At 44.5% G+C, this 121,896-nt stretch overlaps 1 protein-coding gene across 1 annotated transcript; it reads right to left on the bottom strand.

The window, feature by feature from the left end:
* Positions 1-976: 976 nt before the first annotated feature.
* LOC144894292 (uncharacterized) lies at positions 977-60,754 on the bottom strand. The gene is made up of 4 exons (XM_078786766.1): positions 60,230-60,754; positions 4,641-5,283; positions 4,268-4,417; positions 977-1,026 (listed from the first exon to the last, which is right to left on the bottom strand). The coding sequence occupies exons 1-4, from the start codon at positions 60,752-60,754 to the stop codon at positions 977-979; spliced, it is 1,368 nt and encodes a 455-aa protein (XP_078642892.1).
* Positions 60,755-121,896: the final 61,142 nt, after the last annotated feature.

Genomic DNA, 121,896 nt, shown 5'->3' with positions numbered 1-121,896 from the left:
AGTGGCCATCATTAGAACAGGAGCATAATATCTCACAAATTATTTTGTGAAGCATTGCAACGACTCCGATGGCAGTCATACTTGAAAACTGTATCAGGAGAGGAGAGAAATGTCGCTTCCCAGCTTGCAATTCACCTGCAGAAGGCATTCCCAGCCGAAGACTTTGACCACCGTGTCAACTCAAATAAATTTCAGGAGCTTGTCAGTGGCTATGAGAACTTCATCATGGACAACCTGAATATTGAGACGTTCCACTTCTGGAGCATATATATTCCAATGGTTGAAGACTTGCTTCTATTCATCAGGGCTACAAAGCAAGCCAGTTGGAACCTTCACCTGTCGAGCATCCGTTCCATTCCACCTTGGTTCATTTCATATGACAGAATCAATAATGCAAGGTATCTGACATCGTATTGGTTTGAGATGTGCTGCTTGAGACAGAGTCACCCTGACATCTATGCAGAGTTTCAAGCTGGGAATTTTGTTGCACAAACACAACAGAAGCATGGGTTTGCTCAAATTGGTTGTGACCAAATAATTGATCAAACTGCAAACCGAGACTCCAAGACAAAAGGATGAGTGACTGGATTCACACTCAAGAAGTGTGCAGTGCACAGATGGACATTATTAAAATATGAAAGAACTGTCATTACGAGAAATTGTCAGGAGATGGCGGTGGTTGGTCGTAACACTTCATGTCGGGCCCATGTTGACTTATACAGAACAGACCTTCATGAGGCTAAGGAAAAAGGTGAAGCTGCCTTCACAATATTCTGCCAGAAGAGACTTCACTCAAATGATATTGGTTTTCATGACACCATGATGAAGATGAAGCTGAAGACTTCCAAGGATACAGATAAGTCCACCATAACAAAAGTGAAGGGTAAAGAAATTGCCTTGATAGCTGACCAGGATCTGTCCGCAGGCTGATTGTTGTTGGTTCAGTGAGAAAGATTGACATCAAAGAGATGCTGGTTCATTCATTGGGGCCATTTCCTGCACCACTGGCAATGCATGATGGCTCTCCTGTGAAAACCAACAAAGACAAAGTCATGCACTTTCTGGAGGGATCAGTTGAGGAGATCCCATTTGGCTGAATGTGCATATGGGATTCGTCGGCACTCATCAGAGTCTTCAAACCACAGCCAACATTTGGACAGTTTGCTGATGGAATGTTGAAAGTCCTTGTGAAACAGGCAAAGATGAACTTGTCCAAAGTTGTGCACTTTGTTCCGGACAGATACATGTCTGGCAGCATAAAGAATGCTGAAAGAGGAAGACGAGCAGAGGGAGGGACCAAGATCACTGAAATATTTTCTCCTGATCAGAGGACTCCAAAACAATGGTCCACGTTTCGATCTTGTGGTGACAACAAGGAAAATCTGCTCCAGTTTCTGTTCAAACATTGGTGCAAGACTGGGAAGCTGATTGATTACATCACAATTATTGTTGGACATTGCATTGAGTGTCATTCTATTGGAAAGCATGGCAATGATGAGGAAGTTTTGCAAATCCAACGTCTGTTCTCAACACAAGAAGCCGATACGAGACTTCTACTACACTCTTTGTACGCTGTAATAACAGTGATCACATCATCATGATCAGTCCAGACACCGATGTCTTGGTACTATGTGTGGCATTTTGCAAGGACATAGATGCAGAGGTCTACTTCCACACAGGCAAAGGAAGTAATACACACACAATTGTTGTCTGTCACATAATTGACCATTTCAGGAAAGAAGTTTGTTCTGCGTTAATAGGATTTCATTGTTTTACTGGATGCGACACAGTGAGTGCTTTGTATGGTAATAGTAAACCAAAATCTGCAAATATCTTGACATCAAGTAAAGACCACTGCTCCACATTTGAAAAGCTTGGCATGACGTTTACAGTACCGCCATCCTTTCATGAAGACATCGAAGCATACACCTGTGAACTCTATGGGCAGAAGGGCTGTCGTGATGTAAATGAAGCAAGATGCAGAATGCTCAAGACTGGGAGCTGTGGAGAGAAAAGCTTGCCTCCAAACAGAGATTTCATGCACAAGCCCATATAGCGAGCAAACTCCCAAGCAGCCATTCACAAAATGTGCCTTATCAGCAAACCAGAAATATCATCACCAAAGAACAATGGTTGGGATATTGATGATGGTTTGCTCACCATAGACTGGATGGGTCTTCCCCCAGCACCATCAAGTGCAATGGAACTTGCCCATTGCTCTTTCAAGAAGACACAATGTACTCAAGGGGCGGTGCTCGTGTTTGCTCATCAAGCTTCCCTGTACTGATTTGTGTTCATCTAAAGTCTGTGCAAATCAGGCGTCTGTTCCTGACTTGACAGAGATTGAGGAAGAAATTGCCACTCTGGAATCAGATGAAGATGCTTAATTACTTCCTTATACTCTGTGGGTTTTTGTCACTTGAGTCTATAAGTCATTGATTTATTTTGATGTTTTGCTACTGAATGCACAAATATGATTGACAGGTATGCATTATGTTATTGTATCAACAAAAATCTCTGCGTTTTTGTTCTTTTTCTTCATTTAACAACAAAGGTTTTGCCACTTTCTATAGAATGGGGTCATTTCCATTTGAAAATGAAAGATTAATGAATACAAAATTTTGTATTTCAGATGAATGTAAGACAGAGAAATTGTGCATTTATAGTTAAAAGATTATACCTGTGTTTTCTTTTCGCCGAGAACAGTTTACACTGCGGGGTAAAACAAAATGAATGTAGTTTAAGAATGTGATCTTTTGCCCTGTCGGGTCGGATTTTCATATGAAAAATTACAATGAATATGTACACCAAGTACAATATCTATCCTTTCCCAATTAATATTGAACCAAATTATATGTACAGTACTTAATGTGCACTAACTTGCCGATAGTCAGAGGAATTGGAGGAGTTGCATGTTTGTGTAATGATTCAGACTATGATGTCCTCATACAAAGTTGTTTACATCAAGACTTGTTATACGCAATATTTTATGCATGTCAAAGAGCATATGTGAAACACACGAGCCTTTTATAAACTGAACATAAATGGTTTGTTTGAGTGGCTTTTGCCATTATTTAGTGCTGTTTCAGATGGGGATACACACAGCTTGAGAGAGAATGAGAGAGAGAGGAGGGGGGGGGGGGGGGGGAGGGAGAGAGAATGAATTATGATTATGAAAAATGTGACTTTTAAAATGAGTGCATGTGTGTGTCTGCATGGGTGTGCATGTGTGTGTGTGTGTGTGTGCATGTGTGTGCGTGTGTGTTGTGTGTGTGTGTGTGTGTGTGTGTGCGTGTGTGTGTTAAATGGAGAGAAAGGGGAAGGAAACAGGAAATATTTACAAGAAAGAAGAATGAATGAGGATCATTTGGAATATAAAAAAGAATGATATGGATGTGCACGTGTCATGTGTGTAAAAGTATATGTGTGTTTATGTGTGTCCGTGTTTCTGTATATCTCAAGAGGACAAAAATAGAGAAAGGTAGTATGGGGATACTACACAAATATAAATACCCATTAAAGTATATGTGTGATAATTATTTCGGTTTTTTTGAAATATTTGTTTCTTTAATGCTTAATTTTTGTATTCCAAGTTATAAATATAGGGATGTGGGGTGGGATCACGAGTCCCCAAAGTACACCAGTATGTTTCGAGCCTGGCTAGTCGAATTTACAGGGCAGATTTATACTTTTAGTGAATCAATTGATGCATACAAGCAGTTTGTGAAATATTGGTTGCTCAGGATATTTTTACCATAGCAACGGACACCAATAGGAATTATGTACATGAAATAATCCACAAAATAATATCCGATAACATCAGATGATTTGCAAAATCATACATTTGCATGATCAGAGGATTGCAATGCTCAAAATCTCGATTTAGAAGCATCTATGCAACCGTTGCTAGGGAAAAGGAGGTCCTCACAAACGGAGTTTAACTTCCTCTTTGTTTTTGGGCATTGCTCATTAATGTGCAAATTTCGAACATGGGAACATTTCATTAATGGTTCATATACACTTATTAAACATATCAAGCACATATGCAGATACTTCTCATCATAGACCACGGAATTCGAAAACCAAGCAGAATTAGTGGACTCGGCCCATAGTCTATTTGAACGGATGCTCTCATTGGTTGTTATCTCCACAGACCGGTTTTATTTAGAAGGTGGAAGGAAGTTCTCACAGAACTCAAAATCTCCACCTCCTTTTTCGGTAAAGGATTCTTTTTCATGAACCAGTTTGTGAAACTTCGTTCTCATACCTTTGGTCCAAGGGCTCATTTCAGAATCCTCACTGAACCTCTGACAGCTTCCACCTGTAGATTCTTTATCATGATATTCCCCGGAGTACTTTCCAAGTAGTTCTTTGGGATTTTCTTGATCATCCGGATTCCATGTTGCTCTGACTATCACTGGTACAATTTCAGATTTCTTCAATTTACAAATCCTCTTCATCTCATTTTTCATATCCTGGTAATTACAGATTTCAGCTCTCCTGTATGGATCCTCATATGTGATTTCAAATTGCCTTTTTGAGATAAACCTTTTTCACATATCGAGCATTTGTCCGTTGTTCTCCTGTATGGATCCTCATATGTAATTTCAAATTGTCTTTTCGAGAGAAACGTTTATCACATATCGAGCATTTGTAAGGTCGCTCTCCTGGATGGATCCTTATATGTAATTTAAAACTGCTGCTTTTAGAGAAACCTTTATCACATATCGAACATTTGTAAGGTCGCTGTCCTGTATGGATCCTTATATGTAATTTCAAACTGCTGCTTTTAGAGAAACCTTTATCACATATCGAACATTTGTAAGGTCGCTGTCCTGTATGGATCCTCATATGTAATTTCAAATGGCTCTTTTGAGAGAAACCTTTATCACATATCGAGCATTTGTGTGGACGCTCTCCTGTATGGATCCTTATATGTAATTTTAAATGGCCTTTTTGAGAGAAACCTTTATCACATATCGGGCATTTGTGAAGTCGCTCTCCTGTATGGACCTTCATATGTGATTTCAAACTGCCTTTTTGAGAGAAACCTCTATCACATATCGAGCATTTGTGAGGTTGCTCTCCTGTATGGATCCTCATATGTAATTTCAAATGGCTGTTTCGAGAGAAACCTTTATCACATATCGAGCATTTGTAAGGTCGCTCTCCTGGATGGATCATCATATGTAATTTCAAACTACTGCTTTCAGAGAAACCTTTATCACATATCGAGCATTTGTGAGGACGCTCTCCTGTATGGATCCTTATATGTAATTTCAAATGGCCTTTTCGAGAGAAACCTTTATCACATATCGGGCATTTGTGAAGTCGCTCTCCTGTATGGACCTTCATATGTGATTTCAAATTGCCTTTTTGAGAGAAACCTTTATCACATATCGAGCATTTGTGAGGTTGCTCTCCTGTATGGATCCTCATATGTAATTTCAAATGGCTGTTTCGAGAGAAACCTTTATCACATATTGAGCATTTGTAAGGTCGTCCTCCTGTATGGATCATCATATGTAATTTCAAATGGCTGTTTCGAGAGAAACCTTTATCACATATTGAGCATTTGTAAGGTCGTCCTCCTGTATGGATCCTCATATGTAATTTCAAATGGCTGTTTCGAGAGAAACCTTTATCACATATTGAGCATTTGTAAGGTCGTCCTCCTGTATGGATCCTCATATGTAATTTCAAATGGCTGTTTCGAGAGAAACCTTTATCACATATTGAGCATTTGTAAGGTCGTCCTCCTGTATGGATCATCATATGTAATTTCAAACTGCTGCTTTCAGAGAAACCTTTGTCACATATCGAGCATTTGTGGGGTCGCTCTCCTGTATGGACCTTCATATGTGATTTCAAACTGCCTTTTTGAGAGAAACCTTTTTCACATATCGAGCATTTGTGAGGTTGCTCTCCTGTATGGATCCTCATATGTGATTTCAAATGGCTGTTTCGAGAGAAACCTTTATCACATATCGAGCATTTGTGAAGTCGCTCTCCTGAATAAATCCTCCTATGTTTCTTCAAATTGCTTTTTGTCAAGAAACCTTTGTCACAGACAGAGCACTTGTGGGGGTCTTTTCCAGTGTGGATCCTCATGTGTATTTTGATGTTATTCGTTGAAGCAAAATCCATTCTGCACACATTACACTTATAACGTATTGCCCTTTCTACAACCTTTTTGTGTTTGTTCAATTTAATATTAATCTTGGTGTTGTGAGGCCCAGACATGCACTTGTATTTTCGAGGAAGTGAGTCTTGATTTCGTGATTTTTTCATCAAAAAGGCTTCTTCTTCACTGTCAAGCTGCGCCTGGACCTTATTTGTCCCTTATTACTTCTGGAGTGTTCTACAGAAAGAAAGAACACAACAATTTTCTTTTTTTTGTCAAAATCAATATGCTAAATATTTAACACTTTTCCAAAAATTTAATATTTTCTCAACACAAAAGATCTCTTCTGAAAAGTTAATTTTTTACGTTTCCACTCACCAGTTGCAAAACAGGTATCACTTCCGTTTGTCATGTGAATATCATCTGAACCTTTATTTGCCGAAGCACATTTTGAATCTTCTGTGACAGATGAATCATTGTTGTGTTGTCTGCCTTCCACATTTACAGGATAGACATCACCTGTGTACAAATCAGCATCAGTAGTTTGGAGGGAAATGAGACTGAGATCCATCTTGAGCGATCATAGAACATGTTACGTCATGAAATGTATACTTCCATTTAAATATAAACAGAGGGGCAATACCCCGGGGCGCTCATCTGGTAGAATAAAGCAGTATACTACACTGAATAAAGGTATTTTAAACCATATCAGGGCATTTTTAACCAATTTGAATGGATGCTGGAGGACAGGGCAGCATGTACAATCATACAAACGTCATCATAAGACTTTAAACAAACAAAAGAAAAATCAATGTTATCAATGTTATCAATCAATGAACATTGGTACATCATGGGTGATGAACAGAATGTTGTGGTCAGGTTTTATTGGAATTGGATGTGTAGTTTCTGAGAAGAAAGCAAATACCTATTTTGGAGGGCAGACCCTGCCCCCTGCACAACCCCAAAGGGGCAGATTTTTTAAATGCCATGAACAAACTTTGGTACAGCACGGGTGGTGAAGGTTGTGGTCAAGTGTCATCAAAATTGTGTGTGTAGTTTCAGAGAAGAAAGCATATATCTATTTTGGGGGGTCAAACTGGGACCCAAATGCCCCCCCCCCCTCCCATTGAGCCCCTTAGACTTCGATTTTCTATGTGCCATGAACAAACATTGGTACATCAAAGGTGATGACGGTTGTGGTCGAGTTTCATCAAAATAGTGTGTGTAATTTCAGAGTCAAAAGCTAATTCCTATTTTGGGGGCGTTAAATGTGGACCCACTTTGACTCCCGGAAGACACAATTTTTTAATGCCGTGAAAAACTTTAGTGACAACGCAACAAATATAATTTGTGCCAAGTTTCGTTACAATTCAATCAGCGGTTGAGGAGAAAAAGTTGCAAGTGTTTACGGAAAAATGGATGGATGGACGGACTGATGACGCACCATCACATAAGCTCCCCGGAAAATCGTTCCAGGTGAACTAATTATGAAGTTAAATATTGTGAAAAATAAAAATTCCGGATGTTAAGCGCTGTTGAAGCATGTTAACCTGAAGGTTCGTGGAAATAACAAGGCGGCGATTTGTATTCAGCAGTGTTTAAGTATTTAATTCAATTTCCATGAAATAAAGATTGAAAAATTATTTAAAACATTTTCTGGAATTTCTCGGACTCTCCCCGACCTCTGAACTAGCTTCGCGGCCTAACGGGATGTTAAGTAACGACTGACAACGAATGAGACCGCCAAACCTGGCAAGACAATTTATCTCGGCAGGTGATCCTTCCATGGCATGAACAGGTTGGCAGCTTCTCCTCGTGGGCCCAACACGTTCAAACAGCAGCGATTGCTCTGGAGTTCCAGCTTTTAAGCCGCTTCCGCACTAAATATGATATCCTATGTAATTCCCCCTCTGTGGGAAAGTTCTGCGGCACATCTGTAACCTGCCAATTTATTTAAATGTTCGCACTCACATTCGGCGGATTCCCGACGGGAACCCGGACGTGTTCTCCACATCCACTGCTCGCGCTACGGAACCCCCACATACGTCACACACATATGCACAGCCCCGTAACCTTCACCACAACCACACCACTTCACCACAACGTGGTTCATCCCCAAATCGTCTCATGGCCCAGCGTACACAACTTACACACACCAGCCGTCTCACGCACACCATTTATTCACATGATCCACTCCACAGTCAATCTCACTCCATCCACACACATGGGTCTCTCCATGACAGTTCACACACAACTTTAGATATGAGCCTTTCCACAGAGATCCCGCAGCTGAATTTGCCAATTGTGCCAGATGCAGCATTTGTGCCGCGCACACTCAGCAGCACACCATTTCTTGGGAATTTTTTTTTCAATCATCTGCATATGGGCGTTTTGCCCGACACGGACCGTTAACACACAGTGACAAGGAGTGCCTTGAAATGTCCCCTCCCTTGGACCGTACGGATGACAAACCTGTTCTTTTTAATCTCCCATGCACAGGATGAGAACATATTAACATTTAAAATATTTCCCGCTCGGTAACCTCACCCCTCCCCTCAGTCAAGCTAACGGTTTCCCCCGTCTGAATCGATGCATGACCCGTACCCTCGCTCGTTCATGCACTCCACTCTAAACGCTCACGGCACACACTCCATTGCTCTCAGGCTCGGCACTCCAAGGAACCCCGGCTTCTTTATTCCACCAAAGCTCGGCACACACCCTTTCGCACCATGAATTTGCTCCAGTTCACACAGCCTCACCTCGTCGTGATCCGCTTTGATCGCTCATATCCTCTCCACCTGCACCTGCCATGTGCTATCCCGATCTTTACACATTGTCTCTACATATTCCATGATCTCCTCCTCAACATTCTTTGCCCTCTCGCTTGTCTTCTTGTGCTTGAGATGACTTTAGTGTCTTCCAATATTTCTTTCATTTTCCGTTCTTTCGTCTCTAATCCTTTGTCCCATTTATTTTATCTTCTGTGTCCGGCCATTATGTCCCATTTAAAATTATTTTCTTACTTGCCAACATTTCCCTTTCCATCCTTCCTGCTGTTCAAGTCCAAATACAGAATCTAAGGGCATTTCTCGAGCTGCCCTTAGATCCTGTATTACTTCTGATTTGCTTCTTCAGTTCTTTTTGCTCATCCACAGGTCATTGTACTCCCTGTTTAAGTCCATTAACCTCTTATTTTATCCAAATTATCTCCATCATTCTAGCCTCACCTGCTCCCATCTCGTTCCGGACACCATCCACATACTCACTCAGCTCTCTCAGTACAGCCTCGAGTGTTTCGGCTACCTCATTGCCCATAGCCTTCATATCAACCTTTACCTCTACCTTCCCTGCATGCATGTCATGCCTAATGCCAGCCACCTTGTCCCTCCTGCATTTTAATCATCACCTGTGCCATTAGTTGACTAATCAACAACATTATCTAGTCAAAGGCAACGGTGTCCCACTATTCTGTGTTATTGGTGCTGCCTTTTCCAGGGGCTGGTGGGGAAGTGGGGAGGTGGGGGTGGGGGTTGGAAGGGGGGAGAGGGGGGAAGTGGGGGGAGCTAACATTTACTTCACAAACAAATCAACCAGACAAACAAAATATATAAAAAGAGGGAGCAGAAGACAAGATGGGGAGAGAAGGGGAAACACACAAACACAACATTTGAGAGCAGGGAGATGTGTGGAAGGGAGAGGGCTTGGGGGGAGGAGGCGTGGGAAGGGGGGGACGGTGGGTTGAGGAAGATGGAGGGAGGGTTTGAGAGGGGGGGGGAGGCTTGGGTCCTCAATCGCTCTCGGCACCTCTCCTGCTTCCCCTCCTGGTCCTTCTCCCACAATGTTACATTCATGTACAGCTTCCTGGGCCAAGAGCTCCTCCATATCCATCTCAAGTAAGGCCACCAGGACCTGCTCACCTAAGCTCGACTTTTTTTTCTATATAAGATCGAGGCTTGTGTAAGAGCGAACATTAAACGCAAAACATATCAAATAAAACATAATGAAGGGAGCGGGAGACAAGATGGGGGAGAGAGAGAGCGAATCGAACAAGCAAAACAACAGTAGAAAACAGGGACATCCAGAGATCTGTGGAAGAGAGACTGCTGGGGGTGCGGAGGGAAGCGATGGTACAACGTATAAAACAAACTGACACTCCTAAGCATTTCAGGAATGAAGTCGGAGATTGAAAGAGGTGGATTTGGGGTGTATTAACGGGGGTAGAAAAGATCAAAGATTTGGATGGGGGTAGATAAGAGATGGTGGTGAACAGCAGTTTTAAAGACCTGGAGGGAGGAGTGGGATTGAAGAGAGTGTGGGAGTTTGTTCCAGATGCGGGAGAAAAGAGGAATGAAAGAGTGAAGGTGAACAGAGAGTCTTGATTTTGGCAGATTTGCCAGAAGAGGAATACAGGCAGACCTTGTGTGCCCTGAAGGAATATTTGGGGGACAGAGCACAGACAGTGCTGGGGGACCTAGGACAGATAGGAGACGGTAGAAGACAGAAAGACCACCAACAGAAAAACCACCAGTCTGCGGTGAGCGAGTGAAAGGCCATCAGAATCAGCTTCATCGCGGGAGATTCCAATGATTCTGAAAGCTCTGGTTTCATAAGCGTGAAACCGAGCTAGGTGTTAGGAAAGGAGCACCAACCCAGAAGGGAGAGCAGCACTCCATCAAGCTTTGGATGAAAGCTTTTTATGTGGTGAGGAGATCAAAGGTGCCAAGGAAGGAGGCCACACGATGGAGGATGCCCAGTCGGCGACAGTCTTTGGAGGCCATCTTAGAAAAGTGGTTTTCCCAGGAAAGAATATGGCAGATTGTGAGACCCAAAAGCTTGAGTGACAGAGCTTCTTCGAAAGGATTGTTGAGAAAGTAAATGGGAGGGTTTTCCAGATTGGTCTTTTTGGAGAGACTTTGTGAGAGTGAGAGATTTGTCAGAATTAAAAGACATGTTCCACTTGTTTGACCAGTTTGTGATTTTGTCCAAGTCCGTAGAGAGTGAAGAGGATGCCACCTGCCGATCTCAGGGTTGTGATATTGAGCAGCAGAGTGTGGAGTCATCAGCAAAGAGATAGAGACTGGGCCGGATTTATGAATGGGCAAGCTGGGCAGTTGCCCAGGGGCCTCCACAACCAGGGGGCCTCCACATATGGACGATCAGAAGAAGCTGCACTCTCACTGTCTGAAAATTTCGAGTTCAGAATTTTCTTCCAGTAATTTATCAGTTTCTGAGTTCATTGGAGCAACGATTGGAAGCCTATGAAAACACTTGTTCTCTTTTCGGTTTCTTGCATGAACTGGAATCACTGGACTGTGATGAAATCGAAGCAGCTGCAGCAAAATTGGTTGCTGAGTACAAGGATGATCTAGATCAAACACTTGGTGTTGAACTTGTGCAGTTTTCAGCCTTCTTCACTCATTTACTGGAATACGAAGATGATAACATAGGGAGAGAACATTTCCTTTACAAACTGTTGATGGACAATAAAATTGCGGATACATTTCCAAATGTCGAGATAATGCAACGGATGTCCAGTCACGTGAAAAAGTAAGTACACCCCATGTAAAGTTTTGACTTTTTCAACATAGTATTTCAAAATACAGCTATTTGATCATCATTTCAACAATATTGATAGATAAAGGTGATATAATATAACAAATATCATGAAACATTTACATTTTGTAGTCCATTGTATAATTTAAATAAATATAGATGCAAATTCCGTATGTGGAAAAAGTAAGGACTTTTAAGTTTTAAAGAGTTTTAAAAGTTTTAAAAAGTTTTAAAGTTAAGTTTTAGTTAAAAAGTTAAGTTTTAAAAAGTAAGTAAAAAGTAAGTAAAATGTAAGTACGATCCACGCAAGATCACGTGGATCAACCTACGATGAGAAGCAATGTGCTGAATCTCCTTTAACAATTGTCTGTGACACTGCGATTCTATGCAATTGCATCATTTAAATTGGATGTTTGAGATATGTGCGGTGTGTCACAGGCTAATCAGATGTTTCGACACGTACAACTAATTCGCTGTTTATCTCCCTTCACAAATTGCGATCTGGACGGGCGGATTATGTGTGCACGTGCAACAATATTTACCTCTGCCACCGAAGGTGAATGGAGGTTATGTTTTCACCCCTGTGCCTTTGTCTGTCTGTTTGTCTGTCTGTGAACAAGATATCTCAAAAACTTATTGACGGATTTGGGGGATAATTGGCAGAGGTAGTTTATGTGACAAGAACGAAATAATAAGATTTTGGTGAAGATCCGGATTCGGATCCGGCTAGTAGAATTTTAAAAGTGATTATTTACCATTGGGAGATGCGACCAAAAACCATACATAGCAGGATATCTCAAAAAGATAAGAACGGATTTGGACGAAACTTGGTGGACAGGTGTGTGCAACAATGACTAATTGATTCGATTTTGGTGAAGATCTAAATGTGGATTCAGATACGACAATCATTTAATTCTAAAGTGATGGTGGTGGTGGTGGTGGTTCGGTGTACAGCCACCCTGCTGCTGGTTGCATCATTTTCAGTGGGTGCGTCTGCCGCTGACGCAATGCCTCTCTATAACCAGTTATCTGGTACTCATTTTGCCGACCTCGGAAGGATGACAGGCTGAGTCAACGCCACCTGGCGTTAATTCAAGGGGATTCAAACTCAGGACATTAGGATCCCAAGCCTGCCGCGCTAACCATTTGGCCAACACCAGGTGATGGTGTGTGTGTGTGTGTGTGTGTGTGTGTGTGTGTGTGTGTGTGTGTGTGTGTGTGTGTGTGTGTGTGTGTGTGTGTGTGTGTGTGTGTGTGTGTGTGTGTGTGTGTGTGTGTGTGTGTGTGTGTGTGTGTGTGTGTGTGTGTGTGTGTGTGTGTGTGTGTGTTTTCAGTGGAGCTTATACAATGAAGTTCTGAATGTCCTGAACCAAGTTCACGGGAGCTTATGCAATGGCGCGTCGTCCATGCGTCAGGCAGTCAGGGAGTCCGTAAATACATGAAACTTCTTCTCTGAAACCAATAATGGGATTGCGAGCAAATTTGGCCCAAAGGATATTTGTTGTATTGTGACTAAAGTTTGTTCACCGCATTAAAAATAAATCAAGGTCTAAGGTCTTCCAGGGGTCAAAGTGGATCCAGGTTTGATCCCCCAAAATAGTAATTTGCTTTTTCCTCTGAAGTTACAGACACTATTTCAATGAAGCTTGACCACAACCTTAATCACACCCGTGATGTACCGAAGTTTATTTACGACACGATGAAAATCGAAGTCAAAGGGGGTCTTTGTGTGGTCAAAGTGGGTCCAGGATAGTGTGTGTAGTTTCACAGGAAAAAGCAAATTCCTATTTTGGGGGATTAAATCTGGATCCACTTTGACCCCGGGTAAACCCCCTTAGATCCGGATTTTTTTAAATGCCGTGAACAAACATTAGTCACAACACAACAACTATCATTTGTGCCAAATTTGTTCGCAATCCCACAGTGGTTTCGGAAAAAAAAGTTTTAAGTGTTTACGGACTGACGGACTGGACTGATGGACTGACAACGCGCCATCGCATAAGCTCCACTGAACTTCGTTCCAGGTGAGTTAAAAATAGCGGCCCATGAGGGGATCTACGGAGTGCGGGGAGTTGCCCCCAAAATAGGTACTTGCTTTCTTAGAAGAAACTGCACATGCAATTCCGATGAAACTTGACCACAACGTTCCGATCACCTTTGATGTACCAACATTTGTTGCTGGCATTAAAAAAACAAGTACAAAAAGTTTTAATTAAAACAAAAGCCGCGTCGATGTTACACAATGCCTCGATGCAAAAGTGGTTTCCTGCACCAACACAAGTGCGAAAAGTGGTTTTTCAACACTAACACAAGTGCGAAAAGTGGTTTTTCAACACTAACACAAGTGCGAAAAGTGCTTTTTCCACACTAATACAAGTGCAAAAGTGGTTTCCTGCACCAACACAAGTGCGAAAAGTGGTTTTTCAACACTAACACAAGTGCGAAAAGTGGTTTTTCAACACTAACAAAAGTGCGAAAAGTGGTTTTTCAACACTAACACAAGTGCGAAAAGTGGTTTTTCAACACTAACACAAGTGCGAAAAGTGTGTTTAGTTTCTTAACATAGGTTGATGGTGTCCATATTGAGTTTCAAGATGGCTGTCATTAATTGGTATGTTGCCAACATAGGAAATATGAAGGTGACACGACAGGCTATTTGTAGGCACATTCATATGATGACAAGCAGTGAACTAGAACGGGCACTCGGTAGAGCGCATACCTTCGCCGCAGCTACTGTTCTGTACTTGGCATGGGAGTGTAGGGAACAGAACAGTGAACAGTTTGGTGCTGATTTCATGCAAATCGGATAAGAATTGACCGAGTTATGACAAAAACCGCACATTTTGCAAGGTCGTGACCCCCCTGACCTTTGACCCCCAACCGCTAACAAGGGTAATGTCTTCACTGGGTCATGTCGTATATCACAAGATCGGGCATTGAATTCTGAACATTTTGGCATTAGTTGCATGCCAATTGGATAAAAATTGACCGCGCTATGGTAAAAATACGATTTTGACCTTTTCGTGACCTTGACCTTGACCTTTGACCCGATTGCTCCCAAAATCTAATCAAATGTGTCCCGTATAATAACCAATCATCCCACCAAATTTCATGCAATTCGGTTGAATACTTTTTGAGTTATGCGAATAACATACACACACACACACACACACAGACATACAAATAAATACACAGCGATCAAAACATAACCTTCCGCTTTTGCGAAGGTAATTAGATAAGGTACAAGCATTTAAGCAGTACATAATGTACATATTAAGCAGTACATATTTAAGCAGTACATAAGCAGTACATATTTAAGCAGTACATAAGCAGTACATAATGCTACTTTATATTGTTGTGGATATGAGAATGGTTTTATTTTATTTTATTGTGCTGTATAGGTTGGTATTGAAAATGTGATGATTCCTTGTGAATACCTCCGTAGTGTAAAGGTCAAAAGGGCGTCCCAGTAGTTAATTCCACAAGCATACATTGGAGGACACGATAATATCCTTGTTCAGCAGTTATATCTTTATTATGTGTTTCAGGATAAGGCCTTGTTTTCCATTAAAATGACCCTCCATTGCACCAAGTAAAATAAATCGATTCCCTTCATCCTTCATCCCCATTCCCCCAAACCTCCCTTTCCCCTCTCATCATTGCCAGGCCTCAAGGGCCAATTACACACCCTCCAATAGCCGCCATTGGCCACGAGGCAAGGACGGGGAAGAAAGGCGCGTCTCCCCCTCGTCATAGAGGGGAGGAGTAAGTCCGCCCCGCTCATCCAACCCAGAACGAGGTGTTCGGCTTGAGAGGGCAGAGAGAGAACGCTTGGGGGAGGTTCGCAAAGGGTAAGGGGCGGGGCCTATATAACCCGCTGCGGGACGCTCCCCAAGCAGATGGGTTCTGAGACGAGCTTTGAAGAAGAAAGAGATGGGTTCTGAGACAAGCTTTGAGATGGGTTCTGAGACGAGCTTTGAAGAAGAAAGAGATGGGTTCTGAGACAAGCTTTGAGATGGGTTCTGAGACAAGCTTTGAGACAAGCTGTGAGACAAGCTGAAAGACAAGCTGTGAGACCCGCTGAGAGATGTCCTGAGAGGAGACGAAAGGGGAGACGAGGAAAGACGAGTCCTGGAGAAAGCACACAACGTCCACGCAGCAGCCACAGCAGCTTCAGACACAGCAGCTTGGGGCCTTGATGGCAGCTTTGAGCGGGGCCGCGAAGGAATGGCGGCTGCCAAACGCGCCGATCGTTCTGCAGTATCCGTGGGCCTTCCTCCCCTCTCCAGCAACCCACCTCCGCCATTCCTGTCATCATCCCCCGTGTAAGTGTATTCGTAGTCTGTCTTTTGTCTTGTCCCTGGGAGTAAGTAAAGCCTGTTAGTTAAGCTAAATTTGCACTGTGTCATCTTGATCCCTTCTGTATATTATTTTATTATCTTTCTCTCTCCTTGGTTATTTTGAGCCTGTAAATAGTAATAAATTATAATGGTATTTCAAACCTTTTCTGTCTGCCGCTTTTTCTTCCTTTTCACATCCGTCGTCTTTGTCTTTTCCAAATTGAATATCTGTGGCGCGATCTGGCCAACGCTCGGGTGAATCGGGGTAAGTTGGAGTAACTGTCACGGTCGCGGTTTGACCCCCGCTCGGCCAAAGTTACATCTTGTCCGCGACCCGTAACAATTGGTAGTCAGGAGTTGGGATTCGGACCTGGGACTAAATTCATTTCGCCCAAATTTTGGAACACCAATTGTACTATTGGCGTAACAATTGGTGTCGGGAGCGTGAACGGACCCGAAGCGCGTTTACCGCGCTCAAAATTACGAACTGCCGAAATTTGTTTGTTTTATAAAACCCGAATTTTGAAATCGCGCCATGGACAATCAAGGCGACGGGATGTCTGTGGGAGAGATAGACGGGGTAGAGGCGACCCAGGACCTCGGGGAAATGTATGTTGGAGAACTGGTGCAGGAAGTGGTTGAGGAGGTATCAGGCGCACAAAATGGCGGCCTCGCGCACATGGTTATTGTGGCGCCAAATTTAGCCATGCCCGTGGTCGCGGCACCCGAGCCAGAGATACCAGAGTACATGCGAGTCTTTATGATACAAAGGAGTGCCCTTATGGACAAGTAGAGTGAGCAATTGGGGGCAATGGGGAACCGAATGGATGCTCAGGGTGAGCGATTGGAGGGCCAAATGGGAGCAATGAGGGACGAAGCGAGGGGTACCGGTGAGGGGTTAGACAAGAAATTTGGGAAGTTAGACAATAATTTTGAGGGATTAGACAAGAAATTTGGGAAGTTAGACAATAATTCTGAGGGGTTAGACAATAATTTTAAGAAGCTAGACAATAAATTTGAGGGTTTAGACAACGGGATAAAAGAGGTAAAGAATGGGTTAACGGGGGTGGAAAATAGAATGGTTGCACAGGAGAATCAGATAGAGGGGGTGAAACATGGGTTACTGGGGTTAGAAAATAGGATGGAAGACAAATTGTGGGAGATAGGGGAACAATCCGCCCGGGAAATCAAACGAATGGGGAACCAGATAGAGGAGGTGAAAATCAGGGTAGAAGCCAAATTGGATGCTCAGAGGGATGAATTGGGACAGATGAGGGTGGAATCTACAAAAGACATGGAGGAGATGAAAGGGGAGATACGACGAGGTGTAAGTGAGAAGGTCTCGGGGCTACGCGAGGAGGTAAAGCGAGGTGAGAAGCGTATGGAGAAAGAGGTGAGGAATAATACGGCGAGGTTACAAGAGGGCATAGAGGACCTGACAGAGGAGGTGGAACAGCTGACGGAGGGGCAGATGGAGTTAGTGGGGCAGGTACAAAGGAATACTGCGGTACTAGGAGGGTTAAAGGCGACACAAAAAGAAATCAAGAACGAATTAATAGCGACACAGAGGCAATGTCAGATGGAACGTGAGGGACTGACAATGAGATTGGACGAGGTGACAGAAATAATGGAGACAAAGGACCGGCAGGTGAGGACGCACATAGAAACGGTCAAGGTAGCGTTAGAGGACGAACTTGAGGAGACGTACCGGGGAATAAAAGAGGTAAAGGAAAAATTAGAGGAAGTGGAAGAGGAGGTGAGTGAAATTAAGAAGAGACGAAGGGAAACTAAGAGGGAGATAAAGGAGGAAGTGATGGATTATGTACAAGGTCTGTGCTCAACTCATGATGGTGTGCTCGCTAACCAAACAAAAAGTTTGCAGGTGGCGAAGGAGGTGCGGAGAAGAGGTGCCCAGGTGAGTGGCGATATACGTGGCAATGCATATGATGTGAGGGGAGCTTCAGTCGGCTTGGGGGTTGATTTGGACCTGGGTGTTCGTGAGAGGCCGTTGGTGAAGTGTGCGACAGGTCGGGTGTGCGAAGGAGGTGTGCGAGAATGTCCGACTCTGGGGCGTGTGAGGAAAAAGTGCGCGCCGAGGAGTGAGTGTGCTGTCGAGAGTGCGTCGGTCGTAGCGTGTGTGTGAGGGGGCACATGGAAGCGCGGAGTGGTGAGTGTTACAGAGGATGTAATGAAAGAGTGTACACCTGTGGTGAGTGTTACGGAGGAAGTAATGGGAGAGTGTGCGCAGGAGGAAACGTGAGAAAGGTGTGTAACACAGGAGTGTATGGGTACAGAGTGCGCTGTCAAGAGTAAGGGTGAGTGCATGGCCAAGTGTGGAGGTGAGAGTAGTGAGAGTGACACGTAGCGTGAGTTGGTGTTGACAGGTGACAGAGGATGTACACCTGGAATGGAAGGATGCACACCTGGAATGAAAGAGAGTGTATGGAAATGCACGCTGGAGGTGGTGGTGAAGCACGTGATGGGGTGTGCGAGGGAGAACACACCCATAATTGTCACAGAGGAGGTGACCGAGAAGGGGGTGCGAAGAGGTGTGTTGCTAAGGTGTGCGAGCGATGAGTGTGTGCCAAAGTGTTCGGTGGTCAGGTGTGTGACCAAGTCTGTGAGCGGTACGGGTGTACTTGGGAGTGACAGGGAAGGTGCAATGACAAAGAGCATGGGAACAGCTGGATGTATGAGCAAGGAACGAGCTGCGGGGTGGAAGCATGCAGGTGAAGCATCGACGGTAACCGGGTTAGCGGTTAGAGCGACGTATAGCCGAAGCGGGCCCTCGATGCGTGCCGGGCTTCGCGTGCCACGAGGACCAGCGGGGATCCGAACCACGGCGGGTTCGAAAGAACCGCCGTACGCGATCCACGCTGGGCCTCGCCCGGAACGGCCACGTCCCTGCTCCACTAGGCAGAGCGGGCAGCCCGATAGGAAGGGTCGTCATGGCGACCGCTTTTTGTTGAGACGCTCCGGCAGGGCGAGATCCGGCCATGGGATGGCTCCGTGCCGAGATGGTGCGTTGGCTCTCGGCCCGAGTAAACCTTCCCTGCACCGAATGTCAGACGGACCAATACGTTGGCAACGAACCACCCGCATTCATTGCTCGGCTTTACGAAGCCGGGCTTTGGACAGGAATTGGCGCACCGAGAGGATCTAGAAAGTGGACGGTGATGATGATGATGATGAGAATAGTGTTTTGGCCCCGAAATTAGAAAAACAGAATTTGATGATTGGCAGAGGATTGGCAGAGTGATGATTGGCAGAGTGATGATTGGCAGATGATTGGCAAATTTTTGATTGGCTGGAATTTGGTGAGCAAAATTGGTAGTAAGGGATGCCCCATGTGATGGGATGGCAACTCTGCCATCCCTCACAAAGGGGGGCAAAGGAGCACTAGTCTTATGGGGTTGATGGCAGTGAAAACTAGCCCGGGAGGGTTAGGATATAATGTGTAGGGACCTAGAAGATGACCTTAGGTAACGTTAGGTTAGGTAGCTACAGTGGACAGGTAGCTGGGGACGTAGAGAGGGTAGTTTAATGATAATGACGAGGGAGCGCAGAAGTTTAAAGGGGCGTCGGGGAAGCGCATGTTCTAGAGGGTAACAGGTAGTTCAGATGATGCCGTGTGAGTGTTGGAGGTGTATTGAGGTGTATTGAGGTGTATTGAGGTGTATTGAGCATGGTATGAGTAAATGATTGTGAGTGTGAGGAACAGGTGTGATTGCACAGGTGTGCAACTGAACAGGTGGATGGAGCAGTGTATGAGGGAGTGATGGTGATGTGTGTTGTGTTGACCAAATGGTCCAGGGAGGAAGGAAGGTGCAGGAAGCACCAGATGTAGGTGTGATTGCACAGGTGTGCAACGACAGGTGGATGGAGAATGGTTGTGTGGAAGACATGGAGTGTGGAATATATGGAGTATTGGAATGGATGGTCGTGGAGTGAGTATGATGGAAATTGTGGAGTGGAGTGGATGGTGCGGAGATGTGAATGGGGGAAGAGTGGACCCCCATCACAGATACCCGGGGAGGGTAGTGTAATTGTTAGGCAGAGGGTATAGGTAAATTGTGGTTGGATATTGGCATCTGTGGTGCGGGTGAAAGAATGGTCTTTGGATGGGTGAATAAGTGTTGTGGAAATGGCTGGGCGTGTAGCCTGTTAGTGTGTGTAGTTGGTTTGGGCACTCCACCACTGTGAGGATGTCGGCCAGGTGAGGCTGCAGGTGGGCTCTGGGAGCCGGTAGTTGTAGTGGATGGGGCCTGAGGATCCGGAGGACGGACCCGGGTAGCCCAGTGCCAGAGGGCACCGAGTGGGGTGACAGAGCCAGGAGGGGCCTTCCCCAGTTAGATAGGTTAGGGTGAGGCGCTAGGTAAGCTCGGGTGGAAACTACAGTGGTGGAGGTGTGCAGGTGGGTAGACCTGCTGGGAGAGCTACATGCCCCAGTCCTGAAATTGTGCAAGGGCACAGGAAGATGAATCGGGGGAGTGAGACCCCAAATTGAGAAGCACCACAGTTGGTCAATGGGAATTTGGTTCTTAAAACCGCATAGAGTGTAAGAGGGCCAATGGATTGGCAGGGAAAGACCCCGGGTAGTGTAAAGTGTGTTAATGTCATTTAGAGGATAGTTAGGATTGAAGTCTCCTCACACCATCTGCATCCACTCACCTGAGGTGACAAGTACCTCCACACCATGCCAGGTTGTTTTTTTGTTATTTTTTATGTGCAGATGTTTTGGATTGTGAGAGGCATCATGACGTGGGTGTGACATTGTGCTGATGTTCCATCTCTTCCTCCTTATGAGGAGTGATGATGAATTTGGTGATGGCAAATTTTGGACAGAGGGATTGATGACGAATTTGGTGAAAAAGGGAAATATGGGAAGACAAGACGTAGCGACGAATTTGTAAATGTGTAGATTTTGTAAATATGGGGTAAGGGCAAGGGTAGTGTAGGTGACAGTGGGGGGGGGGGGGGGGGGTGACGTACGGTAGGGACGAGCTTTCTCACTTCGCTCTCCGTACGCACTTCACCTTGCATTACCTTGTTTGATGTGTACCCTTGTGACCTTACCCCTCGCTCATCTGTCTTTATCCCCTTTTGTCTCCCACATGAGGACCTGTGCGCCATTGGGTGCCGAGGGGAGCGTGCGTGAGTCGGCCATTGTGCGCCCGAGACTCCCAGAACCAGCTGTCTGCATTGATGCACCACATTATGGACCACATGCCTGTGGCCGAGCACCACTTATGGACCCCATGAGTTGGGGCATGGCCCCTCTGCTGGAACCGGCCATGAAGGCCCGAAATCTTGCTGGCGGACCTCGATCACAAGGCACCGATGCTCCACAGGTGAACCACACTAGTCGGCCCTGTGGGCCATAAATAAAATAAATAAAAATGGACACGTTGGGTGCAAGTTTTATTGCAATTAGGCCGCCAGCAAAGGAAGATGGCAACACCTGGAAGAAAGTAAATAACCAGCAGAGGGAGCCAAAGAGCAAGAGACCACCTGCAGGGTTAGGGGTTGTTGATTTATTTTTATTGAGAACAATGACGACTGTGCACCGATTGGTGCTTGAGGGTGTTTTGGTGCGTTTTGGGTGCTTTCATGGTGCGTCGATGCAGAGCAGACTGTCTCCCCCCCCCAGAAAGAACAATCAAAGGTCCTGGGTTGCGTTTTGTAAATAAAAGTAGCGTCATTGTAAATAATGCTCCCCACCGTAAATGTATAGTTTGAAGACCATTCCGCGATTCGGTTAGCTGTGGGCGTGAGTCTGTTAGGTAAGGTGCAATGGAGCAGTGGAACATATTTATTTATGTTTTAAAACTGTCACACTCAGGGTCAGGTTAAAAGTAGAGGGAACTACACCTACGTGTCACACTAAATTAAAGTTGTAGGCCCGGGCCGTGCCTAAGAGGAGGAGGGTGCAGTGTTATGGATATGAGAATGGTTTTTTAATTTTATTGTGCTGTATTGGTTGGTATTGAAAATGTGATGATTCCTTGTAAATACCTCCGTAGTGTAAAAGTCAAAAGGGCATCCCGGTATTTAATTCCACAAGCATACATTGGAGGACATGATAATATCCCTTGTTCAGCAGTTATATCTTTATTATGTGTTTCAGGATAAGGCCTTGTTTTCCATTAAAATGACCCTCCATTGCACCAAGTAAAATAAATAGATTCCCTTCATCCTTCATCCCCATTCCCCAAAACCTCCATTTCCCCTCTCATCATTGCCAGGCCTCAAGGGCCAATTGCACACCCTCCAATAGCCGCCATTGGCCACGAGGCAAGGACGGGGAAGAAAGGCGTGTCTCCCCCTCGTCATAGAGGGGAGGAGTAAGTCCGCCCCGCTCATCCAACCCAGAATGAGGTGTTCGGCTTGAGAGGGCGGAGAGAGAACGCTTGGGGGAGGTTCGCAAAGGGTAAGGGGCGGGGCCTATATAACCCGCTGCAGGACGCTCCCCAAGCAGATGGGTTCTGAGACGAGCTTTGAAGAAGAAAGAGATGGGTTCTGAGACAAGCTTTGAGATGGGTTCTGAGACAAGCTTTGAAGAAGAAAGAGATGGGTTTTGAGACAAGCTTTGAGATGGGTTTTGAGACAAGCTTTGAGACAAGCTGTGAGACAAGCTGAAAGACAAGCTGTGAGACCCGCTGAGAGATGTCCTGAGAGGAGACGAAAGGGGAGACGAGGAAAGACGAGTCCTGGAGAAAGCACGCAACGTCCATGCAGCAGCCACAGCAGCTTCAGACACAGCAGCTTGGGGCCTTGACGGCAGCTTTGAGCGGGGCCGCGAAGGAACGGCGGCTGCCAAACGCGCCGATCGTGCTGCAGTATCCGTGGGCCTTCCTCCCCTCTCCAGCAACCCACCTCCGCCATTCCTGTCATCATCCCCCGTGTAAGTGTATTCGTAGTCTGTCTTTTGTCTTGTCCCTGGGAGTAAGTAAAGCCTGTTAGTTAAGCTAAATTTGCACGGTGTCATCTTGATCCCTTCTGTATATTATTTTATTATCTTTCTCTCTCCTTGGTTATTTTGAGCCTGTAAATAGTAATTAATTATAATGGTATTTCAAACCTTTTCTGTCTGCCGCTTTTTCTTCCTTTTCACATCCGTCGTCTTTGTCTTTTCCAAATTGAATATCTGTGGCGCGATCTGGCCAACGCTCGGGTGAATCGGGGTAAGTTGGAGTAACTGTCACGGTCGCGGTTTGACCCCCGCTCGGCCAAAGTAACATCTTGTCCGCGACCCGTAACAATATATATATATATAATTATATATATATATATATATATATATACAGTGGAACCTTGACTTACGAGTTTAATTCGTTCCGTGACCGAGCTCGTAACTCAAATTGCTCGTATCTCAAATCAAATTTCCCCATTGAAATGCATTGAAATGCTATTAATCCGTTCCAGCCCGCCAAAAACCACACCAATTTTTTTTTAAATATACAGTATATATAAAAATATCTCGCGCTTTATATTTCACCTGTATGCAGCATACAAGTTGGCAGGATGGCCTGGACTGGAGGTACGCACACTTGACTCTAAAGTCTAAACTGTCCAGCCTGGGTTTGAATCCCGACCCAGCTATAACCTGTCATGGGTGAATCACAGGCAGGGTGATTCATCAATGGGTGTACCGCTAAACTGGGTGCCCCGTTTGCGTCCCATTAGTTGTTGGATGTTAAGGATCTCACCGTGTTTTCCACAAAGAGAAGGCGAGCTATCGCCGGCACTCTGAACAAGTTGTGGCCTGGCATGCTCTTCTCCTCTGCCGTTATATACGTCCTCCTCGGCACCTCGCTCATGTTTTTCGACGATTGCGTGTTTTATATCCAAGCACAAGTTTTATATAAAACACGACGATTGCGTGTTTTATATCCACAAGTTGTGGCCTTGCATGCTCTTCTCCTCTGCCGTTATATACGTCCTCCTCGACACCTCACTCATGTTTTTCGACGATTGCGTGTTTTATATCCAAGCACATCATCCTCTTCTTCTTCTCAGTACCGTGTTTTCCACAAAGAGAAGGCGAGCTATCGCCGGCATTCTGAACAAGTTGTGGCCTGGCATGCTCTTCTCCTCTGCCGTTATATACGTCCTCCTCGACACCTCGCTCATGTTTTTCGACGATTGCGTGTTTTATATCCAAGCACATCATCCTCTTCTTCTTCTCAGCACTGCACTTGCCACTCACTTTCTTAGGCCCCATGGTTAAAACTAAGAAATTTTCCGAAATACCCAAAATGCGAAAACAAAAATGCAGCGCTATACGACAGAGATACGTACTGTACTTGCACGGCAAGATAACCACGTGACCAGAACCCACCTGGCGGTGTAAACTCGAAATAACCAAAATGCGAAAACAAAAATGCAGCGCTATACGACAGAGATACGTACTGTACTTGCACGGCAAGATAACCACGTGACCAGAACCCACCTGGCGGCGTAAACTCGAAATAACCAAAATGCGAAAACAAAAATGCAGCGCTATACGACAGAGATACGTACTGTACTTGCACGGCAAGATAACCACGTGACCAGAACCCACCTGGCGGCGTAAACTCGAAATAACCAAAATGCGAAAACAAAAATGCAGCGCTATACGACAGAGATACTGTACTTGCATGGCAAGATAACCACGTGACCGGGTGGCGAAAGCTCGTAACTCGGATCTCGGCTCGCATCTCAAAGCAATAAACCGCCCGAGCGACGGCTCGTATCTCGAAAAACTCGTAAGTTGGGGCACTCGTAAGTCAAGGTTCCACTGTATATATATATATATATATATATATATATATATATATATATATATATATATATTGTTATAGATCGCGGTTTGGATGTTATAGACCGAGCGGTGGTTTAAAACCGCGACCTAACAAAACTCACCCGATTCCACCCGAACGTTGGTTGTATCGCACCCTAGCTGCTCAATGAGGGAAAAGACAAAAGCGACGCAATGCAAGAGGAAAACGGAGACAAAAAAAGGTTTGAAATACTACCACATTTATTCCTACTATTTACACACAAGCAACAAAAAGCAATTCAGTTTATTTACAAGTACAAGACGCAGGTGACACAGTGCAAATTTAGCTTATCTACAGACTTAACTTATTACCCAGGACAGAACAAACAAAGACGACTCACACGGGGAATGCCAGGGATGGCAGAAGGTGGATGGCTGGCGGGAGAGGAAAGGTCCAAGGGGTCTTGCAGCACAACCGGCGCGTTCAGCAGCCGCCGTTCCGTTTCGGCCCTGCTCCGAACCGCCGTTCAGGCCCCCTTTGGCGGTGGGGTGGCGCGGCTGCGGCGGCCTCCGTCCGCTGCGTTCCCAGGACTTGTCTCACTGGTCTGGTCCCTCAACCCTCAACTCTTTCTTGCTTCTCTCACTTCTCACCACCGACTCCTCTCTCTGGCAACCGACTGTGACCAACTCCTTGCAACCAACTCCTCCTCTCTTCACAACCCTTCTTTTTCCAACCCAGAGTGCATCTCTCTTTCTTCTTCTCTCCCACTCGACTTCCGGTTGCGCCCTTTTATAGCGCCCCCAGCGATCACGCCCCCGGCGCTTTGGACACGCCCATCGGGGCGCTCACCTCGGCCCTGGCTGGTCGCACGACCCTCGGGCTCCGCCCCGGACGACGACGGGCGGGCGCGCCCCTCCCCTCCTCTGACGAGGTGGAGACACGCCTTTCTTCCCTGACTCGAGCCTCGTGGTCAATGGCGGTTATTGGAGGGGAGGTGATTGGGAATCGAGGCTCAGCAATGACGAGAGGGGATGTAATATGGCAATCGAGGGTCGGCAATCACGAAAGGGGGGATGTGAAGGAAATGGGGATTTTTGGGGATGGGAATGGAAGGGGATCTATTCTCTCTCACTGGTGCAATGGAGTATTTCAATTAATGGGAGACACAGCCTTATCTTAAAACACAGAATAAGATATAACTATCGAACATGAATATCCTATGATTGGCTGACGTGTATGCTTGTGGACTATGGGACGCCCTTTTGATCTTACACAGCTCCGGAGGCAGGAGGCACAGCACAACAACAATAATAATAATCATACAGCACACAATAAAAAAAAAAAATATACAGTCCTCATATCCACAACACTGCACTCTCCTCCTCTTAGGCACGTCCCGGGCCTACAACTTTTAGCTTTAGCATGACACGAAGGTGTAGTTCCCTCTATTTTTAACCTGACCCTGAGTGCGACAGTTTAAACATAAATAAATGTGTCCCGCTGCTCCATTGCACCCTGCCTAACAGACTTTCGCCCACAGTTAACCGAATTGCGGAATGGTCTTCAAACTAAACACTGACGGTGGGGAGCATTATTTACACTGACGCTATTTTTATTTACAAAACTAACCCAGGACCTGTAATTGTTCTTTCTGGGGGGGAGACAGTCTGCTCTGCATCAATGCACCATGAAAGCACCTATAACGCACCAACACACCCTCAAGCACCAATCAGTGCAGTCACCACTGTTCATCAATAAAATAAATTCAACAACCCCTAACCCTGCAGGTGTCTCTTGCTCTTCGGCTCCCTCTGCTGGTGATTATTATTTGTCTTCCAGATGTTGTCATTTTCATTTTGCTTTGCTTACTGGCGGCCTATTTTCAATAAAGTGTGCCCAATGTGTCCTTCTTATTTATTTTATTTATGGCCCACAGGGCCGACTAGTGTGGTTCACCTGTGGGGCATCGGTGCCCTGTGGCCAAGGTCCGCCAGCAAGATTTCGGGCCCTCATGGCCGGTTACAGCAGAGGGGCCATGCCCCAACCCATGGGGTCCATAAGTGGTGCTCGGCCACTGACATGTGGTCCATAATGTGGTGCATCGATGCAGACAGCTGGTTCTGGGAATTTCGGGCGCACAATGGCCGACCCACGCACGCTCCCCTCGGCGCCCAACGGCGCTCAGGTCCTCATGTGGGAGACAAAAAAAGGGGGGACAAGACAGATGAGCGAGGGGTAAGGTCTCAAGGGTACACATCAAAAAGGCAATGCAAGGCGAAATGCGTACGGAGGGCGAAGTGAGAAAGCTCGTCCCTACCGTACGTCACCCCCCTGTTACCTAGCCCACCCTTGCCCTTACCCCATATGTACAAAACCTACACATTACCAATTCGTCACTACTGTCACGTCTTCCCCATATTTCCCCTATATCAAATTCGTCTCCACAATCCCTCTACTTCAAAATTTGCCATCATCAATCCTCATAAGGAGGCAGAGATGGAACATCAAAGCACAATGTCACACCCACGTCATGATGCGTCTCACAATCCAAACATTTGCATCATAAAAAATAATCAAAACATGGCATGGTGTGGAGTACCTGTCACCTCAGGTGAGTGGATGCAGATGGTGCGAGGAGATCCTTCATCCTAACTATTTTCTAAATGACTTTAACACACTTTACACTACCCGGGGTCTTTCTCCTGCCAAACCATTGGCCCTCTTACACTATGGGTTCTAAAAACCAATTCCCATTGGCCAAACTGTGGTGCTCTTCAATTTGGGGTCTCACTCCCCCGATTCATCTCCCGGTGCCCTCGCACAATTTCTGGGCCGCGACGTGTAGCTCTCCCAACAGGTCTACCCACCTGCACACCTCCACCACTGTAGTTGCCACCCGAGCTTACCTAGCTCCTCACCCTAACCTAACTACCTGGGGACAGCCCCTCTCCTGGCTCTGTCACCCCATGGTGCCCTTTGGCACTGGGCTACCCGGGTCCGTCCTCCGGATCCTCGGGCCCCATTCACACAACTACTACCGGCTCCCAGAGCCCACCTGCGGCCTCACCTGGCCGACATCCTTACAGTGGTGGAGTGCCCAAACCAACTACACACACTAACAGGCTACACGCCCAGCCATTTCCACAACACTAATGCACCCATCCAAATACCATTCTTTCACCTCGCACCACAGATGCCAATATCCAAACCACAATTTACCTGTACCCTCTACCTAACACTTACACTACCCGCCCCGGGTATCCGTGATGGGGGGTCCACTCTTCCCCCATTCACACCTTCGCACCATCCACTCCACTCCACAATTTCCACCATTCTCACTCCACGACCATCCATTGGCCAATACTCCATACCATTTATTCCATACACCTGTCTTTCATTCACCTGTCGTTGCACACCTGTGCAATCCTACCTGGTGCCACCTGCACCCTCCTCCTCTTCCTGGACCAGTTGGTCAACACAACACACAATCACCACTACTCCCTCATACACTGCTCCACACACCTGTTCAGTCCTCACACACACGGCATCATCTCAGCTAACTACTCCCCTCTGAAACTTGCGCTTCCCAGTCGTCCCTTTAAACTATTGCGCTCCCACGTCATTATAATCCACACTAATCTACCTGCGTCCCCACTACAGGTATCAGTCACTAACTAAACTTAACGTTACCTAATGTCATCTTCTAGGGCCCTATCCATATAACCTAACCCACCCGGGCTAGTTTTCACTGCCATACACCCCATAAACTATAGCTCCTTTGCCCCACGTCTGTGAGGGATGGTGGATTTGCCATCCCACCACATCGGGGGTCTCTCACTATCAATTTTGTACACCTAAATTCCAACCAATCAAAAATTTGCCAATCACTACTCATCATCTGCCAATCATTACTGCCAATCCTTTGCCAATCATCAAATTTTGTTTTTCTCTAATTTTGGGTCCAAAACACTATCACTATCACGATCACCATCATCACAGTCCGCTATATCCTAGCCTCGGTGCGTCATGACATCATTAAACTCGGCTTCGTAAAGCCGAGCAATGAATTCGGGTGGTTTGGTTGCCTGCAGGTTGAATCCGTCCGGCTTTCGGTTCAAGGGAGGTGGTTTGGTTGGACCGAGATTCCACGCACCATCTCGGCGCGGCACCTTGCGGTCCCGGGCCCGATGGCTCCATCTCCCCCGGTCGGAAACCCGTCCCCACGAGGGGGCACCGTTCCGCTTCCTCCCACTCGCCCTCGAACCGGACCGGTCGCCTCGCCCGACAAAGCCCGGACTCGACCGTGCATGGCGGGGCCAAGCCCGAATCGGCAACGACGCTTCGAAGAGAAACGACGCAGCTTCGATCGACGCCGGGCCTCGCACCCAACCAAGCACCCCTCGCACCGAGTGCTCGCATCGGCTATCCGTCGCTCTAACCACTAAACCGGTTACCATCGATGCTTCACTTGCATGCTTACAAGCATACGCTACCCCTTTCACCCTCACAAAACCTGGCGTTCCAACGCCGTCCGTACATTCCACCAACGCTCTCTCTGTTACACACCACACCTCTTGCGCACACTTCGGTCCACACCTCTCCTCCGTTACGTCCTCCGTAACACTCACCATGGGCGTGCACTCCGCATTGCTCTCACTCCCTGTGTCACACCCCGTACACACCGACGTGCATTCTCGCTCGCACTCGGTTTCACTCCCACACTTTATAACACACCCACTCGCCGACGCACACTTTTTCCTCCCACGCGTGCCATTTCCACTCACTCGGGACCCCTCACCAACGCCCGGGTGCTTCCTCGATCCCAAGCGCGCGAAAATTCTTTTGTCGCTAAACATCCTCTTACAAAATCTCCCCGCACAATACACAACAGCACGACTCACCTGGGGGATCCTTTTCTCCACGCGAACCTGCAAACTTCCATTCGGGTTAAGCACAGCATCGTGATGTGAGCAGGGACTTTGTACATAATCCATTTCTCCCTGCAATTCTCGGGCTACCTCCGTCATCTCTTCAATTTTAATTCCCGCTACTGCTTTTTCTTTATTCTCCTCGGCGACCGTTGGCTTTAATAAAATTCCCTCTACCTCATCGGTCGCCGGTTTTTCAAAACCCCGTGTCGCGATTTCTACCCCCGTCATTGTACCCGTGCTTTCCTCCGCTTCGCTCAACCAGCGCTTTTCGACCCGCGTTACTTACTTGTGCACCCCTGGGACCCTTTCGCCCAACTTGCGGTCTCTGTCCCTCTGCTCCCTTTCCTTCCTATCGGCCCTCATTCCGTTTATTGTTGCTTCGATTTGCTCACTCTGAGCCTCCATCCGGTTCCCCATTTGTTCCATTCGCTCACCCTGAGCATCCATTTTATTACTCAATTTCTCCCCGTTTATTCTCAGCATCTCGGCGAATTGCGCCATGAAGGCTTGCATTTGGACCACCGTTGGTTGTACAAAGGGTGCGGCCGCAGCTGCCCCCTCAACCACGTGCGCGAGGCTGCCATTTTGTGCACCTGATACACCCTCAACCACACCTTCTTTACTCTCCTCCACCATTTTTTTTCCTAAGTCCTGGGTCGATTCTACCCCGTCTATCTCTCCCACCGGCATCCCGTCGCCTTGAACAGCCATGGCGCGATTTCAAAATTCGGGTTTTGCTTAAAAAAAAACAAATTTCGGCAGCTCGTAATTTTGACCAAAATTTTTTTTCTAGATGTTTTAAAAATTTGGTTCGGGCCCCGAATCCCACTCCCAGACACCAATTGTTATACTAATAGTACAATTGGTGTTCCAAAATTTGGGCTAAATAAATTTAGTCCCAGGTTCGAATCCAACTCCTGACAACCAATTGTTATAGATCGCGGTTTGGATGTTATAGACCGAGCGGTGGTTTAAAACCGCGACCTAACAAAACTCACCCGATTCCACCCGAACGTTGGTTGTATCGCACCCTAGCTGCTCAATGAGGGAAAAGACAAAAGCGACGCAATGCAAGAGGAAAACGGAGACAAAAAAAGGTTTGAAATACTACCACATTTATTCCTACTATTTACACACAAGCAACAAAAAGCAATTCAGTTTATTTACAAGTACAAGACGCAGGTGACACAGTGCAAATTTAGCTTATCTACAGACTTAACTTATTACCCAGGACAGAACAAACAAAGACGACTCACACGGGGAATGCCAGGGATGGCAGAAGGTGGATGGCTGGCGGGAGAGGAAAGGTCCAAGGGGGGGTCTTGCAGCACAACCGGCGCGTTCAGCAGCCGCCGTTCCGTTTCGGCCCTGCTCCGAACCGCCGTTCAGGCCCCCTTTGGCGGTGGGGTGGCGCGGCTGCGGCGGCCTCCGTCCGCTGCGTTCCCAGGACTTGTCTCACTGGTCTGGTCCCTCAACCCTCAACTCTTTCTTGCTTCTCTCACTTCTCACCACCGACTCCTCTCTCTGGCAACCGACTGTGACCAACTCCTTGCAACCAACTCCTCCTCTCTTCACAACCCTTCTTTTTCCAACCCAGAGTGCATCTCTCTTTCTTCTTCTCTCCCACTCGACTTCCGGTTGCGCCCTTTTATAGCGCCCCCAGCGATCACGCCCCCGGCGCTTTGGACACGCCCATCGGGGCGCTCACCTCGGCCCTGGCTGGTCGCACGACCCTCGGGCTCCGCCCCGGACGACGACGGGCGGGCGCGCCCCTCCCCTCCTCTGACGAGGTGGAGACACGCCTTTCTTCCCTGACTCGAGCCTCGTGGTCAATGGCGGTTATTGGAGGGGAGGTGATTGGGAATCGAGGCTCAGCAATGACGAGAGGGGATGTAATATGGCAATCGAGGGTCGGCAATCACGAAAGGGGGGATGTGAAGGAAATGGGGATTTTTGGGGATGGGAATGGAAGGGGATCTATTCTCTCTCACTGGTGCAATGGAGTATTTCAATTAATGGGAGACACAGCCTTATCTTAAAACACAGAATAAGATATAACTATCGAACATGAATATCCTATGATTGGCTGACGTGTATGCTTGTGGACTATGGGACGCCCTTTTGATCTTACACAGCTCCGGAGGCAGGAGGCACAGCACAACAACAATAATAATTAATCATACAGCACACAATAAAAAAAATATATATACAGTCCTCATATCCACAACAATATATTGTTATGGTTTTTCGAACCTTCACTAGTAAATTTTAGTAAATGCTTCCCTTATAAATGATCCCCTGTAAATATCTCCATCAATTGGCTTTATTAAAGATCGCACCCTAGTTAGTCCATGTACAACACGTAGAGAACCATAGGACCTCTCTGTAGTTATTTCATTATTATGTGTTTCAGTTAAGGATCTGTTCCCAATAGTTGAATCTGCGTTGCATTAATCAAATAAGATAGGAGGGATTTTGGGAGGGATTTTGGACAGTGGGAGGGATTTTCGAAGCTCCACACGGTCTCCACGTTTTTCGAAGTTAAGTCTGTTCACAATTGTATTTTGTCGAAACTGTATTTATCTTTCGGTGTGTGAAGTTATTGTGTGCAACTTTGGTTGTTTATCGGTGTTTATCTTTCATAAATTGATCGTCTGCTTGCCGTGTCGCGAGCAAGGCCTTTGCCGCGTCGCGAACGATTTGAAATCTAAGTTAAGTGATTGTTCCCATTTGTATTTTCGTTAAAACTGTATTTATTTATGGTGTTGTACGTATATTGTGTCCCGACGAAGATTTTTCGGTGCAAATCTTTCATACCTGTATTGAAAATCGTGTTAATTCGTGTCGTGTCTTGAGGCCTTGTACAGTGTGCACTGTACAACCTTGAGGCTTTATTTTTCTCTCTGCGGTCCGTCGTTTGTGATCCAATAACTTTCGTTCTCTGTATTCCCAGTCTTTTCACCCATAGCCTACTTCCTTGTGTAAATCTCAACTCAAAAACAAACAAAAAAAAAAATTTCCTTCTCTGTTCTCATTCGTTTATTCATTCTTATCCGTTCGTTCGTTCTTCGACCACGTGTTTCTCCCCCATTTCCCCAGATAGTTTTCACTCATTAACCTTCAATGTTTACACTTTCCCCTCAAGTTATGTATTCCGTCATATTTTATAACACCTTTTTCTTCTTCTTCTTTAAAAGGCTGCTTTCGACTTGCTCACCAAATCAATTCATCCCAAAAAAAATATCCATCTCCTATAGTGCCTTTTTTCTACATTCGATTTTTCTATCAATTGATAAATTGATCGTCTGTTTGCCATGTCGCGAGCAAGGCCTTTGCCGCGTCGCGAACGATTTGAAATCGAAGTTAAGTGATTGTTCCCATTTGTATTTTCGTTAAAACTGTATTTATTTATGGTGTTGTACGTATATTGTGTCCCGACGAAGATTTTTCGGTGCAAATCTTTCATACCTGTATTGAAAATCGTGTTAATTCGTGTCATGTCTTGAGGCCTTGTACAGTGTGCACTGTACAACCTTGAGGCTTTGTTTTTCTCTCAGCGGTCCATCGTTTGTGATCCAATAACTTTCGTTCTCTGTATTCCCAGTCTTTTCACCCATAGCCTACTTCCTTGTGTAAATCTCAACTCAAAAAAAAACAAAAAAAAAAAAACATTTCCTTCTCTGTTCTCATTCGTTTATTCATTCTTATTCGTTCGTTCGTTCTTCGACCACGTGTTTCTCCCCCATTTCCCCAGATAGTTTTCACTCATTAACCTTCAATGTTTACACTTTCCCCTCAAGTTATGTATTCCGTCATATTTTATAACACCTTTTTCTTCTTCTTCTTTAAAAGGCTGCTTTCGACTTGCTCACCAAATCAATTCATCCCAAAAAAAATATCCATCTCCTATAGTGCCTTTTTTCTACATTCCCTAAACTCTCCTGCACTCCATCCTCCATCCAGCGTCCTTAAACGTATTTTTTACTCGAAGGTCACAAGAAACTCATTTTGCAATAAATGTTCGTTTCCCATAAATCGTACACTTTCAAAAATCCAATCTCACCCCTCCCCTCCAAATCTTCCCCATAACCCCTCCCCTCCAAATCTTCCCCATCACCCCTCCCCTCCAAATCTTCCCCATCACCCATCCCTTTCAAATCTCCCCCCTTGCCCCCTCCCTCCTAAACTACCCCCTCACCCCTCCCCGCCAAGACGCCCCTCGCCCCTCCCCTCCTAGACTCCTTCCTCACCCCTCCCCTCCAAATCTCCCCCATATCCCATCCCTTTCAAATCCCTCCCCTTGTCCCTTCCCTCCCAAACTCCCCCCTCACCCCTCCCCTTCAAATCTCCCCACCCTCATTGCTTCTCAATTTCCCCCCTCTCACTCCCCCTCCTCAAAGCGTCCTCCCCGCTTCTTCCCCCTTCAAACTCTCACCTCCATCTCCCCCAACCTTCTGCCTCGCTCTTCCCCCTCCTCAAATAACACCTCATTGTGGCTCACCCAATCACCATCAAACCTTTTGTCCGCCCCAGCCTTCCCTTTCTCCGAGCTATTCTGAAATCTCTGACACACCTTCAACAGCTCTCCCTACCTCTTCCACCTCTTCCACATCTTACCCTACCCCTCCTCCCCCCTGTTCTGTATCTGATGCTCCCCCTTCCTCTTCATTAACGGTATGGCCCTCAAACATCCGGGGCCTTCGTTCAAACTTAACTGATCTCTCCATACAGGTTGCTTCTGTCAAACCAGACGTGATCTGCTTAACAGAAACTTTCCTCCTTTATGATGTCTCTGATTCCATAGTATCTCTCCCGGGCTACTCCCTCCTCCGGTATGATAGACCTGAGCCTCGTCCTGGAGGTGGGGTTGCTATCTTTATCAAAAACTCTCTTCCTCACTCGCCCTGCACTGCACTCTCTCCACCTCACCCCCAGGAATACCTCTGGCTATGGCTTCCCCTTCGCTCCCACCTCTTGTTCATATGTGTGTTGTACCGTCCACCAAACAGTGATGACTCCATCTACATCTCGCTGTCTGATGATATGGACCAACTTCTATCTACTCATCCCAACTCTCTCTTCCTCATATGTGGTGATTTCAACTGTCATCATGCCAGTTGGCTGGGTGTGGGTACCTCTCTCACCAGCCATGGCTCCTCAGCAAAGGACTTCTGCGACTCACTGGGACTGACACAATCTGTCAATTTCCCGACCCGGATCTCAGTCAACGGAACATCTTCTCTTCTGGACTTGGTTATGACTAACTTCCCTGAAAATGTCTGCTGCTCTTCTTCTGCTCCGATCGGATCATCTGATCATGTCCTTGTTAAAGTGGACATCTCTCTGACCATCCTCAGGGAGCCTGCTCAGCGTCGACGAGTCTGGCATTTCACTCAGGCCAACAGGCACGGTCTTCAAGCAGCCATCAATCATCTGGACTGGTCTCCCATCTCTACCACCTCTGACATCAACTCATCCTGGGAATTCTTCCAAAGTAAATTGCTCTCTCTCATGCACAGATTTATCCCATCTCGTCTTCAGTTGTCATACCCTTCCTCCCATCCATGGTACACGGAATCTTGTGGTGAGGCTGTTGCCCAGAAACAACTTGCCTTCGTCTCCTGGAAAGCAAATCCAACGGAAGGAAATCTCATTTCCTTTCACAAAGCCCGAAACAAGTGTGTGTCCACCCTCAGGAGAGCCAGGAAACAATATCTCTCCATTCTCAAGACCGAACTCTCTTATCTGTCTCCCTCTTCCAAATCCTGGTGGCGTCTGGTCAAATCCGTTTCTGGTGTTTGTTCCCCCTCCATCCCCTCCCTTACCTCAAACGGCTACACAGCTGACTCCGCACGTGAAAAAGCTGAATGCCTCAACTCTGTGTTTGCCTCTAAATCTTGTGTCCCAAACCCATCCCTCTCTGTACCCACCATACCCAGTCGTACCCTGCTGCTCCTGGACTCCGTGTCCTTTCCTCCTGACAAGGTGGAAAAGTTTCTGTCAACCCTCGACTCTGATTCTGCAACTGGACCCGACGGCATCAGCCCACGGGTCCTAAAATCCTGCTCTGCTGCTCTATCTCACCCTCTCTCTGTTCTCTTCACCCTCTCTTTTGCTCAAGGTCAACTGCCATCTGCTTGGAAATCAGCCAACATCACCGCTTTGCACAAAAAAGGTGCAAAAACAGATCCTAGCAACTACAGACCAATCAGCCTTCTCCCAATTATCAGCAAAGTCATGGAATCCATCATTGTTTCGGATATGAAATCTTTCCTCTTCTCCAATGGCTTGATCTCTGATCATCAATTTGGTTTCAGACCAGGTCACTCTACTCTGGACATGCTGCTTCTGCTGTCTCAACAATGGATGGAGGTCCTCAATGACAAACAGGAAATTAGAGCTGTCTCCCTCGACATATCACGTGCCTTCGACACGGTCTGGCACCCCGCTCTGCTCACCAAACTCTCCTCCTTTGGTATCCATGGAAATCTCCACGCATGGCTGGCGGACTTCCTCTCTAGTCGTCGTCAACGTGTGGCCCTGAATGGGTTTCTCTCATCTCCTCTTCCTGTTCAGGCTGGAGTTCCCCAAGGCAGTGTTCTGGGCCCCGTGCTTTTTCTGGTCTTCATCAATGATCTCTCTGACTCTCTCGAAAATCCTCTCTATCTCTTTGCTGATGACTCCACTCTCTGCCGCTCCATTCCTCTTCCCTCAGATCGGCAGTCTGCTGCCTCCTCACTCTCTGAAGACCTGGACAAAATCACAGACTGGTCAAACAAGTGGAACATGTCTTTCAATCCTGACAAATCTCACACTCTTACTATGTCTCTCCGAAAAGATCGACTGGACAACCCTCCCATCTACTTTCTCAACAATCCTCTCCAAGAAGTTCTGTCGCTCAAGATTTTGGGTCTCACTATCTGCCATGATCTTTCTTGGGAAAACCACATTTCCAAGCTGGCCTCCAAAGCCAGTCGCCGACTGGGCATCCTCCGTCGTGCGAAGTCCTTCCTCGGCACACCTGAGCTCCTCACCACATACAAGGCTTTCATCCGCAGCTCAATGGAATACTGTTCTCCCATATGGGCCGGTGCTCCTGCCTCACACCTAGCTCGGCTTCACGCTGTTGAAACCAAAGCTTTCAGAATTATTGGAATCTCCCGCGATGAAGCTATCTCTGAGGGCCTTTCACTCACTCACCGCAGGCAGGTAGGTGGTCTTTCTGTCTTCTACCGACTCCTCTCCGGCCTTGCACCCCCAGCTCTCTCTGTGCTCTGTCGCCCAAATATTCCTACAGGTCGCACAAGATCTGCCAGCAACCCTCTGATGGTTAAACTGCCGAAATCTCGGCTCTCTGCTCACCTTCACTCTTTCAATCCTCTTTTCTCCCGCCTCTGGAACAAACTCCCTCACTCCCTTCAATCCCACTCCTCCCTCCAGGTCTTTAAAACAGCTGTTCACCACCATCTCTTATCTTCCCCCATCCAAAACCTTGATCTTTTCTACCCCCGCTAATTCACCCCAGATCCACCTTGTTTGAAATTCCAACTTCTTTCCTGGAAGTCCTGGCAGAGTCCATATGTTTTATACCTCTCCCACCGCCCCCTTCCCATGCCCCCCCCCCCAAAGCCCTCGCCCTCTCTCAGATCTCTCGATGTCTCCATGTCTCTCGGTCCCTGCTCTCAAATGTTGTGTTTGTGTCCTTCCCCCTCTCTCCCCATCTTGTCTACCGCTCCCGATGTTATATGTTTTATGTGTCGGTTTGTCTTTCTGTGTGATTAATGTTCGCTCTTTCACGAGCCTCGATCTTGTATACAAAAAAAAAAAAAAAAAAGAAAAAAGATAGGCCCCTTTCAATTTCCCCAATCAGCTCGGCTCTCCAAAGTGCAGTGACAGTAGGATAGCGTTCGCTGCCGTTGCCTTGGGCTGATTGCTGGTGCCAAACCGCCATTACGCCCTCCGGTTTCAAGCAGAGGAAAAAGGGGGCGGAATCACAAGAACAAGGTGTGACACGTGAACCCATCCCTAACCCTCACATTCAAAATCCCAACCCTAACCCAACCCCTCCCGAACCCAACCCATCCCTAACCCTTACATTCAAAAATTTACCTCACATCCAGAACCCTAACCCAACCCAATCCCTAACCCATCCCCATCCCTTACCCAACCCATCCCTAACCCTCACATTCAAAATCCCAACCCTGACCCAACCCATCCCTAACCCATTAACCCAACCCCATCCCTAACCCTCACATTCAAAATCCCAACCCTAACCCTAGCATAATCTTTTATTTCCTTTTCTTTTTTTTAAATACGTATTTCAATATTTTTTAAATGTTTTTTAATACGTATTTCAATTTTTTTTTTTCCTCTTCCTCCAATTCTGTCTTTCAAGGCTTTCAAGTTGGAAAAAGTAGAAATGGGAAGAAAGTATTTTCCAGCATCTTCTTCCCCGAACTTTCTTGATATTGCTGAAATACATGTAAAAAAAATATATATATTACTTATCTAATATTGAATGAAATAACATATACTTTAATTGATAATTATTAATCAACTGAACTTACCTTAAATCAAACGTCATTAAAGAAAGAACATTGTTCATTGCTTTAGAATCCAAAGAGCCTCCAAGGTAAAACTCTTTCGTTGGATTATCAAGGTAAAACTCGTTCTCTTGGTCATGGTTGCTCAAAAGGTCTTTAAACAAATTGATCATTTCACCCCAGGTTGTGGCAAAAGTTGTATTTTCATTTTGAATCTCAGATACAATTTCCTGTGAGAGAAAATAACAACGTATTAATTAATTATTTTTTACATTTAATACACAATTATTATATGTATATTAAAATAAAATATTACCTTCATTGATGAGAGATTTGAATCGAGTTTATCAAGGTGAAGGTTTAGCTCCACACAGCTAGAGTCTCCAAAACGAAACCAGTTTTCAAAGTCTCCAAGGTAAAACTCTTTTCCTAATTTTATGAAATTTAGTGAGTCTCCAAGGTAGGCTCCACAGTTAGAACCATCTAGGCAGACCTCATAATTTGTTTTTCCCAAATTTAGTGAGTCTCCAAGGTAGGCTCCACAGTTAGAACCATCTAGGCAGACCTCATAATTTGTTTTTCCCAAATTTAGTGAGTCTCCAAGGTAGGCTCCACAGTTAGAACCATCGAGGCAGACCTCATAATTTGTTTTTCCGAAATTTAGTGAGTCTCCAAGGTATAACTCTTTGGCTGGGTCATCAAGGTAGAACTCGTTCTGTGGGTCTTGGTTGTTCAAAAGGTCTTCAAACAAATCGATCATCATTTCACCCCAGGTTGTGGCAAAAGTGGTATTTTCATTTTGTATCTCAGATACAATTTCCTGTGAGAGAAAATAACAATGTATTAATTTAATACAATATTATTATTTATATAAATCAAGCTCTATGAATATTAGAAGAAACTTTGCTGACTCTTACACGAGTCTTATCTAAAAAAAAAATAAAAAAAAAATAATAATAAACTTACCTCCATTGATAAGACGTTCGAGTCCAGTTCATCAATCTGAAGGTTGAGCTCCACACAGGTAGTAGGACTCCAAAGAATGTCAAAGTTATCCAACTCCTTTTCAGCATAGTAGTCCATTCTCAAGTGAAGCAGAAAGTGTGTTTGAAAAGGCCTGTGTGGTTAGTGCCTTTTATAAGAAAGACTGGGTGTGTCATTTCCTGTGGAAATTCCCTTGGGCAAGTGTGGGCAAGTCTGGGCATGTCTCAACAGAAAATGATGTAATGTTTCAACAGAAAATGATGTAATGTTTCAACAGAAAATGATGTAATGTTTCAACAGAAAATGATGTAATGTTTCAACAGAAAATGATGTAATGTTTCAACAGAAAATGATGTAATGTTTCAACAGAAAATGATGTAATGTTTCAACAGAAAATGATGTAATGTTTCAACAGAAAATGATGTAATGTTTCAACAGAAAATGATGTAATGTTTCAACAGAAAATGATGTAATGTTTCAACAGAAAATGATGTAATGTTTCAACAGAAAATGATGCAATGTTTCAACAGAAAATGATGTAATGTCTCAACAGAAAATGATGTAATGTTTCAACAGAAAATGATATAATGTTTCAACAGAAAATGATGTAATGTTTCAACAGAAAATGATGTAATGTTTCAACAGAAAATGATGCAATGTTTCAACAGAAAATGATGTAATGTCTCAACAGAAAATGATGTAATGTCTCAACAGAAAATGATATAATGTTTCAACAGAAAATGATGTAATGTTTCAACAGAAAATGATGTAATGTTTCAACAGAAAATGATGTAATGTCTCAACAGAAAATGATGTAATGTCTCAACAGAAAATGATGTAATGTTTCAACAGAAAATGATGTAATGTTTCAACAGAAAATGATGTAATGTTTCAACAGAAAATGATGTAATGTTTCAACAGAAAATGATGCAATGTTTCAACAGAAAATGATGTAATGTCTCAACAGAAAATGATGTAATGTTTCAACAGAAAATGATGCAATGTTTCAACAGAAAATGATGTAATGTCTCAACAGAAAATGTTGTAATGTTTCAACAGAAAATGATGTAATGTTTCAACAGAAAATGATGTAATGTTTCAACAGAAAATGATGCAATGTTTCAACAGAAAATGATGTAATGTCTCAACAGAAAATGTTGTAATGTTTCAACAGAAAATGATGTAATGTTTCAACAGAAAATGATGTAATGTTTCAACAGAAAATGATGTAATGTTTCAACAGAAAATGATGTAATGTTTCAACAGAAAATGATGTAATGTTTCAACAGAAAATGATGTAATGTTTCAACAGAAAATGATGCAATGTTTCAACAGAAAATGATGTAATGTCTTAACTAAAAATAATGTAATGCTGGAGAGTTTATAAAGTGGTTGGGCTTCAGTAAAAAGTAGGTGGGGCTTACCAAAAGTGGGCGGGGCTTAGCAAAAGGTGGGCGGAGCTTAACAAAAAGTGTGTGGCACAGGACCCGAACATAATCAATGATCAATGAACAACAATGATCATTGATAGGAAGAGTAAAAGGCCCATAAGACCAAGGGGGTCAGGAATAGAGGTGTTAAGGGGAAATGAAGAAAAGTGATGGTGAGAGGAAAATTTACATGTAAGTGAATGGAGATTTGGGGCTGTCACAGGAACAACATTTATCATCTACTCGTGTAGCAGGTATCCCCACTGGCATTTTACATCTTGAAACAAACCAGGAGTAAAGAAGAAGTTAAAACAGTGAACCGTTTTATCAATATCGTCAGGTTTCAACGAGCCAGAGATGTTTCGCTTCCATGTCACGGACCAGTGAGGAGGACCAGGATCAGGATGAGCTCTTGATTCCCACAAACCTGAAAGGTGGAAAATTCACTCAAAGTGCCATTGATAACTTGGACTTCCATGAACACACACGGGAAGGTACAACAACGCGTGGCACGACCCAGAACATCTACCAACATTCAGGTAACGATGATGAGGTGTTGAAAGCTGTTACATCAGGACCATGACCCAAAACACCTGGTGAGCTCCATGGGCAGCAATTCAGCACTTCCAGACGAAGGTGAGTGGTCTAACCTGGAGAGATCGACAGCAAAGTCGTTCCATGTGCGGCCGGAAACTTGTACAAGAACCAAGAGATACCAATGTGTCTTGCGTCCAGCAAAATGGTCCTCGTACTAAAAAGGTGTGTGGAAGCTGAAAGAGCTGGCAGGTGGGAACAGCACCTTGAGGTATAAACATGCTGCCACATCTGATATCTACTGGACACAGTAAACACGTGGCAGGTATCCCACAATACCTGATGGTGATGAAGAAGCATCCACCGCCAGATATATGTGCAGAATTCCAACAGGTACATTTCTCTGTGAGTGAAACTAGCGGTAAGTTCAATGGTGTTTGGGCTGACGAGGCTTCAGAACAGAACCAGGTATGGTGTTTAATCATGGATTCTGCTTCTTCTTTTGAATGCGGCACAAGGTGTCAGGGTAGTGTCATTGACTGAGTGCAGGGACCTCTGCAGGTTAGGGTGGATTTGTTCTGTAATTTGTTCAGGATGCTGGCGATAGCTCACCTGCTCTTCACGAAGGATACCTTGGGATCTTTAACGTTCAACAACTATTGTCGGGAGACGGGATTCCCGTTTAACGTTCATCCGAGGGACGGTACTCGCAATGATGGATCATCCCACCTGTGAAACACCGGGATGAGCCCCGACCGCACTTTGATGGATCATCCTACCTGTGAAACACCGGGATGAGCCCCTACCGCACATTGATGGATCATCCTACCTGTGAAACACCGGGATGAGCCCCCTACCACGCATTGATGGATTGTCCTACCTGTGAAACACCATGATGAGCCCCTATCGGACATTGATGGATCATCCTACCTGTGAAACACCGGGATGAGCCCCCTACCGCGCATTGATGGATCATCCTACCTGTGAAACACCATGATGAGCCCATATCGCACATTGATGGATCATCCTACCTGTGAAACACCGGGATGAGCCCCATACCACGCATTGATGGATCATCCTACCTGTGAAACACCATGATGAGCCCAATACCGCACATTGATGGATCATCCTACCTGTGAAACACTGGGATGATCCCCATACCACGCATTGATGGATCATCCTACCTGTGAAACACCATGATGAGCCCAATACCGCACATTTATGGATCATCCTACCTGTGAAACACCACGATGAGCCCCATACCGTGCGTTGATGGATCATCCTACCTGTGAAACACCGTGATGAGCCCCCTACAGCGCATTGATGGATCACCCTACCTGTGAAACATCTGGATGAGCCCCCTACCGTGCATTGATGGATCATCCTACCTGTGAAACACCATGATGAGCCCACTACCGCACATTGATGGATCATCCTACCTGTGAAACACCATGGTGAGCCCCCTACCGCACATTGATGAATCATCCTACCTGTGAAACACCGTGATGAGTCCCCTACCACACATTGATGGATCATCCTACCTGTGAAACACCGTGATGAGCCCGCTACCACACATTGATGGATGATGCTACCTGTGAAACACCGTGATGAGCCCCCTACCGTGCATTGATGGATCATCCTACCTGTGAAACACCGTGATGAGCCACCTACCGTGCATTTATGGATCATCCTACCTGTGAAACACAATGATGAGCCCCTCCCGCACATTGATGGATCATCCTAGCTGTGAAACACCTGGATGAGCCCCCTGCTGCACATTGATGGATCATCCTACCTGTGAAACACCGTGATGAGCCTCATACCGCACATTGATGGATCATCCTACCTGTGAAACACCGGGATGAGCCCCATACCTCACATTGATGGATCATCCTACCTGTGAAAAACCCTTGTTTTCAATTCCACTGCACATTATTCCCTATTGTGACGTCACAAAGCACGTTTCGTACATGTTTTATCGCAGGTTTTTCACTCACGATACAAACGTAATACCTAGGAAGATTCGTCATTCAGGTTGTAATATCAACATTCAATGGCGTCGACGTGTAAAATTAAAAAGAGAAGTGAATTGGTGATTGTTTCACATGAAGGTGTTTACCTGTTTGTTTAAATATCCAGGTTTCGCGAGATCGAAGTCCCCACTACCAAGAGTTGTCGGCTCGAGTTTCCCCGAATTGGAGAAATTCGAGGATGAAGCCCAACCTGCCCCTCCCGGAGTGCAATGTCGCCCTGAGGACAGCACCTGTATGATCACGGTTTACCTCCCGCCATGTGAATATGAATTGTTTATCACAGTACTTGATGCGACGCCTTCTCTGGAATTTGCATTCATGTGATGACGCTAAATTAACTTCGTGACGTCATTACACTGGTGATGAAATGATGATTTTATCTCTGTGTTTTGATTGGATGGAAGAGATTTCCACAAAGATTAAGATTAAAACCTCCGTGGGAAACAATGAGAACCTGACGTTTCAGGTGTGAACCCTTCATCGGATCAAAAGAGAGAGTAACACCGAAAAGGTCACCTGGCCGTGTTTCGAAAGGTGTGATTCGCGATACCTGACGAACGTTCTGTTAATTCCATCCAGGGTTCCACATTCTACCTGTGATCCAATCCAAACCCACTGTCACCTTCACGATTAACGCCGGTGCTCCATTCCAGGTAAACACAAAGGGTTTCATCTTCCTGGAGGGACTTTCTTCACTCAATGTTTCCCATCAAACATCCCATTCAATGACACGTATGAAGAAGAAGAATCTATTGCATCTGAGGAGAGTGAAGAGTTCGGGTTAAAGTTCATTTCACATCAAACAAGATAAACATTGAACTTATTAAATTATATAAACTTTATTATAATATAAACATTAATCAGTAATCACGTCGTCATGAACAGGTGAATCACATCGTCATGAACAGGTAAATGATTTGATTGATTTGACCCAAAATAACCGGATCAGTTCGTCATGAAAGTTAATTTCACTAAATGTACAAAATGAACGGAATCAACCCAAACCCCAATAGCGGGTTTAACGGGGTCCATGAAGTTCCCCCTGAACACGTGCAGGACCCGCGAGTCCCCGAAACACGTAAACTCTCCCGCCTCGCAATCCAAGAAGAACCCAAGCCGTTCATGATCCCCCGGGACGGACACGGAGGTACGTTGTTTGTTGTGATTTACGGAGAATTTGTTATTAAATTTCCCTAAACACCAAGACTCGGGATTCTCTCCCAACCCGCTCTCTCCCCCTTTTCTCCCCATGGAGTTTAAACAGAACCCGATTTTGCACCAATAACTCGATCTCACATCGACCTCCCAGTAATGACGACCTGAGGAGAAACAATCACGGGAAACAACTTGTGGATAAACATCAAACCGATCAGGATGTTCCGGGTACTGATCCTCGGTCCTGGTTCGAGTCGCCGTCCTGAGATCCCCGGAGATCTTGATCTGTCGATGTGCAAAGTTTGGGTCCAGACTCGGGCTCCGTCCATCTGCGGACACCACATGGGGTCACGGACATTGTCAGACAAACGGACAGAAACACAAACCATTTATCTCTTTATAACAAAACAAGTACAAAAATTTTAATTAAAAGAAAAGCCGCGTCGATGTTACACAATGCCTAGATGCAGCTGTGCCTATAACGTCGATGTTATAGGCACAAGACATTCCTATTTATTCGATTACTTGATGTTATTTTTCCATGCCATGACCATGCCGCGACCATGCCGCGATTTAAAAAAAAAAAATCTCGGCAATTTCCCGTGTGCAGCGACACGTGAACGAAGCTATGCTCCGCTCTCCACATTATTGTGATGACGTATAAATTAAATATTTCATCGTGACGATTGTCATCAAATGGACGAATTTTTAATATATCTCGGCATTTTCCCATCTGTTATTTCAGGCGGTGTATGACTGACCATGCCGCGATTTAAACAAAATATATATATCTCGGCATTTTCCCGTCTGTTATTTCGGGCGGTGTATGACTGACCATGCCGCGATTTAAAAAAAAAATATCTCAATGGACTTGAAGTTACGGGCCTCTGAGAATTCATTTCGTTCTATAAAGGGCAACTTTCATCGGATTTTCTTCCCGTTTTTTTTCAACCGAGTCTAAAACTATGTTAGCGACTGTGAAAAATGAAATGATATATCGAATTTGATTTGAAAGAAAACTGTGTGAGAGAGGAAGACACCACGGGCCTACAAAACAGGCCTCAAAGCTATGCAAGTTAATAAAATGGTGGATATTTGTTTATATGAAGCCTCTCCCATAATGGGTGGAGCTATGGTTCCCAGAATGGGTGGAGCTTTGAGGTTTTGTCTTCTCTGCAAGAACAACAAGAACAAGAAGAACAAGAACAACAGCAGAGGGCACTCTATGAGCAGCGTCTGCGACGCGGCGAAAGAGGGGAGTGGCAGACAAGATGGGGAGAGAAGGGGGGGGAAGCACACAAACACAACATTTGAGAGCAGGGACATCCGGAGATGTGTGGGAGGGAGATGGCTTGGGGGGAGGCAGGATAGGTATAAAACGCTAGGACACCAAGGACTTCCAGGAAAGCAGTTGGTATTTCAAAAATGTGGATTTGCGGTGAAATTAGCGGGGGTAGAAAAGATCAAGGTTTTGGATTGGGGAAGATAAAAGATGGTGGTGAACAGCTGTTTTAAAGACGTGGAGGGAAGAGTGGGATTGAAGAGAGTGAGGGAGTTTGTTCCAGTGGTGGGAGAAAAGAGGAATGAAGGAGTGAAGGTGAGCAGAGAGTCTTGATTTTGGCAGTTTAACCATAAGAGGGTTGCAGGTGGATCTTGTGCAACATGTAGGAATATTTGGGGGACAGAGCACAGACAGGGCTGGGGGGGCTAGGCCGGAGAGGAGTTGGTAGAAGACGGAAAGACCACCAACCTGCCTGCGGTGAGTAAGAGAAAGGCCCTCGGAGATAGCGTCATCGCGGGAGATTCCAATGATTCTGAACGCTTTGGTTTCAACAGCGTGAAGACGAGCTAGGTGTGAGGCAGGAGCACCAGCCCAGAGGGGAGAGCAGTACTCCATTGAGCTGCGGAGCTCACTATTACCTTGTATGTGGTGATAGCTCAGGTGTGCCAAGGAAGGACTTCGCACGACGGAGGATGCCCAGTCGGTGACTGGCTTTGGAGGCCAGCTTGGAAATGTGGTTTTCCCAGGAAAGATCATGGCAGATAGTGAGACCCAAAAGCTTGAGTGACAGAACTTCTTGGAGAGGATTATTCAGAAAGTAGATGGGAGGGTTTTCCAGTCGGTCTTTTCAGAGAGACATCGTAAAAGTGTGGGATTTGTCAGGATTGAAAGACATGTTCCACTTGTTTGCCCAATCTGTGATTTTGTCCAGGTCTGCAGAGAGTGAGGAGGCTGCAGACTGCCGATCTGAGGGATGAGGAATGGAGCGGCAGAGAGTGGCGTCATCAGCAAAGAGATAGAGAGGATTTTCAAGAGAGTCAGAGAGATCATTGATGAAGACCAGAAAAAGCACAGGGCCCAGAACACTGCCTTGGGGAACTCCAGCCTGAACAGGAAGAGGAGATGAGAGAAACCCATTCAGGGCCACACGTTGACTACGACTAGAGAGGAAGTCCGCCAGCCATGTGTGGAGATTTCCATGGATACCAAAGGAGGAGAGTTTGGTGAGCAGAGCGGGGTGCCAGACCGTATCGAAGGCACGTGATATGTCGAGGGAGACAGCTCTAATTTCCTGTTTGGCATTGAGGACCTCCATCCATTTTTGAGACAGCAGAAGCAGCATGTCCAGAGTAGAGTGACCTGGTCTGAAACCAAATTGATGATCAGAGATCAAGCCATTGAAGAAGAGGAAAGATTTCATATCCGAAGCAATGATGGATTCCATGACTTTGCTGATAATTCGGAGAAGGCTGATTGTTTGGAATCCTGTGCATTGTTTGGAATTTTTGTTGCTCAAGGATTTGATCAGCCATAGTTTTGATTTGTAGTTGTTGGGAGTGTGTATTACTTTTGGTTGTTAAAGATACTTTTTGGATGGAAAGAAAGTTTTCACCATGTTCAAACTTTATGCCTTGAAGGCAGGGAGTGTTACGGATCCGTCACTTCCGCCTTTGTTGTTGTTATATACTTGTAGGATTTTTAGTTTCAGGTAATATTGTTGTTAAGATTTTTGTGTGAAATGGAGATGACTTTAGTAAAAGGTAAAAATAAATGTTTGTGAAAGAAAAAGGAAAACACGGCAAAAAAGAAGCAGGAAGGGAAGAGAGGAGAGGAGGAGGAGACGGCCATAAGAGAGATGCAGCCGTGAGTCACATCAAGGCTGCGAACAGACTTTTTTGATATTGGTCGCAAATGAGTTGAGGCTTCCCGCGAAATGCCCGTGACATCGTCACATTTGCGAGTGCAATTAAACCTGTGTCTCAGGCTTTATCACCAAGTGTGTCATTGTTGGAGGGAGCCAGCGTCTCCATTACAGGCCTACATGCCATTTTGTCCTCGAAGTGGCTATCCACTTGGTACATCTTGTTTGTCATTGGGATTTCCATATCGACCTCACCATGTTGATTGCCGTTGGTTTACATATTGGCTCAATTCCCATGTCTACGTCTCACCTCGTTCGCCACTGTGCCAATATCTGCCTGTTCTCGTCGATTTGCACGACTTCAACAAGCATGTGGATTTGCGCACAGACTTTGGGGAATGTTAAATTCCACTCACGTTTAGCATATTGTGAGTTCTTGGAGAGCATTTGGGGAATGATGGAGAGCATTGGGGAATGATGGTACAATCAGATGTATTGTTCATTTGATGCAAGTGATATTTTCATTGTACCTTCTTTAATAGTTTTGCTATTGTGCATGTGAGTTCTTAATACAATTACTTGTTTTGTTCTGCAATTGCATTTGTGTGGTTTTACCATGGGTTATTAGAACACTCAAAATAACAAATCTTTCTGCCGCGTTCCATCTCTAGACTCCGAGGGGCACCGTAACCGGGGTCTGGGGAGGTAATACCGTATGTTATAACTACTATCAGCAATCGGAGCCAGTTTACCTCCAATGTGATGCCAGTCTTCGAGACCTTGGTGCAGCATTGCTTCAGGTCCATGGAAACTGGTTAAAGCCAGTGGCATATGCAAGCAAACCCTAACAGATGCTGAACAACGATACACTTGCATTGAACCATTGAACGTGAGCCATTGGCCATTGTGTTCAAATTGAACGGTTCCATGCCTACCTGTATGGTCACAGTTTCATTGTGCTCACGATCATAAACCATTGTTGATGATCATTAACAAGCCATTGATCGTTGCCCCACCGAGATTGCAACGAATGCTTGTCAGACTCAAAGGGTATAACTTTGCAACGAAGTACCGCCCTGGGGCAGACAATCAGCTTGCCGATGGCCCATCCCGCCTTCCTAGTCCACTCAACACAACGACAATTGACTTGGATTTGCGTGTTGACTTTGTTCGTTTCTCCGCTGAGAAGTTTTCTCAGCCACAACAGGAAACACTTCGTGATTCTGACCTGAATCAACTTCGAGACTTTATTATCAGTGGATGCCCAGACCGTCTGAGGACCTCCCAGAGGCTCTGAGGACACACTGGAGTTTTCGGGAGAAGTTGACAATTGAAAATGGTGCAATTCTTAAAGGTGAGAGAGTCATTATCCCGAAAAGTATGAGAAACGACATTCTACAGAAAATCCACTCAGGCCATTTTGGGCACGAGAAAACTAAACTGCTGGCGAAGGATACTGTGTATTGGTATAACATTAGCAAGGACATTGATCGGCTAGTGGAATGCTGTCCTACCTGCCAGCAACACTGGAAATCTCAGCTGCCTGAACCACGACAACAACATGTCATTCCTCTCAGACCATGGAGCAAAGTCGGATGTGACCTGTTCTATTTCGATGCAGCTCAGTGACTGTCATCGCAGATTATTATTCCAAATTTCCTATTGTTCGCAAACTGCTCAAGTCCACCCCACCCGCACCATTATTACAACCTTGGGACAGGTTTTTTTCTGAGTTAGGAATTCCTGATACGTTTATGAATGATAATGGTCCTCATTTCTCCAGCGTAGATTTCATTCATTTGCTGGGAAATGGAATTTTGACCACACCACGACATCCCCAACATGCCCAAAATCTAATGGATTTATTGAGCACCAAGTCGAGACCGTGAAAACTATCCTCCGCAAATCAAAAAGTGCGGGGAACGATTTTCATCTGGCACTGCTAGCTGGGCGTTCTACCCTGATGAGCTACAACTTGGCAAGTCCTACTCAACTGCTAATGGACAGAAAAATCAAATCACTAGTACCAACCAGAATTGCCAACATGCATGACGATGACAACCTCATCTCCGAGAAACAGGAGGGGCACCGCTACTCACAAAAACTCTACCACGATAGGTATGCTCAGGTACACGAAATGTCGTGCCAATACCCTGGACCACTTTATGTCGGCGCCCCGCAAACACTCAGCATTATCGATCTTCGCTTCTCCACACTCGTGATGTCGTTACCTGCAAAATAATGCTGCATCCGCTCCACATAAAGGGAGCACTCTTCCTCTTCGGCTTTAAACTCTCCAACTCTCCAACTCTGCCAAACGTGGCCATGACGTCACGAAGAGAAGAAAAAGTCCGTCAGTTCAAAACTCATGTCGCCGTTTATCCTCGTCACCACAATGTTCAGTTCTCCTCGAACCGAACGAGGCGAGGAGATACACGAACGACACGAACGTCGCCATTCTTCAAACTGTTTATTCAGGAATGCGCAGATGCAACACAGCAATACATCACAAAGCTCGTTTTATGCTCACCTGGACTTTAATCCGGTTGGTAAACGGATCGATCAAGCAGTGTCCACAGGTAAGTAAGTGAGGGAGTGACAGAGTGTGTGTATGTATGTCTGTGAGTCAGTCAGTGAGTTGTGTGTCAGTCATTGAGTTGTGTCAGTCAGTGAGGGAGTGAGTGAGTGAGTGAGTCATTGAGTTGAGTGTGTTTCAGTGAATCAATCAGTAAGTCGGTTCGTGATTGAGTGAGTGAGTCAGTCAGTCAGGGAGTAATGTGATGATTGATTCAATGACCTTGTTGATGATTGCGGGCAGTCAAGGAATGATGTGATGATGGATTCCATGACCTTGCTGATGAATGGGAGCAGGCTGATTGGTCTGTAGTTGCAATGATCTGTTTTTGGAATTTTTTAATTTTTTGGAATAGTTCTTACTTCTTGGTCTGGCCAGTGGCCACATTGGCTTAAATCTCAACCGTTTTGGGAGGGGACGGGGGGTGAGAGGCGGACGAGAAAGGGGGGTTAGTTCCCCTCTTTGTTCTGAGGTATTCACTCCATTGACAATGCATTATCATTGATCCTGAGAAACATGTGGCAGCAACAAGCTGTGTGGCCTTCCACATTGGGACCTGTGCAACTGAGCTGCTTGGCAGCAATCAGTGATGGCTTGAAGGGTAGTCATGTCATTATGGTAAATGTTATGAAAGGCTTTTAACTGGTTTGGTGAACAACTCTCGGTTATTCTTTTTTTTTGAATACAGGATCGAGGTTCGTGAAAGAGCTAACATTTATAACACAAAAAAATCGAACAGACACACAAGGTATATAATAAGGGGAGTGGTAGACAAGATGGGGAGAGAAGGGGAAGCACACAAACACAACATTTGAGAGCAGGGACATTGGGAGATCTGTGGGAGGGAGTGGCCTTGGGGGGAGGTGGGAGAGGTACAAAACACAAGGACACTGCAGGGACTTCCAGAAAGGAAGTTGGTATTTCAAAAAAGTAAATCTGGAGTGAAAGTAGCAGGGGTAGAAAAGATCAAGGTTTTGGATGGGGGAAGATAAGAGATGGTGGTGAACAGCTGTTTTAAAGACGTGGAGGGAGGAGTGGGATTGAAGAGCGTGAGGGAGTTTGTTCCAGAGGCGAGAGAAAAGAGGCTTGAAGGAGTGAAGTTGAGCAGAGTCTAGATTTTGGCAGTTTAACCATAAGAGGGTTGCAGGCAGATCTTGTGCGACCTGTAGGAATATTAGGGGGACAGAGCCCAGAGAGAGCTGGGGGAGCAAGGCCGGAGAGGAGTCGGTAGAAGACAGAAAATCACCAACCTGAGTGGGGTGAGTAATTGAAAGGCCATCGGAGTTGGCTTCATCACGGGAGATTCCAACGATTCTGAAAGCTTTGGTTTCTGCAGCGTGAAGCCAAGCTAGGTGAGAGGCAGGAGCACCGGCCCAGAGGGGAGACCTGTATCCCATTGAGCTGCGGATGAAAGCGTTGTATGTGGTGAGGAACGCAGGTGTGCCAAGGAAGGACTTCGCACGATGGAGGATGCCCAGTCGGCGACTGGCTTTGGAGGCCAGATTTTAAATTTCGTTTTCCCAGAAAAGATCATGGCAGAGAGTGAGACCCAAAAGCTTGAGTGTCAGAACTTCTTGGAGAGGATTATTCAGAAAGTGGATGGGAGGGTTGTCCAGTCGGTCTTTTCGGAGAGTCTTAGTAAGACTAAAAGATTTGTCAGGATTGAAAGACATGTTCCACTTGTTTTACCAGTCTGTGATTTTGTCCAGATCTGCAGAGAGTGAGGAGGCTGCAGACTGCCGATCTGAGGGATGAGGAATGGAGCGGCAGAGAGTGGAGTCATCAGCAAAGAGATAGAGAGGATTTTCAAGAGAGTTAGAGAGATCATTGATGAAGACCAGAAAAAGCACAGGGCCCAGAACACTGCCTTGGGGAACTCCAGCCTTAACAAGAAGGGGAGATGAGAGAAAACCATTCAGGGCCAAACTTTGACTACGACGAGAGAGGAAGTCCGCAAGCCATGCGTGGAGATTTCCATGGATACCATACGAGGAGAGTTTGGTGAGCAGAGAGGGGTGCCAGACCATATCGAAGGCACGTGACATGTTGAGGGAGACAGCTCTAATTTCTTGTTTGGCATTGAGGACCTCCATCCATTGTTGAGACAGCAGAAGCAGCATGTCCAGAGTAGAGTGACCTGGTTTGAAACCAAATTGATGATCAGAGATCAAGCCATTTGATAAGTGGAACGATTTGATATCTGAAGCAATGATGGATTCCATGACTTTGCTGATAATTGGGAGAAGGCTGATTGGTCTGTAGTTGCAAGGATCTGTTTTGCAGCTTTTTGTGTAAAGCGGTGATGTTGGCTGATTTCCAAGCTGATGGCAGATGACCTTGAGCAAAAGAGTGGGTGAAGAGAACAGAGAGAGGGAGTGAAAGAGAGGCAGAGCAGGATTTTAGGACCCGTGCGCTGATGCTGTCAGGTCCAGTTGCAGAATCAGAGTCAAGGGTTGAGAGAAACGTTTTCACCTTGTCAGGAGGAAAGGACACAGAGTCCAGGAGCAGCTGGGTACGACTGGGTATGGTGGGTACAGAGAGGGATGGGTTTGGGACACAAGATTTAGAGGCAAACACAGAGTTGAGGCATTCAGCTTTTTCACGTGTGGAGTCAGCTGTGTGGCTGTTTGAGGTAAGGGAAGGGGAAGGAGGGGGAACAAACACCAGAAACGGATTTGATCAGGATTACGTATGAGGATATGGACAACTCCAAACTCTCCCCTCACTGATAATTGATCATAATGTGCCATTACATATTCACAATAACACAGACTGTGAGTGCTTTTGTGCTTTGAGGACCTCTCTTTATTGTGAAACTCTTCATAAATTCAATTTTCATGAAAAACATAGGCAGAAGTCTTCTTCTGTTAAACAATTTTACAAAAAGGGTGCTCTCTCCATATCACACATGACAATGAAACATGGACTATAGCATATATTTAGGAAAAATTGATGTTCAAACTGCCATGGAAAGATGCCATCTGAGCATAACCAAAAAAGGACAAGAAAAACAACTAAATTAGATGGAAAACAAAAATTCCTAAACACTGGTCACAATCAAAATCTTAAATGGAACTTGGCTGGGTACATGGCAAGGGCAGAGACAATAATTATTACAAACTGGCAAACGAAGGCAGACCCTGAAAGAAGCACGATGAGATCCAAGATCAGATTGAGAGATTACGTTGTTACCATTTGAGTTTTTGGCATCAATTTTTCAACAGTTCTCTATTATGAGAATATGGAAAACCAAATTAATAAAATTTACATTTTAAAAAAGATGTTATTTTCTTTAAACTTCGTTTGAGGATGCATATGGGGTTGGACTTTTGAGATTCTTGTTGTCTTCTGACACCAGTTTGCAGACATTGTTGTGGATATTCTGGTGACAGCCAGCCTTATGGCTTTCATCAAGGGGTTCAGGGTGCTGGCTGGTTGTCAGTGGTTACAGATGGTACTCTGAGAAGTTGTGCTAACAAGGTATATGCTCAAAAGGATGTATGCTTTCATGATGGCTTTCTCCTTACTGGTTCACTGAATACCTTGCCTACTGCGGAGGATCGCTTACAAGGGGGGCACGTACAACCCTATATGGGTAAAGCTATGTGAATTTAACAAACCTTTATCAGCAATACGTTTCCCACAGTCAGAGCACCTTTTATGCGAGCACTCCAGCGTGGGTTGCACAATGGAAGTTCAAGCTCCGTTTCAAAAGAAAATCCTTTTGACAAATATAATATTTGTAAGGACGCTCTCATTGGTTATCTCCATAGGTGAGTATTACGAGGTGGGAGGAAGTGCTCCCAAAACTCAAAATGTCCACCTCCTTTTTCAGCAAAGGATCATTATGCATGAACCAGTTTGTGAAACTTCATTCTCATAGCTTTGGTCTGAGGGCTCGTTTTAGAATCCTCACTGAACCTCGGACAGCCTCCACCTGTAGCTTGTTTGTCATACTAATTCATGGAATGCTTTTTAAGTTTACCTCTGCACGGTATCAAAGCTAAAGTATTTTCCCATTCGTGTCTTTGCCAAATTTCCACTCGTTATTTTATTGTGTATGTATTACTGTGTGTTTCTAGTTAGTTTTGGTTTGCAATTCGTGCAAACCTGTGAATAATCAATGATTTTATGTTCGGCATGGCGTGTTAATTGAGGCTTCCTTCCCCCCATCGGTGTTTTGTGAATTCAAGTTCTTTCCTTCGCTGTATTGCTTATTTCTTAGATTTTCCCTTCTCCCCCTAACTTCCCCGAACATCTACCCTTTGTCTAATGTTTTAATGAAACACACCCAAAAAATTTCTTCTATCCTTGAAGGCACATGTGCTTGTTGTCTCACCCCACCCCTTTATCTCCTTTTCTTCCACCTCTTCCTTCCATGTCCAGCTGAAACTCGCCTTTCAAATTCTAGTTTCCTCCATTTCATTTAACCCTTTCTCCTTTCTCTGATCCACACCCTCACTTCAGGGACTTTTCCCAGATCGTTTTTCACGGTTTTGTTTAAACATTGTTGTGCGATTCCCCTTGGTTGATACCGGGGGAATCATGGATATCCAATAGCGAGCCGAAGGCATTGCCCAAATGCGGATTTTATACATGCGGGGAAAGAAAGGGGCAGAGGAGGCTGAGGCTTTTACCTGAGCGATCCCACCGGGCAGTCTTCAACCTGCGGAAAATAACTCACACGAAAACGGATTTAAAATGTATGGAAAATAACGAAAAGATTTATTAAATAAAATGCTGGTAACAAAAAAACGCGACGGTAAAACTAAATTACTACAGGATCCTTCACACCAGACTGATAACACGGACAAATGGGGAATAAAATAACTGGAAAAAAAATAGATTGTGTGTCTATCGTGCACTTAGCTCTGATCAGCTCGGGGGGGGGGGGGGGGGGTGGGCGTGCCTCGTCAAGAATCCAAGGCTTCGGAGGTACCGACGGCTGGTGCATGTAATACGCGCACATTGGCAGGAAACAGGCCTCGCTGCACCCATTCATGTTGCAGCACTCGCATGGGGTCTTGTTATGCTGTATGCTGTCCAGCCACGCGTCGTCACTAACGACAAAACTCTCCCAGTCTCCCGGTGGCGGCTGTACACGGCCGGTCCAAAAACAAATATGCGAGGGAGAAGAACATGGGAACTAGAGGAGAGCAAGAACAGCACAAGATCGGAGGGTCAGAGAGCAAGAGTCCAGGGTAAGAGCAGAGGGCAAGAAGACAGAAATGTCCGTCCTCAAGTTCCTTTAGCGTCGGGTCGTGACGCAATCAGCACTTCTCCACCAATCTTCTTCTTGCATGCCTCTGATGTCCTCTGTGGCCTTTGCCAATCGGCGCATGGCTTCATCGTCGGCCTTCCTTCCCCCAATCAGTGGGTAGCTTCTTGCCCCGCCATGGCCAATCACAAGTCCCCGGGGCGTGTCTTCGGCCTGTCTGAGCGATGTGAGGCGATGTAGATAGTGGTGTCCATCGGCAGTGTTCAGAACTGGCTTCCGGTTGGTTATATTGTTGTTACTTAGTGCAATTTATGGGCCTTTCTCACTAGTGTTTACAGTGCAGTGCTAAAAGAGCCAAAGGATATATCACATAAGGGGTGTTGCAAAACATTTTACCTTTTTTTCCCCCGAGAACCCGTTACGGTTGTGCATCAAACGTGCATCAAAGGAAGCATGCCTCGGGGGAAAAAAAGGTAAAATGTTTTGCAACACCCCTTAGGGTAAGACTTATGGGGATAATTTATTCTTCCGCCCTAAGCTAGTTAACATGCCATGCCCCCTCGTGACAGGGACTAAAATACACGTTACTCCGACATTTGGCCAAACAGAACGTATTACAGGTGATGGTTCTTACCCGACATATGGAGCACCGACCTATACTAATCTACCTGACTCAGCATATCACTTCCTCCACAAACATAACAACATGTTTAAATGTTCCCCTGCAGTGTTTTATTCAGTGGTTTATTACAACATGCTGTTTTTCTTCCTATTTAAAAGGCTTTTTTCAATTTCCTCATCAAATCATTCCATTTCCAAAAAAAAATCAATTTCTTACAGTTATTCCTTTCTACATTCTCTAAACTCACCTTCATTCCACTACTTCTCTGTCGTTTTCAAACAGATATCTGACTTGAAAATCACAATAAACCATGTTTGTTACAAATGTTCGTTTTTCATGAATCATCTACTTTCTAAACTCCCTCCTCAGCCCTCATGTCCAAAACTCCCCCTCACCACTCCCTTTCAATTTTCCCCCCTCACCCTTCCCCTCCTAAACTCCCCCCTCACATCTAAATCTCCCCCCCTCACCCATTCCCTTCAAATCACCCCCATCACCTCCCCTTCGAATTCTGCCCCCCCCCCCCACGATTTTTCTCCAATTCTCCCCCCTCCCACCTCCTCCTCCTCCTCAAAGCTGCCGCCTCCCCAATTCCTCTCCCTTCCATCACATACCCCCACCTCCTCCAACCATTGAATTTGCTCTGCCCCCTCAAACAACACCTCACTGTGCCTCTTCCCATCACCATCAAACCATTTGTCCTCCTCATCCTTCCCTTTCTCCTAACCATTCTGCAATCTCCAACACACTATCAACAGCTCTCCCTACCTCCCGCTCTCACCCCTCATCTTACCCTACACCTCCCCTCCCCTGTCCTGTACCCTATGCTCCCCGTCCTTCTTCCTTAATGGTATGGACCTCAAACATCTAGGGCATTCGCTCAAACCTGATTGATCTCTCCATTCAGGTTGCTTCTGACAATCCAGACTTGATCTGCTTAACAGAAAAACTTTCCTCCTTCAAGATGTCTCTGATTCCTTAATATCTCTTCCTAGTTATTCCCTCCTCCTGTATGATAGACCTGAGCCTAATCCTGGTGGTGGGGTGGCTATCTTTATCAAAAACTCTCTTCCTCACTCTCCTTGCACTGCTCTCTCTCCACCCAACCCACAGGAGTACCTCTGGCTATGGCTTCCTCTCCGCTCCCACCTTTTGTTCATATGTGTTCTGTACCGTCCTCCAAACAGTGATGACTCCATTTACATTTCGCTGTTGGACAACATGGACCAACTTCTATCAACTTATCCAAACACTCTCTTCCTCATATGTGGCGACTTCAACTGTCATCATGCCAGCTGGCTGGGTGTGGGTTCCTCTCACATCAGCCATGGCTCCTCAGCAAAGGACTTCTGCGACTCACTGGGACTGACACATTCTGTCAATTTCCCGACCGGGATCTCAGTCAATGGAGTATCTTCTCTTCTAGACTTGGTTATGACTAACTTCCCTGCAACTGTCTGCTGCTCTTCTTCTGTTCCAATCGGTTCTTCTGATCATTTCCTTGTTAAAGTGGACATCTCTCTGGCCATTCTCAAAGAGCCTCCTCAGTGCAGATGATTCTGGCATTTCACTCAGGCTGACTGGCACGGAATTCACGCAGCCATCAATCATCTGGACTGGTCTCCCATTTCTACTGCCTCTTGCATCAATGCTTGCTGTGAATTCTTCCAAAGTAAACTGATCTCTCTCTCATGCACAGATTTGTCCCATCTCATCTTCAGTTGGCATACCCTTCCTCCCATCCATGGTACAACGAAGCTTGTGGTGAGGCAGTTGCCATGAAGCAACTTGCCTTCACCTCATGGAAGGCTAATTCAACTGAAGGTAATCTCAGTTCCTTTCACAAAGCTCGGAACAAGTCTGGCTACCCTCAGGAGAGCCAGGAAACAATATCTCTCTTCTCTCAAGTGTGAACTCTCAAACCTGTCCCCCTCCTCCAAATCCTAGTCGTGTCTGGTCAAATCTGTTTCTGGTGTTTGTTGCCTTTCCATCCCCTCCCTTATCTCAAACAGCTACACAGCTGACACCGCACGTGAAAATGCCAAATGCCTCAAAATATTGTGTCCCGAACCCATCTCTCTCTGTACCCACATTTCCCAGTCGAACACAGCTGCTCCTGGACTATATGTCTTTCTCTCCTGACAAGGTGGATAAATTTTTGTCAAACCTCGATTGATTCTGCAACTGATTCTGCAACTGGACCAGACGGCATCAGCCAATGGGTTCTAAAATCCTGCTCTGCCGCTCTATCTCATCTCCCTGTTCTATTCACCCTCTGTTTTGCTCAAGGTCATCTGCCATATGCTTGGAAATCAGCCAACATTACAGCTTAACACAAAAAGGTGCAAAAACAGATCCTAGCAACTACAGACAAATCAGCCTGCTCGCATTAATCATTAAGGTCATGGAATCAATCATCGCTCAAATCAATCATCGCATGGGTCATGGGATTAAATCCTTCCTCTTCTCCAATGGCTTGATCTCGGATCTTCAATTTGAATTCAGACCAGATCATTCTCCTCTGGACATGCTGCTTCTGCTGTTTCAACAATGGATGGAGGTCCTTATTGCCAAACAGGAAATTAGAGCTGTCTCCCTTGACATATCACATGCCTTCGATACAGTCTTGCACCATGCCCTGCTCACCAAACTCTCCTCCTATGGTATCCATGGAAATCTCCACGCATGGCTTGCGGACTTCCTGTCTGGTCGTAGTCAACGTGTGGCCCTGAATGGTTTTGTCTCATCTCCCCTTCCTGTTCAGGCTGGAGTTCCCCAAGGAAGTGTTCTGGGCCCTGTGCTTTTTTCTGCTCTTCATCAATGATCTCTCTGACTCTCTGGAAAATCCTCTCTATCTCTTTGCTGACTCCACTCTCTGCCACTCCATACCTCATCCCTTTAGTTCAGCAGTCTGCAGCCTCCTCACTCTCTGCAGACCTGGACAAAATCACAGACTGGTCAAACAAGTGGAACATGTCTTTCAATCCTGACAAATCTCACACTCTTACTGTGTCTCTCCGAAAAGACCGACTGGACAACCTTCCCATCCATTTTCTGAATAATCCTCTCCAAGAAGTTCTGTCACTCAAGCTTTTGGGTCTCACTATCTGCCATGATCTTTCCTGGGAAAACCACATTTCAAATCTGGCCTCCAAAGCCAGTCGCCGACTGGGCATCCTCCGTCATGCGAAATCCTTCCTTGGCACACCTGAGCACCTCACCACATACAAGGCTTTCATCCGCAGCTCAATGGAATACTGCTCTCCCCTCTGGGCTGGTGCTCCTGCCTCACACCTATCTCGGCTTCACGCTGTTGAAACCAAAGCTTTCAGAATCATTGGAATCTCCCGCAATGAAGCTAACTCGGAGGGCCTTTGACTTACTTACCGCAGGCAGGTTGGTGGTGCTTCTGTCTTCTTCCGACTCCTCTACAGCCTTGCTTCCCCCCAGCTCTCTCTGGGCTCTGTCCCCCAAATATTCCTACAGGTCGCACAAGATCAGCCTGCAACCCTCTTTTGGTGAAACTGCCAAAACCAAGACTCTCTGCTCACCTTCACTCCTTCATTCCTTCATTCCTCTTTTCTCACACCTCTGGAACAAACTCCCTCACTCTCTTCAATCCCACTCCTCCCTCCAGGTCTTTAAAACAGCTGTTCACCACCATCTTTTATCTTCCCCCATCCAAAACCATGATCTTTTTACCCCTGCTAATTTCACCCCAGATCCACTTTTTTGAAATACCAACTTCTTTTCTGGAAGTCCTTGCAGTGTCCATGTGTGTTTTTTTTTTACCTCTCCCCCCAACCCTTCCCATGCCTGCCCCCCCCCCAAGCCCTCTCCCTACGACAGATCTCCCGATGTCCCTGCTCTCTGTCTTGTCTCCCGCTCCCTTTATCATGTTTTATGTGTCAGTTTGTCTTTTTGTGATCAATGTTAGTTCTTACACGAGCCTCGATGTTGTATACAAAAAAATAAATAATTACCGACTCAGTTCGGGTTTTCTTGATCATTCGTATTCGCTGTTGCCCCAACTATCACTGGTACAATTTCATGTTTCTTCAATTTCGAAATCCTGTTCACCTCATTTGTCATATCCTGGTATTTAAGATTTCAATTCTCATGTATGGATCCTCATATGTTTTTTCAAATCGCCTTTGTGAGAGAAACCTTTACCACATATCGAGCATTTGTGAGGTCGTTCTCCTGTATGGATCATCATATGTAATTTCAAATGGTCTTTTCGAAAGAAACCTTTGTCACATATCAAACATTTGTGAGGGCGCTCTCCTGTATGGATCATCATATGTAATTTCAAATGGTCTTTTCGAGAGAAACCATTATCACATATCGAACATTTGTAAGGTTGCTCTCCTGTATGGATCATCATGTGTAATTTCAAATGGTCTTTTCGAGAGAAACCTTTATCACATATCGAGCATTTGTGAAGACGCTCTCCTTTATGGATCTTCATATGCCTTTTCAAACTGACTTTTTGAGAGAAACCTTTATCACATATCGAGCATTTGTGAGGACACTCTCCTGTATGGATCCTCATATGTAATTTCAAACTGCCTTTTTGAGAGAAACCTTTATCACATATCGAGCATTTGTGATGTCGCTCTCCTGTATGGATCCTCATGTGTGATTTCAAATGGCCTTTTTGAGAGAAACATTTGTCACATATCGAGCATTTGTGAGGTCGTTCTCCTGTATGGATCTTCATATGCCTTTTCAAATGGCTGCAATGAGAGAAACCATTATCACATATCGAGCATTTGTAAGGTTGCTCTCCTGTATGGATCCTCATGTGTAATTTCAAACTGCCTTTTTGAGAGAAACCATTATCACATATCGAGCATTTGTGAGGATGCTCTCCTTTATGGATCTTCATATGCCTTTTCAAATGGCTGTTACTAGAGAAACCTTTATCACAGACGGGGCACTTGTGGGGATGTTTTCCAGTGTGGGTCCTCATGTGTATTTTGATGTTACTCGTTGAAGCAAAATCCATTCTGCACACATTACACTTGTAACGTATTCCCCTTTCTACAACCTTTTTGTTTTTGTTTGAATTAATATTGATCTTGGTGTTGCTAGGCCCAGACATGCACTTGTATTTTATAGGAAGTGAGCCTTGGTGTTGTGATTCTTTCTTAAAAAAATGCTTCATCTTCACTGTCATGCTGCGACTGGACCTTATTTGTCCCATATTACTTCTGGATTGTCCTACAGAAACCAAACAAACAAAAAAATCTTCCTTTTTGTCAAAATCAAAATGCAAAATGTTTAACACTTTTCCGAAAATTGTATTTTTTTTTACATTTTTTACATTTCCACTCACCAGTTGCAAAACAGGAAGCACTTCCGTTTGTCATGTGAATATCATCTGAACCTTCCTTTGCAGAAGCACATTTTGAATCTTCTGTGACAGATGAATCATTCTTGTGTTGTCTGCCTTCCACCTTTAAAGGATAGACATCACCTGTGTACAAATCAGCATCAGTCGTTTGCAGGGAAATGGGATTGATAACCATCTTGAGAGTTCATAGAACATGTTACGTCATGAATGTATTCTTAATTTCAAATACTAGGGCATGCCCGTACTATATATATATCAAAAATTATATCCCCCCCCTCTATTTACATGAAATGGTTTGGTCCATTCGCAAAGCCAAAGCGAACGGCTTGCGAGTACGGTGACAATCCCCCCCCTCTATTTACATGAAATGGTTTGGTCCAAAGCGAACGGCTTGCGAGTACGGTGACAATCCCCCCCCCCCTCTATTTACATGAAATGGTTTGGTCCAAAGCGAACGGCTTGCGAGTACGGTGACAATCCCCCCCCTCTATTTACATGAAATGGTTTGGTCCAAAGCGAACGGCTTGCGGAGTTTGGTAAATAAATCGCCATAGCTCGGTAACTACTTGTCCGATTAATTTAAAACCTTGAAAAGGCACATCCTCGGGTCCCCAGCAATATACCTGGCAAGTTTCAAGTACTAGGGCATGCCCGTACTATATCTATATCTAAAATTATATCCCCCCCCTCTATTTACATGAAATGGTTTGGTCCAAAGCGAACGGCTTGCGAGTACGGTGACAATCCCTCCCCCCCCTCTATTTACATGAAATGGTTTGGTCCAAAGCGAACGGCTTGCGGAGTTTGGTAAAGAAATCGCCATAGCGTGCACAAACGCGCAGGAAAGCAAAAGAATCGCAAATTAGTTTTAATTAGTTTTAAAACATAGTTTAACGCCAACATAGCGGCAACATAGTTTGCCAACGTGAAATAAATGAATACGCTCTCAAATGTGCCGTCCGAGGCAGAGTCTGTTCGCCACGTTCGGCACACGTGATAACTCGCTGCTCTCTGATTGGTTGAATCGTTTTTTGGACATAGCTCGGTAACTACTTGTCCGATTAATATGAAACCTTGAAAAGGCACATCCTCGGGTCCCCAGCAATATACCTGGCAAGTTTCAAGTATATCGGACCCGTGGTTGTCGAGAAACAGGGATCACAGACAAACATACAGACATACATACACACAGATTAGTGGAATTATAGATAGATATCGGACCGGTAGTTGTCGAGAAACAGCGGTCGCATACACACACACAGACACACACACAGACACACACAGAGATTACTGGAATTATAGATAGATAAACATTGGGGCAATAACCCTGTGTGCTCACCTGGTAGAACAAAGCCATATACTACACTGACTAAAGGTATTTTAAACTGTATCATGGCGTTTTTAACCAATTTCAATGGATGCTCGAAGATACGGCAGCATGTACAATCATACTAACGTAATCACAGAATTTGAACAAACAAACAAAAAAAAACTATTTTGGGGGGCAACCTATCTCCTGAACCCCCCCCCCACCCCCTCCACCATTGATTACCATTTTGTAAATGATGTGAACAAACGTTGGTACCTCATGGGTCATGAACAAAATGTTGTGGTTTCATTGGAAATGTATGTTTAGTTTCTGAGAAGAAAGCAAATACCTATTTTGGAGGGCGGCCCTTAACGCACTCCCCCCCCCCCCCCCCCACCCAGGTCCACGTTCAACCCCAAAGGGGCAGATTTTTTTTCAATGCCGTGAACAAACCTTAGTCACAACATAACAAATATCATTTGTGCCAAGTTTGATCACAATCCCGTCAGTGGTTGTGGAGAAGTGTTTCCGGAGTGACAGACGGATGGACGTGCCACCACATAAGGTCCCCAGAATTTCGTTCCAGGTGAGTTAATAATTAAGTTAAAGATTGTTGAAAACAAAACTTCTGGATGTTAAGCACTATTGAAGCAGTCTTTGAAGCAGTCTTCTACCTCACCCTTATACACCACCCTATTTAACATGCTCAAGTCATGCTAAACTGGAAGTTCGTGGAAGTAACAAGAAGGTGATTTGTGTTCAACAGTGTTCAAGTATTTAATTCAATTTACATAAAATAAAGATTGGAAAATTCATTTTTAAAAATTTCTGGAATTTTCTGGCATTGCACAGTGTATATTACATCACTCTATCGAACACGTCACTTTAGTTATTTGTGCCTGTTGTTTGTGTCCTTTATGATGTCATTATAAACAGTCCTTTTTCCAGTTTGGAATGATTTTCTATTTTGTTTGACTCCCAAGCAGCAGACAGAGTGAAAATATTGTTGCAGACACGGGGTTTGGGGATTGGGGTTTTGAGTTTGGGGTTTGCGGTTTGGGGTGCATCACGAGTGGGACTTCTCGGGCCCACCCCAACCTCTGAACCTGCAGGTCACCATGCCATGGATAGGTTCGCGGCCTAATGGGAAGATAAGCAACTACTGACACCGATTGAGACCGCCAAACCTGGCAACACAATTGATCTCGGCAAGTGATCCTTCCATGGCATGAACAGGTCGGCAGCTTCTCCTCGCTTGATCAGCACGTTCAAACAGCAGAGATTGCTCTGGCGTTCCAGCTTTTAATCCGCTTCCGCACAAAATGTTATATCCAATGTCAGCTCCCCCTGTGGAAGAATTAGGCGGTACAACCGTAACCTGCCCATTAATTTAAATTTTCGCACCGACATTCGGCGGATTTCCTTCAGGAACCCCGACGTGTTCTCCACATCCACTGCTCATACCCACAGCTCCGTAACTTTCACCACGCCCACTCTCGCACCGTGGTACATCTGGTACATCCGGTACATCCCCAAATCGCCTCACTGACCAGCGCACACAACTTACACACACCGGCCATCTCACGATCTCTCGCAAACCATTTAATCACACGATCACACAATTCACACTCCACAGTCAATCTCACTCCATTCACAAACATGGATCACTCCATGATAGTTTACACACAACTTTACATATGAGCCATCCCGCAGAGATCACACAGCTGAATTTGCCATTTGTGCTGTGCACACTCAGCCGCACACTATTCCTTGGGAAATTAATTTTCAATCATCTGCACACGGGCGTTTTGCCTGACACGAACTGTTAACACAAAGTGACATGAAGTGCCTTGAAATGTGACCTCCCTTGGTCCTGTACGGATTACACACCTGTTCTTTTTAATCTCCTGCGCACAGGACCAGAACATACTTGCTTTTAAAATATTTCCCGCTCAGTAACCTCAGCTCTCCCCTCAGTCAAGGTAACGGTTACCCCCACCTGAGTCGGTGCATGACCCCTACCCTCGCTCACTCATACACTCCACTCTGCACGCTTGTGGCACACACTCCATTACACTCAGGCTCGGCACACCAAGGAAGCCCGGATACAAAGGCAGTCGTGACTGGGCATCCTCCATCGTGTTAAGTCCTTTCTGGGCACTTCTGAGCTCCTGGCCACATACAAAGCTTTCATCTGCAGCTCAATGGAATACCGCTCTCCCCTCTGGGTCGGTGCTCCTGCCTCACACCTAGCTCAGCTTCACGTGGTTGAAACCAAAGCATTGGAATCTCCTGCGATGAAGCTGATTCTGAGGGCCTTTCTCTCTCTCACTGCAGGCAGGATGGTGGTCTTTCTGTCTTCTACCGACTCCTCTCCGGCCTCGCTCCCCCTGCTCTATCCCCCAAATATTCCTGCAGGACGCACAAGATCTGCCAGCAGCCCTCTTCTGGTGAAACCGCCAAAATCAAGACTCTCTGCTCACCTTCACTCTTTTATTCCTCTTTTTTCCCACTTCTGGAAAAAAACTCCCACACTCTCTTCAATCCCTCTCCTCCCTCCAGGTCTTTAAAACAGGTGTTCACCACCATCTCTTGTCGTCCCCCATCCAAAACCTTGATTCTTTCAATCCCCGTTAAAACTCCCCAAATCCGCCTCTTTGAATTCCCAACGTCTTTCCTGAAATTCCTCGTAGTGAAATGCTGAGTCGTGTTTATTTGCTTTATACCGTGTAGTCATCCGTCTTCCCCAGCACTTCCCCTTCCACAGATCTACCGACGTCATTGTTCTCTACTGTTGTTGTGCTTGTGTGATTCCCTCTCCCTTTTGTCTCCCGCTCCCTTCATTGTATGTTTTATGTGTCTGTGAATGTTTTCATGCTCAATGCGTTTGCTCTTACACAAGCCTCGATTCTGTATAAAAATAAAAATAACAATTTTATTTATTTATTCCACCAAACCTCGGCACGCACCCTTCCACATTTTTTTTTTTTTTTTGTATACAAGATCGAGGCTCGTGAAAGAGCTAACATTAATCACACAAAAAGTCAAACCGACACACAAAACACAAAAAACAAGGGGAGCGGCAGACAAGATGGGAAGAGAGGGGGAAGGACACAAACACAAACATTTGAGAGCAGGGACATCGGGAGGACTTGGGGGGAGGTGGGAGAGGTATAAAACATATGAACACTGCAAGGACTCTGGGGTGAATTACCGGGGGTAGAAAAGATCAAGGTTTTGGATGGGGGAAGATAAGAGATGGCGGTGAACAGCTGTTTTAAATACCTGGAGGGAGGAGTGGGATTGAAGGGAGTTGGGGAGTTTGTTCCAGAGGCGGGAGAAAAGGGGAATGAAAGACTGAAGGTGAGCAGAGAGCCTAGATTTTGGCAGTTTAACCATAAGAGGGTTGCAGGCAGATCTTGTGCGACCTGAAGGAATATTGGGGGGACAGAGCACAGAGAGAGCTGGGGGAGCAAGGCCGGAGAGGAGTCGGTAGAAGACAGAAAGACCACCAACCTGCCTGTGGTGAGTGAGTGCAAGGCCATCGGAGTTGACTTCATCGCAGGAGATTCCAATGATTCTGAAAGCTGTGGCCTCAGCAGCGTGAAGCCAAGCTAGGTGTGAGGCAGGAGCACCAGCCCAGAGGGGGGAACAGTATTCCATTGACCTGCGGATGAAAGCCTTGTATGTGGTGAGGAGCTCAGGTGTGCCAAGGAAGGACTTCGCACGACGGAGGATGCCCAGATGGCGACTGGCTTTGGAGGCCAGCTTGGAAATGTGGTTTTCCCAAGAAAGTTCATGGCAGATAGTGAGACCCAAAAGCTTGAGCGACAGAACTTCTTGGAGAGGAATGTTGAGAAAGTAGATGGGAGGGTTTTCCAGTCGGTCCTTTCAGAGAGGCATTGTAAGAGTGTGAGATTTGTCAGGATTGAAAGACATGTTCCACTTGTTTGACCAGTCTGTGATTTTGTCCATATCTGCAGAGAGTGAGGAGGCTGCAGACTGCCGATCTGAGGGATGAGGAATGGAGCGGCAGAGAGTGGAGTCATCAGCAAAGAGATAGAGAGGATTTTCCAGAGAGTCGGAGAGATCATTGATGAAGACCAGAAATAGCACAGGGCCCAGAACACAACCTTGGGGAACTCCAGCCAGAACAGGACGGGGAGATGAGAGAAATCCATTCAGGGCCACACATTGCCTACGACCGGAGAGGAATTCCGGAAGTCATGAGTGGAGATTTCCATGAATACCATAGGAGGTGAGTTTGGTGAGCAGAGCTGGGTGCCAGACCGTATCGAAGGCACGTGATATGTCATGTGAGACAGCTCTGATTTCCTGTTTGGCATTGAGGACCTACATCCATTGTTGAGACAGCAGAAGCAACATGTCCAGAGTAGAATGACCTGGTCTGAATCCAAATTGATGATCAGAGATCAAGCCATTGGAGAAGAGGAAGGATTTGATATCCGAAGCAATGATGGATTCCATGTGTTTGCTGATAATTGGGAGCAGGCTGATTGGTCTGTAGTTGCAAGGATCTGTTTTTGCACCTTTTTGTGTAAAGCTGTAATGTTTGCTGATTTCCAAGATGCTGGCAGATGACCTTGAGCAAAAGAGAGGGTGAAAAACACAGAGAGAGGGTGAGACAGAGCGGAAGAGCAGGATTTTAGGACCCGTGGACTGATGCCATCTGGTCCAGTTGCAGAATCAGAGTCGAGGTTTGATAAAAACTTCTCCACCTTGTCAGGAGAGAAGGACACAGAGTCCAGGAGCAGTTGGGTTCGACTGGGAAAGGTGGGAACAGAGAGAGATGGGTTTGGGACACAAGATTTTGAGGAAAACACAGAGTTGAGGCATTCGGCTTTGTCACGTGCGGTGTCAACTGTGTAGCCCTTTGAGGTAAGGGAGGGGATGGAGGGGGAACATACACCAGAAACGGATTTGACCAGACACCACCAGGATTTGGAGGAAGGAGACAGGTTTGAGAGTTCAATCTTGAGTGTGGAGAGATAGTGCTTCCTGGCACTCCTGAGGGTAGAAACACACTTGTTTCGAGCTTGGTGGAAGGAACTGAGATTGCCTTCAGTTAGATTTGCCTTCCAAGACACAAAGGCAAGTTGTTTCAGGGCAACTTCCTCACCACAAGATTCAGTGTACCATGGACGGGAGGAAGGGTAAGACAACTGAAGACGAGATGGGATAAATCTGTGCATGAGAGAGAGCAGTTTGCTTTGGAAGAATTCCCAGGAAGAATTGATGTCAGAGGCATTAGAGATGGGAGACCAGTCCAGTTGATTGATGGCTGCTTGCAGACCGTGCCAGTCGGCCTGAGTGAAATGCCAGACTCGTCGGCGCTGAGGAGGCTCTCTGAGAATGGCCAGTGAGATGTCCACTTTAACAAGCACATGATCAGAAGAACCGATTGGAGCAGAAGAAGAGCAGCAGACATTTGCAGGGAAGTTAGTCATAACCAAGTCCAGAAGAGAAGATACTCCATTGACTGAGATCCGGGTCGGGAAATTGACAGATTGTGTCAGTCCCAATGAGTCGCAGAAGTCCTTTGCTGAGGTGCCATGGCTGTTGAGAGATGAACCCACACCCAGCCAGCTGGCATGATGACAGTTGAAGTCGCCACATATGAGGAAGAGAGAGTTTGGATGAGTTGATAGAAGTTGGTCCATGTTGTCCGACAGCGAAATGTAAATGGAGTCATCACTGTTTGGAGGACGGTACAGAACACATATGAACAAAAGGTGGGAGCGGAGAGGAAGCCATAGCCAGAGGTACTCCTGTGGGTGCGGTGGAGACAGGGCAGTGCAGGGAGAGTGAGGAAGAGAGTTTTTTATAAAGATAGCCACCCCACCACCAGGACGAGGCTCAGGTCTATCGTACCGGAGGAGGGAGTAACCAGGGAGAGATATTAAGGAATCAGAGACATCTTGAAGGAGGAAAGTTTCTGTTAAGCAGATCAAGTCTGGATTGTCAGAAGCAACCTGAATGGAGAGATCAATCAGGTTTGAGCGAAGGCCCCGGATGTTTGAGGTCCATACTGTTAGTGAGCAGAGAGGGGGAGCATCGGGTGCAAGACAGGGGAGGGGATGGGTAAGGTCAGATGAAGGGTGAGCTGGGGATGTAGGAAGAGCAGTTGATAGGGTGTCAGAGATTACAGAAGAGTTACAAGGAAGGGAAGGATGAGGATGAGGAGGACGAAAGGTTTGATGGTGATGGGATGAGGCACAGTGAGGGTTTGTTTGAGGGGGGGGGGGGCAGAGGAAAGTAGAAGGTTGGGGGAGGTGGAGGTATGACATAGAAGGGAGATGAAGTAGGGAGGAGGCAGCTTTGAGAAGGAGGTGGGAGGAGGGAGAATTTGGGAGAGATGGTTGGGGGGGAGATTTTAAGGGGAGGGGTTGGGGGAGAATTTTGAATGGTAGGGGAAAGGGGGGAGTTTAGGAGGGGAAGGGCAAGGGAGGAGTTTAGGAGGGGAGGGGTAAGGGGGAATTTGGGAGGGGAGGGGCAAGGGGGGAGATTTGAAGGGGAGGGGCAAGGGGGGACATTTGGAGAGGAGGGGCAAGGGGGAATTTAGGCGGGGAGGGGCAAGGGGGGAGTTTCGGAGTGGAGGGGCAAGTGGGGAGATTCGGAGGGGAGGGGCAAGTGGGAAGATTCGGAGGGGAGGGGCAAGGGGGGAGTTTAGAAAGTGGATGATTAATGAAAGATGAACATATATAACAAATTGGGTTTGTTGTGATTTTCAGGTTAGCGATTCATTTAAGAACGATGGAGGAGGGATGGAATGAATGAGAATTTAGAGCATGGAGTGATTTGGAATCATAAGAGATTGAATATTTTTTTGAAATGGAATGAGTTGAAAAGGAAATTGAAAGGAGCCTTTTAAATAAGAAGAAAAACAGTTTGTTGTAATAAACCACTGAATAAAACACTGAAGGGGATAGGTTAAACATATTGAAACAGAACTGTGAAGAACAAACATACATTCACAAAAATAGCAATGGGGAAAAGTAGCCTAGAGCGACAACCACGAGTCACTTGAACAGGGCAAAAGGTGGAAGGCAAGGGGAAAATGGGGGAGGGGCGAGACAGCGCACGTGGGCAGAGGCAAAAGCACACGAGGAGAAAGGGAAATAAAAGTTGTTGTTTTTTTGTTTGTTTTTGTTTGTTTTTGGGGGGGTGTGGGGGTTACAACATTAGACAAATAGTCGATGTTAAGTGAAAGTTTGGGGGAGAAGGGAAAAATCAAAAAACCTAGCAAAACCAGCAAGGGAAGAAACAAACCTTCGACGGGGGAAGCCTGAGCCTGCAAGGCCTTGCTCGCGACATGGCAAACAAACGATTAATTATGAAAGATAAACACCGATAAACTTCCAAGGGGCACAGTATAAGTTCACACACCGAAAGATAAATACAGTTTCGACAAAATACAATTGTGAACAGACTTAACTTTGAAAACGTTGAGACCGTGTGGAGCTTCGAAAATCCCTGCCGCCATCTCCAAGATCTCGCAAGATCTCAACATGCATTCGTGCACATCATGCATTCGCTCCAGCTTACACAGTTTCACCTCGTCGCGGTTCGCTTTGATTGGTCATATCCTCTCCACCTGCACCTGCCATGCGTTATCCCGATCTTTACACATTGTTTCGACACATTTCATGATCTTCTCCTCAACATTCTTTGCCCTCTTTCTTGTCTATAATCATTCTTCTTTGCCTTTATCCTTTCCATTTCATTTTAGCTCACCTGGAACGAAGTTCATGGGAGCTTATGCGATGGTGCGTCGTCCGTCCGTCAGTCCGTAAACACTTGCAACTTCTTCTCCGAAACCGCTGAACGGATTGCGACCAAACTTGGCACAAATTATATTTGTTATGTTGTCAGTGAAGTTTATTCACGGCATTAAAAACAAATCTGGGTATAAGGGGGCTTACCGGGGTCAAAGTGGATACAGGTTTGACCCCCCCCCCCACCCCAAATAGGAATTACCTTTTTCCTCTGAAACTACACACATTATATCGATGAAACTTCCCCACAACCTTCATCATCCGTGTTGTACCAATGTTTGTTCAAGGCATTCGAAAAATTTAGGTCTGAGGTGGTACACGGGTTTGGGGGAGGGAAGGGAGGGGGGTGGGTTCCCATTCCAAATAGGTATTTGTTTGTTTGTTTAAAGTCTTATGATCATGTTGGTATGACTCAACTTTCCCCATACTGCCTCGAGCGTTGCGGCTATCACATTCCCATAGCCATCATATCAGCCTTTTCCTATGCCTGCCCCACATGCATGTCATGCCTTATGCCAGCCACCTTGCCCCTCCTCAATTTTCATTGTCATCTGTGCCATTAGTTGACTAATCAACAACATCCCCTGGTCACTGCCGGACATTATTCCATGCTATGAGCGCTGCCCTTTCCAGGGACTGGTTAGGGGGTGGGGGGTGGGGAGGTTAGAGAGGGGAGGAGAAGGTTGGATCCTGATCGCTATTGGCACCTCTACTGCAGCCCCTCCTGGTCCATCTCCCACAATGTTACATTGATATGCAGCTTCCTGGGAGATTAGATCCCCCATTTCCTCCTAAATTAGACCACCAGGTCCTGGTCACCTTGGATTGACAGAGCTGTATAATTCTTTGAAGTACAATTTCACCCGACCCTCCTTACAATTTTTGGGGCACCGCAGATAGCGTCCCATATTTGATTCTCACTCCTGAGTAGTGTATATATGTTGCTTCTGGGACACTCTCATTTTCCCATTGACTTACATATTAATTTTCCTCTTAACCTCATTGCCCATTAACACCTCTATTTCTCCCACCCTCATCTTTATGAACCTTTTGTCTATAGTACCTATCCTTAATGTTGTTCATTAGACCACTCAAGCACTACAAATATTTGTTTTCTCTTATAGACCTATAATCCTTCTTCGACATATCATCTGGCAGAATATCTTTGACCCACTCAAACATCGACCCATTCACTTACTGTTAATTTTCTTCTCACCTCTTTACGAACATTTTAGCCTTTTGACACTCAAACAATGATTTTCCCTTGGTCTTATCTCTTACTATCAATGATCCCGAGTAGACCACTCAAACATTGATCCTACAAATATTTGTTTATGCGTGGGAAATAATTCAATTCTCTTGCCACTCCCTTCACCATCTAATATATTAACAAAAAAGATGTTTGAGTTTGGTTCTTTATTAAGATATTTTAACTGAGCGAAGATAAAATGGTAAACCTCCCTCAATGTTCTTGTTTGAGTGCCTCCAGTGCCACACACTTTTTGGTAGGCTCTGCCCACTTTTTGTTAAGCTCCATCCACTTTTTGTTAAGCCACGCCCACTTTTTTTACTAAGCCCCGCCCACTTTTTTATTAGGCCACGCCCAACTTTTGTACTAAGCTCCGCTCACTTCTGCTAAGCCCCACCCACTTTGTTAAGTCCCACCCACTTTATAAACTCTTCAGCATTGTATCATTTCCAGGTAATACATTACATCATTTTCAGGGAATTTCCATCACATCATTTCCAGTTAAGACACGCCCAGGGAATTTCCACAGGAAATGACACACACCCAGCCCTTCTTATAAAAGGCACCGACCACACAGGCTTTTTCAAACACGCTTTCTGCTTCACTAGAGAATGGACTACTATGCCGAAATGGAATGGGAAAACTTTGCTATTCCTTGGAGTCCTACTACCTGTGTAGAACTCAACCTTCAGATTGATGAACTGGACTCGAACCTCTTATCAATGGAGGTAAGTTTGTTTATTTATTTAATTATTTCTTTATGTAATTATTTATTTAAAAATTTTTTTTTTTAGATGAGACTCATGTAAGAGTTAACAAAGTTTATTTTAATATTCATAGAGCTTGATTTATACAAATAAAAATATTGTATTAAATTAATACATTGTTGTTTTCTTTCACAGGAAATTGTATCTGAGATACGAAATGAAAATTCTGCTTTTAACACAACTTGGGATGAAGTTATTTTTTTGTTTGAAGACATTTTGAACAACCAAGACCCCCAGAACGAGTTCTACCTTGATGACCCAGCCAAAGAGTTATACCTTGGAGATCCACAAAATCCTGAAAAAGAGTTTTACCATGATGATACTTGTTGTGAGTTATCAAAACAAAACCCACTGAACAAGTTCTACCTTGATGAGCCAGAATACAAGTCATACATTGGAGACCCACAAATTTCTGAAAATTGGGAAAGGGGAGTTCTCCCTGATGGTCCGCAGTTATACTATGTGAGACACATCATAGAAACCCTAAAAAATTGTGAAATGGGAATTCTCCCTGATGGTCCGCAGTTATACTATGTGAGACACATCATAGAAACCCTAAAAAATTGGGCAAGGAGAGTTCTCCCTGATGGTCCGCAGTTATACTATGTGAGACACATCATAGAAACCCTAAAAAATTGTGAAACGGGAATTCTCCCTGATGGTCTGCAGTTATACTATGTGAGACACATCATAGAAACCCTAAAAAATTGGGCAAGGAGAGTTCTCCCTGATGGTCCGCAGTTATACTATGTGAGACACATCATAGAAACCCAAAAAAATTGGGAAAGGGAAGTTTTCCCTGATGGTCCGCAGTTATACTATGTGAGACTTATCACGGAAACCCCCAATATTTCTGAAAATTGTGCTTCTACCTTGGAGACTTGGAAAGATGGTTATATTTTTGGAGACTCGGAATGGGGGTTTTGTTTTGATGACTCGGATGTGATACCTATCTTGGAGGCTCAACAGGAATGTGGTTATACCTTGGGAACTTGGAAAGTTGGTTTTATTTTGGAGACTCTACCTGTGGGGTCCATCTTGGAGACTCTTTGGATTCTAAAGCAATGAACAATGTTCTTTGTTTAATGACGCTTGATTTAAGCAATATCAAGAAAGTTTGAGGAAGAAAATGCTGGAAAATTCTTTCTTCCCATTTCTACTTCTTCAAACTTGAAAGCCTTGAAAGACAGAAATGGCAGAAGAGGAAAAAAAAAAAAAATGAAATACGTATTTTAAAAAAACAAGAAAAAAAAGATTATGTTAGGGTTTAGGTGGGATTTTGAATGTGAGGGTTAGGGATGGGGTTGGGTTAGGGATGGGGTTGGGTTAGGGATGGGGTTGGGTTTGGGTTGGGATTTTGAATGTGAGTGTTAGGGTTGGGGTTGGGTTAGGGATGGGATTGGGTTAGGGATGGGGTTGGGTTAGGGATGGGGTTGGGTTAGGGATGGGGTTGGGTTAGGGATGGGGTTGGGTTAGGGATGGGTTGGGTTAGGGATGGGGTTGGGTTAGGGATGGGGTTGGGTTAGGGATGGGGTTGGGTTAGGGATGGGGTTGGGTTAGGGATGGGGTTGGGTTATGGTTTGTATATTATTATGACTCACTCACACATACACACACAAAAGTTAAGCCCCAACTGAAAAGTTGAGGGATTCTGTGTTTGGGGTTCACAGATCTCAAGAACGTATCCCCATTATACACACACAAAAGTTAAGCCCCAACTAAAAAGTTGTGGGATTCTGTGTTTGGGGTTCACAGATTTAAAAACGTATCCCCATTATACACACACAAAAGTTAAGTCCCAACTGAAAAGTTGAGGGATTCTGGGTTTGGGGTTCACAGATCTCAAGAACGTATCCCCATTTTACACACACAAAAGTTAAGCCCCAACTAAAAAGTTGTGGGATTCTGTGTTTGGGGTTCACAGATTTAAAAACGTATCCCCATTACATTTTATTTATTTATTTATTATTTTCAAGGGTATTATCTGCTTAATTGTGTTTTTTGTAATTCTTGTGAGTAAAATGAACCCAAGATTTCTTCTCCATTTAAATCATATAATTTGTAGGTCCAAGGAGCTGTATCCATTACATCAATGATTTTAAATAATTCATTAGTCCATTTTTGTGTATAACCTTTCTCAAAATGACTTTTCCATTTGTATATTCTTACAATATCACCAACTTTGAACTTGGGCTTTCTCAAATTAATCTCCTTTTCATATTCGAATTTTGTAAATGTTTCTGATGGTTTTGATTTTGTTGATGAATAAACTGTATTATTGTAATCATCTACAATATGATGGACAATATGATGGAATATTGGACTTCCGTTTCCGGTCTTGCTGGCGAGGGTTCGTTTATTCGCAGCTCTACACGCTCTCCATAGAAATCGAAGTTAAGTAATTATTCCCATTTGTATTTTCGTTATAACTGTATTTATTTTATGGTGTATGTACGTATATTGTCCCGACGAAGATTTTCGGTGCAAATCTTTCATACCTGTATTGAAAATCGTGTTAATTCGTGTCGTGCCTTGAGGCCTTGTACAGTGAACACTGTACAACCTTGAGGCTTTGTTTTTCTCTTAGCGGTCCGTCGTTTGTGAAACCAATAACTTTCGTTCTCTGTTTTCGCAGTCTTTTCACCCCATAGCCTACTTCATTATGTAAATCTCAACTCAAAAAAACAAAAAAAATAAGACATTACCTTCTCTGTGCTCATTCGTTTATTCATTCTTATTTGTTCGTTCGTTCTTCGACCACGTGTTTCTCCCCCATTTCCCCAGATAGATTGTCAAATTTCAACTCGTTATTTTATCGTCCATGCGTTATTGTTTGATAATTATAGTTAGTTTTGGTTTGAATTTCCTGTAACATGTAATTAATTAATCGTGTTCTGCTCCTCGTGTGTGGCCTTGTAGTTGTACCCCCGTCGGTGTTTTGTTAACTTTAGCGTGTTTTGCTTGGCTCTTAGTTTTTTCCCTTCTACCCCGAACATAATACTCTGTCTAACGTTCTAAATCCCCACCCCCCCCCCCCCCCCAAAAAAAATAAAAATAAAAATAAAAAAAACATTTATTTTCCTTTCTCCACATGTACTGTTGTCTCATCCTGTATTTTCTGTCCAGGTGTGCTGTTCGCCCCACCCCCATTATCTCCATGCCATCCACCGTTTGCCCTGTTCACGTGACTCGTGGTGGTCCCTCTCGGCTCTCCCCCCGTTGGTATTTTGTGCATAGAAGATTGTTCACAGTTCTGTTTAAATAATATTTAAATATGTTTAACCTTTCCCCTTCTGTGTTTATTTCAGTGGTATATTACAACACGCTGTTTTTCTTCCTATTTTAAAGGCTTTTCTCAATTTCCTCTCCAACGCATTCCACTTCATAAAAAAGAAATTCAATATCTTATATGTCTCCCTCACTACATGGTCTAAATTCACATTCATTCCATCCCTCCTCCATCGTTCTGAATCGGATTGCTAACTTGAAAATCACAACAAACCCAATTTGTTATCAATGTTCGTCTTTCATTAATCATCCACTTTCTAAACTCTCCTCTTGCCCCTCCCCTCCAAATCCCCCCCCTTGCACCTCCCATCCAAATCCCCCCCCTTGCACCTACACTCCCAAACTCCCCCCTTGCTGCTCCACTCCTGAACTCCCCCCTTGCCCTTCCCCTCCTAAACTCCCCCCTTGCCCCTCCCCTCCAAATCCCCCCCTTGCCCCTCCACTCCTGAAGTCCCCCCTTGCCCTTCCCCTCCTAAACTCCCCCCTTGCCCCTCCCCTCCAAATCCCTCCCCTTGCCCCTACACTCCTAAACTCCCCCCTTGTCCCTCCACTTCTAAACTTCCCCCTTGCCCCTTCCCTCCAAAACTCCCCCCTTGCGCCTCCCCTCCTAAACTCCCCCCTCACTCCTACCCTTCAAAACTCCCCCCTAACCCCTCCCATTCAATTCTCCCCCCATACCATTCCTCTCCAATTCTCCCTCCTCCCCCCTCCTCCTCCAAGCTGCCTCCTCCCCACTTCGTCTCCCTTCTATCTCATACCTCCACCCCCCCAAACCTTCTACTTTCCTCTGCCCCCCCTCAAACAACCCCTCACTGTGCCTCATCCCTTCACCATCAAACCTTTCATCCTCCTCATCCTTCCCTTTCTTGGAACTCTTCTGCAATATCTGACATACTATCAACTGCTCTCCCTACCTCCCCCTCTCATCCTTCATCTTACCCTAATCCTCCCCTCCCCTGTCCTGTACCTGATGCTCCCCCTCTCTCTTCATTAACGGTATGGACCTCAAACATCCGGGGCCTTCGCTCAAACCTGACTGATCTCTCCATACAGGTTGCTTCTGACAATCCAGACTTGATCTGCTTAACAGAGACTTTCCTCCCTCAAGATGTCTCCAATTCCTTAATATCTCTTCCTGGTTACTCCCTCCTCCGGTATGATTGACCTGAGCCTCGGCCTGGTGGTGGGGTGGCTATCTTTATCAAAAACTCTCTTCCTCACTCTCCTTGCACTGCCCTCTTTCCTCCTCACCCCCAGGAGTAACTCTGGCTACGGCTCCCTCTCCACTCCCACCTTTTGTTCATATGTGTTCTGTACCCTCCCCCAAACAGTGATGACTCCATCTACATTTCACTGTCTGACAACATGGACCAACTTCTATCCACTCATCCCAACTCTCTCTTCCTCATATGTGGTGACTTCAACTGTCATCATGCCACCTGGTTGGGTGTGGGTTCCTCTCTCACCAGTCATGGCACCTCAGCAAAGGACTTCTGTGACTCACTGGGATTGACACAATCTGTCAATTTCCCGACCCGGATCTCAGCTAATGGAGTATCTTCTCTTCTAGACTTGGTTATGACAAACTTCCCTGCTAATGTCTGCTGCCCTTCTTCTGCTCCAATCGGTTCTTCTGATCATGTGCTTGTCAAAGTGGACATCTCTCTGGCCATTCTCATACAGCCTCCTCAGCGTCGACGAGTCTGGCATTTCACTGAGGCCAACTGGGACGGTCTTCAAGCAGCCATCAATCGTCTGGATTGGTCTCCCATCTCCACTGCCTCTGACATCAATTCTTCCTGGGAATTCTTCCAAAGCAAACTGATCTCTCTCATGCACAGATTTATCCCATCTCGCCTTCAGTTGTCTTACCCTTCCTCCCGTCCATGGTACACAGAATCTTGTGGGGAGGCAGTTGCCCTGAAACAACTTGCCTTTGCCTCTTGGAAGGCAAACCCAACTGAAGGCAATCTCAGTTCCTTCCACCAAGCTCGGAACAAGTGTGTGTCTACCCTCAGGAGTGCCAGGAAGCACTATCTCTCCTCACTCAAGAATGAACTCTCAAACCTGTCTCCTTCCTCCAAATCCTGGTGGCGTCTGGTCAAATCCGTTTCTGGTGTTTGTTCCCCCTCCATCCCCTCCCTTACCTGAAATGGCCACACAGTTGACATCGCAAGTGACAAAGCCGAATGCCTCAACTCTGTGTTTGCCTCAAAATCCTTAGTCCCAAACCCATCTCTCTCTGTTCCCACCTTTCCCAGTCGAACCCAACTGCTCCTGAACTCTGTGTCCTTCCCTCCTGACAAGGTGGAGGAGTTTTTGTCAAACCTCGACTGATTCTGCAACTGGACCAGACGGCATCAGCCCACGGGTCCTAAAACCCTGCTCTGCCGCTCTATCTCACCCTCTCTCTGTTCTTTTCACCCTATCGTTTGCTCAAGGTCATCTGCCAGCATCCTGGAAATCAGCTAACATTACCGCTTTACACAAAAAAGGTGCAAAAACAGATCCTTGCAACAACAGACCAATCAGCCTGCTCCCAATTATCAGCAAAGTCATGGAATCCATCATTGCTTCGGATATGAAATCTTTCCTCTTCTCCAATGGCTTGATCTCTGATCATCAATTTGGTTTCAGACCAGGTCACTCTGCTCTGGACATGCTGCTTCTGATGTCTCAACAATGTATGGAGGTCCTCAATGCCAAACAGGAAATCAGAGCTGTCTCCCTTGACATATCACGTGCCTTTGATACGGTCTGGCACCCAGCTCTGCTCACCAAACTCTCCTCCTATGGTATCCATGGAAATCTCCATGCATGGCTTGCAGACTTCCTCTCTGGTCATAGTCAACGTGTGGCCCTAAATGGATTTCTCTCATCTCCCCTTCCTGTTCAGGCTGGAGTTCCCCAAAGCAGTGTGCTGGGCCCTGTGCTTTTTCTGGTCTTTATCAATGATCTCTCCGACTCTCTGGAAAATCCTCTCTATCTCTTTGCTGATGACTCCACTCTCTGCCGTTCCATTCCTCTTCCCTCAAATTGGCAGTCTGCAGCCTCCTCACTCTCTGAAGAACTGGACAAAATCACAGACTGGTCAAACAAGTGGAACATGTCTTTCAATCCTGACAAATCTCACTCTCTTACTATGTCTCTCCGAAAAGATCGACTGGACAACCCTCCCATCTACTTTCTCAACGATCCTCTCCAAGAAGTTCTGTCGCTCAAGCTTTTGGGTCTCACTATCTGCCATGATCTTTCTTGGGAAAACCACATTTCCAAGCTGGCCTCCAAAGCCAGTCGCCGACTGGGCATCCTCCGTCGTGCGAAGTCCTTCCTCGGCACACCTGAGCTCCTCACAACATACAAGGCTTTCATTCGCAGCTCAATGGAATACTGTTCTCCCCTATGGGCTGGTGCTCCTGCCTCACACCTGGCCCGGCTTCACGCTGTTGAATCCAAAGCTTTCAAAATCATTGGAATCTCCCGCGATGAAGCTACCTCTGAGGGCCTTTCACTCACTCACCGCAGGCAGGTAGGTGGTCTTTCTGTCTTCTACCGACTCCTCTCCGGCCTTGCTCCCCCAGCTCTCTCTGTGCTCTGTCCCCCAAATATTCCTACAGGTCGCACAAGTTCTGCCAGCAACCCTCTGATGGTTAAACTGCCGAAATCTCGGCTTTCTGCTCACCTTCACTCTTTCATTCCTCTTTTCTCCCGCCTCTGGAACAAACTCCCACACTCCCTTCAATCCCACTCCTCCCTCCAGACCTTTAAAACAGCTGTTCACCACCATCTCTTATCTTCCCCCATCCAAAACCTTGATCTTTTCTACCCCACTAATTCACCCCAGATCCACCTTGTTTGAAATTCCAACTTCTTTCCTGGAAGTCCTTGCAGTGTCCATATGCTTATACCTCTCCCACCCCCACCCCCCCCTTCACATGCCTCCCCCCCAAAGCCCTCTCCCTCCCACAGATCTCTCGATGTCTCCACGTCTCTCAGTCCCTGCTCTCAAATGTTGTGTTTCTGTCCTGCCCCCTCTCTCCCCATCTTGTCTACTGCTCCCGATGTTATTTGTTTTATGTGTCTGTTTGTCTTTCTGTGTGATTAATGTTCGCTCTTTCACGAGCCTCGATCTTGTATACAAAAAACAAACAAACAAAAAAATCCTTAATTAAATACACCCATTTTTGAGAACTGAGTTGTGTGAATTTTTTATATAATTTATCTTTCAAAGTACGATTAAAACGCTCAATAACAACTGCCTTTCCTTCATTAAAGGTGCTGTATAATTCAATACCCTTCCCCTTAAGAAATTTCATGAATATTTTGTTGTAGAACTCTGTTCCCTCATCGGTCCACAGTTTCTTTGGTTTTCTTTTATCCCTATCAAATATTAGCTTCAAGGCTAACATTAAAGTATCACCCCTTTTATTTTTTAAAGGGACAACCCAGGCAAATCTACTCCTCAAATCAATAACGGTGAAAGCATACCTGTATCCCTTATCATTATTTAGTTCGATTAAATCAGCGGACCATATGTGGTCGGTGTATTTAGAATAAACCTTCCTTCTTTTAAACTTTGTGATTATAGGTTTATGTAATTCATCAGCCAAAAGCTCCTCAGTCTTGATGACATCATTAGAGCCTAATAGTTTTTTGAGGAATAACCAAGACCAAGTTTCAATTTAGCATTTATCAAATTTCTCACAATAAACCTATCAACTTTCTCTCTCAACGTTGGATTTTGTATCAAAGACAAATTATACAACATTTCTCTGTCGGCTTTATGTTTTTCAGTCAACGTAGTGGTTTTCCCATAAGCAATATCATGCTTCATACACACTTCGTCAACCCTATTTGTAGGTTTAGACCAAGGTTTAGGATTGTCAGCCTCATCTAATCTTTTATTCAGGTTTGTTCCTGGACCACAGAAAGAATACCCTGGAAGGTGTAATTCCCCTGGAATTCCAGTTGTTGTAAATTTACTTCCTGACAGAAACTTTTGTATGTCTCCTCCTCTTTTAGGAGAGATGAATTGGCACTTTTTAGAGCCACACACTTGACATATTCCTTTTTGATGAACTCTATTATTTTTAGCTTTAACATAAGAGATATTTTTAGATTTAGTTTTCTTTTTACATTTGAGACAATAACTCATATTTATTTATCAGAAAAATTCCGACAGAGGATCAAAACCTTTTTGGTTTTCAACATATACATTTCTATCTTAATTTTTAAAACATAAAGAATCCTAAGGAATGCCTTCACTCTCTCCTCCATTTATTTACAAATAAAAACTAACTAAAATCAATAACACCAACATCATCAACCACATAATCATTTCCTTCTTCTTCTTCTTTATCCCCACTTTCTCGTATAAAATCTCCTCCCTGAAAGTGAAGACATTGACGTCGTTATTCTTGAAAATAATATTTCCATGAGACTTTTCATTTCTTTATTTTCCTCCTCAATGCATTGAGTTTGATTTATTTGCTGTAATACCTTCAATCTTTTATTAATCTCACTGATTTCCATCTTTTTATATTTTTCCTCCTTCTCTCGTTTCTCCCTTTCCTCCCTCTCCACCTTCGCCTTTTTCTCCCTCTCCTCCTCCTTTTTCTCCCTCTCCTCCTTCTCCTTTTTCTACCTCTCTTCCTTCTCTCTTTTCTCCCTTTCCTCCTTCTCCTTTTTCTCCCTCTCTTCCTTCTCTCTTTTCTCCCTTTCCTCCCTCTCCCTTTTCTCCCTCTCCTCCTTCTCCTTTTTCTCCCTCTCCTCCTTCTCCTTTTTCTCCCTTTCCTCCTTCTCCTTTTTCTCCCTTTCCTCCCTCTCTTCCTTCTCTCTTTCCTCCTTCTCTTCTTCAACTCCTTCCTCATCCCTTGCTACCCTTGAGTTTAAACCCCAAAGAATATTATACATATACTCATCTGGATTTTGAGATATTCTTGTATGTATAATTATTTTTCTCATAATAGGATACCAATAAGATTTGTTGACGATTTCTAAAAGAGTTTTATATTTCATAACTTTGAGAAGTTCATTTTTATTTAATATTTTAAACAAGTCTCTATTTGTGGGTTTAGCAATATCAGTATAAGGCCAGTTTTTAATGACAAAATTTCCACGTATATGCTCCACATCATAAGGTATGTAATACCGAGCACCCTTTTCTTGTAGGTATCCCTGAATACAAAAATTATAATTCTCTTGTAGTCTTTTTCCTGCCACTTATGTATCAGAAATATATGTGAGATTAATATGATAACAGGTAATACCACCCCATCTTCCCACTGCCAAATCGGTTTGTATTCCTCGGCTTTCTATCCTTATCTAATTACCTTCCTTCTTTGTCATGCGAACCATCGCTATACTATCATATATTTTTCTTTTCTTAAAATCTTGTATTTGTTGTTTACTAATTGTACTTCCACATAAGTCCTTATCCTCGCCAAGCGGATAATATTCTTCTTTACGAGACTGATTCAAATCATGTAGGTCTTCTAAGTTTATTGAAAAATACCAATTATACCCTAAATCAGGCATATCGTACCCCCATTTATTAATTCGCATATTAACTACATGTCCTTCTTTATAAAATTCAATTGTAAGCAGGTAGTTAAATTCAAAGAGGAAGGGTGTATGGGCAGTATAACCAGGTGTTGTGGTTGTAAATTTTACTTGTTTAACAAAACGTGCTGTTTTCTTTAAAAATATATATTGTGATAAATCACTGAATCTAATTAAGTCATTCACATCTGTAGGGTTTGGATAATTGATTAATTTATAAGTATTCTTCATGTTAATATTTTTACTTATACTATATTTTTGTCATTCAGCCTGTGCCTTTGTATAATAATTTGATAAATCAATATCCTGAGAGGACTTTCCAAAAATAGAACCATCTTTTCCAACATAAGTCATTTATATTAGATTTAAAATGATATCATAAAAATTTTCATTATTGTTGAGTTGAAATAATACATATAAACATAATTGACCACAACATTTAGAATTAATTTCTTGAACTTGAAATGTTTGATGAACACCATTCTGTAAGAATGGTATTACTTCAACAGGTGGTGGCATACCATAACTATCAAAATAATATTTATCCTGACTATTATGAATACAAACCCAATGAGAACCATTCTGTGTGTCTAAATTCATAATAATATTCTTTGTATTTTTATTTATATGTATTAATTCGTCTCTCATACAAATAACCACATTATCAATTTTTAGTGTTTTACAATACTTAGCTAGTTCTATATTTGACGTTGTATTCTTTCCAAATTGTTTAAACCATTTATCCATTTATTTATGAGAAAGATACAATCCATTACCCCGTTTACTTAGTTTAACACCCGCTTGAGCGATAGAGGAAAGCATATCTCCAACCAACAATCTAGCTTTATCAGGTAGACTTTCAAGTTTTTGAGCAAAATCTACAATTACACCACTTCCACTAATTTGTTTCTCCAACTCCCTGTTTTGGCTTTCCAATTCTTTTTGAGCTTTTAGTTGTGCCTTCCTTTCGTTAGCAGTTTTTACCGCTGCTGAAATACCACCAGCCAATGCTCCCGCCGCACTTAAACCAGCAAATAAAGGAATTAGAAATGGGAGAAATCCTCCTCTTGACGCATCTATTGAATATTTCTTTAACATAGGTTTTGTCATTTTAATTTTAAGTGAACCAGTATCATTTAGTGTTTTTACTTGTGTGTGTGTGTGAGTAAAACATCAATTCTTACAGCTCCTTTTCTTTGAATTGTATTAACATTAATAATACAAGGCTTTTGATTTTGAATACAAGATGTTAATTTATTAAGATTGATTTGATTAACATATACCCCAACCATTTATTTATGAGAAAAAACCTATGTGATATTAATCATAACACCATTATCTGTATTAATCTGTAATTCTGATTCCTCCAAAAGCAAACAATATGCATTAACCTCTTCACTCTCCCCTCTTTCAATGTATAGAGAAGTATCCACTCGATTAGACTTTATAGTTTCCTTTTGAGAACTCAGGTCAATTGCGTAGATTGTATAAAGTTTTTGAAACGCAACCATATCCAATATAGGATCATTATTACCATTACTTTCACACACCTTTTGGTAGGACTTGTAGGCTTCCGCATAATCATTTTTTTCCCAATCAATTTCCAATCTATCTCGCGGATAAAATGTGCCATCAAGAGAAACCCGAAGTTGTTTCACCTTAGCATTATCACTCAGCGCATTATTCTTATCAGTGCCTTCATCTCCATCTGGTTTCTTAAAAATGAGCCATAGGTATCGTGGCTTTCCTTGAAGAACACCTAAATTCCAAGTGTAGGTAGTGTGTTCCAGTTTAACGTGTTGACATCTTCTTTTAAGGTATGATACATTTAGTGGTTTCTTTGAGTTAAGTCTTCTATTTAACATCTCTTCCGTTTTAAGATTAGGAGTATATTCACTAATATACCAACACAAATCATTAATAACAAATTTATTATTATCACCAAAAGCATTTTGAGCCCCAAAAAGCAATCTATTTACATTATCATTCCTTTGTAGTTGAAATCTAATTTTAAGCCCATACAAAACTTTATCATAATCACAAAATCCAAATATACCTTTGAGAGGTACTGCTACGGTAAAACTATTCTCTGCTTTTGTTTCATCATTATACATTGACTTCCTTTGACTATAACCGGGGTCAGCATTTGTTCCCGTTGACATATCAGGAATAAAACCTTCAACAGCTCCCTTACCCATTCTATCACTAAACGAATATAGTGTAAATTTCATCATTTCAGATGTAGCAGAGACATAATCAACCGCTTCAACCTCTTGTGTTCCAATATACAGGCGGACACTGTCAAACATTTTCCAGAAGAAATCATTTACGAGTGTAGCATTAGTATTATTCGCAGCCTTAGTGAATTTAAATTTACACAGCAAGAAATTATCAGCTATATTCAAGTAAGTTTGTTGATTATTTATTTCAAAACTTTTGAGTCCGTTTGAATTCCAGTCTGTTCCTGTTATAGCATTTACCTTAAAATAGTCTTCCTTTTTAGTGGAGTTTGAAATGATAATCGTATCATCCAAATCATAGATACTATCAATCGCTTCCATACTTGTATTTATATAGCATTAAAATTGTTGAAACCCTGACCCAAGTATTTTAATGATTTTTTGTCGTTCTTGTGAAGATAGTTGAGTTTTACCTTTTTTTATTTCTTTGATTGCTTGTAATTTATGAGACTCCTTTTGAGCATCTTTTATACTCTTTATAGCACCCGCAACTGAACCCACGGCAGAAGCAGTTGAACCAATTAGCTCTTTATGTTTAAGGATGGTTGAACCAAAACCCATTAGAGTATCAATTATCCCATCTCCTTTATTTCGAAATTGATGACCTACACCTCGTTGTCTCTTAGGTTTATAGTATCCTCTCCCAAGAAACATACCTTCACCCTTATAGTATGATGAAAGGTACATGCCCTCCCCGGTAATTATTTTATATTTTCCCAACTCGTGTTTTCTCACAATAACCATTATTTATTTATTGAAAAACTTCACGTAGGTGAATTCTGATGGATATAATTTCATCATTAAAGGATATCATACGATTATCTTGGTCGGTTATCCTAAAATTTACTCTGTATATGGTTTTTCCTGACACAGGTAAATAGACAAGATTTTTTGGTTCCATATTAAATTTATAACCAATCGGGGTTGAGTATGCACTGAATGAAAATATTGTATTTGTTCTTATTCCATCGATATAAGCACCATCAATCAAATCACAATGAATTAATACTGAATTTATACCGGAGGATATTTGGATAACATTATCACTGTAAAACGTCCCGTTAGTTTCAATCTTTCTTGAAGAGAAACCCAATAGCTCTTTGAACGAATTTTCAATCATGAAATCAACTTTATAATTATTTTTAAGCTTAATCGTTGATTTTGAAGTGTGTTTTTGAATATCTATTGCCATATTTTTTGGTTCATCACCTTTTTCTTTCATAAGGCGAGAGACTTCAGAAGATATTTGAGAAATCTCGTAAGCTCCGGGTGAAACGGTTATAGTTTTATATTCACTTCCTGGATTATAACTAAACTTGTTGTTTTTCTCTGTGATATTAAAAAGTGTATTATAAGTTTCCATCGACAATAAAGAAGCCTCATATGAGACAAGGGGGTCAAGTTGTAGTGGGTAAGGGAATGAAGCTGTGTAATCACTCGTTGTGAAATTAAAACTAAGAATTGTGCTTCTCATCTTATTTAATATCGAATAAAATATCTTTGTATTGACATTTATTAATTATTTTCATATTCATCAACTGATCTAAAATGGCTGAGGATTCATTAAAACAATTGTTGTTTCCAGCCTTCTTACTACCTAACAACAATAATAGCCTATTAACTAATTGTGATGGGTCATTTGGAAGAAAACTAACACCTGAACCAAGCTTACTTAAAGCATCAATAATATGTTTCTCCTTCTCATTCTTCTTACTTTTACCAGCAACAGAAACTCCATAATCAAGTGCATTTAGCAACTCAATATATACCCTATCTTCCTCTCTTTCCATATCAAGTGGTTCCTCAAAATATTTTGAACTGCTGAATCCGGGGTTTGTTAGAAGAAACATTAATCTTGGAGTTAATTTAACATTTGGTTGAGTAGAACTCAAGAACATCAATTCATCATTAAATATCAATACCTTTTCTTCCACAAGATGAAACACTGCTGGTTCTTCTGTTGGAATGAGACCTGCTCTGGTTTTTGAATCTGCCAAATATTCATTGTTTTGAAGAGCTTCCACTACATAATTAGGGGGTTGATTTACCTCCTCAAGTTTCTGAAATAATTCTTCATCATTATATTCTAATTTTCCAAGTTCTTGTTTTGTTATCTGACTAAAATCTTTGAGCATTTGAAGTTTTTTCGGAGTAAATTCTACCATGGGAACTGTAGGTTGTTGAGTTTTTAAAAGCGGTTTAAAAAATTTCTCTTGTTTTCTTTCAAAGGCTTCTTCACCAGTTAGTTTCTGTCTCCGTTTCTTCTTTATCTCTTCCTGTTGTTTTACAACTTTTGAAACCAACTCTTGATGTTCTTTAAACTTTCTTGCTCCTTCTTCAGTATTCATTTTCTGTATTTATTTATTGAAAAATATCATTTTATGAATTGTAAAGGTCAATGGGAAAATTTTCCTTTTCTTCATCATTATAGTAAATGTGTTGAAATAAAGCCTTTTCTTTAAATATTTCATCAAATTCGTTATTGGTATTAATACGAGTTGTTATTTCTTCTTCACTAATACTTGTATCTCTGCTTTTCATACGTTTGCATTGAGTCTCCTCATCGATATCAAAACCGAATGATAAAATCTCAACTCCATCACCACACAAATGTTTCATAATTTGTCTCATTCCTTCAGGATTAGTTTCTAAAATCCCAAGACCATTAGATTTCACTTTATTTAACTCACTCTTACAATGTGAATATTTTGTAGAACCAAGAGAGACCTCCTCAAATATTTGACCTTCGTTCCTCAATCGCATATGTTCCTCCATTGAAATGTAGAAATAATCTTTCCCTTCTACTTCTCCTGGTCGCTTTGCTCTGGTTGTAGTACTCACAAAACGAATCATAGGGTGTTTTTAAAAAAAACTTACAATCTTTTCATTTTTACTATTCAAGAGTTTAGATTTATGAAAGTTCCTTCCTGAAGCAGATTTACCCACAAGATTAATAATAATAGTTATCATTTATATATGTAATTATGTTTAAAATAAAAATACATCCTTTAATATCTCATCTTGTTTCACAACAATATATTTATATTTTCCAATCGTGTGTTTCATATAATTTTCAAATTCTTTTTTATTACATAACATAGAGCAATTATCTCTCCAAAAATTATTTACATCTATGAAATTTAACTTAAATAAAATAAAAGTATTGGCATTGTTTCTTATTGTGCGTCGAGGGAGTTGAAAATATGACTGACTAAGATAAATACAATTACAAGAAGAATGTCTCCCTCTTGTATAGTAGCTGTCCATTACTGTTTGGTTTCTCTCATTAACACAATCATCAAAGATGACGAGGTTCTTTTTTGATTTATCTAAATCTTGAGGTGAAGGTATATCATCCGTATTATCACTGAGAATTCAAGTTATGGGTTTTGGTTTCGATTTTGATTTCTGTGTATCACAAAATAATTGTATTACATCTTCAATATTATAATCATTTAGTTTGTTTTGAAGTTTAAATAAACCGATAATGTCTTCCTTTTTAAGACCTGCATTAAAACCCTGTGAGAGTAGTTGACACTCGGGTTGAAAACTAGACTTTGTAAAAATTATTAAATTATCATAATCTAAAAAATTAGGACCAAGGAGCATCTTTAAAAGTAAACAGGTTTTTCCACATCCTCTTGAACCAACTATTAGACATCTCAATGAATTTGGAATGTTTTTATGGTTATTAAATTTTATCTTATTTTCCCAAACGGGTAAAAAATCATTCATTTATATACTGTATTTGGAAAACAAGTCATCTAACTTTTTTTGAGCTATTTTAGAAACTCTATATTTTATCCTGAGTTCGGGTTTAATTTCAAAATAATTCATTATTTTATTTATATAGTATCTTGTATTAACATTTCCATTAAAATTATTTTGAATAATAAATATCATTAAACCCTTATACATTTCCTCAATACAAATAGTCTCTTCCCTTGAAAGAAATGGTGTATTATCATCACAATACTTAACATTCATCTCTCTTATTAATCTTGTAAAGTAATTCATTTTTGGTTCTAATTTAAAAGAGTTATATAGTTTTATATTTTTTATTATCATTAATTAAAATTAAATCACAGAAAATACATTGTTTATATGAACCCTCATTATTAAGCCCTATTCTATCACAAGCCGGACAATTCTCTAATTTATCATATGGAGAGTCTGGAAATTCTAAATATCCTTCAGAACTTATCATATTTATATGGTAAATTTTTACTTAAACTAAACGCAAGTTTATTCATTAATAAATACAATGTTTCAAAGCACAAAAGACAAATTTCAATCAATCTCTACTTCGGTGGAAGATATAGAAAAATATGTCAAAGATGTTAAATTGAACAAAGATAAATATGGAAATTTTTGGGTAAAACCAGTTATGGAAAATAACATGAGCCCCTCTATTTCATTTAGAGGAAGAGCTCTAACTATACCTGGAAAGACATCCATTAAAGTAAATCTAACAAAAGTTTCTCCTCTACTCCTGGCAATTTATTCAAAGCTTGAAAAAGTGATCGATCGCGATACTTTGAAAAAGAATGACAAGACCATTAATAATTCTAGAGGAGAAATTTGTATTTTCTTTAATAATCCAAAGGGTGTAGATCTTAGTAAAATGAATGATGTTAATATTTCTGGTGAAATGCAATTTCGTTCTATGATAGTTAGAGATTATTTAAAGATAACTTTTGATATTAAAAATGTGGAGATTGAATCTGTTAATGAAAGAAAGTATATAGATATTGATGGGAATATTTTTCCTGCTAATTAAATATGAGTCATTACAGCAGTGAATATTTTACTATTTTATTGAACTCGGACGATAGTGATGATAGTATTTCATTGAACTCGGACGATGGTGATGATAGTATTTCATTGAACTCAGATGATAGTTATGATGCAAATAGTTTGTGCTCAAATGATAGTTATGAGAGTAGCTTTATTGATGACTCTGAGTATGATTCTGAGTATTCATGTGATAGTTATGACTCAGATGATTCTGAGTGAAAAAGTGTTTTAGTTTAAGTATAGTTTCATATATAAAAAGCCTGTAAAAAGGCACTTTCTTCTATAAGTGTTTTACTTTAAGCACAGTTTCATCTATAAAAAAGCCTCTAAAAAGGTGTTTTACTTTAGGTATAATTTTGCTATATAAATATGATCAAAGCAACGCATTGCGACGTTTGTGAAGAAGAATATAAACAATACAAAAGACACCTTAAAACTAACAAACACACATTTAATCTACTTCACCTACTATCTCCTATTCAGAAGGAAAGAAAACACTGTTCTGCCTGTTATAAAAATATCCACAAGAAAGGCTTCGAAATACATCTTAAAACAAATCAACATTTATCAAATTTTATCACAACTAAAAACTCTGATGGCGCATTCAAAGGACATATTAAAATAAGAGTCTTTAACTTCAAACCTCCTGAACCAGAGTCTATAGTTGATGCTGTCGAAATAGTTAAACCTGCTGTTCAAATGTTGATTGAAAAAATACTAAAAGAAATGAAACCACTTAAATTTTATATTGGAGTAAAATTAGAAATGACAAAGGACGAAGGAGTTATAGATACACCATACATGAGAACTGAGCCACACTTTATATCTTCATATCAAGATTTTAAAACATCAGGAGTCTATGATGAACTTATTAAACAAGAGCAGGATGTGGATAATTCAATCCTAGGAAGTGGATTCAATATAGGAAAAATTATTTACATAGACATTCATATTCTTAAATCAGATCCTCTAAAAGCTTCTTCCTACATCGATTTACCCAGTGTTATCAAAAATAGAAAAGCAGTTATCAATATCAAAAATAAAGACAATAAATGTTTTCTCTTGTCTATTCTAGCACACTTACATCCTCCACATTTTCATGATGAAAGAGTATCTCATTATAAAAAATATGAGAATACATTAAATACGAAAGATCTAAAGTTTCCGATAATTAAATGATATTCCTAAATTTGAAAAGATGAATAATTTATCAGTTAATGTTTATGGTCTAACAGAAACAAACAACATTCAGGTTTTAAAGCTTTCTGACAATTGTAAACAAACTCATATTAATCTTCTATATTTTAATTCAGACGAAAATTCACATTATACATACATCAAAGATATTACAAAATTAATAAAACCACAAGTATGTAAAAGAACAAATAAAATATATATTTGTATGCGTTGTCTTAACTTCTTCCATACACAAGAAAGATTAGATAAACATTCAAATTATTGTGGTGAACATAAATCAACGGTAATCAACATGCCTAAAAAAGGCTCAAAGATCACATTCAAAGATAAAAAGAAAACAATAAAACATCCATTTGTTATATATGCTGATTTTGAAAGTATTTTAGAAAAAATTGATACTGCTTCTCCAGATCCAAAAGAATCATACACAAATAAATATCAAAAACATACTCCTTGTGGTTTTTGTTATTATATCAAATCATCCATTGGTGGTGAATATACAAGTTGGAGATGTATAGAGGCTCAAATACCCCAGAGGAGTTTGTGAAACGACTAGAAAAAGACTGTGTTCGATTAACCAAGATAATGAGAGAAACCAATAAACCAATGTCCTTAACAAGTAAAGAAAAAAGGGAATTTATAAAAAACAATGTCTGTCATATTTGTGAGGAGAAAATTGGTAAAGGTCTAAAGGTTAGAGACCATTGTCATCTCACTGGTAAATATAGAGGTCCGGCTCATCAAAGTTGTAATATTAATTATCAACTCCCCTCTTTCATTCCTGTCTTTCTTCATAACAATGCTCATTATGATACACATCTATTTATCAAGGAACTCTCAAAGACTTCTGGAAGTATCTCAGCAATTCCAAACACAGATCAGAAATACATTTCATTCACAAAAACAATTCACACATCTCCTATTGCTCATATCAGATTTCTTGATACATTTAAATTCATGCCAAGTCCATTGGCTAACTTGTTTCAAAATCTAAAAGAGTTTCCATGTCTTTCAGAGTATTTTTCAGATAAAGATTTTCTAACACAAAAGGGAATTTACCCCTATGACTATATGGACTCATTTGAGAGATTCAATGAAACACAACTTCCTTAAAAGAAAATTTCTATAACAAATTAAATAATAGTCATATATCTGATAAAGATTATGTACACACACAAAATGTTTGGAAAAAATATAACATTAAGAATCTTGGTGAGTATCACGATTTGTACCTTAAAACTGATGTGCTTTTGTTGGCTGATGTGTTTGAGGCTTTCAGAACAATCTGTCATTCTGGATATGGATTAGATCCTGCTCACTATTACACTGCTCCTGGATTGGCTTGGAGCGTGATGTTGAAAATGACAAAACAAGAGTTGGATTTGATAACCGTTGTTGATATGCTTTTGATGATTGAAAAGGCAAAGAGAGGAGGAATTTCACAAGTCTGTTCAAAGAGATATGCTAAAGCAAATAACAAGTACATTCCAAATTATGATCCATCGGTAGAGAGCTCCTACTTGATGTATTATGATGCAAACAACCTGTATGGCTGGGCAATATCTCAGGCTCTTCCTTATGGAAAACTTAGATGGGTAAAGGAAAAAGATTACAAAAAGGTTTTACAAGATGTATGTATCTCTACACAAAAATAATTGGATGATTCAAAGGTTGGTTATTATTTTGAGGTCGATTTGAAATATCCAGAGGAACTTCATAACCTACACAAAGATCTCCCATTTGCTTGTGAATAGGAAAGTCCAAAGAAGGAGTGGTTAAGTGATTATCAACAATCATTTAATATCGGTGAATCAACAGAAAAATTACTTACTACATTATATAACAAGAAAAATTATGTTCTACACCAAAAAATTTGCGACAATATTTATCAAAATGTCTAAGAGTAGAGAAGATCCATAGGGTTCTAAAGTTCAATCAACATCATTGGTTAAAGGGGTACATTGATTTTAATACACAAAGAAGAAGAGTCAAAAACAGATTTTGAGAAAGACTTTTATAAATTGATGAATAATGCGGTCTTTGGTAAGACCATGGAAAATGTGAGGAAAAGACAAAATATCAGACTATCAACATCTTGGAAACAAGCATCAAAATTAATTAATAGACCGAGTTTTACTCGAGCTGAGGTCTTTACTGAGAACTTTTGTGCGATCCATTTGATTAAAGAGAGTATTGAAATGGACAAACCTATTTATATTGGAACATCAATTCTTGAATTGTCAAAGTCATTAATGTATGATTACTTTTATAATAACTTGAGGAATAAATATCAAAATGATGTTAATCTACTTTATATGGATACAGATAGTTTTATTTTACAAATTAATACTGATGATGTTTATTCAGACATGAAAAAGGACATTAATATCTATAACACTAGTAATTACAGTCCAGAGAGTGAGTTGTTCTCTTCTAAAAATAAAAAGGTGATTGGAAAGTTTAATGATGAATTAGGAGGAAATGTCATGAGTGAATTTGTGGGATTGAGGTCTAAGGCTTATGCTTATAAATACATTGTGAATAACGTTTAAAAAACTGATAAGAAGTTAAAAGGTGTAAAGAAAAATGTTATTAAAGAAACAATAAACTTTAAGGATTATTATAACTGTTTAACAACAAAGAAAGAAGAGTTTAGAAAGATTAATGGAATAAGAAGTTATAAACATAAATTATATTCAGAAGAGGTGAATAAGAAAGCATTGGGGGCTTTTGATGATAAGAGGTTTATTTTAGAAAATGGAATTGATAGTCTCCCTTATGGTTATATAAGTATATAAGGGATAAGTTAAAAAAGGGGGGGTTAGGGATTTTAACGGGCTACCGCCGCCTTTTTACTATTATATAAATGATAGGACCAAGTACCAACCAGACTAAAGAGTGGAGGTGTAATCAACCTCGGTATATAAATGGTAAACATAACGAATGTGAAGAATATCAAATAGGTATAATTGAAAAGACAACTGGTAAAAAAAATTACAAAACAAATAAGAGAATTAATTTAAATACCGGTGAATTGGGTAAAAAAGATGGAAATATTTTTGAGTGGACGGAAAACTTTGATGGTTGTCAGGAAAATATATACTTTAATTTTAAAATGGTATGTGGCACTGGAGGTGCTCAAACAAGAACATTGAGGGAGGTTTACCATTTTATCTTAGCTCAGTTAAAATATCTTAATAAAGAACCAAACTCAAACATCTTTTTTGTTAATATATTAGATGGTGAAGGGAGTGGCAAGAGAATTAAATTATTTCCCACGCATGAACAAATATTTGTAGGATCAATGTTTGAGTGGTCTACTCAGGATCATTGATAGTAAGAGTACCATAAGACCAAGGGGGAATCATAGTTTGAGTGTCAAAAGGCTAAAAGGTTTGTAAAAAGGTGAGAAGAAAATTAACAAGGAAGTGAATGGGTCGATGTTTGAGTGGGTCAAAGATAAATCTGCCAGATGATATGTAGAAGAAGGATTATAGGTCTATAAGAGAAAACAAATATTTGTAGTGTTTGAGTGGTCTAATGAACAACATTAAGGATAGGTACTCTAGACAAAAGGTTCATAAAGATGAGGGTGGGAGAAATAGAGGTGTTAATGGGCAATGAGGTTAAGAGGAAAATTAACATGTAAGTCAATGGGAAAATGAGAGTGTCCCAGAAGCAACATATATACACTACTCTCCTGACATCAATTGTTCCGGAAGCAGGGTTCTCGCTCTTTCACAAACGTGTTTCCTTTTGGTGCCAAACGGTTTGGCGGTGCCAATTGGGGTATGTAATCTCAATGCACATCCATATATATATTTAAGACATATCACCTGCGACAAAGACTTTCAGATTACTCGAGGCCTACACAAAGGAAAGTATAGATATTCGACGTCTATTGACATTCCTCTTGAATCGAGGAAGCTTGAGATAGAGGGGAAAGCAGGATGCAGGTAAGCTGCTCCAGAGTAATGCCTTGTGGGGAAAAATAAAAAGAAGAATACCTTATCGTCTTACTCCTTGGGACAGATATAGTGTATGGATGGGAAAAAGATGTGTTGAGTGACTGAAAGAATGCTCGGGTGGAACAACCTGATGGACCCTCAGAGCACATTCTGTTGAAATATCTGTCGCAACAAAGCGGCAGAATGAGAGAGGTTCCAAGGATGATGCCAACTCCTGTCCCACCAGAATGGCAGCATGCTACTGGATTCTGTCATGAAGAGAAAGGTGAGAGGCCAGCACACCAGCCCAAATATGGCAATGATACTCCATGGCAGGACGTACAGTGGCCTTGTATAGATGGAGCAAAGCAGCTTGAGAAAGGTATCGCCGAGCACGAAATAAGCTGCCAAGGTGCTGTGATGTGCTTTCAGCTCCACCAGGGATGTACTTTTCCCAGCCGAGCTTTGAGCCGATATCCAATTCAAGCCGACAGATAACAGGGAGTTCCTGCAAAGGTGAAGAATCCATAGACAGGGTCGGAAAACAAGGTGCTCTTGAAGTAAATACAAGCAGACAAGTGGGTCATTTTTGGTTGAGAGCAACAAGCCAGTCTTTTCCCCAGTTCATCACACTCTCCAGGTCCTGATTGAGAGTGGTACTTGCATGGTCACGGGTAGGGAAATCGATGGGAGGTCTCAGGGAGGGGGGCGGGAGTCACTGCCTCGGGGCCGGAGCTTCTCCTATTATGTTTTTTAAACAGTACAATGAAACCAAACCCCTCATCGGCTGATCCTCATTTCCTCATCGTTACGTTTAAACCCAGACGCTGATTTTGTTTTTTCTTGCCGGAAACAAAACAACATTCGCTGCTGTTAATGGTACCATTTCAAATTTTATGGAAAATGGTTATTAACCAGAAATGATCGTTACAAAGAAATGCGTTTGTATCCGCTTTGTCCAAAAATTAGAATCAATCATCTTCTCACGTTTTCATCTTCTTCTCATGTTAGGGAGAAATAGTGTTAAATAGACGCATGTGCGAATTGACTCGATCGGTCCGAACATCCCGCTATCTCCTCTATTTTCGATCAAATGGCAAAATAAAAGTGACCATTTGTTTTTAAAAAGTTTTTTGTTTTACATTCAAGAAAGTTCCTTAAAAAGTTATAAAAGAGATAAACGATAAAGATTTGAGAGATCTCGCGAGATCTTGGAGACGGCGTCACGAATTTTCGAAGCTGTACACGATCTCCACGTTTTCAAAGTTAAGTCATTGTTCACAATTGTATTTTGTCGAAACTGCATTTATCTTTCGGTGTGTGAACCTATAGTGTGTCCCTTGGAAGTTTCTCGGTATTAATCTTTCATAAATTAATCGTTTCTGTTTGCTGTGCATGTTGCGGCCTTGCCTCAGGCTTTCCCCATCGAAGTTTGTTCCTTCCTTCGCTGTTTTTGCGAGGTTTTTAGATTTTCCCTTCTCCCCCAACCTTCCCTGAGCATCTACTCTTTGTCTAACCTTGTAACCCCCACCCCCACCCCACCCCCAAAAAAACCCCAAAAAAAACTTTTATTTCCCTTTCTCCTCATGTGCTTTTGTCCCATTGTGCACCTCTGTCCACATTATCCCCTTGCCTTCCACCTTTTCCCCTGTTCACGTGACTCGTGGTTGTCCCTCAAGGCCCTCTCCCCATTGGTATCTTTGTGAATAAAAGATTGTTCTTCACGGTTCTGTTTAAATATGTTTAAACTTTCCCCCGCAGTGTTTCATTCAGTGGTTTATTACAACACGCTGTTTTTCTTCCGATTTAAAAAGGCTCCTTTCAATTGCCTCTCCAACTCATTCCATTTCAAAAAATATATTCAATCTCTTAAAATTATTTCTCACTGCATGCTCTAAAGTCTCATTCATTCCACCCCTGCTCCATCGTTCTTAAACGGATCGCTAACTTGAAAATCACAATAAACCCAATTTGTTATAAATGTTCATCTTTCATTAATCATCCACTTTCACAACTCCCCCCTTGCCCCTCCCCTCCAAATCTCCCCCCTTGCCCCTCCCCTCATAAACTCCCCCTTTTCCCCTCCCCTCATAAACTCCCCCCTTGCCCCTCCCTTCCTAACCTCCCCACTTTCCCCTCCAAATCTCCCCCCTTGCCCCTCCCCTCCAAATCTCCCCCCTTGTCCCTCCCCTCCAAATCTCCCCCTTGCCCCTCCCCTCCAAATCTCCCCCTTGCCCCTCCCCTCCTAACCTCCCCCCTTGCCCCTCCAAATCTCCCCCCTTGCCCATCCCCTCCAAATCTCCCCCCTTGTCCCTCGCCTCCAAATCTCCCCCCTTGTCCCTCGCTTCCAAATCTCCCCCCTCGCCCCTCCCCTCCTAAACTCCCCCTTGCCCCTCCCCTTCTAACCTCCCCCCTTGCCCCTCCAAATCTCCCCCCTTGCCCCTCCCCTCCAAATCTCCCCCCTTGTCCCTCCTCTCCAAATCTCCCCCCTTGCCCCTCCCCTCCTAAACTCCCCCATTGCCCCTCCCCTCCTAAACTACCCCCCAACCCCTCCCCTTCAAATCCCACCCCCAACCATCCCTCCCAAATTCTCCCTCCTCCCACGTCCTTCTCAAAGCTGCCTCCTCCCCACTTCATCTCCCTTCTATCTCATACCTCCACCTCCCCCAACCTTCTCCTTTCCTCTGCCCCCCCCCTCAAACAACCCCTCACTGTGCCTCATCCCATCACCATCAAACCTTTCGTCCTCCTCATCCTTCCCTTTCTTATAACTCTTCTGTAATCTCTGACACACTATCAACTGCTCTTCCTACCTCCCCTCTCACCCTTCATCTGACACTACCCCTCCCCTCCCCTGTCCTGCACCCAATGCTCCCCCTCTCTCCCTCTCTCCTCATTAACGGTATGGACGTCAAACATCCGGGGCCTTCGCTCAAACCTGATTGATCTCTCCATTCAGGTTGCTTCTGACAAAACAGACTTGATCAGTTTAACAGAAACTTTCCTCCTTCAAGATGTCTCTGATTCCTTAATATCTCTTCCTGGTTACTCCCTCCTCCGGTATGATAGACCTGAGCCTCGTCCTGGTGGTGGGGTGGCTATTTTTTTAAATCAAAAACTCTTCCTCACTCTCCTTGCACTGCCCTCTCTCCACCGTACCCCCAGGAGTACCTCTGGCTACGGCTTCCTCTCCGCTCCCACCTTTTGTTCATATGTGTTCTGTACCATCCTCCAAACAGTGAAGACTCCATTTACATTTCGCTGTCGGACAACATGGACCAACTTCTACAAACTCATCCAAACTCTCTCTTCCTCATATGTAGTGACTTCAACTGTCACAATGCCACCTGGCTGGGTGTGGGTTCCTCTCTCAGCAGCCATGGCACTTCAGCAAAGGACTTCTGCGACTCATTGGGACTGACACAATCTGTCAATTTCCCGACCCGGATCGCAATCAATGGAGTAGCTTCTCTTCTGGACTTGGTTATGACAAACTTCCCTGCAAATGTCTGCTGCTCTTCTTCTGCTCCAATCGGTTCTTCTGATCATGTGCTTGTTAAAGTGGACATCTCTCTGGCCATTCTCAGAGAGCCTCCTCAGCGCCGAGGAATCTGGCATTTCACTCAGGCTGACTGGCACGGTCTGCAAGCAGACATCAATCATCTGGACTGGTCTCCCATCTCTACTGCCTCTGACATCAATTCTTCCTGGGAATTCTTCCAAAGCAAACTGCTGTCTCTCATGCACAGATTTATCCCATCTCGTCTTCAGTTGTCTTACCCTTCCTCCCATTCATGGTACACTGAATCTTGTGGTGAGGCATTTGCCCTGAAACAACTTGCCTTTGCCTCTTGGAAGGCAAATCCAACTGAAGGCAATCTCAGTTCCTTCCACCAAGCTCGGAACGAGTGTGTTTCTACCCTCAGGAGTGCCAGGAAACACCATCTCTCCACACTCAAGATTGAACTCTGAAACCTGTCTCCTTCCTCCAAATCCTGGTGGCGTCTGTTCAAATCAGTTTCTGGTGTTTGTTGTTCCCCCTCCATCCCCTCCCTTACCTCAAATGGCTACACAGTTGACACCGCAAGTGAAAAAGCTGAATGCCTCAACTCCGTGTTTGCCTCAAAATCTTGTGTCCCAAACCAACTCTCTTTGTTCCCACCTTTCCCAGTCGAACCCAACTGCTCCTGGACTCTCTGTCCTTCTCTCCTGACAAGGTGGAGAAGTTTTCGTAAAACCTCGACTCCGATTCTGCAACTGGTCCAGACGGCAACAGCCCAGGGGTCCTGAAATCCTGCTCTGCCGCTCTCTATCTCACCCTCTCTCTCTGTTCTTTTCACCCTCTCCTTTGCTCAAGGTCATCTGCCAGCATCTTGGAAATCAGCAAACATTACTGCTTTACACAAAAAGGTGCAAAAACAGATCCTTGCAACTACAGACCAATCAGCCTGCTTCCAATTTATCAGCAGAGTCATGGAATCCATCATTGCTTCGGATATCAAATCCTTTGTCTTCTCCAATGGCTTTATCTCTGATCATCAATTTGGATTCAGAACAGGTCATTCTACTCTGGACATGTTGCTTTTGCTGTCTCAACAATGGATAGAGGTCCTCAATGCCAAACAGGAAATCAGGGCTGTCTCACTTGACATATCACGTGCCTTCGATACGGTCTGGCACCCAGCTCTGTTCACCAAACTCTCCTCCTATGGTATCCATGGAAATCTCCACTCATGGCTTGCGGACTTCCTCTCTGGTCGTAGGCAACGTGTGGCCCTGAATGGGTTTCTCTCATCTCCCCTTCCTGTTCTGGCTGGAGTTCCCCAAGGTAGTGTTCTGGGCCCTGTGCTATTTCTGGTCTTCATCAGTGATCTCTCCGACTCTCTGTAAAATCCTCTCCATCTCTTTGCTGATGCCTCCACTATCTGCCACTCCATTCCTCATACCTCAGATCAGCAGTCTGCAGCCTCCTCACTCTCTGCAGACCTGGACACAATCACAGACTGGTCAAACAAGAGGAACATGTCTTTCAATCCTGACAAATCTCACACTCTTACGGTCTCTCCAAAAAGACTGACTGGAAAACCCTCCCAGCTACTTTCTCAACAATCCTCTCCAAGATGTTCTGTCGCTCAAGCTTTTGGGTCTAACTATCTGCCATGATCGTTCTTGGGAAAACCACATTTCCAAGCTGGCCTCCAAAGCCAGTCGCCGACTGGGCATCCTCCATCATGCGAAGTCCTTCCTTGGCACACCTGAGCTCCTCACCACATACAAGGATTTCATCCGCAGCTCAATGGAATACTGTTCCCACCTCTGGGCCGCTGCTCCTGCCTCACACCTAGCTTGACTTCACGCTGTTGAAACCAAAGCTTTCAGAATCATTGGAATCTCCTGCGATGAAGCTAACTCTGAAGGCCTTTCACTCACTCACCGCAGGCAGGTTGATGGTCTTTCTGTCTTTTACCGACTCCTCTCCGGCCTTGCTCCCCCAGCTCTCTCTGTGCTCTGTACCGGTAATATTCCCACAGGTCGCACAAGATCTGCCAGCAACCCTCTTATGGTTAAACTGCCAAAATCTAGGCTCTCTGCTCACCTTCACTCTTTCATTCCCCTTTTCTCCCACCTCTGAAACAACCTTCCATAATCCCTTCAATCCCACTCCTCCCTCCAGGTCTTTAAAACAGCTGTTCACCACCATCTCTTATCTTCCCCCATCCATCCATCCATCTTCCATTTTTCACTTCCGGGTCATTCGCCTAGCAGGCTGAGCTGAGTCGGTCGTCCTGTGTATTTGATTGATTCTGTTGGATGTCGCATGTGCTGTCGTGTTGTGCTTTGTGTGAATGATTGTGATGGATCCCTGTTTCGTTTCCTGGCTTATGGTGGCATGTCTGCCCGTGAGATTTGCAGTACTTTGGTTTTTCTCGCCACCAAGTTGAAAATTTCGAACTGGAAGTACCCGCCATGTTTTTTCGTTGAGCCTCACGTGGCCCCGGTGTGCGCCTCTCAACAAGACAGTCCTTTTCCCCGTCTCGCCCCATCGCACGCCCCATCGCTCGTCCCACCGCTCGTCCCATCGCACATCCCATCGCCTGGCCCATCGCACGCCCCATCGCCTGGCCCATCGCACACCCCATCGCACGCCCCATGGCTCTCCCCACCTCTGCACGGCAAAAACTTTTGTCTTTAACCAACACCACTCGATTGACTCCTGGACTCGTGTCAGGCCTCAGAGAACTTGAAATCGGCGTTGGTCTCCCGAGAAAACGCACAAAGCGAGGCGGGAGGAGAAAGCAGAGAAAAATACCGATTGTGATTTCTCTTCGCGACCAGCGACGGCCCGGCCCACATTTTAATAATTCCTGCGAAAAAGTGTCCCCTGTCAACTTCAATAACCTCATCTATCCCTGTAGAACATACACAGCACCAAAACAACACCGTTCTGACCTGTCTCTCACCTTATTCAACGCTCAGTCTGTGAGTAGTCCTGAAAAGCGAACCGAAATTACCTCTTTTGTTCAAGATAATGATATCGATGTGCTTTTTCTGACCGAAACTTGGCTCTGACCCAGTGGCGATGAAGCGAGGTGTGCTGATCTCACCCCACCTGGATACACCCTGCAGTCATTTCCTCGCTCCTCCAGGGGTGGGAGCGTGGTTGTTATTTACAGAGACAACTTCTCTCCCTTTGTCTCCTTCACCACGACTTTTTCGTTCGACCATTCATCCTACGAGCTAGCCCATGTCACCTTCACTCTGTCAGAAAACACTCTTCATTTCTTCTGCCTCTACCGACCTCCACCTAACCGGAAAAACAAGCTTACTGACTCGATGTTCGTGACCCAGCTTCCTAATCTGCTCGACCACTGCAATACTCTTCCAGGTTTCGTCTTGATTCTTGGAGATTTCAACGTCCACTATGACCAACCGCAACATCCTCTCACTTCAAAGATCATTGACCTCCTTTCTACTTTTAGTCTGTCTCAGTCTGTCTCCCAACCTACACACATTAAAGGACACATCCTGGATTGGTTAGTGCACAGATGCGATGATCAGTTGGTGCAGTCCACATCAGTGACCTGTGCTATCACCTCGGACCACTTCTGTGTCACCAGCCACCTGAGTATTGCTGTTCCTCGTCTTCAGCCCACCTTCATCACTGCCCGCAACATTCGTGCTATCGACCGTTCCGCCTTTAAAGAGGACCTTCACACCCGTCTCTCTGGCCGTTCCTATGTCACTGCAGAAGACCTCGACTGTTGCCTCTGCACAGCGTTGGACTGTCATGCTCCAGCAACACGGCACGCCGTTCCCAGATGCAGGAGTACTCCGTGGTTCAGCGCAGTCAGCGACGAAGTCAGGGCTGCCAAAAAGGAACGACGACGTGCCGAGAGACAGTGGCTGAAGACTGGCCTCACAGTCCATAAACAGTTGTATAACATAGCTAAAAGACTCGTCATAAAAATCATTCTGAAAGCAAAAACATCATATATTTCTGATCGGATTACTAGGAGCTCCTCCTGCAAGCAACTGTTCAGCATTACGAACCGCCTGTTTGCCACCAAAAATAAATCCGTTCTTCCCACTGTATTTCCTCAAAACGAACTACCCCAATGCTTCCTGCATTTCTTTCACAATAAAATTCAGTCAATAAGACACAATCTTGACAAGCAATCACTCCTTTCCTTCGATGATGCTGAACACTGCTTTCACGGGCGACCTCTTAGTTTGTTTACTCCTGTTACTGAGTAAATTGTCAAATGTACAATACTCAAGTCAAACACAAAAACATGTGATCTTGACCCCCTTCACACCGATTTGTTTATTGAGTGTTTGGACACCCTCCTCCCATTTATTACTGCAGTTATCAATGATTCTCTAACTACGGGTTCATTTCCGCTTCTCTTTAAACAAGCTCTTGTTAAACCACTTCTTAAAAAGCCCACCCTTGACCTTAACGACATGAAAAATTACCGTCCCATCTCCAACCTGTCTTTCCTGTCAAAGATCACAGAAAGAATTGTGCTATCACAGATGAATGACCATCTAGTTTCAAATAATCTTCTGATTCTCGCCAGTCAGCATATAGACCAGGTCATAGCACCGAGACCACTCTCCTAAGAATAACCAATGACCTTCTGACCTCTCTTGACTGTGGTAAGGTTTCCGTTCTTGCTCTTTTGGACTTGTCTGCCGCCTTTGACACGATTGACCATAGTGTCTTAATTCGTCGTCATGAAATCACATTTTGTATAACTGGTACTCCCCTTTCTTGGCTGATGTCCTATCTTACTGATAGAGTGCAAATAGTTGTTGTCAATGGCCAGAAATCAGCCCCTCCTCCACCTTCCTTTGGGGTTCCCCAGAGCTCAGTCCTGGGACCTATCCTCTTTCTTTTGTACACTCAGCCTCTATTTGATCTTGTTGCCAGACATTCAGTTGATCACCACACCTTTGCGGACAACAATCAGCTGCACAAAGGAAGCTCGATTCAACAAATCGTGCCCACTGTTGAAGTGTTAGAAGGCTGTATTGCCGACGTGAAGGCGTGGATGACCCAAAACAAACTTCAGCTGAACGATGCTGAAACATAGTCTATGATTGTAAGATCGCACAGATGTCCTCTACAATGTTCACTTCCTACCACTATTCATGTTGGTGAAACCGATGTAAACTTTGTTTCGTCGGCCAAGAACCTTGGTGTGGTTTTCGACTGTAACATGACATTTTCCAAGCAAGTACTTCAAACGCTTCCGGTCTTGCTGGCGAGTTTTTCGTTTATTCGCAGCTGTCCACACTCTCCATCGAAATCGAAGTTAAGTAATTGTTCCCATTTGTATTTTTGTTATAACTGTATTTATTTTATGGTGTTGTACGTATCGTGTGTTCCGAGGAAGATTTTCGGTGCAAATCTTTCGTACCTGAACAAAAAATCGTGTTAAATCGTGCCGTGTCTTTTTGAGGCCTTGTACAGTGTACAACCTTGAGGCTTTGTTTTCCTCTCAGCGGTCCGTCATTTGTGCTCCAATAACTTTTGTCCTCTGCTTTTCCCAGTCCTTTCACCCCATAGCCTACTTCCTTGTTTAAAATCAATTCAAAAAAAAAAAAAAAACACATTCCTTCTCTGTTCTTATTCCTTGTTCTCATTCGTTTATTCGTTCTTATTAATTTGTTCGTTCTTCGAACGACGTTCACTGTTATTACTGTTACTGTAATAACAGTTATTGACTGTTCACTGTTAACGTTCACTGTTATTAACCTAATAAATATAATGTTTACACTTTCCCCTCAAGTTCTGTATTCCGTTATATATGATAACACCTTTTTCTTCTTCTTCTTCTTTAAAAAGGTTGCTTTCGACTTGCTCACCAAATCCATCCATCCCCAAAAAAAATTCCATCTCCTTCAGTGCCTCTTTTCTACATTCCCTAAACTCTCCTGCACTCCATCCTCCATCCAGCATCCTTAAACGTATTTTTGACTCGAAGGTCACAAGAAACTCATTTTGCAATAAATGTTCGTTTCCCATTAATCGTACACTTTCTGAAATCCAATCTCACGCCTCCCCTCCAAATCTTCCCCATCACCCATCCCTTTCAAATCTCCCCCCTTTCCCCTTCTCTCCTAAACTCCCACCACACCCCTCCCCTCCAAGACTCCCCTCGCCCCTCCCCTCCTTGACTCCCCCCTCACCCCTCCCCCCAAATCTCCCCCATATCCCATCCCTTTCAAATCCCTCCCCTTCTCCCTTCCCTCCTAATCTCCCCCTTCGCCCCTCCCCTTCAAATCTCCCCACCCTCATTTCTTCTCAATTTCCCCCCTCTCCCTCCCCCTCCTCAAAGCGTCCTTCCCACTTCTTCCCTCTTCCAACTCTCACCTCCATCTCCCCCAACGTTCTGCCTCACTCTTCCCCCTCCTCAAATAACACCTCATTGTGCCTCACCCAATCACCATCAAACCTTTTGTCCGCCCCATCCTTCCCTTTCTCCGAGCTATTCTGAAATCTCTGACACACTTTCAACAGCTCTCCCTACCTCTTCCACCTCTTCCACATCTTACTCAACCCCTCCTACCCCCTGTTCTGTATCCGATGCTCCCCCTTCCTCTTCGTTAACGGTATGGACCTCAAACATCTGGGGCCTTCGTTCAAACTCAACTGATCTCTCCATACTGGTTGCTACTGTCAAACCAGACGTGATCTGCTTAACAGAAACTTTCCTCCTTCATGATATCTCTGATTCCTTAGTATCTCTCCCGGGTTACTCCCTCCTCCGGTATGATAGACCTGAGCCTCGTCCTGGAGGTGGGGTGGCTATCTTTATCAAAAACTCTCTTCCTCACTCTCCTTGCACTGCCCTCTCTCCACCCAACCCACAGGAGTACCTCTGGCTATGGCTTCCTCTCCGCTCCCACCTCTTGTTCATATGTGTGTTGTACCGTCCACCAAAAAGTGATGACTCCATCTACATCTCGCTGTCTGATAATATGGACCAACTTCTGTCCACTCATCCTAACTCTCTCTTCCTCATATGTGGTGATTTCAATTGTCACCATGCCAGTTGGCTGGGTGTGGGTACTTCTCTCACCAGCCATGGCTCCTCAGCAAAGGACTTCTGCGACTCACTGGGACTGACACAATCTGTCAATTTCCCGACCCGGATCTCAGTCAATGGAGCATCTTCTCTTCTGGACTTGGTTATGACTAACTTCCCTGAAAATGTCTGCTGCTCTTCTTCTGCTCCAATCGGCTCCTCTGATCAGGTGCTTGTTAAAGTGGACATCTCTCTGACCATTCTCAGGGAGCCTCCTCAGCGTTGACGAGTCTAGCATTTCACTCAAGCCAACTGGCTCGGTCTTCAAGCAGCCATCAATCATCTGGACTGGTCTCCCATCTCTACCACCTCTGACATCAACTCGTCCTGGGAATACTTCCAAAGTAAATTGCTCTCTCTCATGCACAGATTTATCCCATCTCGTCTTCAGTTGTCATACCCTTCCTCCCATCCATGGTACACGGAATCTTGTGGTGAGGCTGTTGCCCAGAAACAACTTGCCTTCGTCTACTGGAAAGCAAATCCAATGGAAGGAAATCTCATTTCCTTTCACAAAGCCCAAAACAAGTGTGTGTCCACCCTCAGGAGAGCCAGGAAACAATACCTCTCCGTTCTCAAGACCAAACTCTCTTATCTGTCTCCCTCTTCCAAATCCTGATGGCGTCTGGTCAAATCTGTTTCTGGTGTTTGTTCCCCCTCCATTACCTCAAACGGCTACACAGCTGACTCCGCACATGAAAAAGCTGAATGCCTCAACTCTGTGTTTGCCTCTAAATCTTGTGTCCCAAACCCATCCCTCTCTGTACCCACCATACCCAGTCGTACCCAGCTGCTCCTGGACTCCGTGTCCTTTCATCCCGACAAGGTGGAAAAGTTTCTGTCAACCCTCGACTCTGATTCTGCACCCGGACCTGACGGCATCAGCCCACGGGTCCTAAAATCCTGTTATTCCGCTCTTTCACTCCCTCTCTCTGTTCTCTTCACCCTCTCTTTTGCTCAAGGTCAACTGCCATCTGCTTGGAAATCAGCCAACATCACCGCTTTGCACAAAAAAGGTGGAAAAACAGATCCTAGCAACTACAGACCAATCAGCCTTCTCCCAAATATCAGCAAAGTCATGGATCCATCATTGCTTCAGAAATGAAATCTTTCCTCTTCTCCAATGGCTTGATCTCTGATCATCAATTTGGTTTCAGACCAGGTCACTCTACTCTGGACATGCTGCTTCTGCTGTCTCAACAATGGATGGAGGTCCTCAATGCCAAACAAGAAATTAGAGCTGTCTCCCTCGACATGTCACGTGCCTTCAATACGGTCTGGCACCCCGCTCTGCTCACCAAACTCTCCTCCTTTGGTATCCATTGAAATCTCCACGCATGGCTGGCGGATTTCCTCTCTCGTCGTAGTCAACGTGTGGCCCTGAATGGGTTTCTCTCATCTCCTCTTCCTGTTCAGGCTGGAGTTCCCCAAGGCAGTGTTCTGGGCCCTGTGCTTTTTCTGGTCTTCATCAATGATCTCTCTGACTCTCTTGAAAATCCTCTCTATCTCTTTGCTGATGACTCCAGTCTCTGCCGCTCCATTCCTCATCCCTCAGATCGGCTGTCTGCAGCCTCCTCACTCTCTGCAGACCTGGACAAAATCACAGACTGGGCAAACAAGTGGAACATGTCTTTCAATCCTGACAAATCTCACACTCTTACGATGTCTCTCCGAAAAGACCGACTGGACAACCCTCCCATCTACTTTCTGAATAATCCTCTCCAAGAAGTTCTGTCACTCAAGCTTTTGGGTCTCAATATCTGCCATGATCTTTCCTGGGAAAACCACATTTCCAAGCTGGCCTCCAAAGCCAGTCGCCGATTGGGCATCCTCCGTCGTGCGAAGTCCTTCCTTGGCACACCTGAGCTCCTCACCACATACAAGGCGTTCATCCGCAGCTCAATGGAATACTGCTCTCCCCTCTGGGCTGGTGCTCCTGCCTCACACCTAGCTCGTCTTCACGCTGTTGAAACCAAAGCGTTCAGAATCATTGGAATCTCCCGCGATTATGCTATCTCTGAGGGCCTTTCACTTACTCACCGCAGGCAGGTTGGTGGTCTTTCCGTCTTCTACCGACTCCTCTCCGGCCTTGCTCCCCCAACTCTCTCTGGGCTCTGTCCCCCAAATATTCCTGCAGGTCACACAAGATCTGCCTGCAACCCTCTTATGGTTAAACTGCCAAAATCAAGACTCTCTGCTCACCTTCACTCCTTCATTCCTCTTTTCTCCCTCCTCTGGAACAAACTCCCTCACTCTCTTCTATCCCACTCCTCCCTCCAGGTCTTTAAAACGGCTGTTCACCACCATCTCTTATCTTCCCCAATCCAAAACCTTGATCTTTTCTACCCCCGCTAATTTCACCCCAAATCCACTTTTTTGAGGTGACTTTTGTCTTCTTTCCTGGAAGGCCTTGGTGTCCTTGCGTTTTATACCTATCCTGCCTCCCCCCAGGGCCTCTGCCTCCCACACATCTCCCGATGTCCCTGCCCTCAAATGTTGTGTTTGTGTGCTTCCTCCCCTTTTCTACCCATCTTGTTGACCGCTCCCATTTTTATATACTTTGTTTACTTGTTTGTTTGATTTGTTTGTTTGATAAATGTTAGCTCTTTCACAAGCCTCGACTCTGTATATAATAAAATTAAAATTAAAAAAATCTTTTTTGCAAATCAGCATACTTTCAGCTACGAAAGATCGCCTCCATTCGCCACTTTCTTACTCCTCAAGCTGCTCTAACTCTGGTCTGTGCCCTTGTCCTCTCAAGGCTAGACTATTGTAATTCTTTGTACTAGGGCATGCCCGTACTATATATATATCTAAAATTATATCCCCCCCCTCTATTTACATGAAATGGTTTGGTCCATTCGCAAAGCCAAAGCGAACGGCTTGCGAGTACGGTGACAATCCCCCCCCCCTCTATTTACATGAAATGGTTTGGTCCAAAGCGAACGGCTTGCGAGTACGGTGACAATCCCCCCCCCCCCCCCTCTATTTACATGAAATGGTTTGGTCCAAAGCGAACGGCTTGCGAGTACGGTGACAATCCCCCCCCCCCCCTCTATTTACATGAAATGGTTTGGTCCAAAGCGAACGGCTTGCGGAGTTTGGTAAAGAAATCGCCATGGCGTGCACAAACGCGCAGGAAAGCGAAAGAATCGCAAATTATTTTTAATTAGTTTTAAAACATAGTTTAACGCCAACTAAGCACCGAAATAGTTTGCCAACGTGAAATAAATGAATACGCTCTCAAATGTGCCGTCCGAGGCAGAGTCTGTTCGGCATGTTCGGCACACGTGATAGCTCGCTGCTCTCTGATTGGTTGAATCGTTTTTTGGACATAGCTCGGTAACTACTTCTCCGATTAATATGAAACCTTGAAAAGGCACATCCTCGGGTCCCCAGCAATATACCTGGCAAGTTTCAAGTATATCGGACCGGTAGTTGTCGAGAAACAGCGGTCACAGACAAACACACAGACACACAGACATTCACACAGAGATTACTGGAATTATAGATAGATACTGGCTGCCCTCAGTTTCTCTTGGATAAGTTACAAAAGGATCAAAACTCTGCCGCTCGTCTTGTCTGAAAGGCGAAGAAGTCTGACCATGTTACTCCGCTTCTTGAATCTTTACACTGGTTGCCTGTCTCTGCTCGTGTGCAATACAAAATTTGCACACTATGTTATAAATCATTGTGTGGAACGGGACCTCACTATCTCTCCGATTTGCTCACTCTCTATGAACCTCGGCGACGTCTTCGTTCAAGCGACGACTCTATGACCTTAGAGCCGCCGCGCACCAGGCACCAAGTCGTTTGGCGAGAAATCCTTTTCCTTTGCTGCACCTCTGCTCTGGAATGACTTGCCTTCCTCTGTTCGACATGTTGACTCTCTTCCTGCCTTTAAAGCCTCCCTCAAAACCTATCTGTTTCACAAGTCTTTCAAAGTCTAAGTCCTGTTTTCCCTTTGGTTTGAGGTGGGACAGAGATCGAGAGTATGTCTGTGTACATGTGCGGGGGAGGGAGGGAAGGAGGAAGGGGAGTACACATCCGTGGGTTTTGAATGGGGAGGGAGAGGAATAGGGCAAGAGTGAAGGTGTGTCTGCGTGTGTGTATATTTGTGTGTGTGTGTGCGGTGTGTGTGTGTTCGCATGATAATGTAAAGCGCCATGAGGGTAGTTTACTCTGCTTGATGGGGCTATATAAGACTCCTTTATTATTATTATTATTATTATTATTATTATTATTAAAACCTTGATCTTTTCTACCCCATCTAATTCACCCCAGATACACTTTTTTTTAAATTCCAACTTCTTTCCTGGAAGTCCTTGCAGTGCTCATGTGTTTTATACCTCTCCCACCTCCCCCCAAGCCCTCCCCCTCCCACATTTCTCCCAATGTCCCTGCTCTCAAATGTTCTGTTTGTGTCCTTCCCCCTTCTCCCCAACTTGTCTACCGCTCCCCTTATTTTTGTGTTTTTTGTGTCGGTTTGACTTTTTGTGCGATTCGTCTTCGCTCTTTCATGAGCATCGATCTTGTATACAAAAAAAAAAAGGAGAAAAAAAGGGTGTGGGTGGGGGCCCGAGGTTATTTGCCTCGGGGCCCCTGCTGGCTCTCGACGCCACTGGTCATGGGTAGGAGGAGACAAGGTTCCTGAGTAGGTAGTATATAGTGTTGAGTACAACAACAACAACAACAACAACAGGCATTTTAAAGCCATTTTCCCTGGAAGAGCGGGGGTTAGCCTTGCGCTCCCCATGACAATCTTCTCCATTTTGCCCTATTTTCTGCATCTCCCCTTGTTAAACCCCTTGCCCGCATTTCTTCTGCGACCATCTTTAGCCAAGTCTTTCTCGGTCTTCCCTGTCCTCTACTTCCTTCTACATTCATTTCCATCACTCTTCTCCACCAGTCACTTTCATCCTTCCTCAACACATGACCAAACCATCTCAAACTGTTTCTCCTCACAGCATCCATCACAGGCTCTATTCCCATCATCTTTCGCAATTCATCATTTGTCTTCCTCTCTCTCAACGATACTCCACACATCCACCGAACCATTCACATTTCCACCCTTTCCAACCTTTGCTGCTGCTCTACGTTCATTACCCATGTCTCGCTCCCATAAATCACAACACTTCTCACACATGCAGCATACACCTTTCCCTTCAGCTTTAACGACCTTCCCCTTCTTGTCAGCACGCCACTCAGTTCCCAAAACTTCTTCCTTGCACATCTCACACCAGCAACCATTGCCGAGTCTAATCCACCTTCTCCATTCAGCATGTCTCCTTGGTAACAAAATGTTTTCACACCTTCCAGCTTCACACCGTCTGCAAGATCCAACTCAACATTTCCTCCATCTGCAGCTCCCTCTGTGCACACCTTACACTTGAATGTAGCTGCCACACTTGTTAATGACCCTCTCAAACCACAACATTTTTGATGAACCCACTCAGCGCACATTCTACATTGAATGGAATTCACTCCGACAACCTTCCTGCAAACAGCACATGGCCCTTTCCCAGTTCTTTCCACCTCACCACATGCTTTACCACTTGCCATCACCTTCGTTTTTCCGATATTCACCTTCAGACCTTTTGTCTGCATACATTCCTTCCACTTGTTCATCTTCTCCTTCAGTCCATCCATACTTTCTGCAATCAACACCAGATCATCTGCAAACAAGAACTCTGATGGTAAACCCTCCTTTACGTTCCGAGCCAGCACCTCCATCATAGCTACAAATAGTAGTGGACTTCGTACCGACCCTGATGCACTCACACCTTCACCTCAAACTCACCACTGTTCCCATCCTTCATCCTTACAGCTGTGTGCACTCTTGTGTACATTGCCATCACTACTCTGATCAACCATTCCTCCACTCCTAACTTCCTGAATACCCATGTCACTACTTCACGTGGAACCCTATCGAATGCTTTCTCCAGATCAACAAACCCAAGAAACAACTTCTTCCTCTTCTCCATGTACTTCTCCTGCAACTGCATCACAATAAAAAGCGCGTCTGTCATTCCTCTTCCTGGCATAAATCCAAACTGCATTTCGTCAATCTTCACTTTCTTCCTTGTCCTCCTCTCCGACACCCTTTTCAATACCTTCATTCCATGCTCCAATAACTTTACCCCTTAATACGAGCCACAGACCAGAGGGTCACCTTTCCCCTTGTATAGAGGGACGAGGGTACTCATTTCCCAATCCACTAGAATGCAGCCTTTTTTCACCACCAGATCGCAGATCTCTGTCATTCTCTTCACACCCCAATTTCCCGCTGCCTTCAACATATCTCCCACAACTCCCGTCGGCCCTCCCACTTTTCTATGCTTCATTGCTTTTATCGCTTCCTCAACTTCCTTCTCGGTTATCTTCTCTGCCAGTCCTAAAACTAGGTTACTCTCTATGTTACCATCCCATTCATTCTCTGCATTCAACAGTATTTCCATATACGAGGTGTGTTCAAAACGTATGCGACCTTAATTTGTCGTGAGTAAACAAATGAAGCTAGGGAGGCATTGATTGGTGCACGTATGTAGGCGGTCCTAATGTGCACGCGTTAATTTTTTCCCACCTGCAGAAGCTGTCATTCGACGGCAGACCGCCGATGAGTGAGGAAGTGTAAGTGAGCGCCGTCGGATTTTCGTTTTTGACAAAATGACGGAAAAACTTGAACAACGCTACTCCATCAAATTTTGTGTAAAGCTTGGCGATTCCCAAGTGGAAACGATCCGCAAGATTCAACAGGCCTTCGGGGACGAAGCAATGAGCACCACACAGATAAAGGAGTGGCACAACCGCTTCAAAGATGGCCGCACATCAGTGGAGAGTGAAGCACGTTCGGGTAGGCCCTCAACATCCCGAAATGAGATCGTCATTGACCAATAGAGGACCCTGGTGATGCAGGATCGTTGAATCACGATCAGAGAACTTGCAGACGAGGTGGGCGTCAGCATTGGATCCGTTCATTCCATTATGAAGGAGGATTTGGGCTTCAGGAGAATCTCAGCGAAGTTCGTACCAAAGCTGCTAACGATTGAGCAGAAGCAACTCCGTTTGGAGATTGCACAGGACATGCTGGAGACTGTGAACAGCGACCCCAGCTTCCTCAACACAGTGATCACTGGCGATGAGTCCTGGGTTTATGGGTACGACCCAGAAACCAAGTTGCAGTCATCACAATGGAAGCATCCAATATCCCCGAGGCCAAAAAAAGCAAGGCAGGTCCGCAGCAATGTCAAAGTCATGCTGACCGTCTTCTTCGACTCCAGTGGCGTGGTTCATCAGGAGTACGCACCACACGGCACAACCATCACCAACGAGTATTACCAAGAGGTTCTGCGTCGCTTCGTGACGCTGTGGGACGCAAACGGCTGGACCTGTGGGCAGCGGGCAATTGGCAGCTCCATCAAGATAACGCACCCGCCCATTCTTCACATTTGATAGAGTTTCTTGGCCAAACACAACACACCTGTGCTTCGTCAGGCTCCCTACTCTCCCGACATGGCTCCGTGTGACTTCTGGCTTTTCTCCAAGCTGAAAATGCCCCTGAAAGGGACCAGATTTCAGTCCAGAGAAGACATCATGCGGAATGCGACGGACCAGCTGCGCGCCATCCCAAAAGAGGCGTTCCAGCGCTGTTTCCGACAGTGGCAGAACCGTTGGGAGAAGTGTGTGGCAGCCCAGGGGGACTACTTTGAAGGAGATTAGTGTAAGTTTGTTGTATCTGGATACGAGTATTTTTTATGAACAAAGGTCGGATACTTTTTTAACACACCTCGTATCTCTTCCATCTTCCTTTAATTCCATCTGGGTCCACCTGTTGAGTCCATCTGTTGAGTCATCTGCGAAAATGCTTAATTGAGAAAGATACAATCAGGCAGATCATTGATATGTAACATGAACAATATTGGACCCAACACAGACAGACAGACAGACACCTGAGGACTCACATTCGTATTACGGAAAGGTGATTACTGTCCCTCATGTACCACAGATATTTGACGATATAGAATGAAGTCAGTGATTGTATTAAGCAATTTTCAAGAAATGTCAGATTATTTTAGCCTTTGAGATGTCGAGAGCAACAACCCTGGTTTTTCCACAATGATCTGAAGCCCCATTCACTTATTCAGTGATTCAGGCTTGAAAATCACCAGTAGACCTTGACTGTCTAAAGCCATACTGAACATCAGTTTGGAGGTTGTGGGTTTCCAGATGAGTCATAAGTTGTTCTATCAAGGACTCAAAGACTTTGGTCATAATGGTTAGAAGGCTAACAGGCCAATAGTTAGAAGGATCTGATTACTCACTGTAGCCTTTAAAGACAGGGACGACAGAAGCCTGCTTCCAGCTAAGTGGAAACACATACTTTGACATGCACAAGCAATAGAGTTTTGAGAGAACAGAAGATAGCTCAAGTCAACACATCTTCAAAGCAATTGTAGGGACTCTATCTGGTGCAGTAGATTTTCAAATGTCAGGCCTTTGAATAATCTTAGCAACTTTCCTGGGTGTGCTGATGATAGTGGAAAGCCTGGTATAAATACGGGAAGGACAAACAGGCAATGTTTGTCTGTGGTCTTCAAGTGTGGAGTTTGCAGCAAAAGCTCAGCAAAGAGGTTGACTTTATCAATAGTTGAAGTAAGCACTTCAGGGCGTGAACAAACTTTGGTACATCACGGGTGATGAAGGTTGTGATCAAGTTTCATCGAAATCATCTGTGTAGTTCTAATTTGAGGGGCTTCGTTGGGTCAAACCTGGACCCTCTTTGACCCCCGGTAGACTCCCTGAGACCTCCATTTTTTTAATGCCGATTTCTTGGCTTGCAGGCTTGCAGAAATCTCCACACGTGGCTTGCAGGCTTCCTCTCTGGTCGTAGGCAACGTGTGGGCCCTGAATGGATTTCTCTCATCTCCCCTTCCTGTTCTGGCTGGAGTTCCCCAAGGTAGTGTTCTAGGCCCTGTGCTATTTCTGGTCTTCATCAATGATCTCTCCGACTCTCTGAAAAATCCTCTCTATCCCTTTGCTGATGACTCTACTATCTGCCGCTCCATTCCTCATCCCTCAGATCGGCAGTCTGCAGCCTCCTCACTCTCTGCAGAGCTGGACGAAATCACAGACTGGTCAAACAAGTGGAACATGTCTTTCAATCCTGACAAATCTCACACTCTTACGGTCTCTCCGAAAAGACCGACTGGAAAACCCTCCCATCTACTTTCTCAACAATCCTCCCAAAGAAGTTCTGTCGCACACGCTTTTGGGTCTCACTATCTGCCATGATCGTTCTTGGGAAAACCACATTTCCAAGCTGGCCTCCAAAGCCAGTCGCCGACTGGGCATCCTCCGTCGTGCGAAGTCCTTCCTTGGCACACCTGAGATTCCTCACCACATATAAGGCTTTCATCTGCAGCTCAATGGAATACTGTTACCCCCTCTGGGCCTGTGCTCCTGCCTCACAGCTAGCTCGGCTTCACGCTGTTGAAACCAAAGCTTTCAGAATCATTGGAATCTCCTGCGATGAAGCTAACTCTGATGGCCTTTCACTCACTCACCGCAGGCAGGTTGGTGGTCTTTCTGTCTTCTACCGACTCCTCTCCAGCCTTGCTCCCCCAGCTCTCTCTGTGCTCTGTCCCCCTAATATTCCCACAGGTCGCACAAGATCTGCCAGCAACCCTCTTATGGCTAAACTGCCAAAATCTAGGCACTCTGCTCACCTTCACACTTTCATTCCCCTTTTCTCCCGCCTCTGGAACAAGCTCCCCCACTCCATTCAATCCTACCCCTCCCTCCAGATCTTTAAAACAGCTGTTCACCACCATCTCTTATCTTCCCCCATCCAAAACCTTGATCTTTTCTACCCCTGCTAATTCACCCCAAATACACTTATTTAAAATTCCAACTTCTTTCCTGGAAGTCCTTGCAGTGTTCATATGTTTTATACTTCTCCTACCTCCACCCAAGCCCTCTCCCTCCCACATTTCTCTCGATGTCCCTGCTCTCAAATGTTCTGTTTGTGTCCTTCCCCCTCTCTCCCCATCTCTCCCCATCTCTCCCCATCTCGCCTACTGCTCCCCTTATTTTGTGTTGTTTGTGTCGGTATCACTTTTTGTGTGATTAATGTTCGCTCTTTCACGAGCCTCGATCTTGTGTACAAAAATAAATAAATAATAAGGTGGATATTTGTTTTTGAAGCCCCCCCCAGACTGGGTGTAGCCACTCCCCTGGACAGACGTTTCACAGACAGACAGCATATTATGTATTTCAATTTAATTTGAAGGTTTAAAGGTGTAAATACAAAATTATTCCAGTATTTACCACCATTTTATCCAGCGGCTATTGCACCACCTTATCATTCCAACATGTTACAAGAAGAGGCATTCTTGGGGAAAACGCCAGGGGCATAGAAAAGGCCCCTTTATATGGTACTAGCTGAGGTACCCGGCTTCGCCCGGGTTGAATAAGAATAAGACAAATATATGATGAAAAGAACATGTATATTTTAGAGCAATATCACAGTACATTTCCTACATGACGTTTTGTCAATTTTCATTTTCTCAAAACCTCTTGGTATACAACATTTCTGGTTAACTTTGGGGTTTCCTGAGAAAGGGATTCCTGCGACAGAGTTGTTATCGTTGTGACAGATAAACCTGTGTGACAGGTTTTGTGGTTGATTCCGAAGATAATCATTAGAGTGCCGTTACGTCTCGAGAACGGGCCGCTTTGTCTCGCGCCTGATTTTGCATCGCTCCAGGTTCTTCACCTCGCTTCAACCATTTTCACAACCATCCAGACGTTAATCTGGTGTGTGTGTGTAACGTGGATTTTGAGTGGGAATTTGCGGTTCGTCGATTGGGAGCCGTTGAACGTCCATACCCGAAGGTGTGATTTCCCAACCACCTCTTGAGGACACTTTTGCCGATCTTTGGCAGTGTGACTGTCAACCGAGCGGGATTCTGGTCTCGATACAACATCGTTCTGACGATCGCTTCAACATCACCCGTCCCACAATACCCGACCTGTCCCACAGCACCCGAGCCGTCCCACAGTACCCGACCCGTCCCACAGTACCCGACCCGTCCCACAGTACCCGACCCGTCCCACAGTACCCGACCCGTCCCACAGTACCCGACCCGTCCCACAGTACCCGACCCGTCCCACAGTACCCGACCCGTCCCACAGTACCCGACCCGTCCCACAGTACCCGACCCGTCCCACAGTACCCGACCCGTCCCACAGTACCCGACCCGTCCCGCAGTACCCGACCCGTCCCGCAGTACCCGACCCGTCCCGCAGTACCCGACCCGTCCCGCAGTACCCGACCCGTCCCGCAGTACCCGACCCGTCCCACAGTACCCGACCCGTCCCACAGTACCCGACCCGTCCCACAGTACCCGACCCGTCCCACAACACCCGACCAGTCCCACAACACCCGACCCGTCCCACAACACCCGACCCGTCCCACAACACCCGACCCGTCCCACAACACCCGACCCGTCCCACAACACCCGACCCGTCCCACAACACCCGACCCGTCCCACAACACCCGACCCGTCCCACAACACCCGACCCGTCCCACAACACCCGACCCGTCCCACAACACCCGACCCGTCCCACAACACCCGACCCGTCCCACAACACCCGACCCGTCCCACAACACCCGACCCGTCCCACAACACCCGACCCGTCCCACAACACCCGACCCGTCCCACAACACCCGACCCGTGCCACAACACCCGACCCGTCCCACAACACCCGACCCCTCCCACAACACCCGACCCCTCCCACAACACCCGACCCCTCCCACAACACCCGACCCCTCCCACAACACCCGACCCCTCCCACAACACCCGACCCGTCCCACAACACCCGACCCGTCCCACAACACCCGACCCGTCCCACAACACCCGACCCGTCCCACAACACCCGACCCGTCCCACAACACCCGACCCGTCCCACAACACCCGACCCGTCCCACAACACCCGACCCGTCCCACAACACCCGACCCGTCCCACAACACCCGACCCGTCCCACAACACCCGACCCGTCCCACAACACCCGACCCGTCCCACAACACCCGACCCGTCCCACAACACCCGACCCGTCCCACAACACCCGACCCGTCCCACAACACCCGACCCGTCCCACAACACCCGACCCGTCCCACAACACCCGACCCATCCCACAACACCCGACCCGTCCCACAACACCCGACCCATCCCACAACACCCGACCCGTCCCACAGTACCCTACCCGACCCGTCCCACAGTACCCGACCCGTCCCACAATACCCGACCCGTCCCACAATACCCGACCCGTCCCACAATACCCGACCCGTCCCACAATACCCGACCCGTCCCACAATACCCGACCCGTCCCACAATACCCGACCCGTCCCACAATACCCGACCAGTCCCACAACACCCGACCCATTCCACAACACCCGAACCGTCCCACAACACCCGACCCGGCCCACAACACCCGACCCATCCCACAACACCCGAACCGTCCCACAACAATTGAAATGGCAGACTTTGCAGCACTGAGTCAGCTCTGACTGGAGCTAAAAAGCTTTGGACTCTCACAATCGGCAAAGCCAGTGGAGCCCAGGGCCTGGAATGGAAGCAGGATGAGGGGAGGTCGGAGGGTACGTTAGTCATTACCGTGTCTGGGAGAGAAGGACTTGCACGGATATGGGTTTGGGAGATTGTGGCTTGGGTCAGATTCCCAGAAGGAATTCGTAGCAATGCCGTTAACCACGATGTCGTTAACCACGATGCCGTTAACCACGATGCCGTCCATGGGCATTTCCACTGTGAACACCAACGTGCCTTTTCCTGGGTTTCACCTGCGCTCCTGCAGCGCCACACTCTGCCACTCTTCCGCATTTGGGGAAGGTCGAGATTAAATCGACCGTCGTTGGTTAACCAAAAAAATATTTCCAACAGTTGAAATAATTATTGTTTCCAACAGTTGAAATTTAATGGAATTCGAATTTGGATGAAATCTCAACTAAAAAAAACAACCGTTTATTCGTTCTTCGCGTGAAAAAATGGCACGCATTATGTCATTATGTGCGATTTTACGTCACTCCTACGGACGTGAAAACATTTGTTTTCCTTAAAAATATATTTAAAATAAATAAAATAGTACATAAATCAACAATAAAAGAAGCTAAAAAACAATTTTAAACCAAAATGTAATCAGGTAAAAAGCACATTAAAAATATATAAATATGTACGTACAGTATACTGTACGTACGCGCAACTGCCGATTCGCATTCACAACAGAAGCGACGTGCAGTATTCCTTTACTGTGTCTGTGTTAGCCATGGGTCCGAAGAAGGATAATGCTAGTGTTTCCAAGCGTAATGTGGTTACGATGGACGATAAGTTAAATCTGATTAAAAGGTATGGAAAAGGTGGAAAAGTGTCGGTGATAGCGCATAGACCTCATCGCGAATCGGAATCGCAATGCGTCATGGGATCGGAAAGGGGCAATAGCGCCGCCACAAACTACACCATGGAATTGCAGCTGGTGCGGTTTTTTAAACCATTGATATTAAAATAAAAGGTCGCCTATAACCACCGGGATTTTATGCTGATTCCGAATCTGTGTCTAAAACTTTTCTCCGATGTGTAGTTCTTGAGTTATAAGCGGACATCAAGACAGACAGACAGACACTCCTCCTTTATATATAGAGATGTCCCATGTGGCAAACTACAGAAAAGAAGGGACATTCCAAAAAATTTGATATTGTTGCAGACGCGGTTAAAGATGTTATTTTACCGAGCGGTTGGTATTACCGCGTCCGAACAGTTACTCCCCGATTAGAACCCGATTCCACCTGACGTTGACCAGATCGCACCGCAGATATTCAATCGGGAAACCTCTAAAGCGATCGAAAGAGAAGGAAAAGAGAAGAGGACAGAGTACGGAGGAAGAACAGATTTATTATACACACACAAGCAAAAAGCAAGAGCGACCAAAATTATTTACAAGCAATGGATGGAGAAGCAGTCACACAGTGCATCGTTAGCTTATTCTATTCAATTTACTTAATCCCAGGACAACGATTAGGACAGACGACGTTCACACTTACACGGGGGATATTGCAGGCAGGTAGGGCTTGAGGTGGATTGCTGGAGGGGGGAGGCAGGGTCGGAGGCAGCAGCTCTCAATTCCTCGCGCTTTTGGCGGGAAAACCCTCCATCGCGTATCCGCTGCTGTAGACGTCACACGCTGGCTCGGCACACCTACTCCTCTCCTTCTGGTGGAGCCGTCTCCCTCCTTTCAGCGCGTCTCTCCTTAGCTGGTTTTCTCTCCGAGTACCTCTCCTCTTTGGCTTGGAGTGTCTCGCATCTCACCGCTCCTTTCGTATCTCACCTCTTCACTCATCTCTCTCTCCCAGGTCATCTGTTGAAGCAGTCCCTTCCCGTCGCTTTTATTACTCCGGGCGGAATCAAGCCGCGGCTGCGAGGGCACGCCTACCGGGTCGCTAACCGCGGTGCTGGTTGGCCAAGTGGGGTTGGCTCACTCCTCCCCTCTATGACGAGGTGGAGACACGCCTTTCTTCTCCGAGATTAGCACATGGGCAATGGCGGCTTGCGGGATTGAACACCACTCGCACCCCTTTTGAAAGGAACTTTGGAGAGCGGAGATGTTTGGGGAATTGAAAGGGCCTACGCTTATTTTGTTTGATACAATGCAAAGTCAATCTAGTGGGAAACACATATTTAGCCTACATAGAATAAGGAAATACACTATTTTAAAAAAGATATATCGTGGCCTGCGTGTAAGTTTCATGGAATTAACTAGGAGGACGGCTGCGACCATTATTTACATTACCAGGGTGTTACACATAACAAAACCATACTTTTTACATTCGTTACACTTCCTCCAAAATTGTTACACTTCTCAAAAACCGTTACACTTCTCAAAATTGTTACACTTCTCAAAACCGTTACACTGCACCCTCCTTTCTTCAGGCCCCGATCGGGCCTACAAAATTTTAACTTAGTGTGACACGTAGGTGTAATTCCCTCTACAATTAACCTGACCCTGTGTGTGACAATCTTAAAACACCAATAAGTATGTCCCCCTATTGCATTACACCCTGTCTAACAGACTCAAGCCCACAGCTAACCGAATTACGGAATTATTCTCAAACTATACATTTACGGTGGGGAGCATTATTTACAATGACGTGATTTCTTATTTACAACGCAACCCAGGACCTGTGTTTTTTTCTTTTTAGGGAACAAGCAAAAGAAATTCCTGTTGGGAGGGAGGAGACAGCACGCATTGCATCGATGCACCAGTACCAATACCACCAAAGCACCCAAAAGCACCAAAAGCACCACAAAGCACCACAAAGCACCACTCGGTGCACAGTCACCATGGTTCTTAATAAACACAACAAAACAACTGGTGGTGGTCTTCTCTTTCTCTGCTGGGCCGATGTTCTTCCCGACGTCTTCTGGCTTCATGCAGCCTAGTTGGAAATAATAAAAAGCACAACTTGTGTTCGTTTTTTATTTAGGGCCTCAGGGGCCAACTAAGGGAGGTCCACCTGTTTGGCATAGGTGCCACCTTACCGAGGTCCGCAAGCAAGATTCCCTGGCCACTATGGCCGGTCTCCAACAGAGGTGCCCTGCCCCAGAACCTGGGGTCCATCAAGTGGTACTTGGCCGCAGAACAGCGGTCCATAAAGTGGTACATCAACGCAATGCATGCTGGTTCTGGGAATCTCGTGCGCACAATGGCCACCTCACGCACGCTCCCCTCGGCACCCAATGGCGCACAAGTCATGTGGGAGACAAAAGAGACAATTGAGCGAGGGGTAAGGTCACAAGGGTACACATCAATAAGGCAATGCAAGGCGAAATGCGTACGGAGGGCGAAGTGAGAAAGCTCGTCCCTATCGTACGTCACCCCCCTGTCACCTACACTACCCTTGCCCTTACCCCATATGTACAAAATCTACACATTACCAATTCCTCACTACTGTCACGTCTTCCCCATATTTCCCCTATACCAAATTCGTCTCCACAATCCCTCGACTTCAAAATTTGCCATCACCAATTCATCATCAATCCTCATAAGGAGGGAGAGATGGAATTACGCACAATGTCACACCCACATCATGATGCGTCTCACAATCCAAAACATTTGCATCAAAAATAATTAAACATGGCATGGTGCGGAGTACCTGTCACCTCAGGTGAGTGGATGCAGATGGTGCGAGGAGACTCCAATCCTAACTATACTCTAAGTGATTTTAACACACTTTACACTACCCGGGGTCTTTCCCTGCCAATCCATTGGCCACTTACACTATGGGTTCTAAAAACCAATTCCCATTGACCAAACTGTGGTGCTTCTCAATTTGGGGTCTCACTCCCCCGATTCATCTCCCGGTGCCCTCGCACAATTTCTGGGCTGCGACGTGTACCTCTCCCAGCAGGTCTACCCACCTGCACACCTCCAACACTGCAGTTGCCACCCGAGCTTACCTAGCTCCTCACCCTAACCTAACTAACTGGGGAAGGCCCTCTCCTGGCTCTGTCACCCCTTGGTGCCCTCTGGCACTGGGCTACCCGGGTCCGTCCTCCGGATCCTCGGGCCCCATCCACAACAACTACTACCGGCTCCCAGAGCCCACCTGCGACCTCACCTGGCCGACATCCTCACAGTGGTGGAGTGCCCAAACCAACTACACACACTAACAGGCTACACGCCCAGCCATTTCCACAACACTAATGCACCCATCCAAAGACCATTCTCTCACCCGCACCACAGATGCCAATATCCAACCACAATTTACCTGTAT

This window comes from Myxine glutinosa, chromosome 1 (genome assembly GCF_964187855.1).
Source record: "Myxine glutinosa chromosome 1, kmMyxGlut1.1, whole genome shotgun sequence".
Taxonomy (NCBI): Eukaryota; Metazoa; Chordata; class Myxini; order Myxiniformes; family Myxinidae; genus Myxine; species Myxine glutinosa.
The sequence above is the reverse complement of the archived record's forward strand: the minus strand, read 5'-3'. Positions and strand labels throughout refer to the sequence as shown.

Coding starts and splice junctions, on each gene's coding strand:
- LOC144894292 (XM_078786766.1), bottom strand. CDS start 60,754: ATGAGGATCCATACAGGAGAGCAACCTTACAAATGCTCGATATGTGAT. Junction 5,284..60,229: donor TGATGATCCATACAGGAGAG/CGCCCTCACAAA, acceptor CGAAAAGGCCAT/TTGAAATTACATATAAGGAT. Junction 1,027..4,267: donor AATGAGCCCTTGGACCAAAG/GTATGAGAACGA, acceptor TGGTTTTCACAG/GAGAGCCATCATGCATTGCC.